At 47.6% G+C, this 144,179-nt stretch overlaps 3 protein-coding genes across 3 annotated transcripts in view; 1 reads left to right on the plus strand and 2 right to left on the minus strand.

Moving 5' to 3' along the window:
• Positions 1-2,903, plus strand: part of LOC125447158 (16 kDa beta-galactoside-binding lectin-like) — a 10,132-nt gene extending 7,229 nt beyond the window's left edge. The window contains exon 4 of the mRNA XM_048521338.1: positions 2,010-2,903. Within this exon, the coding sequence (XP_048377295.1) occupies positions 2,010-2,156 (147 nt within the window). The 3' untranslated portion in view covers positions 2,157-2,903. The remainder of the gene's footprint in view (positions 1-2,009) is intronic.
• Positions 2,904-14,685: 11,782 nt separating this feature from the next.
• On the minus strand, positions 14,686-15,789 carry LOC125447026 (urotensin-2 receptor-like). Its single transcript, XM_048521096.1, has one exon. It carries the CDS (start codon positions 15,787-15,789, stop codon positions 14,686-14,688), a length of 1,104 nt encoding a protein of 367 aa, XP_048377053.1.
• A 29,662-nt stretch (positions 15,790-45,451) lies between these two features.
• Positions 45,452-117,172, minus strand: zgc:92360 (uncharacterized protein LOC436988 homolog). Its single transcript, XM_048521266.2, has 11 exons — positions 116,804-117,172; positions 98,346-98,476; positions 88,218-88,309; positions 86,897-86,979; positions 78,991-79,103; positions 75,203-75,349; positions 57,912-57,995; positions 57,494-57,556; positions 51,589-51,660; positions 47,514-47,745; positions 45,452-47,030 (listed from the first exon to the last, which is right to left on the minus strand). The coding sequence occupies exons 1-11, from the start codon at positions 116,892-116,894 to the stop codon at positions 47,002-47,004; spliced, it is 1,137 nt and encodes a 378-aa protein (XP_048377223.1). The 5' UTR covers positions 116,895-117,172; the 3' UTR covers positions 45,452-47,001.
• Between the last annotated feature and the right edge of the window lie 27,007 nt (positions 117,173-144,179).

Genomic DNA, 144,179 nt, shown 5'->3' on the forward strand with positions numbered 1-144,179 from the left:
TCTATGATCAGTTATTAGCATTTGAAACTCTGGTAATGAAGACAACTCTAGAAAAATCTTCAGGAAACTGTCTGGCAATAATAAACTAAAGGTGTTCCTCAAACTTGAGTTGCACTAACTAGCCAGTCCCTTTTTATGGGAAGAATGTTGAAACTGTGAAACTAAAGAAATAATACAAATTACTATAACTTGAAGCTGTTAACCTTCTGAATTCACTATGCTGCTGTGTAACAGAGCTGACTTCAAACAGCTGTTTCCCCCTCCATTGTTACCAGACCTGTTGAGCTTTTCCAGCATTTCTAAATATTAGGAACAAAACATTCCCTGATGGGGCATGAGATAATGGGAACTGCAGATCCTAGAGAGTCCAATATAAGTGTGGAGCTGGATGAACAGCAGGCCAAGCAGCATCTTAGGAGCACAAAAGCTGACATTTCAGGCCTCAGCCCTTCACTAGACAAGACTGAAGGGTCTAGACCTGAAATGGCAACTTTTGTGCTCCTAGTTGCTGCTTGGCCTGCTGTTCATCCAGCTCCACACACTTTATCTTCTGATGGGGCATTGTCATGTCCCTCTTTTTTTTTTGCAATGCGATCTGCAGTCTTCACCTTGAACTATAGTGAAGCCTGAACCAGCCCAGAATATTACTGATTAACTAAAGTACTTTGTTCCCTTTAAAGTGTAGAGAGGGGTACATTTGTGATCCAGTCAGTTTCTAGACTGGCACATGACAACTTTTTAGCTTTCTCCTTGTTTGGATTGGGAAAACACCTCCCTGAATATGGGTCCCGTTGGCTATAACAGCATTTACTGCTGTTTCCTGGTTGTCGTCACCTTGACCCCTAGTCCATGCAGTAAAAATCTCATCTCTGGGGTGTTTCTGAAGGAAATGTTTCCAAGTCCAGATCATGTGGCTTGCAGGTGGTGTTCCCATGTATCTGCTGACCTCTTCCTTTTAGATGGAAGTCATAGATTTGGAAAGTGTTGTCTGAGGAGCCTTGGTGAATTTGAGTAACTGTTAATTGTTGCTACTCCACTAGGTGGCAGCCTCTGCATTACTTAATGACAAACCTTGTGATGGAGTATAGTTGCAGAGATAGTAGGAACTGCTGCTTTTTTCTTCAGAAGGGTCTAGGCCCCAAAAATGTTGTCAGCCTTCTTGCCCCTCTGCTGCTTGGCCTGCTGTGTTCATCTCTTTCCCCCCCCCGCCACCACCACACCTTGATACTGCCAATTCTCCAAATTGTGCTTAAAGTTGAGGAACAGTGTTCTACTGTCAGTACAGGGGTCATCCCTAGCTGAGTCACTCATTGGGTCAACTTGCATGTGTTGGCTAATTCCTTCCTTCTCTCTGAACAAGAGACTGGATTCTGTCTGTGCAGGCTCAGGTTCCTGCCCCACCAGCACTTGGTACTCTAGGACTCAACCTCCCTCAGGACTTCTAACCTGAGTCTCAACTGAGGTCAGGACACTTCCTCAGCTCTACAAGTACTAAAGCACAATAGTAATGCAGAGCTCAAACATATACAGTACTGCAATCTTGGGTTGCAAAATTCCCATAGCGTTTCAGCTAAGTCTCTTTTAAAATATACTTGTTTACTAGTCTTCCCCCCCCCCCCCCGTCTTCCTTTTTGCCTCCCCCCTCCCCCCCCACCAAGAATGTTTTCAACATCTGAAAACCTCAGTCGCTTAAGGTGTCCAGACATTTAACCATGTTTTTAATCAGTATCAAATATTAACACTTATGAAATAGAGCCTTTTTGTGGTTAAATGCACTAAATATCAGTGACTTGCAGTCAATTTGTCTGTCTTCAAATGTCATTGGGTTCAGTGAACATGGCAACATGACAAGCAAGTCCTTGAGTTGAAGTGGAAAGGAACATGCTAGCACAGGTCATGAATCTGTACTTCACACTTGGAATTTAAAATTACAGGTGGGTTTGAGATGAACTTACAGAATACAACTTTCTGTCTTTCCCTTTCTGTCTAACCTCTTTAATTTTCAACAGTTTTCCATTACATTCCTTGGAGTGAAGTTTGAGATTAAGCTGCCTGACTATGTTCTGGAGTTCCCTAATCGCACTTCCATGGACACCATGACATTCCTCCAGGTGCAAGGGGATGTTAGGGTGAAGTCCCTGAAGTTTGATTATTGATGTTTAACGTGTTAGTCTCCTCGCAGCAAGAGCTTTCTTCAAAGGGCTAACCGCATCTTCTGAACTACTTTCAATCCCACTTTTCTCCAAGTGGGAATCGCCCATTCTGTTTGGATAGTAATTGAAGACAAACCCTCCATGTTGCTGAGTCCCTACATTTCTACTTACATGCTCAGTCTATTTCCTAGTGACCTGCCCATGCCTCAAGATGACCAATTGAATTCCAGGCCTTTGGACTTGGGAGTCTCTATGGATCCTTCTCAAAATGGCCAGCCAGATTCCAACTCCAGAATCAGTTTTGTGCTTTCATCCAGACTGAGGCACTGTGAGCCCTACACACTAGCACTCAATAGAATGATCCCTGATCAAGGCTATGGTATTGAATCCAGGTTAAACTATGGGAAGATTTGGCCATCGAACATGTCCCATCTCCTACCTGCCCTTAGGATGACTTTTGAAGTAGACTGGGGGATTGTGCTTGGCTCAAAAGCAACATCTGCAGGGTTTTTGCTATCGAGCAGCCTGGCTTTGAGGTTCTCTATTTCCACAAGTAATTCATTCACATCTGTTAAGTGTCCTCTTGTACCTTGGTCCACTGAGCTATTTCACTTAAATAGGATCTTTTAAAATTAAACTTCTCTCTGTAAAGAGTGTGGAACTCCAGTTGTGTGAATAAGCCACTGAAACAACAGAATGAAGACTGAGAACTGATGTTTGATCTCCTGAATAAAGTCTACTTGAAATTGAGATTGTGTACAACTGTCATTCAATATAACTTTGGAGCTGTATAATTGTGGTGCTTTTTTTTCCCTCAAAGCCTCTTTGCATTGCAATCAATACAAGAGCCCATTCTTGTGAATGGAGTGTCAGCATAACCATGCTGATATCAGTGTGCACTAGTTTGAATTTTTTACTTCTCAAACAACCCCTGTTCAAAGCCAAATTTAACACAAGTTAAACCAATAACATTGCAGTAGCAAAATGTAGCTTTGGACCTGCAACTCAGTTGCTGCTAGAATAAGCATGTTTGCAACTATGCAATTCCTTCCAAGTGAGGGATGAACGAATGACCTGCACATCAAGTGCAACTTCTGCTGCAGTAACGGATGAGTCTCAAGATGTGTCCTCCTATTCAGCTGGGTGGGGAAATGAGAAGAATGTGTAGTTTTTTTGGCTAGAGACAAATAATGCCTCAAAGGGCCTCCCTTTCCCCTAGTGTCTTGTCCCACACCAGCAAGCATTGAGCTGACTATCGAATGCATCAGCTGCCTGGCCAGCCTGAGACTGGAATGACCTTCACTCAAGTCACTCGCTGTGGGAGCGTTCACTAACTTGCATCCCTGTGATAAGTCGTAAATAATGAAGTCAGCAGTAGAGAGTTTGGAATCCCATTCTTTTCCTGCTGTGTGAAAGTTGCAACAGTCCACCAACTGCAATAAATCTGTACACCCCCTCAGAAGGGCATCTATACAGAGCATTCCAATGTCTGTAGAGGAATCTTGCATTTACTTATTGATTCTCGGCAGTAATGGATGAGTCTCAAGATGTGTCCTCCTATCCAGCTCAGCTGGGTGGGGAAATACTCCAAGCCTTGGAGTATTTTGGGAAGGAGCTTTGTTCTTTCAGTGCAGAATATAACCCGCAGCTGTTGCTAGTGTTCTGGCTTTCTTTGATTTGAATGCCATCTTAGAATTTGACAGCTTTTTAGTTTTTGTCAAAAGCCAAATACTAGATGTTGGAAATCACAGCCAGCGATTTGCTGGAAAAACTCTGCAGGCCTGGCAGCATCTGTGGAGAGAAAACAGTTAATGTTTCAGTCAGGTCACATGGGAGGGAAATTGCAAGTTTTAAAGTATCTTTCACTCCTGTATCCTGAAGATTCTCTTCCTCTACCCTCCCTTACTGAAGTCTGCTGTCACTCTTCTGATTATTCTAATTATGAAGCTGTATGTCTCCAACTAACCATCGTGGTTTACTTTTGAGGTCTGGATTTCCTTTTTGTGAATTATTATAACAATGCCCTCTTTTAGCTGCCTCTTCTGTCGTCGTCTATTTTTGTCTAAAAAATCAAACTACACTTAATCTCCCATAGATCAGTCCTTGATACTAGTCTTACCTTGGTCTTTAAAACATTGTTTAGATCAGAGTAATTCATTAACTGCTCAGGCACAGTGAGGTTAAATTCACTTCACTTCATTGCTGCATGTCTCCAGAATTTTGCACTACAACCTGTTCCAATATTTTGGTGCCCACCTTTTTAGTGCTGGTTCATCTTGAACCCAGCTCTGCCATTTGGTGTGGGGTTTCCCCCCCTCCCCCCTCCCCTCTCCTTTCTTGGGTTTCTCTTCCACCAAACATCTCTTTTTCTACATCTCTTTTTCTTCTTCTTTTCCCCCCACACTCTCTCTTCTCCCCCACGCGCCCCCCGGCCCAAAAAAAACTCTGCAGGGAAGGGAAGTTTTAACATTGTTTCTGGTATATTGGTTGTTTTCTCATTACATTACACTATGCTTCCCTGTCACCCCTCTCATTTTAACCCCCTCTTTATTTCCTTTTTCACTGGTTCCTGCTATCATTCCTTTTCGTGCTCTTTTCCACCTTCCACCCCTTCCCTAGGCTGGTCCACACAAGCTGTCGCTTCAGCAGAGGCCCATACTGATCACTGTAGCATGCAGGCCTGAGTTGGTAGACAATGAAATTGGCAAGCTGTTGCATTTTAAGCCCAATTTGACTTAGCTCCCACCCCACCATGTTCCTGCATGAAAGGGTAGCAGAAGCAGATTCAATTCCCGCTACCATTTATTTATTTCAAACCTTCAGTATCGATAAGATAATTAAATCCAAGAACTGACAGGATGGACCTCATGGCCTTCTGGGTTCTCTCCACCTCAATCATGAGAGGAAGGATGCACTCCTGTGTTGCTCCTTCTGTGACAGCCAGCACAGCAAGGATTCTGTCCCTTCCCCTGTAGGCCTTCCTCAGGAATCCTATCCTCCAGGGCACCCTGACCCACTCTCATAAGGGTTTACAATATGGAAGCAGGCCCTTCAGCTCAGTTTGTCCATGCGCTCAGTTTCTCGTGACTAATCTAGCCATGCTTACCTGCACTTAGTCCAAATCCGCCCCGTTCATGTACCTGTCTAAATGATCACAATGACCTTGCATCCACTGTTACTTGCAGTGGCCTGTTCCAAACATTCACAATCTTCCCCCCCCCCCCCCCCCCCCCCCCCCCCCACCAGGTGGTGATGGGAATGCCCGCCAGATTTTTTTTTTTGGTATCTCTCCATCTCCCTCCAAACCTATGCCTCCTAGCTACAGGCTTCCCCCTACCAGTGGGGAAAAGCTGTCTGCTAACATACCTTATCAATGCCTATCCAGCCTCTCCTTATACCTCAAACCTTTCAGTCCCAATAGTATCTGAATAAATCTTTCTCTGCAGACTCTTTCTAATTTAATAACACCCTTTTTATAGAAGGGTGACCAGAACTGCCTGCAGTACTCCAAATGTGGCCTTACAGTATCTCGTACAGCTGCAACGAGTTGTTCCCACTCCCATCCTCAGTGATCTGACTGAAGACAATAAGCATGCTCTGAACCAACTCTGTCCTGTCTATTTTTGTGGCTCCACTTTCAAGAAGCTATGAAGCTGAATCCAGAGATCTTTGATAACAAGGTGTACAGCTGGATGAACACAGCAGGCCAAGCAGTGTCAAAGGAGCAGGAAGGCTGATGCTTCGGGCCTAGACACTTCTTCATGAAATGGGGGAGGGGAAGAGGGTTCTGAAATAAACAGGGAGAGAGGGAGACGGATAAAAGATGGGTAGACGTGAAGATAGGTGGAGAGGAGACAGACAGGTCAAAGAGGCGGGGATGGAACCAGTAAAGGTGAGTGTAGTTGGGGAGGTAGGGAGGGGATGGGTCAGTCCAAGGAGGAGGGACAGGTCAAGGGGGTGGGATGAGGTTAGTAAGTAGGGGGTGGGCTTGAGGTGGGAGGAGAGGATAGGTGAGAGGAAGGGCAGGTTGGGGTGGCGGGGATGAGCTGGGCTAGTTTTGCGATATGGTAGGGGGAGGGGATATTTTTGAAGCTTGTGAAATCCACATTGATACCATTGGGCTGCAGGGTTCCCAAGCGGAATATGAGTTGTTCCTGCAACCTTCGGGTGGCATTGTTGTGGCACTGCGGGAGGCCCAGGATGGACATGTCGTCTAGGAATGGGAGGGGAAGTTGAAATGGTTCATGACTGGGAGGTGCAGTTGTTTATTGCGAACCGAGCAGAGGTGTTCTGCAAAGCAGTCCCCAAGCCTCCACTTGGTTTCCCTGATGTAGAGGAGGCCACAATGGGACCAGTGGAAGCAGTATACCACATTGGTGGATGTGCAGGTGCACATCTGCTTGATGTGGAAAGTCTTCTTGGGGCCTGGGATGGGGGTGAGGGAGGAGGTGTGGGGGCGAGGTGTAGCACTTCCTGTGGTTGCAGGGAAAAGTGCCGGGTGTGGTGGGGATGGAGGGGTGTGTGGAGCAGACAAGGGAGTCACGGAGAGAGTGGTCCCTTTGGGAAGCAGGTAAGAGTGGAGAGGGGAAAATGTCTTTGGTAGTGGGGTTGGATTGCAGGTGGCGGAAGTGTCGGAAGATGATGCGTTGGATCTGGAGGTTGGTGAGGGCGAGGGGGATTCTGTTTTGGTTGTTATTGTGGGGAGGAGGTGTGAGGGATGAGTTGCAAGAAATGTGGGAGACACGGTCTAGGGCATTCTCGAGATGTCCTGGAGTGGAATGCCTCATCCTGGGAGCAGATGTGGCAGAGGCGAAGGAATTGGGGATGGCATTTTTGCAGGAAGGTGGGTGGGAGGAGGTGTATTCTAGGTAGCTGTGGGAGTTGGTGGTCTTGAAATGGATATCTGTTTCTAGGTGGTTGCCAGAGATGGAGACAGAGAGGTCCAGGAAGGAGAGAGAGGTATTAGAGATGGCCCAGGTGAACTTAAGGTTGGGGTGGAAGGTGTTGGTGAAGTGGATGAACTGTTCAAGCTCCTCGTGGAAGCATGAGGTGGCACTGATACAGTCATTGATGTAACGGAGGAAGAGGTGGGGTTTAGGGCCAGCGTAGGTACGGAAGAGGGATTGTTCCACGTAACCTACAAAGGGGCAGGCATAGCTTGGGCCCATGTGGGATGAGGCATTCCACTCCCATACATCTCAGATGTCCTCGTTTTTCAACAACCACAGCTTCCCCCCCTCAATGGTTGAGAATGCCCTCGACCGTGTCTCCTGCATTTCCCGCAACTCATCCCTCACCCCCTCCCCGCAATAACAGCCAAAACAGAATCCCCCTTGTCCTCATGTACCACCCCACCAACCTCCAGATCCAACGCATCAACCTCCAACACTTACGCCATCTGCAATCCGAGCCCACCACCCAAGACATTTTTCCCTCCCCACCCTTACTTGTCTAAGACCTTCAAAATTGACCTTGTCCCAATTTAGAGCTTTAACTCATGGACCAGACCAATCCTTTTCCAAGGCTACTTTACTTGAATTATGCTCACTAGTCCCGAAGTGCTCCCCCACTAACATGTCCATCACTCGCCCTGCCTTATTTCCCACATTTTTCCCCTTCTCGAGTAGGGCCTTTTACATACTGCATGAGAAATTCTACCCTGGACACACTTAACAAATTTCTCTCCATCCAAACCTTTAATAGTGTGACAGTCCCAGTCGATGTTTGGAAAGTTAAAATCCCCTATTATTACAACCTTGTTGTTCTTTCAGCTATCTGCAACCTCCTTCCATATCGGCAGCTCAATCCCCTGCTGTGGCTGCTGGGAGGTGGTGCTATTGTCCAGTGCTTTTACAGTGATCTCTCCCTTTTTATTTTTTAGTTCGACACATATAGGCTCAGTGGACGGACCCTTAAGCATATCTTCTCTCAGTATTGCCGGGATGTTCTCCCTAATTGAAAACATAACCCCTTACTTTCTACCCTTCCTTTAGCATCTGTGCCCTGGAACAATGAGCTGCCAGTCCTGTCCCTCTCTCAGCCGTGTTTCTGTAATAGCTATAATATCCCAGTTCCATGTTCCTATCCACACTGTGAGTTCATCTGTCTCACCTGTCAGGCCCCTTGCATTGAAACAAGTCCAGTTTAACCCTTTAAACTCCTCCCCCACTCTCAACACATCCCCACAATCACACAGCACTTCCTGCTGCAACAGCCCAAGGTGTAACAGCTGCCCATTCACCTCCTTCCGCCCAAATATCCAAGGCCCCCGACATACCTTCCTGGTGAAGCAGCACTTTGCACATTCTAGCCCACTGTTTCCACGACTGTAACTCCTGTCAATGTGGTCTCCCTCTACATTGGGGAGACAGAGTGCAGACTGGGTAATACTCTGTTCACAAAACAAAAGACCCTGAGCTTCCAGTTGCTTGCCACTTTAACACTCCACCCTGTTCCCTGGCCAAAACATCTCTCAGGCTTGCTTGCAGTGCTCCAGCAAAGCTAGCACAGGCTGGAAAGAACAACATTTCCTTTTCTGCTTGGGGATCCTGCAATGTTCAATCCTCTTGGGGCCTGAGCGCCTTCTCCCATGTCCTTACCCGGGGCCCACAAACCAGACCTTGTCATTACATGAGTCACTATTAGTACCAACTCTTGTCAGCCAGTAATGGCCCTCGTTAGCAGCTAACAATTCTCCCAGGGTGAACTTTACCAACTTCTTTGTCTGACTGACTTTCTCCCTGAGCTCCATCTCCATATTTTATTTACTCCTCCACCCTCCCCACACATATACCAACCTTTTCCTAGCTCAGAAGAAGGGTTGCTGGACCTGATACATTAATTCTGCTTTCATTGCGCAGATGCTGCCAGACCTGTTGAGGTTTCTCCAGCAAATTCTGTTTTTGTTGTGGATAGGATTTTTCAATCTCAACCCATTGCAAATGTATCTACCAGAAAGCCAAGGATAGAGCTGGAGGTAATCTTCACATATTCTGTGAACATTGTCACACTGTAAATGAGCAGAATTACCTTGTGAACTTTAGCTCACATCTATTATAAGCCCTCAGGTCAAAGATGAAACTGAGCGGACATATTTTAAGAAGTTTCCATTTTGGAACAAATGAGAATTATTTTCTGAGGATCGTTATTGTGTGGAATCCTCTGCCCCAGACATTAGTGGAGACCGGGTCTTTCAACTTTAGGCTGCTGTAGACATATTTTTGAAGGTTGAGAGATTTGTGCGGTACAGCCAGGAAAGTGAAACTATTACCATGACCAGATCAGTCCTGGTCTTGTCGATTGGTGGAACAGGATTGAAGGGCTGAATGGCCAAATTCTGCTCCAACATCCTAACTTCCTTTGTACACAGTAGAAATAGACATCTTCTCATCCAAGTGAGTTTTTAACTCTCTCTCTCTCTCTCTCTTTGAGTGAATCCCCAGCACACTAGTGAATTTGAAGGGGACACAAAACTTTTACATTTCCTATCCCCTAGAGGATAGGAAGCTACTGTGATTGTGTTTTTAGGTTATCCTCTGCATTAACCGTTGAACATTCCTGCTCAGGGAGAATTTGAAAACACAGATTATTTCTTCCAAGTAGCTCTGATAAGCAGCCATTTACTGAATGGGTTGCTTAGCAGTGTTCAATGAAAGTGTGACCCGGATCCTAAGCAATGCTTTTTCTCCCTGCTTTGGTTTTATCACTTGTCTGTGATGGTGCAACTTTAAACCATTAGACAGCCCATTTGTAACCACATTTCAGAGAAAACGAGTGAGTGTGTAAAAACTGCAGCTCATGTTGTTTGTGTGACAGCAGCTCCAATAAAAAGCAGCAGCTAGATTTTAACCTCACTGCGAAGCCTCTTCCAGGGATGCCTAACCTGAAGAAGTTACCCTCCTCCCTCCGGACCAACCTCAGGGAATCTCTCTCCCATTGCAACTCTCTTGTACTCTCCATCTTCGGTCCGCCTCCCCCTCTCTCCCTATTTATTCCAGTTCCCTCCCCCCATCCCCCTCTCTGATGAAGGGTCTAGGCCCGAAACGTCAGCTTTTGTGCTCCTGAGATGCTGCTTGGCCTGCTGTGTTCATCCAGCCTCACATTTTATTATCTTGGAATCTCCAGCATCTGCAGTTCCCATTATCTCTGATACTATTTTAACCTCACTGCGAAGCCTCTTCCAGGGATGCCTAACCTGAAGAAGTTACCCTCCTCCCTCCGGACCAACCTCAGGGAATCTCTCTCCCATTGCAACTCTCTTGTACTCTCCATCTTCGGTCCGCCTCCCCCTCTCTCCCTATTTATTCCAGTTCCCTCCCCCCATCCCCCTCTCTGATGAAGGGTCTAGGCCCGAAACGTCAGCTTTTGTGCTCCTGAGATGCTGCTTGGCCTGCTGTGTTCATCCAGCCTCACATTTTATTATCTTGGAATCTCCAGCATCTGCAGTTCCCATTATCTCTGATACTATTTTAACCTCACTGCGAAGCCTCTTCCAGGGATGCCTAACCTGAAGAAGTTACCCTCCTCCCTCCGGACCAACCTCAGGGAATCTCTCTCCCATTGCAACTCTCTTGTACTCTCCATCTTCGGTCCGCCTCCCCCTCTCTCCCTATTTATTCCAGTTCCCTCCCCCCATCCCCCTCTCTGATGAAGGGTCTAGGCCCGAAACGTCAGCTTTTGTGCTCCTGAGATGCTGCTTGGCCTGCTGTGTTCATCCAGCCTCACATTTTATTATCTTGGAATCTCCAGCATCTGCAGTTCCCATTATCTCTGATACTATTTTAACCTCACTGCGAAGCCTCTTCCAGGGATGCCTAACCTGAAGAAGTTACCCTCCTCCCTCCGGACCAACCTCAGGGAATCTCTCTCCCATTGCAACTCTCTTGTACTCTCCATCTTCGGTCCGCCTCCCCCTCTCTCCCTATTTATTCCAGTTCCCTCCCCCCATCCCCCTCTCTGATGAAGGGTCTAGGCCCGAAACGTCAGCTTTTGTGCTCCTGAGATGCTGCTTGGCCTGCTGTGTTCATCCAGCCTCACATTTTATTATCTTAGATCACAGCGTGGCGCTTTTGGATCGAGCCTTCTCTGTGGTTGACTTGAGGGCTATTTATTTTCAACGTCCTGACAGCTCCTCTGAAACTCTTCTCTTTGTGGAGTAACCAGATGGACCCGGTTCTGCTGAAGTCATCACAAGCCTCTAAAAACGATATACTTAGTCCGACCAGGGAAGGATAATTTTTTTGAAGGGTTTGCAAAGTCAGGAATCAGACGATGACAGGTTATAGTCCAAGAGGTTTATTTGAAAACACAAGCTTTCGGAGCCTAGCCCCTTTGTCAGGAGCAGGGTTTCAGAGAGAGACAGAGACTCTTGTTTCTGCTCTCTGCATATGACCCTTGAGGCAAAATGTCTGTTAGTGGTATAAATCAGTTCGTCTGAGGAATAATACCCTTCCCTTTTACTTTTGTCTTGGGCTGGAGTATACAACAGCAAAGCTCTTGGATTCAAGCTATCTACGGTGCAGAAGCAAGCCATTTGGCCCATCATGCTCATGCCAGCTCTTAGAAAGAACTAACACACTCGCTTGGACTCCTTCCCACTCGTCTCTGCACATTTTCTCCCTTTAAAGATATATCCAGTTCCCTTTACATTACATCTCCTTCTGAGTCTCTTACTCTGCTCGCTGTTATTTGTATCTTGCAGTTTATGACTGTATGCTAATTTCTGGGTGGACTATCAAGCCTCCTTCCTCAGTCCAAAGTTTGAAGCCTCTGCTGCTTGATTTTTGGGGTACTTTTTTCTAAATTCAGTCACAGAATCTGGACATCACTGGCCAGGCAGCATTTATTGCCCATCCCTAATTGCCCAGGGGGCAGTTAAGAGTCAACCACATTGCCGTGGGTCTGGAGTCACATGTAGGCCAGACTAGGTAAGGAGGGCAGTTTCCTTCCCTAAAGGACATTAGTGACCCAGATGGGTTTTTCCAACAATTGACACCAGTTTCATGGTCATCATTAGTCTCCTAATTTTTAATGGAATCCGCCATCTGCCAGGGCAGAATTTGAACCCAGGGTACGGGTCATTACTGGGAGTTTCTGGATTAATAGTCTAGTGATAATACTACGAGGCCGTCACGTTCTTGGGGACAAAATTCGCAAGGAGGCTGAGGATACAGGGTATGTCCTGAGGCAGAATGTGATCCGTGCACCAATCATGGAGTTGGAAGAGTGACATTGCAGAAATATTGATCCAAGGTTTTGAATTGGGCATAAATAACATGGGAGCCATGAGCTGTTTGCATCCCCAAGTGATGGACTTGGCAGAAATACAAAGCACACTTTATTAGGCAGTTGACAGTTACACAAGTGACATATCAGACAATACAACTGTATGAGGTAAGCCCAAAGTATGGGAAAGAGAAACTTCAGCTGTAAGTGGGGGGGGGAGGTGGGATTTAAAGGGACCTGAAACGTCAGCTTTCCTGCTCCTCTGATGCTGCTTGGCCTGCTGTGTTCATCCAGGTCTGCACCTTGTTATCTCAGATTCCAGCATCGGCAGTTCCTACTATCTCCGAAAGGCAGAGTAGTCATTTTTGGTTTGTTTGTTATTTATTGGTTTACCCTTGGCCAGTTCCAGTTTTGTTCTGTTTCTCGTGATGATTTAAGTTCTTTTTAAGCAACCTTGACTAGTCTCAGAGCTGTGCACAGGGCCACTATCTACGTTGCTCTAAGGACAAGGAGCCACCAGAAAAGATGCAGAGGGGATTTCAAAGGATCGTGTCAGAAACTGGAGATTCTAATGACCCAACTGGGCCCATTTCTCTAGAGCCGAGTGGGGACATAGAACATAGAACATTACAGCGCAGTACAGGCCCTTCGGCCCTCGACCTGTGAAACCAATCTGAAGCCCATCTAACCTACACTATTCCATTATCATCTATATGTTTATTCAATGACCATTTAAATCCCCTTAAACTTGGTGAGTCTACTACTGTTGCAGGCAGGGCATCCCACGCCCTTACTACTCTCTTAGTAAAGAACCTATCTCTGACATCTGTCCTATATCTATCACCCCTCAATTTAAAGCTATGTCCCCTCATGCTAGCCATCACCACAAGAGAAAAAAGGATCTCACTGTCCACCCTATCTAATCCTTTGATCATCTGGTATGTCTCTATTAAGCCATTTCTTAACCTTCTTCTCTCTAACGAAAACAGACTCAAGTCCCTCAGCCTTTCCTCATAAGACCTTCCCTCCAGACCAGGCACTATTCTGGTAAATCTCCTCTGCACCCTTTCCAATGCTTCCATGTCCTTCTTATAATGCGGCGACCAGAACTGTACGCAATACTCCAAGTGTGGCTGCACCAGGGTTTTGCACAGCTGCATCATGACCTCATGGCTCCGAAACTCACATAACGGAGGCCTTGCACCTTATAGAGGAGATTGGTAGGGGCAAACAGAGAAAATCATTTCATTTGTGAATAGTTGAAAGCTTCACAAGGACATGATTACAAGGCAGCCAATTATCAATCGAGTCAGAAATTCTGAAGAAAATTCTTCACTCTGGCAGTGAGCGAGATGTGGAACTCATTCCCATAGGGTCAAGGTCAGCTGTATAGATGACGAATTTGGATCAACATGAGGGAGAATGGAATCAGACTTTTTCAGATGGGGTCAGCTGAAGTGGAGGATGCAAAAAGGCTTGTGGGGAGCTTAAACACCAGCATAGAGCAATTGGGCTGAATGGCCTGCAAATGGTCCTCTTTTAAGTTGAGTTTAGAAACTTGGATTCCATTTTTGAAGCCTCTTTCTGAAGTCAGGCAACAGATTTGCGAAACAGGGCAGTAAGAACAAGACTGCATATCTATAGCATCTTTCACAGTTTCAGGATGCCCTAATGCAGTAGGGTTAATGTGTAGTCTTTTGTTGATGTTCAGATACTTGCATGGGGACAATCTGATGGCCAGTCTATTAATTCTGGTCAGGGCTGTCAGGGAGTGGGGAATAGAGCAGGAAGGGCGCGGGAATCTTCAGATTTGAGCCAGTCTATCCAGAGATTCTTGTCAAGAAGCGCACAGAGGACAGTGGGAATATGGAAATCTCTCCCTATGAAAGCTTGGATCTGAGATTGAATCCCAATTGGAAATTTTAATGCAGAGATTTTAGCTATTCATTAGGGTCAAAATCATTATAATCCCGGAGGACCACTCTCTCATCAGAGAGAAACGCCAGGTGGGGGTTTAACCCGAGGGTCACCACACCTCAGATGAGGGGAGAGGTTGTTTGGATCCATGTAGTGGCATTACTACCTTCCATTAGAGAGAGAGATGGATAAAGGTGTTGAGAATTCCACAAGTGAGACAGGTAGATGGTACGCAGATCAGCGACGATCTAGTAAAATGGTGGCTGAACTGGTTCAAGGGGCCAATTGTCTGTCCCTAAGTTCTGCTACTGTCATCTATTGAAGGCTTGCTTGAGAACACACAAAGATAAGATGATGGGTACCTCAGGAGTAACTCATTCTGGTGAATGGCTCATTGAGTCAAGTTAGACACTGTTGTTCGATTTCTCCCCTGGTACTCCAACTGGAGTGACTTCGCTGTGTTCGTTTGGGCAGCTGATCTCTTGGGCCCTTGACTGTCCATTTGGCCCCTCTTAAAGGTGACCCGCTCAGTTGATGTTCTGCTGTGGTGTGCCATATACTCCTTGTAGTTCTTGGTGAGTAACATGTAGAGGAATGGGTTGATACAGCTGTTACTGTAGGTCAGGCAGGTCACAAAGAAGTTGATGTACATCTGTGCCAGTGGTGTCATACTCAGAGCTTCTTGCTTATAAAGTTTTGTCAACTGCCAGACCCAAAATGGCAGAAAGCAGGCCCAGTACAACAAGATGATGCTAAAAATCATGTACAAGACCTTCTGCTTTAGAGTACGATTTCTATTGTCCGAAACCATTCTCCCCGAGAGCCAGTAAGCTAGTGCCAACCGGATGTACAGGTATCCAATTACAATGCCTGGAGATAAAATGCTGGTATTGAATAAAATGGTGAGATACGTTTTGTAGGCTTCAGGATTCCAAGTTGGGAAGCAAATCCGCTTTGTTGACCCTGTAGGGTTGACGGTCTCTCGTAAATGGATCATAATCATCATCGGCAAGGTCAGGAGGCAGGATAATGACCAAATGGTGGCAGTGATTATCCTTCGGCACGTTCTGGTAGCCCGGCTGGCCAGGGGTGAGGTCACAGCCCTGTATCGTTCGACGCTCATGGCTGTGAGGATGAAAATGCTGGCGTGCATGGTCAGGAGGTCCAGGCTGAGGAGGAACCTGCAGCCGATCTCCCCAAAGTACCAGTCTTTGGCAAAATATGTGCACACCACGAAAGGGATGGTGAGCAAGTATAGGAGGTCGGCCAGTGCCAGGTTGGCGATGTAAATGTACATGGATCCAGCAGACTTGATTGATCGGTTGGCGATCACCAACGTGTAGATATTGCCCAGCATGCCAAAGATACACATGATGGTTAGGATCACCCCGAGGAGTGTTGTAATCAGGACCTCATTCACGTTACCTTCATCTGGAAGCGAGGAATTGCTGGTCAAGTTTCCTTTTGTGAGTTGGCCATTGTCAACTCTGTCCATTTTGCCCCTCTGTTTGCTGCCAGAGTTTTTAAGTTGTCTTCCTCTTCCTGCTATCCCTTTTCAGGCCACCTGGAAAAGAACCCACAATATATTTCATTTCAATTAGTTCAATGTTTCATTGGTTATCTTTTCTTATGTGTATTTTTTTTTGTTTATTCTTTCATGAGATGTTGAATACTAGGCCAGCATTTATTGCCTATTCCCTTATTGTCCAGCGGGCATTAAAGGTCAACCCCATTGCTGTTGGCCTGGAGTCACATGTAGGCCTGCCCAGGAAAGGACAGCAGATTTCCTTCCTTAAGGAACATGAAATGAGTGAGAGAGAGATAATAGAAACTGCAGGTGCTGGAGAATCCGAGATAACAAGGTATGGAGCTGGATGAACACAGCAGGCCAAGCAGCTTCTTAGGAGCAGGAAAGCTGACGCTTCAGGCCTAGACCCTTCAATTTCTGATGAAGGCTCTAGGCCCAAAATGTCAGCCTTCCTGTTCCTAAGATGCTGCTTGGCCTGCTGTGTTCATCCAACTCCGCACTTTGTTATCATAAAATGAATGAGGTGGGTTTTAAGTGCCACTCGATGGGAAGCATGCGGTCGCAATTTAATCAGCATTTTATTCCAGATTTTATCAAGTTCAAATCCCACCATCCACTGGAAGCCATGTCCCCAGAGAGTTATTCAGAAGTACCATGACTTTGTCCACCCCAGTCCAACTCCAGCACCTCCATATTAAGCCCACAGCATTCATCTGAGGTTCGGGATTACTATAATAAAAGCAAAATTCTGCAGGCGCTGGAAATCTGAAACAAAAATAGAGAAACTCTGCAGGTCTGGCAGCCTCTGTGGAGAGAAGAGGAGTCATACTGAGGTTGAAATGTTATCTGTTTTTCTCTCTTTCGCTAAGTTTCTCCAGTGTTCTCTGTGCTTGCTCTGTCCAGTGGCATGGCCACTGGTTGCTACCTCCCCACAATAATTCCACTTCCTTCTCTGGATGCATGTTCACAGCTTTCTGAAGCAAAGAACAGTCCCGGCCTTGACAATGTTTCTGTGCCCAGTTGACCTAGGTGTGTCGTGCCCCTCTCGAGATTTACTCCCTCTGTCTCATGTGCCTGACCCTTCTCAGGCCACATGCCTGATGTGAACCCTCTCAGACTGGTAATTGTGAAAAGTAGCTTGTGAAGGTGTCTCCGTCTGAACTATTGTTGAGCTGTCCTTGTTTGCAGTATTTAAGATGGCCTTAATGGGGCAGACACTTGATTTGATTTGATTTATTATTGTCATATATACCCAGGTCCAGTGAAACGTTTTGGTGTGCGTGCAGCTCAGGCAGGTCAAACAATACATTGGTTACAGGGCGATGGACCAGAGCGAGGACTACAAAGTTAGGACAGCAAAGAAGGTGCACAAACAGCAAGATCAGCATTAAACTGGAAATTTGAGAGGTTCATTCAGAAAGTCTAAAATCATTAGGGAAGAAGCTGGTTTTGAATCTGTCGTGTGTTTAAACTTTTGTATCTTCTGCCTGATGGAAGAGGCTGGAAACGATTATAACCGGGTTGGAGGGAGCGATGTTGGCTACTTTTCCATGGCAACAAGAGGCTTAGATGGAGTCAATAATTGGAGGTTGGCTTGTGTGATGGTCTGAGCTGTGTTCTTACTGCTCTCTGTAGTTTCTCATGCTCCTGGGCAGAGCAATTGCATTATCACACTGTGGTGCATCCAGTTAGATTTCTGTGGTGCATCTATAAAAGTTAGTGGGACATGCCAAGTTCCCTTAGCCACCTGAGGAAGAAGAAGGGTTATTGTGCCTTCTAGACCTAATGTTTAAACCATTGCAATGTCTTTAGACTTCCTTTAAATACTGCAAGCTCAGTCATGTAGCAATTTAACATTCCTTTGCAATTCCTTGGAGTGTACTAACCTGCGTCGAGTTGAAGTCTGGAGTCGTCTGAATGTAGAATGACACAACAGAGGTTTTGATAGCCAGTGCAAGCTCCCCTTCAAGCTACACACCATTCTGACGTGGAATGATACCAATGTTCCTCAGTGTCGTGAGGTTAAAATCCTTCCTAAAAACACTGAGGGGGTGTCTACACCAAATGGACTACAGGGATTTGTAATGGAAACTCACCACTATCTTCCCCAGGGGCATTTGGGAATGGGCTGTAAATACTAGTCCAGCATTCGATGAATGAATTTGAGCAAGATACTCCAACCTATGTGTATGTTCCTGAAGGTTAGTGTTTTGAAGGAAATATAGAAAGAAAATCCCACAGCCCCTGACCAAATTATTCCATGGTTTCCTTCCAAGCGTTGGTCACTCATCAAGTGAGGCATCTGTTACAGGATTTTATTTGCCCTGCACCAATTTGAATGCACAGGGCCTTATCCTCCTGTCAGTTTGTCTGATCTATTCTTCTTCTGCAACGTTCATCTCAGTGGGGGTGGCACGGTGGCTCAGTGGTTAGCACTGCGACCTCACAGCGCCAGGGACCCTGGTTCAATTCCAACCTTTGGTGACTGTGTGGAGTTTGCACATTCTCCCCGTGTCTGCGTGGGTTTCCTCCCACAGTCTATTGTGCAGGTTTGGGTGAATTGGCCATGTTAAATCACACATGGTGTCCTGGGATGTGCAGGCTACGTGGGTTAGCCGTGAGAAATAAAGGGTCAGAGGGATGGGAGAGCTGGGGCTGAGTGGGACGTTCTTCAGGGGGTTGGTGTAGACTTGATGGACTGAATGGCCTCTATCTGCATTGTAGGGATTCCATGATTTAGTCCACGTTTCCCTGGTCTCTCCTCCTGTAAAGACACTGGAAGCAGAGTCCTTGAATATAATTGAGGCTCAAGTAGGTCGATTCTTGATAAGCTAGGGTGTGCTATCAGGGTGGGTGGGAATGGGGAGTAATTGGATGGGCCAATATAATGAATTATAGGGGAGGCTCCTAATTTATATATTTGTTTGTTTATATTTTTGTATGAGTGTTAAGAGCCCCATCTCTATCTCTTTCTCTCTCTGTCTCTCTATAACATAGATTGTATTCACACAGATCTCTGCACACTGCTTCCAGAGATAAGACTTCCTGCTCTTCTCTGAACTGCCTTCAGGCTGTCTCTGTTTCTCTTGTCACCCACTATGTTTGGGACACTGTATAGTTTCATTGGGCCCTCCTCTTAGTGACATTCTGATGTAAATAAAGCAAAGTGCAGCGGAGATCTGAGATATAAACTGAAATTGCTGGAGAAATTCAGCAGGTCTGGCAACATCAGTGGGAAGAAAGCAGATTTTACATTTCAAGTTCAGTGAATCTTTATCAGAACAGTTAGCAGCAAGGAAAGAGGGATATTTTTGCTGAAGATGAGAATGGCGGGGAGGCAGGGGCAAGGCAGAGGTGAGCAGCTAGGTGGAAATGGAGCCCAGAGAGAAATATGAAAAAGGGGAGGTAAACAAGGAGTTTGTGAATGGCAGGACAGAAGGCAACCTGAGTAAACAATAATAAGACCTCAGGGTGAGAGAATGGGTAGGCTGTGCTAAAAACAACCTGTGTTATAACAGGTGATAGTGTGGCTAAAAAACATGGAAGGTGGAATCAGGCTGTAAAGTTATTGATCTCCACATTCTGGTCTCCGTGGCAAATATTGCGTGAGACCTGCATCCATTAGGAGCTTCTGATCTCCTTCAGTCTCCCCGTAACTCAGGCCCAGCATCTCACCACACATCAAGATCCTGCCAAGGTCAACTGGTCAGACCCCACTCCCTAGGGGAGTGCTGTGTGAAGTAATGGAAGGGAGCGCAGACTGACTGACATCCTGGTAGGTTGTGATGTGAAGGCTACTTCCATGGCTATCCTAATATCTGCCAATGAGAGAGAAACTATTCCTGTATGAGTGGGAGGGGAACCACAGCCATTACAGATCTTGTAAATGGTATTGGATTAGGGTTGATCCTCTAGGAATCCTGGTCTGTTGATATTTGACTCTCAACGTCAATATCAAACACTCAGTTGGGATACATATGGACCCCAAGAATCACTAGAGTGTGGAAGAGGCCATTCAACCCACCATGTCTGCACTAACCCTCCAAAGAGTATCCCATCCAGGCCCATCCTATCCTCATATTTCCCACGGCCAATCTATCTAACCTGCAGATCTTTGGACAGTGGGAGGAAACCGGAGCGCCTGGAGGAAACCCACGCAGACACGGGGAGAATGTGCAAACTCCGCACAGACAGTTGGCCGAGGGTGGAATCGAACCCGGGTCCCTGGCGCTGGGAGGCAGCAGCACTGTTCTTTGGTGAGCTGGCTGCTGTGACCCCAGCTTACTGGCTCATCCTTTAATGGGCAGGAGTTCACTTTCTGAATGGAGACTACAATTTATTGCTCTCAATTGGCGAGAGCTAAACTTCAGGTATGTGCATTTAACTCTGGCATGGGAGATGACTTCTTTTAAATAGCTTTGTTTGATTCCAGCCTCGGGTGCCTGTCTGTGTGGAGTTTGCACATTCTCCCCAAGATGACATTCCACATTAAGCAGAGGTTCACCTGCACATCTGCCAATGTGGTATACTGCATCCACTGTACCCGGTGCGGCTTCCTCTACATTGGGGAAACCAAGCGGAGGCTTGGGGACCGCTTTGCAGAACACCTCCGCTCAGTTCGTAACAAACAACTGCACCTCCCAGTCGCAAACCATTTCCACTCCCCCTCCCATTCTGTTGATGACATGTCCATCATGGGCCTCCTGCACTGCCACAATGATGCCACCCGAAGGTTGCAGGAACAGCAACTCATATTCCGCCTGGGAACCCTGCAGCCATATGGTATCAATGTGGACTTCACCAGTTTCAAAATCTCCCCTTCCCCCACTGCATCCCTAAACCAGCCCAGTTCATCCCCTCCCCCCACTGCACCACACAACCAGCCCAGCTCTTCCCCCCCACCCACTGCATCCCAAAACCAGTCCAACCTGTCTCTGCCTCCCTAACCGGTTCTTCCTCTCACCCATCCCTTCCTCCCACCCCAAGCCGCACCCCCAGCTACCTACTAACCTCATCCCACCTCCTTGACCTGTCCGTCTTCCCTGGACTGACCTATCCCCTCCCTACCTCCCCACCTACACCCTCTCCACCTATCTTCTTTACTCTCCATCTTCGGTCCGCCTCCCCCTCTCTCCCTATTTATTCCAGTTCCCTCCCCCCATCCCCCTCTCTGATGAAGGGTCTAGGCCCGAAACGTCAGCTTTTGTGCTCCTGAGATGCTGCTTGGCCTGCTGTGTTCATCCAGCCTCACATTTTATTATCTCCCCATGTCTGCGTGGGTTTCCTGCGGGTGCTCCAGTTTCCTCCCACAGTCCTAGGAGGTGCAGTTTAGGGTGGATTGGCCATGCTAAATTGTCACATAGTGTCCGGGGATGTGCACACTGTGTGGGTTACTCATGGGAAATGCAGCGTCACAGGGCTGGGTAAGGGGTTGAGTCTGGGTTGGACGCTGCACAAAGAAATGGTGTGGACTTGTTGGGCCAGATGGCCTATTTCCTCGTCTAAAAGTGAGAAACTGCTGAATGTATATACTTCAGAAACACAGATGGCTGATACATCCAATATGAATGAGGGCCAACGTCAGAATTCAGAGAAAGGTCTATTCCAATAATTGACACACCACACAAGATCAGAAAGCTCTGAGCAACATTGGAACTGGTTTGTTCATTATGTTAGCAGGCAGAAGCCATGCAGTTTATACACAGAGATTGTGACCAATTTATTGATATTTGCCTTTATTTCATCTGCTTCTGTAGACAAATTCTATTATATAAAGATGTTGCTAAGTTTCTTGTGGGATTAATCACTGGGCTCTTAGTTGAATGAATGGAGATGCTGACACCTTGAGAGACCCTTGGTTCATCTCATTGGAGTTCTAATTTATACCAGAATTAAAACTGGTAAAGAAACCATACAGATTGGAACTCAGAGCTTCATTCCCTCGGTTTTATGGGTTGATTATCAATGAAACAGGAAGAAATTATTGTTTATTCAGGCTGTAACAGTTGGCACCAAAAACTCCGAGGACAGGAACAGCACAAGGTTAAATACAGAGTAAAGCTTCCTCTACACTGTCCCCCATCAAACACTCCCAGGGACAGAGAGAGTGTGGGGTTAGATACAGGGCATCTCTTAGACCCATTCCTCTCTTTTTCCCGCCGTGCCCTTTGTCCCTGAGCACCCTGTCTTTCTAACAGAGTTGTTGCTCCGTATTGGGAAGAGAGGAGAATGAGGCTTAGAGTGTAGCTAGCTCTCTTGGTAATTTCCAGCAGTCACTGAGTCATACAGCACAGAAACAGACCCTTTGGCCCAACTCGCCCGTGCTGACCAGGCATCCCAATCTGACTTTGACCCATTTGCCTGCATTTGGCTCATATCCCTCCTAAACCCTTCCTATTCACATAACCCTCCAGATGCCTTTTAAATGTTGTAAGTGCACCAGCCTCCACCACACTCCTGGAGATAAATGCCAAACAATCCCTTGTTGGGCAGGAATTAGACTGCGCAATGGGACAGCACTTGTTGTGTGGCCTGTGACTCTCAGTTGATCTAGACTGACTGAACATTCAAAGCTCAATCCCATGAAGTTTAACCAAGTGTGTCAGCACAAGACCCCCTCACACAGAGCCCTTTAACCACCTCATAACTAATGTATAACCCTTTCCTGAATCATAATGACCTGCTGCTGTATAACTCCATTGGAAATGTTCTGCCTGCAAACAACTGCCAAACGATGCTGTCAAATTACTGAGGCATTACAAACTGTGAAATGTATTTTGTTTCTTAGCCTTGTCTTTTAAAATTACAATGTTGAGCCTCTGTACCAGTCTGGATGGATGAGTGAACCCTAGAAGCATTGAGCCCAGGGCTTCCTCATTTCGCTGCTGACGTGATCTCCAGTATCAGAGGAGGGATGGGCTGGCTTTCGAGGAGGTTTACATGGATGAAGGACATGTCATATGAGGAGTGGTTGAGGACCCTGAGTCTGTATTTAATGGAGTTTGGAAGGATAAGGGGAAGTCTGATTGAAACTTACAGAACACTGAGAGGCCTGGATAGGGTGGACATGGGGAAGGTCATAGGAGAGACTAAGACCCGAAGGAATAACCTCAGTGTGAAGAGATGGCCTTTTAGAGCTAGAGGCTGGTGAATCTGCGGAACACATGTTGCAGAGGGCCAGGGAGGCCAAGTTGTCAAGTGTATTTACAACAGAGATACGTAAGTTCTTGATTAGCAATGGGATCAAGGGTTACAGTGAGAAGGTAGGAGAATGGGGTTCAAGGTAGAGCAGTGGCATTGTGAAAACATGGATCTAATGCAGCAGGAGGAAGTGGGGTGTCTACGCAGCACAATCTGGGGATAACTCATCCATGCTGACCAGATATCCTAAATTAATCTAGTCCCATTTGCCAGCATTTGGCCCATATCCCTCTAAACCCTTCCTATTTATATACCCATCCAGATGCCTTTTAAATGCTGTAATTGTACCAGCCTCCACCACTTCCCCTGGCAGCTCATTCCACACACGCACCACCCTCTGTGTGAAAAAGTTGCCCCTTAGGTCCCTTTTAAATCTTTCCCCTCTCACCTTAAACCTATGCCCCTCTAGTTTTGAACTCCCTTACCCTGAGGAAAAGATCTTGGCTACTCATCCTGTCCTCATAATTTTATGAGCGTAGGTTCGGTGGATTAGCCATGAGAAATGCAAGGCTATAGGGGCAGGTGGGGGTTTTTGGTTGTGGATGGGATGCTTTTTGGCATGTCAGTGTGGACTCGATGGGCTGAATGGTCTGCTTCCGCACTGTAGGGATTCTAAGATTCTCTGACTCAGTGACAACTGTGGAGCCCATGATCTGAGGTTAGAGGCTGATAGGAAGATTTGAGCTTTTAAGTCACACAGGATGAGGCCTTTCTACATGCTGACCACTCGCTATTTAATGTGGGTGATCAGAATGTTGCTTTTTAATATCTTTCTCCCCACATCCATTCCCCCTCCCACATTGCTGTCTCCTTTGGTCTTAAAGGCCCACACTGTGCTGTCCGTCTTTCCCTCCCCTGTTTCCACCTCTCACATCCTTCTTTTGACTGCTTTCTTCTTGGTTCTGTCACACTCTCCCCCTTTCTTCCTCTCTTTGGTTCATTTGGAAACTTACACTGATACTCAGTTATTTGTCAGTGTTGGGAGCACTGCTCACACTGAGCCCCTGTGAGCTGGGCAGTTTCATTAGTTTAGCACACAGTGTATTTACATCAGTTCCCAGTGTGATTTCATCAGAAATGAAAACTAGGAGAGATGTACAACAGTTGGTTAATCCAATATTACTTGTTTTATGCCAAATCCCCAAATAAACCATCGGAAATTTCCTCTTTGTTCTTTTCTTTCGGCTTGTGGTTCCAATGAAAGGTCATCACTCAAAAATTAAACCAGGTTTCTTGCCTTCAGCAAAACTAATTCCAAAATTGTTCTGGTTTTGTATTAGATTTTTAAACAAATTCTGTTCACTGGCTAATTGAAAATGACGACTATGATTTAAGATTGAGGCTACATATGCATCAGCAGGAGAACCTGCTCCTCTTGGTGCAGCCTGGCCTGCTGTGTTCCTCCAGCTCCACACCTTCCTATCTTAGAACGAGAGACTAGTTTTACCCAGGCTACCATCCGGAGGGAATGGAGTTATACAGCCCACAGTCCATTCTGACCTGTCAGTGAGGTATCTGCCATCTGATGAACCCAATTGGTGAGATGGAGCCAGTAAAATTAATTACCACATTCTACATTGGTGCAACATCTTTAAACTTGGTTAAATATCCCAGTAGAGGTATAAGCAAAGAACTGGGAGGCAAATTGTGCTAAAAGAAAGAAGGGGTTGAGAAAGGAAATGAAAGCCTGGTCCGTTAGAAGCGAGAGCAGAAGTAGGCCATTCAGCTCATTGAGTCTGCTCCGCCATTCAATGATATCATGGCTAATCTGGTAATCCTCAAACCCCACTTTCCTGCCTCTTCCCCATAATCCTTACTGATTCAAAATCTGTCTACCTCAGCCTTGAATATACTTAATGGGTCAACCTCAGCAGACCACTGAGGTGAAGAATTCTACAGATTCACTCCCCTCTGAGAGAAAAAATTCTTCCTCACATCTGTCTTCAATGTGTGATCCCTTACTCCGAGACGATGTCTCTGGTCCTGGGCTCTCCCACAAGAGGAAGCAGCCTTTCCACATTGACTCTGTCAAACCCCTGAGAGCCTTGTGTGCCCAACCAGGGCTTTCTAAAGGAAGCTGAGAGTGAACCCAGGGTGAGGGACAGTGAGTAAAGATTAGTGGGGGCTGCAGGGGAATTCACAAATGTCGACATTTAGTTTCATGAGAGGGATTTGTAAGGCTGTAGGAGGCGACCAAGATGGAGACAAAGGGGCCAGCACCAGGATAATGTGCAGGGTTGGAGGGCCGAAGGGCCTTTTCCTATGCTGTATTGTTCTCGGATGAGAATTTTAAATTGGAGGAGCAGGATGAGTGGGATGGAATGTGGGAATGGCCCTGCAGAGTTTGAGATGAGTGGAAGTTTCCTGAGGGACAGAGGCTGGCAGATAGCATTGGGATAGTGGCTTCCAGAGGTTGGTAAGTGATCGCAAGGTGATCACAAAAGAGGGAGGCTATTCAGAGAAGTCTAATTCATTCACCTAGTGAAAAGCCTCATCCTTTAAAACATGTTTTTTAAAAGGTTCTAAGTGTTTTGGCTGCATGACCTTATCGAGAGTCCATTCTGAGTGTCTGGTGTGAGGAGAAATAGCTCAAATGTTTAGCCTTTAAATATCTGAACTGGTGAAGTTTGCTGAGAAGGAATATGCATTGCGCCTGCTACAAGGTCACAGTCCCATTGGTTGTTTGCAGCCAATGAGGTCCTGTGGAGGTGCAGTCATTGTCGCAGTCTGGGGAATGAGGATGAACATTTGTACTCAAAGTGGTACCTGCTGAGTTCCCATTCTGTGCTGGCGACATCAGCCAGGAACAGAAGTAGCGTGGTGATTTCCCTCAGGCAGAAAATTAGTGGTGCTTGTGTGAGACTGCTCAGTTGATGCCTCATGTAGTGAACCAGCCTGCTTACACATTCCATGGAGTTGGGGGTGTGGGGACTGACACGCACTGAGAGAGTGATGCATGCCCGTAGAGACACCAGTCACCAAGGAAGTGGAGAGTGAGTTATTAAGGACACAACAGGACAAAAGGCTTAATACATAAATTGATCATAAATAGAAAATATTAACTCAACTTTACTCTGATCCAGCGTTGCATCTGGTCCTGGCTTCAGCCCCCAGTTCCTGCTCAGCCTTTCTAGGCTTCAGTTCAATTTGCGCAGTCCTCCTGGTTTGATCCAGAATTTAACAGCTCCACAAAGGGGCATGTGCAGCTAGCACAGTAGCAAATAGCTGTCTCAATCTTTTGTCAATGAGATCCTATACTTTCCAGATGTCCCTCTCCAACTCAGTACATTGTGTTTATAAAATAATGAGTTTCTCATCAGTTATGAAATCCATCATTGATCAGAGAGACCAAGGCTGGAGGAGTTGTTACAGTGTAGAGGGAGAAGAAGTGACTGGCTCAGTCTCTAGCTCAAACCCGTTATTTATCCTGTTATCTGTGTCCCTCACCTTCTCTCTTCCCCCACCTCAATCATTCTCTTTTTTTTGCACGCCTTCTGTTTCCGTCCTCTCTCTTCCTTTTTCTGTCCCCGTTCCCTTTCTCACCCTGTCCCTCTCCCTGCTCAATTCCCCTGTCCTTCTCTGGCTCTCTGATCTCCTCTCCTATGTCTCTCTTCCTCTCCTTTGCTTTCCCACCACCCCCTCTCCGTTCTCTCTCTCTCTCTCCCTCTCTTTTTCCCCTATTTCTCCTTGTATTGTCTCCTTCCTTCCCTCGTTTTTTCCCCCGCTTACTCACACACACTCTCGCCCTCTCCTGCTTTCTTCCACATCCTGTTCTGTTTGATTGCTGCTGATAGCTCTGTCAGCTGATTGTAGCCACTGACACTAATCCCAACATCTACATGAGAAAAGTAACAGATACTCTGTCTGTCATCAACTCCTGGCCAGTGAAATTCCAGCTCTGGTTTGCACCTTTTCTCATTCCCTTTCCAATCCAACGTAGTTTTGCTTGCTCTCTCTTTGTGGTCTTAACGTTCTCACTCTTTCTGTCTCTCACACACTTTCTTGCCCTATCACTCCCATGTTACCAATCCCTTATGTTCATTAACAGGAGCAGGATAATCTCTCCTATCAGAACGTGTGCAGTGCCAGCTTTTTAGCCTTAATTGCAAGTGGGTTGGGGTTTAAAAATGGGTATGTCTTGTTATAGCTGCACAGAGTGTTAGTGAGGCCGCACCTGGAGTACTGTCTGCAGTTTTGGTCCCTGTTTTTAAGAAAAATACACTGGCAGTTCCAAAGAGGTGCTTACCTAGAATCCCTAGAGCATGGAAGCAGGTCGTTTGGCTCATATCAACCCTCTGAAGAGCTACTGACCCAAACTTCGCATGGCTAACCCACTTATGCTGCACATCCCTAGGCATTATGGACAATTTCCCATGGCTGATCTACCTAACCTGTACACCTTTGGACTGCAGGAGGAAACCAGAGCACCCAGAGGAAATCCACACAGGCACAGGGAGACAGTGCAAACTCCACATGGATAGTTGCCCCAGATTGGGATTGAACCCAGGTCCCTAGTACTGGGAGGCAACAGTGCTAAGCGCTGAGACATCATCCTGCCCACAGTGTTCATTTGGCTAATTTCTGAGATGAAGGGATTGACTTATCAAGAACTGCTGAACAGGTTAGTCCTTTATTCATCAGAGTTCAGAACAATGTGACACAATCTGCTTGAAACATCCTAGATTCTGAGGGGCCTTGACAAGGTTGATGTTGGGGAGATGTTTCCTTGAGTGGGGGAGTTTTGAACTAGGGAATGCAGTTCCAGAATAAAGGAACACTCATTTAATTCAAAAAGGCAAAGAAATTTCTTCTCTCAGCAGACAGTGAATGTGTGTAATATATCACTCCACAAAGTTTTTGGAGGCTAGATCATTGAAAGTATTGATAGAGTAAGGAGATTTTTGAAATATCGGGGGGTTGTGGGCTGTGAGGACCTGACATGAAGTAGGACTGATGTCTGGAGTAGAAAAGAGTGGTCCCAATCTTATAGAATGGCAGGGCAAGCCCGAGGGGCTGAATGGCCTATTCCTACACTTATTGACTATGTTCGTCTGTTGAGGATGCCTGGGTACTGCAAATGCTTCTTATCCGATGAAATACTTATTGAAGTGCAGTCACTGTTATATATGTGGCAGCCATTTTGTGAACAGCAAGCTCCCACACATCACCTAGAAATAAACAATCAGAATATCTGTGTCTATGAGTTGGCTGGAATCAGGAGACTAAGCCGCCTCGATTTTATAAATTCCCAACTTTGTGCTCATATCCCTCTGCTCTCCTGCAATTCCACGTTCCTGGACATTTTAATCACTCCATCACCACTGACTGTGATTTCAGGTGCTCAGGGTTTAAGCTGCAAATGTGACCTCTCCATTTGTCCAAATCTCTCTACAGTGTGTTTTAAAACCGAACCCTTTGTATAAACAGAGATGATAGGAGCTGCAGATGCTGGAGAATCCGAGATAACAAGGTGTAGAGCTGGATGAACACAGCAGGCCAAGCAGCATCTTAGGAGCAGGAAAGCTGATGTTTCGGGCCTAGACCCTTCATCAGAAATTTGTTGAAGGGTCTAGGCCTGAATCGTCAGCTTTCCTGCTCCTCTGATGCTGCTTGGCCTGCTGTGTTCATCCAGCTCTACACCTTGTTATCTTGGATTCTCCAGCATCTGCAGCTCCTACTATCTCTGATACAACATTAGCCAACCCAGAGACTCAGCTTAATGCCAAAGACTTGAAGGTTCAAATCTCACCATGGCAGCTAGTGGAGTTTATAGTTTTCTGTGTCTTTTATATCCAGAACTACCTTACATACAACTGAATATTGTTGTTCCCCCATCACCAAATCACCCGTGGTATTTTGCCATCTATTAACCACCACCAGTAAATCAACTTTGTTTTCCATTTCATTAACTTACATACAACATTTAAACGATATCTCATAGGGCCATAGAGCTGTACAGCACAGAAACAGACCCTTCAGTCCAACTTGTTCATGCTGACCAGAAATCCATAATTAATCTAGTCCCATTTGCCAGCATTTGGCCCATATCCCTCTAAACGCTTCCTATTCATGTCCCCATCCAGATGCCTTTTAAATGCTGTAATTGTACCAGCCTCCACCACTTCCTCCGGCAGCTCCTTCCATACATGCACCACCCTCTGTGTGAAAAAGCTGCCCCTTCGGTCCCTTTTATATGTTTTCCCTCTCACGTTAACACAATGCCCTCTAGTCTTGGACTCCCCATACCCTGGGGAAAAGACCTTAACTCTTCACCCTATCCATGCCCCTCATGGTTTTATAAATCTCTATAAGGTCACCCCTCAGCCTCTGATGCTTCATGGAAAATAGCTCCAACTTATTCAACCTCTCCCTGCAGCTCAAACCCTCCAACGCCGGCAACATCCTTCTAAATAATTCCTGAATCCCTTCCAGTTGAACAACATCCTTCCCAAAGCTGGGAGACCAGAATTGGACAAAGTATTCCAAAAGGGGCCTCACCAATGTCCTATACAACCACAACATGAACTCCCAATTCCTCTATTCCCTGTGATCTGGATGGGTACATGAATAGGAAGGGTTGAGAGGGAAATGGGCCAAATGCTGTCAAATGGGACTAGATTTATTTAGGACATCTGGTCAGCATGGACAAGTTGGACTGAAGAGTCTGCATTCGTGATGCACAGCTCCGTGATTCTATGTAAATCCCATTAAGGGAAATGTAGACCATCAAAAGTTAGGGAGTGGGGGCAGCTAATGGAAATTTGCATTTAATTAAAACATTAATAAAACCTTGAATGCAAAAGCTGGTCTCTGTCATGGGCCATGGAACTATCTCTGATTTTGTAAATCCCAGTGGGCTCCCTGATGTCCTTTCGCGAAGGAAATCTCCCATCCTTACCTTGTCTGGCCTACACATGACTGCAGACCCCTAGCAAAGTGCTTTATCTTAACAACCCCTGAAATGATCCATAAGCCAGTCAGTTCAAGGTGTAAATAAGATTGAGCAACAAATTCTAGCCTTGTCAGTGATGACTGTACTCGATGAAAAGAACAAAGAATGGGTGGCATGGTGCCTCAGTGGTTCTCACTGCTGCCTCGCAGTGCCAGGGAGCTGGGTTTGATTCCACCCTTGGGCGACTGTCTGTGTGGAGTTTGCACATTTCCTATACAAAGGTATGCAGGTTAGCTGGATTTCCCATGAGAAATGCAGGGAAGGGCTGGGGGCAGGGCCAGAACCTGATGGGCCAAATGGTCTCTCCCTATGCTGCAGGGGTGTTTAAAAAGAAATTATTCATTTGTGGGATGTGGGCATCATTGGCTGAGCCAGCATTTGTTGCCCCTTGAGAAGGTGGGGGTGAGCTGCCTTCTTGAAATGCTGCAGTCCATGTGCTGTGGGTTGACCTACAATGCCCTTAGGGATGGAATTCCAAGGTTTTGACCTAGCGACAGTCAAGGAATAGTGGTATATTTCCAAGTCAGGATGGTGAGGGGCTCGGAGGGGAGCTTGCAGGGGGTGGTGTTCCCATGTATCTGCTGCCCCTTGTCCTTCTAGATGGAAGTGGGTTTGGAAGGTCATGCCTGAGGATCTTTGACGAAGACTCTGTTGATTCTATGAGTAAAGAAAGGTGTCACATTTTGTCCAAACATCACTCCCAAGAAGAATCTTGGGATGCTTACCTTTGCTCAAAGTGCTACACAAATGCAGTTGTTGTTATGCTGTGAGGTGCCAAAGTTCCAGGAAGGCAGATGGGTACAGAGGGTTTGCCAACCTCCCAGCATTGCCCTGGATTTTTTTGGAGTTGGCAACTGAACTTCAGGATACCCCTATTTAATGACAATTAAGGGGGAGGAAACATCACAGTGGGGAGGGCATTTGTGGGGAAATAGACTTTCATTAAAAAAATTACTTTATATTTTAAAAAAATGAAGATGGTGAACAAATGGTGAACAGAAAACTGTTTGTTTAGGGATGAGGTGCTTAAATATAGTTTCCCCGTCTGGTATGCAGCTGTTGTTGAAATAGATTTTATTTTTAATGTTGAGAAATGTTACAACATAACTCTGGAGAAAGTGGGTCTTGAATCTCTGTCTCCTGGCCCAAAGGTAGGGGCGCTACCACTGTGCTGTAAGATCCCTTGTTGATGTGCCGTTGTTTGCAACTGTATTGGGGTCAGGCCTGTGTTTCAAAGGGGTTAATCAAATTGTAGTGATGTGAATTAAAGGAACTCATCAGATGTCCTTATAAAAAGAACTAAGTCCTCTGCATTTATTTGTAGACTGACTACGGTAACTGTGGTTTGTTGGAGCCGAACTGCAAAAGCTGAACTTGTTAAATTGGACGTCAATGTGTTTTCCCACAACCTCTTAGTTTGGTAACACTATGTTGTTTACTGCTGAACGATCGTGTTTTTAGCAGTGAGCGTGTAAGCAGAAGGCAGAATTTGCACTTAAATAGCACCTGTCGGGACTTCAGGTCTTCGGAAAATGCTTTACAGGCAATGAAAGACCTTTTTTTTGATTTGTGTTCTTGCTAATTGACTTATTTTGATGAGAAGGATGAAGGAAATAACGGGGTAACAAGGTGTAGAGCTGGATGAACACAGCAGGCCAAGCAGCATCAGGGGAGCAGGAAAGCTGACATTTCAGGAATAGACCCTTCTTCAGAAATAATGGGGACAGTTCTAAAGGGGGTTCAAGAGCAGAGAGCCCTGCAGGGATACGTGCGTAAATGAATGAAGGTGGCAGGGCAGGCTGAGAAAGCAGCTTAATAGAACTTTGTATTTGGAGGCATGGTGTCATAAAGTTAAGATAACACAGTGTGGAGCTGGATGAACACAGCAGACTAGGCGGCATCAGAGGAGCAGGAAAGTTGACTTTTCAGGTTGGGACCCTTCTTCAGAAAAAGATCCCGACCTGAAAGATCAGCTTTCCTGTTCCTCTGATGCTGCCTGGCCTGCTGTGTTCCTCCAGCTCCACACTGCATTATCTCTGACTCCAGCATCGGCCGTTCTTACCATCTCTAAGGAAGTTAAGAATATCTATTTCACCCTCACCTGGCTCTAGTTCTTGGCTCAGTACTTTAGCGAAGACTTGAAGGCTTTTGAGAATCATAGAACAGTGCAGAAAGAGGCCATTTGGCCCACTGAATCTGTACCGACCCTCTGAAGAATATCCCCCCAAACCCAGTTGCCTACTATATCCCGCACTTACCGTGGCTAACCCAACCGTCCTACGTATCCCTGAACACTATGAACAATTTCAGGATAGCGAATCCACCTAATCTGCACTTCTTTGACCTAGAATCATAGAGTCTGTACAGTGCAAAAGCAGGCCATTCAGCCCAAACTGACTCTCCAAAGAGCATCCCACCCACACTCCATCCAATCCCTGTAACCCCACACTTCCCATCGCTAACCCACCTTAGCCTGCACATCTTTGGATGAAATGGGCAATTCCCTTTGGCGAATCCATCCCAACCTGCACATCTTTGGACTAAGGGAAGAAACCAGAGCACCCGGAGAAAACCCACACAGACACAGGGAAGCCTTTCTTTCCTGAAAAGGAACTGATATGTTCCGAATGCCTTTCCCAATCAGAATCTACCTGTTACCCAATCAGCCCTATCTACTGTTGCTGTAGCAAATGTTAGCTCCACCTTTACATTGGTATTCTTGCAGAAGTGCCCTGATGAGAGCAAGAGGGAAGCATGTCTTTTATTAACACTTGAGTACTGGGTGACCATGCAATTTCAGTGAAACTGAGTCGGTTAGCGAAGGTTAGGGTCTGGAATGTACTGTCTGAGAGCGTGGGGGAGGCAGGTTCACTCGAGTGGTTAGGGTCTGGAATGTACTGTCTGAAAGTGTGGGGGGGCAGGTTCACTCGAGTGGTTAGGGTCTGGAATGTACTGTCTGAGAGTGTGGGGGAGGCAGGTTCACTCGAGGGGTTAGGGTCTGGAATGTACTGTCTGAAAGTGTGGGGGAGCAGGTTCACTCGAGGGGTTAGGGTCTGGAATGTACTGTCTGAGAGTGTGGGGGAGGCAGGTTCACTCGAGTGGTTAGGGTCTGGAATGTACTGTCTGAAAGTGTGGGGGGGCAGGTTCACTCGAGTGGTTAGGGTCTGGAATGTACTGTCTGAAAGTGTGGGGGAGCAGGTTCACTCGAGTGGTTAGGGTCTGGAATGTACTGTCTGAAAGTGTGGGGGAGCAGGTTCACTCGAGGGGTTAGGGTCTGGAATGTACTGTCTGAGAGTGTGGGGGAGGCAGATTAACTGGAGTGGTTAGGGTCGGGAATGTACTGGCTGAGAGTGTGGGGGAGGCAGATTAACTCGAGTGGTGAGGGTCTGGAATGTACTGTCTGAGAGTGTGGGGGGAGGCAGGTTCACTCGATGGGTTAGGGTCTGGAATGTACTGTCTGAGAGTGTGGGGGGGGCAGGGTCACTCGAGGGGTTAGGGTCTGGAATGTACTGTCTGAAAGTGCGGCGGGGAGGCAAGGTCACTCGAGGGGTTAGGGCCTGGAATGTACTGTCTGAGAGTGTGGGGGAGGCAGGATCACTCGAGGGGTTATGGTCTGGAATGTACTGGCTGAGAGTGTGGGGGAGGCAGATTAACTCGATTGGTTAGGGTCTGGAATGTACTGTCTGAGAGTGTCGGGGGAGGCAGGTTCACTCGGTGGGTTAGGATCTGGAATGTACTGTCTGAGAGTGTGGGGGGGGGCAGGGTCACTCGAGGGGTTAGGGTCTGGAATGTACTGTCTGAGAGTGTGGGGGGGAGGCAGGATCACTCGAGGGGTTAGGGTCTGGAATGTACTCTCTGAGAGTGTGGGGGGGGAGGCAGGATCACTCGCGGGGTTAGGGTCTGGAAGGTACTGGCTGAGAGTGTGGGGGAGGCAGGTTCACTCGAGGGGTTAGGGTCTGGAATGGACTGTCTGAGAGTGTGGGGTGAGGCAGGTTCACTCGACGGATAGGGTCTGGAATGTACTGTCTGAGAGTGTGGGGTAGCCAGATTCACTGGAGGGGTTAGGGTCTGGATTGTACTGACTGAGAGTGTGGGGGAGGCAGGTTCACTTGAGGGGTTAGGGTCTGGGATTTACTGTCTGAGGGCGTCGGGGGGGAGGCAGGGTCACTCGAGGGTTTAGAGTCCACAATGTACTTTCTGAGAGTGTGGGTGAGGCAGGGTCACGCGGGGGGTCAGGGTCTGGAAGGTACTGTCTGAAAGTGTCGGGGGAGGCAGATTCACTTGAGTGGTTAGGGTCTGGAATGTACTGTCTGTGAGTGTGGGGGGAGGCAGATTCACTCGAGGGGTTAGGGTCTGGAATGTACTATCTGAGAGTGTGGGGGGCAGGCAGGTTCACTTGAGGGGTTAGGGTCTGGAATGTACTGTCTGAGTGTGTAGGGGAGGCAGTTTCACTCGAGGGGTTAGGGTCTGGAATGTACTGTCTGAGAGTGTGGGGGAAAGACAGGTTCACTCGAGGGGTTAGGGTATGGAATGGACTGTCTGAGAGTGTGGGGTATGCAGCTTCACTCAAGCGGGTAGGGTCTGGAATGTACTGTCTGAGAGTGTGGGGGAAAGACAGGTTCACTCGAGGGGTTAGGGTATGGAATGGACTGTCTGAGAGTGTGGGGTATGCAGCTTCACTCAAGCGGGTAGGGTCTGGAATGTACTGTCTGAGAGTGTGGGGGGGCAGGGTCACTCGAGTGGTTAGGGTCTGGAATGTACTGTCTGATAGTCTGGTGGGGAGGCAAGCTCACTCGAGGGGTTAGGGTCGGAATGTACCGTCTGAGAGTATGGGGGGAGGCAGAGTCACTCGAGGGGTTAGTGTCTGGAATGTACTGTCTGAGAGAGTTGGGGGAGGCAGATTCACTCGAGGGGTTTGGGTCTGGAATGTACTGTCTGAGAGATGTGGAGGGGAGGCAGGTTCACATGAGGGGTTAGTGTCTGAAATGTACAGTCTGAGAGTGTGGGGTGAGGCACGTTCACCCGAGGGGTTGGGTCTGGAAAGTACTGTCTGAGAGTGTCTGGGGAGGCACGTTCATTCTTGGGTTAGGGTCTGGAATGTACTGTCTGAGAGTGTGGGGGGAGGCAGGTTCACTCGAGGGGTTAGGGTCTGGAATGTACTGTCGGAGAGTGTCAGGGGGCAGGGTCACTCAAGGGGTTAGTTTCTGGAATGTACTGTCTGAGAGTGTGGGGGAGGCAGGTTCACTCGAGAGGTTAGGGTCTGGAATGTACTGTCGGAGAGTGTCAGGGGGCAGGGTCACTCATGGGGTTAGGGTCTGGAATGTACTGCCTGAGAGTGTGGGGGAGGCAGGTTCACTCGAGTGGTTAGGGTCTGGAATGTACTGTCTGAGAGTGTGGCGGAGGCAGGTTCACTTGAGGGGTTAGGGTCTGGGATTTACTGTCTGAGGGCGTCGGGGGGGAGGCAGGGTCACTCGAGGGTTTAGAGTCCACAATGTACTTTCTGAGAGTGTGGGTGAGGCAGGGTCACTCGGGGGGTCAGGGTCTGGAAGGTACTGTCTGAAAGTGTCGGGGGAGGCAGATTCACTTGAGTGGTTAGGGTCTGGAATGTACTGTCTGTGAGTGTGGGGGGCAGGCAGGTTCACTTGAGGGGTTAGGGTCTGGAATGTACTGTCTGAGTGTGTAGGGGAGGCAGTTTCACTCGAGGGGTTAGAGTCTGGAATGTACTGTCTGAGAGTGTGGGGGAAAGACAGGTTCACTCGAGGGGTTAGGGTATGGAATGGACTGTCTGAGAGTGTGGGGTATGCAGCTTCACTCAAGCGGGTAGGGTCTGGAATGTACTGTCTGAGAGTGTGGGGGAAAGACAGGTTCACTCGAGGGGTTAGGGTATGGAATGGACTGTCTGAGAGTGTGGGGTATGCAGCTTCACTCAAGCGGGTAGGGTCTGGAATGTACTGTCTGAGAGTGTGGGGGGGCAGGGTCACTCGAGTGGTTAGGGTCTGGAATGTACTGTCTGATAGTCTGGTGGGGAGGCAAGCTCACTCGAGGGGTTAGGGTCGGAATGTACCGTCTGAGAGTATGGGGGGAGGCAGAGTCACTCGAGGGGTTAGTGTCTGGAATGTACTGTCTGAGAGAGTTGGGGGAGGCAGATTCACTCGAGGGGTTTGGGTCTGGAATGTACTGTCTGAGAGATGTGGAGGGGAGGCAGGTTCACATGAGGGGTTAGTGTCTGAAATGTACAGTCTGAGAGTGTGGGGTGAGGCACGTTCACCCGAGGGGTTGGGTCTGGAAAGTACTGTCTGAGAGTGTCTGGGGAGGCACGTTCATTCTTGGGTTAGGGTCTGGAATGTACTGTCTGAGAGTGTGGGGGGAGGCAGGTTCACTCGAGGGGTTAGGTTCTGGAATGTACTGTCTGAGTGTGTCGGGGAGGCAGGTTCACTCGAGAGGTTAGGGTCTGGAATGTACTGTCGGAGAGTGTCAGGGGGCAGGGTCACTCAAGGGGTTAGTTTCTGGAATGTACTGTCTGAGAGTGTGGGGGAGGCAGGTTCACTCGAGAGGTTAGGGTCTGGAATGTACTGTCGGAGAGTGTCAGGGGGCAGGGTCACTCATGGGGTTAGGGTCTGGAATGTACTGCCTGAGAGTGTGGGGGAGGCAGGTTCACTCGAGTGGTTAGGGTCTGGAATGTACTGTCTGAGAGTGTGGCGGAGGCAGGTTCACCTGAGGGGTTAGGGTCTGGAATGTGCTGTCTGAGAGTGTGGGTGGGAGGTTGATTCAGTCGAGGGGTTAGGGTCTGGAATGTACTGTCTGAGAGTGTCGGGGGGCAGGTTCATTTGAGGGGTTAGGGTCTAGAATGTACTGTCTGAGAGTGTTGGGGGGAGGCAGATTCACTCGAGGGGTTAGGATCTGGAATGTACTGTCTGAGAGTGTGGGGGGCAGGCAGGGTCACTCGCGGGGTTAGGGTCTGGAATGTACTGGCTGAGAGTGTGGGGGAGGCAGGTTCACTCGAGGGGTTAGGGTCTGGAATGTACTGTCTGAGAGTTTGGGGTGAGGCAGGTTCACTCGACGGATAGGGTCTGGAATGTGCTGTCTGAGAGTGTGGGGTAGCCAGATTCACTGGAGGGGTTAGGGTCTGGATTGTACTGACTGAGAGTGTGGGGGAGGCAGGTTCACTTGAGGGGTTAGGGTCTGGGATTTACTGTCTGAGGGCGTCGGGGGGGAGGCAGGGTCACTCGAGGGTTTAGAGTCCACAATGTACTTTCTGAGAGTGTGGGTGAGGCAGGGTCACTCGGGGGGTCAGGGTCTGGAAGGTACTGTCTGAAAGTGTCGGGGGAGGCAGATTCACTTGAGTGGTTAGGGTCTGGAATGTACTGTCTGTGAGTGTGGGGGGAGGCAGATTCACTCGATGGGTTTGGGTCTGGAATGTACTGTCTGAGAGTGTGGGGGGGCAGGGTCACTCGAGTGGTTAGGGTCTGGAATGTACTGTCTGATAGTCTGGTGGGGAGGCAAGCTCACTCGAGGGGTTAGGGTCGGAATGTACCGTCTGAGAGTATGGGGGGAGGCAGAGTCACTCGAGGGGTTAGGGTCTGGAATGTACTGTCTGAGAGAGTTGGGGAGGCAGATTCACTCGAGGGGTTTGGGTCTGGAATGTACTGTCTGAGAGATGTGGAGGGGAGGCAGGTTCACATGAGGGGTTAGTGTCTGAAATGTACAGTCTGAGAGTGTGGGGTGAGGCACGTTCACCCGAGGGGTTGGGTCTGGAAAGTACTGTCTGAGAGTGTCTGGGGAGGCACGTTCATTCTTGGGTTAGGGTCTGGAATGTACTGTCTGAGAGTGTGGGGGGAGGCAGGTTCACTCGAGGGGTTAGGTTCTGGAATGTACTGTCTGACTGTGTCGGGGAGGCAGGTTCACTCGAGAGGTTAGGGTCTGGAATGTACTGTCGGAGAGTGTCAGGGGGCAGGGTCACTCAAGGGGTTAGTTTCTGGAATGTACTGTCTGAGAGTGTTGGGGAGGCAGGTTCACTCGAGGGGTTAGAGTCTGGAATGTACTGTCTGAGTGTGTCGGGGAGGCAGGTTCACTCGAGAGGTTAGGGTCTGGAATGTACTGTCGGAGAGTGTCAGGGGGTAGGGTCTGGAATGTACTGCCTGAGAGTGTGGGGGAGGCAGGTTCACTCGAGTGGTTAGGGTCTGGAATGTACTGTCTGAGAGTGTGGCGGAAGCAGGTTCACCTGAGGGGTTAGGGTCTGGAATGTGCTGTCTGAGAGTGTGGGTGGGAGGCAGATTCAGTCGAGGGGTTAGGATCTGGAATGTACTATCTGAGAGTGTCAGGGGGGCAGGTTCATTTGAGGGGTTAGGGTCTAGAATGTACTGTCTGAGAGTGTTGGGGGGAGGCAGGGTCACTCGAGGGGTTAGGGCCCACAATGTACTGTCTGAGAGTGTGAGGGAGACAGAATCACTCGTAGGGCTAGGGCCTGGAATGTACTGTCTGAGAGTGTCGGGGGGAGGCAGATTCACTCGAGTGGTTAGGGTCTGGAATGTACTGTCTGAGAGTGTGGGGGAGGCAGATTCACTCGAGGGGTTAGGGTCTGGAATGTACTGTCTGAGAGTGTGGCGGAGGCAGATTCACTCGAGGGGTTAGGGTCTGGAATGTACTGTCTGAGAGTGTGGGTGGGAGGCAGATTCGGTCGAGGGTTTAGGGTCTGGAATGTACTGTCTGAGAGTGTGCGGCAAGTTTAACTGAGGTTTTCAAAAGAAAACTTGACCATTATCTGAAAATGTGGAGTGTGCGACTGGGTGTACTGTACTTGCCGAGGGTTAGCTTGGATACAATGGATTGAATTGTCTCATCCTGTGTTGTGACCTTTCTGTAGTACTAAAGGAAAGCAGCTAATTTAAGCACATAAAGCTCCCATAAACAGCAATGTGATAAAAGTTGAGAATGCTGTCCATGTTGGCAGAGAAATCTGTGCGTGATGCGTCAGTTCTGTGTCTTTGCATCGGACCCAGGAACAGTTTGGAAATGCCGGAGGTACTGAGCAAGTGAAAACAATGGATGAGGAGTGAACGGAAATTTCTGTGAGCTAATGGATGACGGGAAGCAGTGAATCACAGATGAATGAAGAGTTTGTCACTGAGAGCCAGGAGAATGGAGGCACGACAAGATAATGAAGGAATGAGACAACAGGTTTCCCTCCAGCGTGTTGAGAACAGCTGCCAGACATTGGTAAAGGTGTGAGGGAAAGGAGAATTCAACCCAAACAGGCACAAAAAAACAGAATTACACAAGAGATTGAAGTCTGAAATTGTTGAGTCTCCATGTTGAGTCTGGAAGGTGACAATGAGCTCAATGAAAGAGGAGCTTCTCAAAGTTCAATTAAGCTTCATTGGAAGTGAAAGAGAGTGAGTGAGAGAGGGAGTGAGAGAGGGGGGAGGTGTAGTGAGACAGGGAGATATAGAGGGGGTGAAAGAAGGAGAGAGAGGCCGAGTGAGAGAGGGAGAGAGAGAGGGAGATGGAAAGAGTGAGAGGAGGTGGAGAGAGAGAGAGGGAGACAGAGACAGACAGAGTGAAAGAGTGTGTGAGAGGGAGAGAGAGACAGAGGCAGAGAAACAGAGAGAAAAAAAGAGGGAGCGATGGAGAAACAGTGATGGAGGTAAAGAGGGGGACAAAGGGGGAGAGAGACAGAGAGAGGCAGATGCAGAGAGAGATGGAGAGAAAGAGAGACAGAAAGAGAGGGAGAGACAGAGAGGGAGAGTTAGACAGCAAGAGAAAGAGAGATGGAGAGACAGAAAGAGAGAGACAGAGAGATGAGAGAGGGAGAGAGACAAAGGGGGAGAGAGAGAGAGAGAGGGAGATAGAGACAATGAGAGAGGGACAGACAGTGACAGAGAGGTCAGAATGGTTACGAGGCAAAGAATTCCATTTTTGTTTTACATTGAACCCTAGTCATTTGCTCAAAGCCTCTGACGATTCCAACGTTTCCTGGTCCTGTTGGAAGTTCATTGTGCTGATGTTAATTTCTATTGCTCTCTTCATCGATGTTGCCAGATTCACCGAGTATTTTCATCATGTTCTGTCTTCCCTTCCCATGTCAGAGATATTTCCACCTATGACGGTGTGGTAAGGATTTCCTGTGACCGATGGTGGGTTATTGGATAAATGTTGACCCAGGACAGTACGGCGCTCTGTCAGCACTGATCTCTGACAGTGTGGCGATCCTGCAGCACTGACCCTCCGACAGTCCGGCACTCCCTCTGCACTGATCCTCCGACAATGCGGCACTCTCTCAGCACTGACCCTCTGACAGTGCGGTGCTCCCTCAGCATTGACCCTCCAACAGTGCGAAACTCTCTCAGCACTGACCCTCCGACAGTGCGGCGCTCCCTCAGCATTGACCCTCCAACAGTGCGAAACTCTCTCAGCACTGACCCTCCGACAGTGCAGCTCTCACTCAGCACTGACCCTCTGACAGTGCAGCGTTCCCTCAGCACTGACCCTGCGACAGTGCGGCATTCCCTCAGCGCTGACCCTCCGAAAGTGTCCACTCCCTCAGCACTGACCCTCCGACAGTGCAGCGCTCCCTCAGCACTGACCCTCCGACAGTGTGGCGCTCCCTCAGCACTGATCCTCGACAGCCCGGCGCTCCCTCAGCACTGACCCTCCGACAGTGCAGCACTCCCTCAGTACTGACCCTCCGACAGTGCAGCACTCCCTCAGCACTGACCGTGCGACAGTGTCCACTCCCTCAGTACTGACCCTCCGACAGTGTGGCACACCCTCAGCACTGACCCTCCGACAGTGCGGCGCTCCCTCAGTACTGACCCTCCGACAGTGCAACACTCCCTCAGCACTGACCCTCCAACAATGCAAAACTCTCTCAGCACTGACCCTCTGACAGTGCGAAGCTCCCTCAGCACTGACCCTCCGACAATTCGGCGCTCCCTCAGCACTGACCCTCCGACAGTGCGGCGCTCCCTCAGCAATGACCCTCCGACAGTGCAGCACTCCCTCAGCACTGACCCTGCGACAGTGCGGCACTCCCTCAGCGCTGACCCTCCGAAAGTGTCCACTTCCTCAGCACTGACCGTCCGACAGTGCAGCGCTCCCTCAGCACTGACCCTCTGACAGTGTGACGCTCCCTCAGCACTGACCCTCCGACATTGCGGCGCTCCCTCTGCACTGACCCTCCGACAGTACGGCGCTCCCTCAGTACTGACCCTCCGACAATGCCCACTCCCTCAGTACTGACCCTCCGACAGTGCGGCACTCCCTCAGCGCTGACCCTCCGAAAGTGCGGCGCTCCCTCAGCACTGACCCTCCGACAGTGCCCACTCCCTCAGCACTGACCCTCTGACAGTGTGGCGCTCCCTCAGCACTGACCCTCTGACAGTCACTGTTTCTGTAATTTTGCTGTGTGCACTCTATGTTTCCTAAATAACCAACAGCAATGACAGATGATGAATTTGCTGTGAAGCCATTTGAATGTGTTGTGCGTCTGGAAGAATGGGCTTTAAAGTTCTCTCCTCCTGTAATCCAGCATCAGAAGAAATGCGAGCCTTTGTGATAACACGGTGTGGAGCTGGATGAACACAGCAGGTAAAACAGCATCAGACGAATAGGAAAGTTTGACGTTTTGGGTCGAGACCCTTCTTCAGAAAAATTTGAGTCTTTGTGTTTTGATTTTTGAGTTCCTGACTGCTCTAAGGTGTGTCCTGTGGTGTTACCCACACCGGCCCCCACCACCAACCCCCAGCCACACATTGTCCTCTGCTTGAGTTTCATTGATTCATCTGCATCCCATCACTTTGCAATTTCTGATTCACCCCTCTTGGTGTGAATTCCTGTCAATAATTCTGCCTTTCTCCTTCTGCATCACATCTCACAGCAAGGGCAGTCAGTGAATGTAACAAGCTGCTGTTGAGCTATTAAATGCGATGTTTTCCCTTCTATATTGCTATCAAATTTTGTACTTGAAGGAGTTTCAAGTCTTACACTTCAGACTCGCATTGAGCACTCCCAGGTTAAGCCTGACATTAATGCCTCCAATTCTAACCTCTTGGGGATGTGGGTCAGGTAGAGGGGGTGGTGTCGTTGCGAGGCTGGGGTTATTTCCCCCGGAGGGTCAGAGGCTGAGGGGTGACCTTACAGCGGTTTATAAAATCATGAGGGGCACAGACGGGGCGTGAGTAGCCAAAGTCTTTTCCCCAGGGTGGGGGCGTCTAAAACTAGAAAGGCACAGGTTTAAGGTGAGAGGGAAAGATTTAAAAGGGACCTAAGGGGCAACTTTTTCACACAGAGGGTGGTGCGTGTATGGAACGAGCTGCCAGAGGAAGGGGTGGAGGCTGGTACAGTTACAGCATTTAAAAGGCATCTGGATGGGTACATGAATAAGAAGGGTTTAGAGGGATATGGGCCAAATGCTGGAAAATGGGACTAGATTGATTTAGGATACCTAGTTAGCAGGGATGAGTTGGACAGAAGGGTTTATTTCCATGCTGTACAGCTTTACATCTCCCAATTTTAAATGCTCTGTGTTTGCCAACATGTGCTTGGGGCTTAACCTCTGGAATGCCCTCCCTCAATCTCTCCACCTCTCTCCCTGCTTTAAGGGTGAATCTTCCTAACACTCCAACTCTTTCATGAAGCTCTTAGTTCACCTGGCCTCAGGAACTCCAATAGCAATTTCATTGCAAATTCTTCCGCTCAGAGTCTTGAGCAGTTTCTATGTTAACAGTGACGTACATCACATCTGCATGTAGCGTGCAAGTCTGAGGGAAACACTGGGAAATGGGATTAGTGCAGGTTTGATGCTTCACGGCTGCTACAGGCATGATGGGCTGAAGGGCCTCTTTCCAGTTTAATTTTTTTTTGTTTAAGGCGTGCAGTTTGGTCGAGAGAACCAATGATCTGTTGTTCGGAGTTCAGAAAGATCGTTTGGCGCTGAAGGGATCACTTGATCCAGTTCTCATTTGCTTTCTGACAGCAATCTGACCAGTTGGTCCCACTGCCCTTGGTTTTGCTGGCGGAGATCACCGCTGATCACAAGCACCAAGAGCCTGCCTCTACTGCCACAGGTCGGGCCGTGAAGGGCAGCTAAACTGAGGCTCACTCAATGGCTACTGGAGAAAAGATTAGGAAGGAGTTACATTTTTATAGCACCTTCAGGTTGCCCTCAAAGTACTTCACAACGACATATATTTTGAAGTGTCTTCCCTCCTGTAATGTATGGGTCTGGAAGTGTGCTGGAAGCAGGTTCAGTTCAGACATTCAAGCGCTTTTTGGGTAAATATTTTGATAGAAACAATGTGTAAGGGTGTAGGGGATGAGGCTTGAGGATGGTGTTATGTAAGGGCACTAATTTAAACAGCCATCTCAGACACAGCAGCGTCTTTCTGTGATCTGTATAGAGCCAGTGCAGACAGCCAGGTCCTACAAACTGCGATGTGATAACGAACAGTTGGCCTGTTTCTCATCGTGTTGGTTGAGGGATGACCACTGACCCGTACAATGAGCGACTAAGGATCCTGAGATTGAGAGTTTAGAGTTTAGAAGGTTGAGGGGAGATCTAATAGAAACTTAAAAGATAATGCATGACTTAGAAAGGGTGGACGCTGGGAAGTTGTTTCCGCTGGGCGGGGAGACTAGGACCCGTGGGCACAGCGTTAAAATTAGAGGAGGTAAATTTAAAACTGAAATGAGTCGACATTTCTTCAGCCAGAGTGTGGTGGACTTGTGGAATTCATTGCCACGGAGTGCAGTGGAGGTCGGGACGTTGGATGCCTTCAAGGCAGAGATTGACAAATTCTTGATTTCACAAGGGTTCAAGGGCTACAGGGAGAGTGCAGGGAAGTGGAGTTGAAATGCCCATCAGCCATGATTTAAATGGCGGAGTGGACTTGATGGGCTGAATGGTCTTACTTCCACTCCTATGTTTTATGGTCTTATGGACCCTGCGGCACACCCCTGAACTCCCCTATTAGATTCTCTGCAGTGTGGGAACAGGCCCTTTGGCCCAACAAGTCCACACTGCCCCATGCAGCATCCCACCCAGACCCATCCCCCTGTGACCCACACACCGCTGAATACTATGGGCAATTTAGCATGGCTGATCCACCTAGCCTGCACATCTTTGAACTGTGGGAGGAAACCGGAGCACCCGGAGGAAACCCATGCAGACATGGGGAGAATGTGCAAACTCCACACAGACAGTTGCCCGAGGCTGGAATCGAACCCGGGTCCCTGGTGCTGTGAGGCTGCAGTGCTAACCACTGAGCTACCGTGCCGCCCGCTTGCCCTCCCCAATACTGGCCGGGGATGGGGGGGTCTTTTCCCTCCACCAGAAAGGGTATAATTGGCCCCCTGTGTAACATTTCACTCAGAGATGGCATCTCCAACAGTGCTGCGCTTCACCGGATTATCACTTCCAGGGCTGATCCCAGGACGTTCTGGTTCAGGAGGGAGATGAGGGGCTGAAGGGCCTCAAGGTTTATTTCCACAGGGATCAAGAACATTCCAGGTAGAGAGTGTTCCAGAGGTTTGAAGGGTTCAACATAAAAGAACTGAGGCCCCGTCAATAGCTCAGGAGCTGTCAACAAATCCAGAACCAGAGGACTGGTCAAAAAACGCCGGATGCTGGAAATCAGAAATTGCTGAAAAAGCTCAGAACCTCTGGAGAGAAATTGGAATTAACATTTTGGGTTCAGCGCCCCTTCAGAACGGGACCAGAATGCTGGACTCCATCATTGAGTTTAACTGTGATATCCAGTGGGAGGTCAGCTGGGTATTGTTTTGTGAGTCGGAGGATATTGCAGGAAAACACCAGGGGAAACTCACGAATGAATCATAGAATGTGTAGATTAGATTCCCTACAATGTGGAAACAAGCCTTTCGGCCCAACAAGTCCACACTGCCCCTTGAAGCATCCCACCCAGACCCATCCCCCTATAACCCACACAACCCTGAACACTACGGGCAATTTAGCATAGCCAATCCACCTAGCCTGCACATCTTTGGACTGTGGGAGGAAACCGGAGCACCCGGAGGAAACCCACGCAGACACGGGGAGAACGTGCAAACTCCACACAGACAGTTACCCGAGGTGGGAATTGAACCCAGGTCCCTGGCGCTGTGAGGCTGCAGTGCTAACCACTGAGCCACCGTGCCGCCCAAGTTTACATGGAGACAAAGGCTATTTGGTCCATTTTGGCCACGCCAGCTCTCAACAAGAGCAATTCCCCTAATGCCACTTCCCTGCCATTTCCACTGTACCCCCTTCCCTTTCAGTTAATAATCCAATCCCCTTCTGACTGAATCTGCCTTGTATACAGTCTCAGGGGCCCTATTCCGGAACCTAACTGCGCACTGTGTAAATACTGTTTGACTCCAGCACTATTTTATATTGGATGGTGTAAATTAGTTGCATTGACATTGTCACACTTAAAATAAAACTCATTACCGTTCTGTTTCTTTTTCTCCATGGAGGTTGGTGGGAGATTGTGTTTTTAATTGAACATTTAATATATTCTAAAGAAGCAGTTAATGTTTTCATGAAGAGTGTTGACCGTTCAGAGAGCAGCATTTCTCCTGAGCTTGGCCACCTGAGGTATCCCTGTAGCTGCCTGAAGTTGCTTGAGAAATTTGTGAATGGTGACGGGATGATCAGAAATACGACACGTGGTAGATGCTGCCATTGATAAGGAGAGAGAGAGGGAATGCCAGTATTGCGGAAACAAACACACTTCTAGTTTAAGCTTCCAGACTAATGGCACTCTAGCCTCCGCTGTGAGGGATTAAAGGACCTAGGGTCAACTGGTGATTGTAAATGATTGGGTTAGGGTCAAGGAGATCCACAACATCCCCTGGTGAGCAACAACTACAGTGCAGATCCTCACCAAACCAAAAACATACAGCTGTCATTGTCCTACTCTCTAATAAGAGAGATGACTGGAGGTGGCTTAACCTGAGGGTCACTAGGTCCCTAGTGAGGGGTGAGACCATCATGGTAAGCTTGGCCAGTGTAGGGTTTGAACTCATGCCATTGGCATCACTCTGCCTTTACAAACCAGCCATTCAGCCAACTGAGCTAACTGTCAACATATCACAGAAGCTACAGAAATACATAATATGCAATGGCAGGAGGCTCAATGGTCCACTGGCTGTGCGACAAACAAAGGAGTGCAGCTTGGTGGGGAGCATGAGACAAACATTCAAACTAAGGGACAATGTACAAGACAACAGCACAGGCTTGGAGGGCCGAAGGGCCTGTTCCTATGCTGTAATTTGCATTGTTCTTTGTACAACAGGTCTACCTGCACCCAGCTTGGTTTTACTATTAGATCCAAAGCAATGTTCCCTCTACACTGAACCCCATCGATCACTCCCCAGGACAGGGACAGCACATAGTTAGATACAGAGTAAAGCTCCCTCCACATTGTCCCCCATCAAACACTCCCAGGGCAGGGACAGCACAGGGTTAGATGCAGAGTAAAGCTTCCTCTACACTGTCCTTACAAATGCGCCTCAGCTAATTGGCAAAAGAATGCCTTTCCATTATTCTAGTTTTTCCCCGTTTCCAATCTATTATGTCCCTAGATTAGTCCCAATGGACAAACTGTTCTGCTGAGTATTTGTGTCACGGTGGCGGGATTATCAGAGAGTCCCTTGGCATGTCGATCTCCTTGACAGGACGGTACAGTAAGCTCTCTGTCCAATAGATGGTGGAACGTTTCTGTTTCATCCAAGTTGGTTCCTGCATTGTCTGTTCAATCCCTGAAGATGAGTCAGCTCAGATCCACGCTGGAACCAGAACCCTCAACGTGGCTGAGCGATGTACATTCTAGAACATTCCCAGAGGCCTGCTGCCAGTGGATGAAGCCAAGATCACAGGGGAAATGCCTTGCACTCTCTGACTAAACTGAGTCGCTGGTAAACATGGGAAGTTTCTCATCTTCCAGCACCATAGCAACGACATTGTGTTGTAACTTGTCTGTAAAGCTGAGGTCAGAAGTTAAAGGTTGGAGGTCAGCTTTTTTGGCGCTTTATCGTCTGTGTTTGAAGTTGGCTTCCACTGAAAAGGAAAAGGTAGTCATGAACTCGACTGAGAAAGAACCCCACACAATCATTTCTTTATTCTCCTTCACCCCCACCCCACCCTCCTTCACCACCCACCCCAGCCTCCTTCACACGCCACCCCATCCTCCTTCAACCCCCCACTCCACCCTCCTTCAACCCCCACCCCACCCTCCTTCAACCCCCACCCAGCCTCCTTCAACCACCCCATCCCACCCTCCTTCACCCCCACATCACCCCCTTCAACCCCCACCCCACCATTCCCCATGGGGATCAGCCATGGGGAATGCAGCACTACAGGGATAAAGGTGAGGGTGGGGGGTCTCGGTGGGGCACTCTTTGGAGGGTCAGTGTGGACTCGATGGACCAAACAGCCTGCTTCCACACCATGGGGATTCTATGATAGAAGCTGGATTAATGAGAGGGTTGGGGTTAAGGAGCATGTAAGGATACATTGGGGAAGCAAGTGGGGGAAACATACTTGTATATTCCTGGGGTGACATCTGTTGACTGATCACACTGTTGAAGGCTGCCATCCACTGTTGCTGCTCGCTTTCTGTCTCACACGTGAACAGGAAGTCCCGGTCTGGCGTTACTATGGTGATGCCATACTGCCATCCTGGACTGCTCTGGGCGCCCGGGGAAAGACCCTCTTTGACCAGGTACCCGTTGTCACTGCTGCCAATGAAGACCTCACCCTTGGCAAATGCATCCTGTGGAGATTTCACACACAAAGGCCCATGAATACGGTCTCATGCCGGTGACTCGCGGTTTTAGGAGCTCACATTTCCCCTTTTATCCAATGAGTCATTTGATAAGGTTCCCCACGGTAGGCTCATTCGGAAGGTCAGGAGGAATGGGATACAGGGGAACTTAGCTGTCTGGATACAGAATTGGCTGGCCAACAGAAGACAGCGAGTGATAGTAGAAGGAAAATATTCTGCCTGGAAGTCAGTGGTGAGTGGAGTTCCACAGGGCTCTGTCCTTGGGCCTCTACTGTTTGTAATTTTTATTAATGACTTGGATGAGGGGATTGAAGGATGGGTCAGCAAGTTTGCAGACGACACAAAGGTCAGAGGTGTCGTTGACAGTATAGAGGGATGTTGTTGGCTGCAGCGGGACATTGACAGGATGCAGAGATGGGCTGAGAGGTGGCAGATGGAGTTCAACCTGGATAAATGCGAGGTGATGCATTTTGGAAGGTCGAATTTGAAAGCTGAGTACAGGATTAAGGATAGGATTCTTGGCAGCGTGGAGGAACAGAGGGATCTTGGTGTGCAGATACTTAGATCCCTGAAAATGGCCACCCAAGTGGACAGGGTTGTTAAGAAAGCATATGGTGTTTTGGCTTTCATTAACAGGGGGATTGAGTTTAAGAGTCGTGAGATCTTGTTGCAGCTCTATAAAACTTTGGTTAGACCGCACTTGGAATACAGCGTCCAGTTCTGGTCGCCCTATTATAGGAAAGATTTGGATGCTTTGGAGAGGGTTCAGAGGAGGTTTACCAGGATGCTGCCTGGACTGGAGGGCTTATCTTATGAAGAGAGGTTGACTGAGCTCGGACTTTTTTCACTGGAGAAAAGGAGGAGGAGAGGGGACCTAATTGAGGTATACAAGATAATGAGAGGCATAGATAGAGTTGATAGCCAGAGACTATTTCCCAGGGCAGAAATGGCTAACACGAGGGGTCATAGTTTTAAGCTGGTTGGAGAAAAGTATAGAGGGGATGTCAGAGGCGGGTTCTTTACGCAGAGAGTTGTGAGAGCATGGAATGCGTTGCCAGCAGCAGTTGTGGAAGCAAGGTCATTGGGGACATTTAAGAGACTGCTGGACATGCATATGGTCACAGAAATTTGAGGGTGCATACATGAGGATCAATGGTCGGCACAACATTGTGGGCTGAAGGGCCTGTTCTGTGCTGTACTGTTCTATGTTCTATGTTCTATGAGTCCTACTGCCCAGTCCCCACTCCTTCCCCATGGCCTTTCGGATGAACCCCCTTCGACATAATGATACAATACCCAGTTTCAGAGTCACCACGGGATTGCCTCTCACTGGCCTTTCTGGCTGTGTATTCCACAACTTCACAACTGGGATGAGTAAAAATAATTCCGCTTCCTGCCAGTCTTGATCCTTTGTCAATAACCTTCCGTCTGTTCTGACCACTCAGGTATAGTAAGCAGTGTCTATCTTGGTGATTTTTGAATGGCTTTTGTCCAATTTCCCCTTCAGCCTGTACCCACCAGACTGAACACGCCCAGCTTCTAGGGTCTTGCCATGTAACAGAATTGCCTCTACCCTGAGCCATTCTGGTTAATCTCCCCTCCCCCAGCACTACCCCCTGTCCCCACCCTCTCCAAGATTTCTACATCCTTCCAGAAGTGAAATTTGAAAGGATTTAGAAAAGATTTACAAGGATGTTGCCAGGGTTGGAGGATTTATAACACAGGGAGGGGCTGAATAGGCTGGGGCTATTTTCCTTTGAGCATTGGAGGCTGAGGGATGACCTTACAGCGGTTTATAAAATCATGAGGGGCATGGATAGGGTGAATAGCCAGGGTCTTTTTCCCTGAGTGTGGGGGGAGTCCGAAACTAGAGGGGCATAGGTTTAAGGTGAGAGGGGAAAGATTTAAAAGGGGCCTAAGGAGGCACTTTTTCACGCAGAGGGTGGTGCGTGTATGGAATGCGCTGCCAGAGGAAGTGGTGGAGGCTGGTACAGTTACAGCATTTAAAAGGCATCAGGATGGGTACATGAATAGGAAGGGTTCAGAGGGATATGGGCCAAATGCTGGCAAATGGGGCTGGATTAATTGAGGATATCTGGTCGGCATGGACAGCTTGGACTGAAGGGTCTGTTTCCATGCTGTACAGCTCTATGACTGTAAGTGTATTGCTCAGTACTGAATACAATACCCTGGAATTTGACTGGTTCCTCATTGACATTCGTGAGCTCAGGACAAAAGGCATGGAGACTTCTTTTTCAAATAGGGAATTCATTCATGGAACATGTGTTTTACGGGCCAGGCTAGCATTTATTGCCCATTCCTAATTGCCCAGAGGGCAGTTAAGAGTCAACCACATTGCTGTGGGTCTGGAGTCACCTGTAGGCCAGACCAGGTAAGGATGGCAGTTTCCTTCCCTAAAGGCCATTAGTGAATTGGATGGGTTCTCCTGACAATTAACAATGGTTTCATGGTCATCATTAGACTCTTAGTTCCAGATTTGTATTAATTCAGATTCCAGCATCTATCATTGAGCCCAGGTCTCTAGAACATGACTTGCGTCTCAGGATTAACAGTCCAGCAATAACACACCGAGGCGATCACCTCCCACCAATTGTGCAATGTGACAGCTCTAAACTCAGCCCCACAAACGCAACGCAGAAACCCACACAACATCCTTTTCTGCACAGGAACCAAACCTCAGCATTCGCCTGTCTCACTATTTGAATTACTGTAAAAACCTTAATTTGCTCGCTTCAGTTGCACGATAAAGTGCACTGGCCCAGAACTGGCCATTCTGCCACTCAAGAGTCCTGATCCGAAACATCAGCTTTCCTGCTCCTCTGATGCTGCCTGACCTGCTGTGTTCATCCAGCTCTACACTGTGTTATCTCTGGCCTAGTTAACTCTTTCCAGTCTGTCCCCAATCCTTGGAGCCTTGATCTCACCTGCCTCCTGCACCGACGCCTTGAGCCAGTTTCCCCAGTGTGTCATTAGGGGCTGGCGAAATGCCACCAACAGCTGCATTTCAAAGCCATTTACATCCACCCCTCCACCAATGCTAAACAGGGACAGTCCAATGAAAAGATTGGCTTTGAGGGAAATAGTCACAGTGAGAAAGAAGGAAGGGAGACAATGATCGGCAGAGTGAGCAAAGAGAATGTGAGAGCACGTCATGAGGTCAGAGAGGGCAAGCAAATGGAAAACAGAATACAACAGAAAGATTGGGGCAGTAAGTGTGAGATTGATTCACGTCGAATGAGACAAACTGAGTATGAGAATGGGACTATGAAAAAAAGAGTGAGAGACAGAGGTACAGCTTATTTGAGATATAGTGTGATAGGGTGATACAGAGACAGAAAGCGGGGGGAGAGAGAGAGACAGAGAGACAGAGACACAGAGAATGTGCAGGTGTGAGAGAAAAAGTGAGGGACAGAGATACACAGACTGTGACAGAAAGCGTGAAAGGGTGATACAGAGAGACTGACAGTGTCAGAGAGAAAGGGAGAGTGAGAGTCTGGGATACAGAGAGAGTGAGTGTGTGTGTGAGAGAAAGGGAGAGTGAGAGTCATGGATACAGTGAGAGTGTGAGGGTGTGTTTGAGAGAAAGGGAGAGTGGGAGTCGGGGATACAGAGAGAGTGTGAGAGTGTGTGTGAGAGAGAAAGTGACAGTGAGAGTCAGGGGTACAGAGAGAGTGAGAGAAAGTGAGAGAGAGAGAAAGGGAGAATGAGTCGGGGATATGGAAGGAGTGAGACAGTGTGTGAGAAAACATGAGACTGAGTAAGAGAGAGGGACCACAGCCTCTATCTAGGGCTGCCCAGAGAATTACATACCAGAGGGTCTTTGTAGTACATCAGGCGTCGATGATCCAGTGTAAACCATCGTTTCTTGAAACCTTCGGTTTGCTTGGAGCAAGGAAAAGTGGGTGAGCTTTGTTGTTTAACCAGTTGCTGACATATCATAGTGTAACTCTAGATGGGCTGTACAGAGTCCCATTGCCCTGCTGTTGGGATTCGGCTCCTGTTCATTGTTGGATGCTACAGGCTCAGTATCAGGAGGGTCGGGGTGTTACAAATGGGCAGATCCTGCTCCACATAGTGAACATTATACCGATCTCTGCCTGAGGTAAACTTGAGGCTCGATACTATCATCTAGGCTGACACTCCCAGTGCAGTGCTGAGGGAGTGCCGCACTGTCAGAGATACCTCTCAGGTGGACATCGAACATCCCAGGGTGTTAGTTCAAAGAAGCGCAATGGAGTATCCCTGGTATCCAGGCCTAATATTTATCCTGTAACCAGCATCAACCTTCTGCTGATTATCAGGGAATGTGCCTTCCTCCCCTGGCCTAACGAGGCAGTGCTCCACCATATAGAACTCAACGAGGGTGGGCGCAACACTGAGGGGGCCAAAATGTACTCTGAGTGGGGCACTTCGGTGTCCATCAGCGAGAGTGGCTTGACAGCTGCACCACGCAGCATGCTGGTCACGGTCTAAAGGGCACAGACGTTAGAACCAACATCAGGGAGAAATGTACACACCCTCATTCCAACCTGCCACAGATAGTATTCAGTGTGGGTGGCCAATGAACTGCCCCTGTGGGGAAAAATTACCTGCTTTCACACTGAGGGCACCGCCTGTGCTGTGTCACACTGAGGGCACCCCCTGTGCTGTGTCACACTGGGAGAACCCCCTGTGCTGTGTCGCACTGGGAGCACCCCCTGTGCTGTGTCACACTGAGGGCACCCCCTGTGCTGTGTCACACTGGGGCCACCCCCTGTGCTGTGTCACACTGAGGGCACCCGCTGTGCTGTGTCGCACTGAGGGCACCCCCTGTGCTGTGTCACACTGAGGGCACCCCCTGTGCTGTGTCACACTGGGAGCACCCGCTGTGCTGTGTCGCACTGGGAGCACCCCCTGTGCTGTGTCAGACTGAGAGCACCCCCTGTGCTGTGTCACACTGGGAGCACCCTCTGTGTTGTGTCACACTGGGGGCACCCCTGTGCTGTGTCACACTGAGGGCACCCCCTGTGCTGTGTCACACTGAGGGCACCCCGTGTATTGTGTCACACTGGGGGCACCCCCTGTGCTGTGTCACACTGGAGGCACCCCCTGTGTTGTGTCACACTGGGGGCACCCCTGTGCTGTGTCAGACTGAGGGCACCGCCTGTGCTGTGTCAGATTGAGGGCACCCCCTGTGTTGTGTCACACTGAGGGCATCCCCTGTGCTTTGTCACACTGAGGGCACCCCCTGTGCTGTGTCACACTAGAGCCACCCCCTGTGCTGTGTCACACTGAGGGCACCCCCTGTGCTGTGTTACACTGAGTGCACCCCCTGTGCTGTGTCAGACTGAGGGCACCGCCTGTGCTTTGTCACACTGGGGGCACCCCCTGTGCTTTGTCACACTGAGGGCACCCCCTGTGCTGTGTCACACTAGGGCCACCCCCTGTGCTGTGTCACACTGAGGGCACCCCCTGTGCTGTGTTACACTGAGTGCACCCCCTGTGCTGTGTCAGACTGAGGGCACCGCCTGTGCTTTGTCACACTGGGGGCACCCCCTGTGCTTTGTCACACTGAGGGCACCCCCTGTGCTGTGTTACACTGAGTGCACCCCCTGTGCTGTGTCACACTGGGGGCACCCCCTGTGCTGTGTCACACTGGGAGCACCCCCTGTGCTGTGTCACACTGAGTGCACCCCCTGTGCTGTGTCACACTGAGTGCACCCCCTGTGCTGTGTCACACTGTGGGCACCCCCTGTGCTGTGTCACACTGAGTGCACCCCCTGTGCTGTGTCACACTGAGGGCACCCCCTGTGCTGTGTCACACTGGGAGCACCCCCTGTGCTGCATCTCACTGGGAGCACCCCCTGTGCTGTGTCACACTGGGGGCACCCCCTGTGTTGCGTGGCACTCCCTCTCTGCCGAATGGGATGAGTTTTGAACCGATTCAACAGCTCACAACTGGGGAACCGTGAGATGCAGTGGGCTATCAGTCAAAGACAATCATAATCTGAAACCTCATCGCTCTCTTACCGCTGCCCCTACTCCCCCTGCCCACCCCACTATTCCCCTCAAGCTGACCAATCACCTGTTGGTTCAATGGAGACAGGCCAGGAACAGCACCGGGGGGGAGGGTGTTGAGTTGCTAGCCGAGCTGGCTTGTTTTTGTTTTGGTGTTTCGTCACCGTGCTCGGTGACACCATCTAGGTGGTGAAATGTCTGAACAAGAGCAAGCCAGTTCGGCGAGCAGGTCAACAACCTCACCCAAAACCCAAGCTACAGATCTTTACTAAAACTTTAAGCACCAGGGATGTCGAAACCGAAATGCCAACCTGATAAAGCTACAATACATATACATGCCAAACAGCCAAAGCAGAATGCTGCAGCGAGACTGAGGTGATTATACGGCCAACAGACCCCATCACAGCTCTGCACTTCACCACATTCACTCACCAGTGGAATGGGCCTGACAACCTAAAAGGTGCGTTACAAATATATTACCAGTCCTTCTCAGCTTTGTATAAATTTAAAATCCAGAACATTAACCACAATGCTCTTCAGTTTGTTGATTAAGTAATTGTCTGTGCACCTAACACAGGGAACTAGTCATGAATCTGAGATCATAAATTGCTGAATATGGTAGCAGTGAGAATTTCAAACATACAGGGCAGGAAAATACAGTAAAATGGAATTTTCTTCAAAATTCCGCACATTACGTGTGCGTGTGTGTATGAGCATGTGTATGTGTGTGAGAGAGATGGAGGGCATGTGAGAATTTGTGTGTAAAATACTGTGTGAGAGAGACAGGATGTGTGTGACAGAGTGTGCGAGAGAGAGAGACAGAGAGACAGGGAGAGACAGTGAGAAAGTATGTGTTGGAGAGCCTGCAGCATGGTGGCTTAGTGGTTAGCACTGCTGCCTCACAGCACCAGGGGACCTGGTTTTGATTCCAGCCTCGGGCAACTGTCTGACCATAAGACATAGGAGCAGGAATTAGGCCATTCAGCCCTTTGAAACATTCTCACCTTTGGATTTCTTCCAGGTGCTCCAATTTTCCAGGTGGATTCACTGTGGGAAATGAAGGCTTATGGGGGACTGGGTGAGATGCTCTTCGGAAGGTTGGTGCAGACTGAATGGGCCGAATGTCCTCTTTCTGCACTGTGGGATTCCTGAGTGTGAGTGTTTATTTGACAGAAGGTGTGAGTGTGTGTGTGAATTTCTGTCTCCTGTAACCACCGATGGTTGGGATGAGATCACACAAGCACCTTTCTTATTTCCTGAAATATACTCAGTCCTCACAGAATGCCTGTATAACAAGGAGATGATTCATCAGCGTAGAGCTGTGACTAAAACTGATGGTGATCCAGTCAATGACAGGAGCCATCAAACCCAGGTCTCAAAGACAGAGCATCTTTAAAAAGAGGTTCTTGTAAAGAGTGGGAGTTTTACAATTCACAAGCCTTAAATCACGTTTGATTAGCATTGTTATTGTGGATTTTGGCAGCCATTTTGAGTACAAGAAGATCCCACGGGTAACAGGCTTGATCCTGTCGTTTACTCCCTATCCCATCCCTATTTTCAGCATAAAAACCGACATTTTCCCAGCTACATCAGGTCTGGGGAAGGGTCATTGGACCCGAAATGTTAACTATGATTTTTTTCTCCATAAATCTTGCCAGACCTGCTGAGCTTTTCCAGCAACTTCTGTTTTTGTTCCTGATTTACAGCATCTGCAGTGCTTTTGGTTTTTATTTAGGAGAATGGGAATCTGTGCTTATAGCTGGGAATGAATGTGGACTGGCAAAGGGCCTCTCCTGTTTTTTATTCTTTGTAGGAACCACAACCTGAATGCACAATTCTACTCAGCTTTCTTGGAATCCAAAAACCACAAGTACAGTAAACATACTGGTGCCTACCACCCAAAATGGGGTTTCTTCACCTCTCAGATAACAAGGTGTGGAGCTGGATGAACACAGCAGGCCAAGCAGCATCTTAGGAGCACAAAAGCTGACGTTTTGGGCCTAGACCCTTCATCAGAAAAGCTGATAGGTCTAGGCCCGAAATGTCAGCTTTTGTGCTCCTAAGATGCTGCTTGGCCTGCTGTGTTCATCCAGCTCCACACCTTGTCATCTCGGATTCTCCAGCATCTGCACTTCCCATTATCTCTTCCTCCACCCCCCGATTCCCAACCCTACCCAGGACCTTCCCCACAACCCGCTCTCTGCCATTGGCCATGTGACCGCTGTCAGAGCACCCACGGATGACGTCACATCCTCCGCTGCCGGATACGCCGCTTCCGGGACAGCGAGCGCCATCGACACCGCGGCTGCTAACATCTACACTGCTCTGCCCACCACCGATGAAACTCCGCCCACTGCCCACGCCGATGCAACTCCGCCCAACGCCAAGGTCGCCCTGCCCACCATCTCCACAGTCAGTAGCTGCAGAGGAGATTGCAGCACCCAGCCCTGCCGAGCCTTCACCAACCCCCCGACCTCCCCCTTACTAAGGACGAATGGTCAGTCCTCAGCAAAGGGCTCACCTTTGTCCCCCTCCACCCACACATCAAAGAATACCGGTCACATTTGGATGTTGAGCAGTTTTCCACCGCCTCGACTTCCGCGCTTACTTCTCTAACTGTGAGCCTAACCCTGCCTCGACTGACCCCTTCTTCCACCTCCAACACACCCTCTCCTTCTGGAGACCACCCCAATGCCTCCTACCCTCCCTTGACCTCTTCATCTCCAACTGCTGTCGAGACATCAATCGCCTCAATGTCTCCACCCCTTTCACCCACTCCAACCTCTCCCCCGCAGAACATGCAGTCCTCTGCTCCCTCCGCTCCAATCCTGACCTCGCTATAAAACCCGCGGACAAGGGACAGTTGTAGTATGGTGCACTGACCTCTACATCGCTGAGGCCAGGCGCCAACTCTCCGACACCTCCTCCTACCACCCCCTTGATCATGACCCCAGCTCCCGACCACCAAACCATCATCTGCCAAACCATCCACAATCTCATCACCTCAGGTGACCTCCCACCCACAGCCTCCAACCTCATTGTTCCCCAACCCCGCACCACCTGCTTCTGTCTCTTTCCCAAAATCCACAAACCTGACTGCCCTGGTCGACCCATTGTCTCCACCTGTTCCTGCCCACCGAACTCATCTCCACCTAAGGGAGAAGGATCTAGTCCCGAAAGGTCAGCCTCCCTGCTCCTCTGATGCAGCTTGGCCTGCTGTGTTCATCCAGCTCCACAGCTTGTTATCTCATGAATGAATGAATGATGGATTAGTGAATGATTTATTGACATGTATATCTGGCGAGATACAGTGTGCTGTTTTGAGGCTCTCCTCTCCTGTTTCTAGGCAGCGGTGTGGACAGTTGTGATTAAAAGAAAATCCTTACAGTGTGGAAACAGGCCCTTTCAGCCCAACAAGTTTGCACCAACCCTTGGTACATCCCACCCAGACTCATCCCCCTATAACCCACTTGAGCTACACAACTCTGAACACTACGGGCAATTCAGCATGGCCAATCCACCCTGACCTGCACATCTTTGGACTGTGGAAGGAAACCCACACAGACACGGGGAGAATGTGCAAACTCCACACAGACAGTCGCCCGAGGCTGGAATTGAATCCGGGTCCCTGATGCTGTGAGGCTGCAGTGCTAACCACCGAGGCACTGGGTAACTTGAAGCTATTTAACAATAACAAGAAAATGCTGGTCGCTCTTACCTTGGGTCCTGTTTTCTCCATGTAGCCTTCCTTCAGGAAGTTCCTCGTCAGTTTGTGCTTCAGCTGTCGAATTAGAAGTTGGAAAATAAATTTATTTATTTTCAAGAAGGAGTTCAATATAGTCCTTAAGGCTAACAGGGTCAAAGGGCACACCCTCACTGTAGACCAGAGGTGGATCTGAGGCAAAATGGAAGCTGCTGGAAAAGCTCAGCAGGTCTGGCAGCGTCTGTGAAGAAAAGTCAGAGTTAATGTCTCGGGTCAGGACCCAAAACGTTAACTCTGATTTCTCTCCACAGATGCTGCCAGACCTGCTGAGCTTTTCCAGCAACTTCTGTTTTTGTTTCTGATTTAGTCCGGAGTCCGCGGCTCTTTCGGTTTTTATTTAGGATACTCAAGAGGCGTTGTCAGTGAAGTTTACCTCGTGGTCACTTGTCCCTGGAAATGCCACTTGTAAGTAGTGAAACTGGACAGCACGAATGGCATTGAACCAATCTACAATCTCCTGCGGGAGAAACAAGATTAAATCCAATGAGACCATCATTCTGTATTCACATAATGAGCAGTTTGAGTTGCCAACCCTCCAGGGGAGCCTTTGAATCTCCAGGAAAGACAGGATTAATTTCCAGGTCATTGCTGCAGGCGAGGTCAGAAGAAAAGGCTCAATAATTGTATCCGAGATAATGGGAACTGCAGATGCTGGAGAATTCAAGATAACAAGGTGTGGAGCTGGATGAACACAGCCGGATAAGCAGCATCAGAGGAGCACAAAAGCTGACGTTTCGGGCCTAGACCCTTCATCAGAAAAGGGGGATGGGGAGAGGATTCTGAAATAAATAGGGAGAGTGTGGGGGGGTGGGATCGAAGATGGATAGAGGAGAAGATAGGTGGAGAGGAGACAGACAAGTTAAAGGGGCGGGGATGGAGCCAGTAGAGGTGAGTGTAGGTGGGGAGGTAGGGAGGGTGCAGGTCAGTCTGGGGAGGACGGATGGGTCAAGGTCTGTGTTCCTTTCCTTATTCTTTGAAGACACTCATTCATCAAAGATAAAGGTAAAAATATCCAGCAGCTTTAACCCAATGATGTCACTTCATTGGGGTGTCACAGAGTCATACAGCATGGAGCCAGACCCTTCAGTCCAACTCATCCATGCTGACCATGTTACCCTAATTAAACTAGTCCCACTTACCTGCATTTTGGCCCATGTCCTTCTAAACCTTTCCTATCCATTTACCTGTCCAAATGTCTTTTAAATGTTGTAACTGTACCTGCATCTACCATTTCCTCTAGCAGTTCATTCTACTTACGAAGCACTCTCTGTGTGAAAAAGTTGCTTCTCACACCCCCTTTAAATTTTTCCCCTCTCACCTTAAACCTATGCCCTCTAGTTTTGAACTCCCCCACTCAAGGGAAAATAACTTTAATATTCACCTTATCTATGCCCCTCATTATGTTATAAACCTCTATAACGTCACCCCTCAGCCTCTAACACTTCAGGGAGGAAAAAACTGCAGCCTATCCAACCTCTCCTAACTTAAACCTCTAGTCCTGGCAACATCCTTGTAAATCTTTCCTGCACCATTTCCAGTTTAATAATAATATTCCTGTAGCTGGGCGACTAGACCTGTGCACAATACTCCAAAAGCAGCCTCACCAATGTCCTGAAGAACCACAACACAATGTCCCAACTTCTACACTCAATACTGTCACCAATGCAGCAAGCAACATTTTGCAGTGTTGGCATAAAACATGAGAAAAGTGGCAGGAGCGGGCTATTCGGCCCTTTAGACCTGCCCTCCCATTCTAGAAGATCATGAAGATGGTCTGCCCCAGGCATCAACTCGTCTTTTGTGCCAGCTCATCACAGCCCACAGGATCTCATAAATCCATCACCTCCATCTTTAAACACTTACAGTGATCTAACCTCCCGAGCACTGTCGGGTACAGAATTCTGGACATTCCCTACTCTGAGAAATGAAATTCCTAATATCTCAGTTTGAGATAAGTGTTTCCTTCTTCTGTAACTATGTCCCTAAATTCGAGATTCCTCCATTAGTGGAAACATCTTGTCAGCATCAACTCTGTCAAACCCCCTCAGAATCTTGTATGATTCAATAAGATCACCCCTCATTTTCCTGAACTCCAATGAATAAACTTCTAAACTGTTTCACCATTCTTGATAAGTCAAGCCCTTCAACCCTAGTGTGGGGAGGCAATGGCCTAGTGGTATTACTGCTGGACTGTTAATCCAGAGACCCAGACAACCTTCTGGGGACTCAGGTTCAAATCCCACCACAGCAGATGGTGGAATTTGAATTCAATCAATATCTGGAACTAAGAGTCTAATGATGACTGTGAATCATCACTAATGCCCTTTAGGGAAGGAAGCTGCCATCCTTACCTGGTCTGTCCAACATGTGACTGCAAACCCACAGCAATGTGGTTGACTCCTAACTGCCCTCTTGGCAATTAGGGATGGTCAATAAATGCTGCCTGGCCAGCGACACCCTCATCCCGTGAATGCATAAATCAGGCTAGTGGATCTCTTTCAAACTGTCTCCAATCTAATTATGTCCTTTTTTTTAAACATGAGGACTAAAACTGTACGCAGTACTGCCTGAGTGGTCTCACCAACATCCTTTGCAGATGTAAGAAGACTTTGCCATTTTTAAACTCTAACTCCCTAGCAATAAAGGTCAATAAAGGGGTCTAGGCCTGAAAAGTTGACTCTCCTGCTCCTCAGATGCTGCCTGACCTGCTGTGTTCCTCCAGCTCCACACTGTATTGACTCTGACTCCAGTATCGTCAGTTCTTGCTAACTCCAATAATGACGAACATTCCATTAGCCTTCTTGGCTCCTTGCTGCACCAGCATGCCAACTGTTTGTCTTTCATGCACAAGAACACCCAGATCCCTCTGTGTCTCACTTTTTTGGAGTCTATCTCCATTTAATAGTCAGCCTTTTGATTCTTCTCACCAACATCCACAACGTCACACTTTCTGAAGTTAAACCCATCTGCCAAATTTATACCCACTCACTCAACTGATCTTTATCCCTTTTCCGAATCCTCATGCCCTCACTGCAACATTCACTTGTGTTGCTAACAAATTTGGATACATGACACTCTGCCCCCTCCTCCAATGATTAATAAACCAAGTAAATAATTGAAGCCTGAAGACTAATCCCTGTGGTAGTCCACCAGTTCCTTATTTCCAACGTGAAAAAGGACCATTTATCCCAACTCTCTGCCTTCTGTGTGTTAACTAATCTTCAATCCATGCTAACATATCCCCTGAGCTCTGGTCTTATACAATAACCTTTAGTATGGAACTCCATTGAATGCCTCCTGCAAATCCAAATAAAGTACATCTACTAGTTCCCTCTTATCAATTCCTCCCATTGTGACCTCAAAGAACTCTAGCAAATTTATCATTTATGAATTCTCTTTCACAAACCCATGTTGACTCTGTCTGATTGTGTTAAGCTTAACTAAATGTCTTTCTCTTTCCCTTAATAAGGGACTCTAGTATTTTCTCAATGACAAATATCAGGAAAACTGCTTTATAATTCCCTGTTTTCTGTCTCCCTTCCTTCTTGTGATGTTAGAAGTTCCCAGTTTGCCAGAACCCTCTCAAAATCCACTGAGTTCTGGAATATTTCAATCAATACCTCGACTATCTCTGTGGTTCCTTCCTTTAAAACCCCTGGTGCAGGCCATCAGGACCTGGAGACTATCTGCTTTTAGCTCCATTGGTTTGTCAAATACTTTGTCCCTTGTGAGTTATAGATCTTTCCTCCCATTAGTGCCTTGTTTATCTGATTTCTTTAAGATGTTTATGGTGTCCTCCACATTGATGACTGATGCAAAAGTGTTGGGTTAAATTATGTGTCATTTCCTTGTCCTCATTATAAATTCCCCAGTTTCATTTTCCAAAGGTCTCACATTACTTTAGCTACTCTCTTTCTTTTTATATACTCTCTTTCTTTTGACATGTTTCTGATCCCCATTCACCCTGTAACCTTTGATCCCCTTACTAATCAAGAACATATCAATTTCTGTCTTAAATAAGCTACACTTATTTTCATATTTCTTGCTAATTTACTTCCATAATCAATTTTCTCCCTCCTTGTTAGCTGTTTAGTGATCAATTAGTAGTTTCTAAAAAAAATTCCGAATCCTCTGCACTGCCAATAGTTTCTGCTACTTTGTCATTCTTATCGAGTCCTTCTTTTGACCAAAAAATATTTTTGCTGAATGTTATGAAATGTCTGTCTAAATATCTTCTCCTGCTTATTTACAGACCTGCTGCTTAGTCTATAGTCCCAACACACTTCAGACAACTCTTCATCGCTCTACAATTGCCCTTAATTAAGTTTATGACACTGATTTGAGACCCAGGTTGCTCTCCCTCAGACTGAATTTGAAATTGTTACTGAGGTGGTGATCAAATTTGACGAAGACCACAACAACAGGATTAATGTGTTTGGGTAACAAAGTACCTCTTGCCCTTCCCCATTGGTTGTGGGAAGACAGTGCTTCAAGGCCAGAAGATGTAAGAGCAGAATTAAGCCATTCAGCCCATCAAGTTAGCTCCACCATTTGATCATGGTTGATATGTTTCTGAGCCCCATTCTCCTGCCTTCTCCCTGTAACCCTGGATCCCTGACTAATCAAGAACATATCAATTTCTGTCTTGAAGACACTCAATGAGTTGGCCCCCATAGCCCTCTGCAGCAATGTCTTCCACAAATTCACCACCCTCTGCCGGAAGAAATTCTTCCCCATCTCAGTTCTAAATGTCGTGCCCTCAATCTGAGGCTGTGACCTCAGTTTCCCAGTTTCTGTGCCTTCCATGGGCTGAGGGGCTTATACTGTGCTGTCTGTTCTATGTTCCTAGTCTCTGCTGCTACTGGAGACATCTTCTTCATGTCCAATCTATCTAGGGCCTCCCAGTATTCTGCAGGTGCCAATAAGACACCTCCTCATCCATCCAAACTTTCAGGACAGACCCAGCATCCTCAAACACTCCTCATATGACACGTTTAATCAATAACACAGGTGTGGCCACAAAAACAGAAATTACTGGAGAAAATAAATGGGTCTGGCAGCAAATATGGACAGAAATCGAGTTAGCGTTTCAGGTCTAGTGGCCTTTCATCACAGCTAGTAGGAGCTAGGAAAGAGGGGTACTTAAGCTGAAGTTGGGGTTGGGGGTGGTGTAAAGGAACAGGCAATTAGTGGAGATAGAGCCCAGAGAGGGAGAAAGATAGTGAGGCAAACAAAGGGATGGATAATGGTGATCCAGAGAAGGAGAAAAGCTAATCATGGGAACCATAAGTAGATGAAAATGGCTTGGCTGGGCTGAAAGCAGCTCATGACATGACAGAGCCTGGTGGTCAAGGACGGGTAAAGGATATGGAAGGTGGTAATCAGGTTCTACAATTATTGACCTCGATATTGAGTCCTGAAGGCTGCAGTGTCCCCACACAGAAAAACGAGGTGCTGTTCTTCCAGCTTGGGTTGAGTTTTGCTGGAGAAGTGCAGCAAACCTGAGACAGAAATAGTGACCAGGGAACAGGGTGGTGTGTCGAAATGGCAGGCAACTGGAAGCTCAGGGTAGTTTTTACAGACAGAAGGTAGGTGTTCAGCAAAGTAGTCGCCCAGTTTGCATCTCGTTTCCTCAGTGTAGAGCAGACCATATTGTGAGAAGCGAATGCAGTAGACTAGATTGTGGGAAGTGCAGGTGAAGTGTTGCTTCACCTGAACAGTGCATCTGGGAGCCTCCATTAGGGTGTGAGCTGGTTGCTCTGAGGCAGAAGGTTACCATAAAACCTCCAGTCAGTCAGAGCTGGCAACCCAAGGAGCTACTGGCACTCGTTGAGGGACCTCCTCATCATATCATATGGATCAGTTGCTGTTGGCACTTTGCTGTAGCCGTGGTTACTACATTCAACATAGTAAAACCACTCCTAAACTTTGCGGATTCTTTCTAGGAGGATGTAACAAACTGGAGAAATTAAAACACTGAAAAGGAAGAGATTGTATTTATATAGTGCCTTACAAACTTCAAAATGTCCCAATCCAATTTATAGCATTGTAAGGTACTTTTTGAAGTGTAGTCGTTGTTAGACTGTGGGAAAGATAGTCTTCAATTTGCCAGCAGTAAGCTCCCTGAAACAGCAATGGCCCAGATCATCAGGGAGAATTCTCCTTCATAAAAATGTCAGCAAATGCTTTCCTATACCCCTGACACAGCAGCTGAGGAGGCAGTATGAAAGACAGCATCCAACAGACAGCACTCCCTCAGCACTGACCCTCCGACAGTGCGGCGCTCCCTCAGCACTGACCCTCCGACAGTGCAGCGCTCCCTCAGCACTGACCCTCCGACAGTGCGGCACTCCCTCAGCACTGACCCTCCGACAGTGTGGCGCTCCCTCAGCACTGACCCTCCGACAGTGCGGTTCTCCCTCACCACTGACCCTCCGACAGTGCGGCGCTCCCTCAGCACTGACCCTCCGACAGTGCCCACTCCCTCACCACTGACCCTCCAACAGTGCGATGCTCTCTCAGCACTGACCCTCCGACAGTGCGGCACTCCCTCAGCACTGGCCCTCCGACAGTGCGGCGCTCCCTCAGCACTGACCCTCCGACAGTGCGGTTCTCCCTCACCACTGACCTTCCAACAGTGCGTGCTCTCTCAGCACTGACCCTCCGACAGTGCGGCACTCCCTCAGTACTGACCCTCCGACAGTGCGGCGCACCCTCAGCACTGACCCTCCGACAGTGCGGTTCTCCCTCACCACTGACCCTCCAACAGTGCGGTGCTCTCTCAGCACTGACCCTCCGACAGTGCGGCGCTCCCTCAGCACTGACCCTCTGACAGTGCGGCACTCGCTCAGCTCTGACCCTCTGACAGTGCGGCGCTCCCTTAGCACTGACCCTCTGACAGTGCGGCACTCGCTCAGCTCTGACCCTCTGACAGTGCGGCGCTCCCTTAGCACTGACCCTCCGGCAGTGCGGCAGTCCCTCAGTACTGCAGTGGAGTGTCCGGGTTTGCTGCTTTATGGAACTCAGATCCATCATGTTTTGTCTCAAGAGTGTTGCCAGCAGAACTGGGGGCATGGTCCTGAACAGGTTTTACACCTTAGAAATTGGGGCAGGGCATATTACAGTTTGAATTAATTTGTTCTCACTCAGTGGTCTAAAAGATACTGTTTGTTCACTTAAGAAGCTGTTAGGCAATTTCTGTCAAGAAAATGTAGAACAACTGACCTCTAACAGCAACTTTAACGTAATATATTGTCAGAGACTGTTGAAATCATTTCCCTCGGGGTAAACTTTGTAATACATTTGGGAGTTTGATGGAGGAGGGTAGGGATTGTAATGAGCTTATTAGGGACAACTTGGGCTGCTTCACGTAACACACTCATTAAGCAGTTTAGGCTGGCACTGATATCCAGGAACATGATATGAATTCAAGACAACTAAAAGTACCGCATGTGCGAGAGCTCTCTGTCTTCTTCCCTCATTAACTGAAGCTGAGTGCGATGAGATGACCAAGAGGTTAAGGTAATGGGCAAATATTCCATTGTGTTCCACACAGAGTCACAGAGACGTACAGCACGGGAACAGACCCTTCGGTCCAACTGGTACATGCTGACCAGGTTTCCCATATAAATCAAATCCTGTTTGCCAACATTTGGCCTATATCCCTCTAAATCATTCCAAGTCATGTACCCATCCTTTTAAATGTTGTAACTGTACCAGCCTCCACCACTTCCTCTGGCAGCTCATTCCGTACATGTACCACGCTCTGTGTGAAAAAGTTATCCCTCAGGTCCGTTTTAAATCTTTCCTTTCTCACCTTAAACCTTTGTCCCTCTAGTTTTGGTCTCCCCTACCCTGGGGGAAAAGACCTTGGCTATTTACCCCATCCATGCCCCTCACGATTTTATAAACCTCTATAAGGTCACCCCTCAGCCTCTGACACTCCAGGGAAAACAGCCCCAGCCTATTCAACCTCTCCCTGTAGCTCAAACTCTCCAGTTCTGGCAACATCCTTGTAAATCTTTTCTGAACCCTTTCAAGTTTCACAACATCCTTCCTATAGCAGGGAGACCAGAATTGTACACAATACTCCACAAGTGGCAAAATTAATGTCCTGTACAGCTGCAACATGACCTCCCAACTCCTGTACTCAATGCATTGACCAATAAAGGCAAGCGTATCAAACACCTTCTTCACTATTCAAGCTACCTGTGACTCCAAGGAACTATGAACCTACACTCTAATGTCTCTGTTTCTCTCCAGGACCTTCCCGCTAAGTGTAATAAGGCCTGCCCTGATTTGCCTTTCCAAAATGTGGCACTTAACATTTATCTAAATTAAATTCCATCTGCCACTCCTCGGCCCATTGGCCCATCTGAGCGAGATCCCATTGTGCTCTGAGATAACCTTCTTCACTGTCCACCATACCATCAATTTTGGTGACATCTGCAAACTTGGTAAGCTATGACCGAGATTCAGACGGAAGGTAGAAGCTCAGACACAAGTGGCCAGAGTTGGATGGAGCATTGAGCTCGCTACAATGTCTGACGGATTCCTAGAATATCATAGGATCCCGACAGTGTGGAAACAGGCCCTTCGGCCCAACAAGGGTACACCGACCCTCAGAGCATCCCACCCAGACCCATCTCCCTATAATCCACCTTCCAGTCCCTTCTTTCTTTCTTTGTTTTCTTCTTTCTTCCCCTTGTTCCTTCTACCTTCCCTTCCTTTCTTTTCTTTCTACTGGACCCAAAAGATCTATTCTCTCACACTGCCCAACTGCTTCAGTTTCCTGACAGCGCATGAAGTTTCTTTTCCATGTAATGTACACTGCAGGGCTGTGCACTGACTCCAGTGAGGCGGCGGTAAATTGCCTGTGTCTCTACCAAACAAGTAGAATCCTGTTCCAGGCTCTGGAAAGTGCTGCAGGAATTCCACCCCCATTTGAGGCTGACAAATTTAACGAGTGTGCGTGAGACACACAGTTCGTTTCTTTTTTGAGGAACAGTTATGCAAACTGGACATGTTCCCACAGGTAAAGACAAGGCTGAGAGGGGGTGGGATTGCTGTTCTTTTTAGACTTCCAAGAACAGAACAATGTGACAAGCTGTTTCACCTTCTCTGCAACAGCACATCCACAGGGTATGCCCTGCACTTAAAGGAATTAGATTCAAATTGGATTGATGCAGTCAGTATTCCGGGAAATGAGTGATTAATGTATGGAACAGGAGCCCTGAGGCAGAATTCATTTAAATATCAAAGGATTCCACTATTTTACTGAGAAGACAATGTGTCCCAAGAGTTATGCAGCACAGAAATAGGCCCTTTGGACCGACTCGTTCATGCCGGCCAGCTTTCCTCAGCTGAGCTAGTCCCATTTGCCTGAGTTTGGCCCATATCCCTCTAAACGTTTCCTACCCTTGCACCGGTCCAAATGTCTTAAGTATTACAATTGTATCAGCATCTCCCAGCTCCTCTGGCAGTTCATTTCACACACGAACCACCCTCTGTGTGAAATAGTTGCCTTTTGGGTCCCTTTTAAATCTATTTCCTCTCACCTTGAAAATACATGCTCTAGATTTGAACTCCCCGGCCCTAGAGAAAAGGCCTTTGCTATTCACATTATCTCTGCCCTTCAGGATTTTATAGACCTCTAAGAGGTCACTCCGCAACCTCATATGCTCCAGGGAAAAAAAATTCCTAGCCTATCCAGCTTCTCCTTTAAAACTCAAACCCAGGAATATGCTTGTAAATCTTTAGTCATTTCCAATTTAGTCATTTTGTATCGCACCTCATCAGGACAAACACAAGAGTGCAAAGTTTGTAAGGTTCACACCAATTTATCCTGCAGGACAATAGAGTGTCAACTGGTTGACAAATTGCCCCTCATTGGCTGAAGTGTTGCGAGGGAGAAATCAAATCAATTTCCTTCTAGCGAGTTTTGAGAAGATTTGTAGCTCAGGTTGAGGTTCTGGATGTGAGTTTGCTTGCTGAGCTGGAAGGTTCGTTTTCAGACGTTTCGTCACCATTCTAGGTAACATCATCAGTGAGCCTCCGACGAAGCGCTGGTGTTATGTCCCGCTTTCTATTTATTTATCTATCTATTTATAAATAGAAAGCGGGACATAACACCAGCGCTTCGTCGGAGGCTCACTGATGATGTTACCTAGAATGGTAACGAAACGTCTGAAAACGAACCTTCCAGCTCAGCGAGCAAACTCACACCCACAATTTCTTTCTGTAGAAAACATTCAGAACCCAGTATATGAAATAATTTGAAATGTGACCTGTGGGGAGTGTGGATTGGAAGGACTAAATGTCTTTGGATTGATGGTTTCCAAAGCTCTCCCTCGATAGGGTATTTCCTGGGTCTGCTGTTGGCTTGCGATCACTGTGTTTGGTAAATAGCTCCATTATTGTTACCTCAGAGGGTGGTAGAAGGTGGATAAGATGCTTTGTGCTTTTAATGCTTTTAGTTATGAGCCTAAGTTGCGTTGTGGAGGTTTCAGTACATACTGCAAGCTGGCACTGCAGGGCCGTACTGAACTGGAATGTTGAGCTGTTGGAGCAGTTGGTTGTAAATACGGCCTGGAGACCAAGGCTATATTTGCCTCATCAGGTGGATGATCGATTCCCATGTGCACTATCTTCAAGGAGGGTAGGGGATTTTTGGTCTGGTGACCTCTCCTGGCAGGTTGACTCCACGGAGAGATCAAGATCCCTTTGGCATGGAGTGATGGGCTATGCCACCTCCTCTTTCAATCAGCTGACTCTTAAGTACAAGTTGTTTGTTCATCTCATTGCTTTTGGGATCATTTTGGGCTCAGTGTTCCGAGCCTGCCTTGGCCAGAGCATTCCAATGAGACTCTGCCCACAAGCCCTGTCCTCCCACACCCTCCACTGCTCAATCACCTGGGATAGGCAAAAAAAAGGTCAAAAAAAACAGAAGCCAATGAGCTGGGGAGAACTTCTGAAAAATGTTTTTAATTCTTTCAGGAAGAAGGAGGTGTCACCAGCTGGACCAAGGAACATTTATAGACCTACCCTAATCATCCCTGAGAAAGTGGTGGTGAGCTGCCATCTTGAACCACTGCAATGTTTGGGCTGTAGGTCACCGGCCGTAATGTCAGGCAGAGAGTTCCAGGATATGGACCCAGGGACATTGAAGCAAGGGCCAGTGTGTGTCAGGAAACCCCTCCATCCGTCCCTCTGGTGTCACTGTTGGAAATCGCTGGTGACTGTCCAGTTGACCTCCAACACAATTCAAAAACTAATTCACCATGTGAGCTGCCTTGAAATTCTTCCATCATGAAAGATCCCATACTGGTCTGCCTACTGCTCTATCATGACATCCTTTGAGGAGGAGTGGGAAGGGGTTTAGAGAATAACCTGAACAGAGCAGTATTTATTCTGACCACCATTGATATTAAAGACAGAAATGACCAGAGAAACTCAGCAGGTCTGGCAGCATCTGCGGAGAGTAGGCAGAGTTAATGTTTCAAGGCTAGTGACTCATCATCAGAAACAAGGTTCTAAAGGAGGGCCACAGCAGCCAAAGCGTTAACTCTGATTTCTCTCCACAGATGCTGCGAGACCTGCTGAACTTTTCCAGCAACTTTTGTTTTGATCACACGTTTCCAACATTTTGTTTTGTTTTATTGATTGAGAAAAGTCACATTGGAATAAACGGCTAAAGGGCATTTATCTAAATTGATTAAACCCCAGCTCTACGCCTTGGAGTAACATCAGAAAACCCCAGGTTTAATTTTTTATTCTCTCATGGGGATGAATGGACTAGCATCTACTGTCTATCTCTAACTGCCCCAGAACGGAGTGGCTTGCTGGGTCATTTCAGAGGGTATCTGAGAGCCAACCACATTGCTGTGCACCTGGAGTCATATGTAGGCCAGACCAGGTAAGCATGAGAGATTTCCTTCCCTAAAGGACAGTAGTGAACTGCATGGGTTTTTACAAAGATCGATGATAGTTGTCATGGCCCAACCTCTCCCTCTAATGGATTAACAATTTAAAACTCCCAATCAAAGATGGAGCACAGGAGCTTGAGAGGTGACCTTATAGAGATTTATAAAATCATGCGGGGTTATGGATAGGGTTAATGGTAGGTATCCTTTCCCTCAGGTGGGGAATTTCAAGGCCGGGGGTGGGGGGAGTGGGGAGACACATTTTTAAGGTGAGAGGAGAAATAGTTAAAAAAAGACATGGGGGCAACTTTTTTTCCACAGAGGATGGTTCAACTATGGAATGAATTTCCTGAGGAAGTGGTGGATGTGGGTACATTTACAACATTTAAAAGACATTTGGATAAGTACGTGAATAGGAAAGGTTTGGAGGGATATGGGCCAGGAGCAGGCAGGTGGGACTAGTTTAGTTTGGGATTATGGTTGTTATGGGCTAGTTGGATCAAAGCATCTGTTTCCATGCTGTAAGGCTCTATGATACTGGGGCAATAGATAGATATGACTTTAATTCAGGAAATTGAGATGTAGAATCAGTTTGAGTGAAGATGAAGAGTAATTTGGAAAAGAAGACACGAATGGGAGTGAGATAAGGGGCCCTGAACTGCAACCACAATGTTGGACAAAATATACAGGAAGGAGTATAAGGGCTGTTGTGGCACAGTGATAGTGTTCCTACCTCAGGAGATCTGGGTTCAAGACTCACCTGCTCCATAGAGTGTGACCCAGCATCTCTGAACAGCTTGTTTAAAAATATCAATGAGGAAGAAAATCAGGCATTTGTGATAAAAGGACAGCAGTAGCCTTCAGCAGATTTTAATTTGCGTACAAATTAGAATAACCAACTTGGCAATAAGAGTTCACATTGAAAGTTTCCAAGACGGTTCCTGAGAACAGAATATCCTGGAAGCAACCAAAGAGAAGACTATTCTGGACACAGTAATTGATAACATCTGAGGAAGGGACCTAAAAGGTAGCAGTAATCAACTACCACTGAATTTTATTATCAGTTTCAAAGGGAGAAGAGTTTGTCTAAGACAAGTGCTTTAAGTAATGGCAACAATAGAGGCTTGAAAGCAGAGCCAGCTGAAGTGATCTGGGATATTCGGTTAGCCGATAGGTTAGTAGAGACATGGAGGCTGACATTTAAAGGACTATTTCAGAATATTCAGCATAAATACATTCCTAGTAAAAAGTTCCAAAGCGAGGATCCACCACCCATGGTTATGGAAAGAAGTTAAAGGAAAATTTCAAACTGAAGGAAAAAGTGTATAATTACACAAAGATAAGTGACAGGTCAGAATACAAAGCACAGCAGAGAATCACAGAATCCCTACAGTGTGGAAGCAGGCCATTTGGCCCATCACCCAGTTACAAGAAGGGTATTATCAAGCTGGAGAGGGCTCAGAGAGATTCACCAGGATGTTGCCGGGTGTGGAAAGTTTGAGTTATAAGGATAGGCTGGATAGGCTGGGGCATTTTTTTCACTGGTGTGTAGGAGGTTGAGAGGTGGTCAGCAAGAAGTTTATAAAATCATGAGGGATATAGATAGGGTTAGTGGTAGGTGTCTTTTCCCCAGGACAGAGAATTCAAGACTAGGAGGCACATTTTTAAGGTGAGATGAGAGAGATTTAATAAAGGCATGAGACAAATTTCTTTACACGCAGGGCGGTTTTTGTGTGGAATAAACTTCCTGATGAAGTGGTGGATGTGGGTACAGTTACAGCATTTAAAAGACATTTGGTTGAATATATGATAGGAAACATTTGGAGGGATATGGGCCAGAAGCAGGTAGGTGGGACTAGTTTAGTTTGGGATTATGTTTGGCATGGACTGGGTGGACCGAAGGGTCTGTTTCCAGGCTATATGGATCTATGACTCTGTCAAGTCCACATTAACCCTCTGAAGAGCATCCAACTTGGACCCAGTGCCCCCCCTACCCTATCCCTGCAACCCTGCATTTCCCATGGCTAACCCACCTAACCTACACATCCCCGGATGCTACGGGCAATTTCCCATTGCCAATCCACACTAACCTTCACACCTTTGGACTGTGGGAGGAATCTGACGCTCCCGGAGGAAGCCCATGCAGACACGGGGAGAATGTGCAAACTCCATACAGTTGCCCGAGGGTGGAATTGAACCCGGGTCCTCAGTTACTGTGTCGCCCAAATGACAAGGGTTAATTGCGACAAATAAATTTGAGCAAGCCAGGATGCTAGCCAGAAATGTAAAACCAGATAGCAAGAGGTCCTTTTAGGTATCTAAAAAGGATAAAGACTAATAAAGTGAGTGTTGGTCCTCTAGAGAGTGAGAAGGGAGGGTTAACAATAGATAATAAAGAAAAGACAGATGTAATGAACAAATATTTTATTCCTGTCTTCACTATGGAGGATATAAAACCCATCCCAATAACGGCTGTGAATCAGGAAGCTGAAGGTGGGCACAAAGTTTCTGAGGTTATAATAGTAGCACTCAGTAAACTGTGAGGCATTGCGATTAATAGCGACTATGGTGAGAGAATGGGGATGTAGGTGTGAGGAAGTGTCTCTGATGGTGGCAGCATGGTTTTGTAGAGGCTATGTCTTATAGCAGTGGTGAGATGTCATGTTGGATTGCCAATGCTTGCCCAGGTGCACAGGGGACTCTCCAAGATAGCGTGGGCACAGGGATACTGGCATTTCAGCTGGTGCCCTCTGAATGATAAGTTGTCTGTGAAAGATATGCCATAAGAATAGAATTGGACATCAGGAATGCCATAGAGGCAGACCAGGTAGTGACTGAGGTGGGTGTGGTAAGATAAGGCAAATCTCATGAGGTCATGTGGTGAGAAACTCTCCAAAACAACATGATGCAACTTTGCACTAAGCGAAAAGAAATGTAAGAAACAAACGGTGCAGTTTGGCAGGAGGAATAAGAAAAGCAGAGAGTCATTTAAATGGAGATCGACTGCAGAATTGAAAAGTGCAGAGGGAACTGGGTGTTCGAGCATATGATTCACAAAAAGTTAGTGTACAAGTCCAGTTAGTGATAAAGAAAGTTTAATGGGATATTCTCCTTTGTTATGATAGGAAGACAATATAAAATTAAGGAGGCTATGCTTCAGGTGCTGATGTCGGACTGGGGTAGACAAAGTCAGAAATCGCACCACGCCAGGTTATATTCCAGCAGGTTTATTTGAAGTCACAGGCTTTTTGAACGCTGCCCCCTCATCAGGTGAAGTGGCCAGGCGAAGACTTCACTAGAAGAAGGAGCAGCGCTCCGAAAGCTTGTGATTTCAAATAAACCTTGTTCAACCATAACTTGGTGTAGTGTGAGTTCTGACTCAGTCATACAAGACACTGGGGAGGCCACATCTTGAATACTGTGTACAGTTTTAGTCTTCCTTATTTAAGGAAGGATCTAAATGCATTTGGAGGTGATTTAGATGAGGTTTACCGAATCAAATAAAAGGAGTGAGTGAATTGTGTTGTGAGGATAGATTGGACCATCCGGGCTGGTTCCCACTGGTGTTTAGAAAAGTGAGGAGTGACTTGAGGAGCGTCAGATTCTGAATGGTCCTGAGAAGGTGAAGGGTGAAAGGATGTGTTGCCTGGTGGGTCAGTCCAGAACCAGGGGACCACTGTTTCAACTTTAGAGATTGCCCTTTCAGGACAGAAACGACGAGAATAATTTTTCTCAGAAGGTTGCGTGACTTTGGAACTCTACCGCTGAAGGAGGTGGAGGCATGATGACTGAATATTCTCGAGGCAGGGGTGGATAGTTTTGTGTGGGGCAGAGAATGAAGGATTGTTGAGGTCAGATGGGAATGTTAAATTCAGAACAGAAACAGGTCATCCACAATCTTATTGAATGGTGGAGTAGATTCGATTGGCCGAATGGGCTACTCCTGCTTCTATTTTGTGTGTTTAATGTTTGATACGTATTAGATGAGAACATATGGAAACTCAGTCCAAATAATTCATGGTAATATTCATTTGCATGTCTGTGAAGGTACATCTATATCCAGAGATGTACATTGGGTGGGTGGGGGTGTGGGGGGAGTGGTGGTTGTGGAAGGGAGAGAGAGAGAAATGTGATTAAATTTAATTGCAGGGATTCTAAAAGACTTGAGAGATTCCTTAAATGAGGACGATGTGGGATAAATTCATTTCTCTATTTAATATTCATCACAACTGCTTTTGTAGAATTGCCTTTAACATTTTTTAAAGGACCTAATTTGTTGATGTAAATTGAGTCCAATTAGCACAAATTTCCAATTAATATATTAAGCTTCATCATTTTGCTTTCAATCATTGAAGGAAATTAGAGACATATTTCTGCTGAATTTCAGCTCGTGTGACAGTCTCTTGCCTCAGTCCTGTCTCACTCACTCATCACTCCAGCTCTTGCTGATTTACATTTGCTTACAAATGACTCTATAGAATGTTTTTCCTCCTTGTGTTTCCATCTCTACATTGCCTTCCCTTGTCTGTCTCTGTCACTTCCTCCTGCTCTGCAATCCCACTCTACGGCCCTTCACTCTCTGACTGCGAGATGTTCAGAACCAGGGGTCATAGTTTCAGGGTTAGGGGTGTACCTTTTAAGAATGAAGGGTTTGAGTTATAGGGAGAGGCTGGATAGGCTGGGACTTTTTTCACTGGAGCACAGGAGGTCAAGGGGTGACCTTATAGAGGTTTATAAAATCATGAGGGGTGTAGATACGGTGAATAGCTAGGGTCTCTTCCCCAGGGTAGGGGAAGTTCAAAACTAGAGGGGCATATTGTCAAGATGAGAGTAGAAAAATTTGAAAGGGACCTGGGGGCAACTTCTTCAAGCAGGAGGTGGTTCGTGTGTGGAATGAACTGCCAGAGGAAGTGGTCGGTGCAGGTACAGTTACAACATTTAAAAGACGTTTGGACAGGTGCATAAATAGGACAGGTTTAGAGGGAGATGGGCCAAACACAGGTAAATCGGACTAGTTTATTTTGGGAAACTTGGTTGGCACAAAAAAGTTGGACTGAAGGGTCCATTTCACAGTATGACTCTCTGACTGAGATGAGGAGAAGTGTCTTCAAGAGGGTGGTGATCCTTTGGAATTCACTACTACAGAAAGCTGTTGAGGACAAACCATTTTGTGTGTTTTCAAGAAGGAGGTAGCTATAACTGTTGTGGCTAAAGGGATCATGGGATATGGGGTGGTTGGTAGTGAGGGCCGAATTAGGGTATTGAGCTCAATGATCAGCCATGATCATATTGAATAGTGTAGCAGGCTTGAGGGGAGTGAATGGTCTACTTCTGCTCCTATTATCAATGTTCCTATGACTCTGGCGTCTTCTGACATCACTGTTCCCTTTGTCTGGCCAGTGGTGATCCTGCCTTAAGCTGTCTAGCCTCTAAGCCTTTGAAATTTCCCTCCCAAACCTCACTGCTTCCCTCTTTTAAGATCCAGCTTAAAATTCAGGTCTTTGGCCAAGATTGTAGTCATCACTCCCTCACTGGCTTAAAGCTCATTTTCATTCTCTTGTTCACTGTCGCCAATGTGAGAGATGCTATATAAATCTGCATCATTGCTGTTTTCAATCCCTATGCACGTTAACATCTCAGTCTATTTCATGGCCATGTAGAATGGGGAGTTTAACCAAACGGAAACTCACAGTCACGCCACGAGCTATTAGTGTTGTGTTATCTTCACATCCGTCTGCCTCACCTTTTCCTCTTCATGATACACAAAAATATTCCGAGTGCTATTGTCCTTCAAGTAGGTGATCTGAAGGCCATTGGGATTCCCAATCTTGGTTGGTTGGAAGGTTGCATTGATATTGTCCACTTTAATCACTGCCTTGGGCTCTTTAGCCTGTGAGAGAGAGAGAGACAAGATAACATCGTTCCCCACTTTGTTGGTAAATTAAATGTTAGCCTCAGACACAACGGATGCACTCACTGTCAACGATTCATTATATGTGAATAATCTTCCCAATCTCCATGACTGCCTTCAATGCCTTAAAACCCACCTTTTGGACCAATCTATCCTACTGGTGTCCAATATAAATAGTTTCAAAACATAGACCCAAAGACGGAGCTTTGCACTTTACACTCATCAGAACTGGGACCAAACTTTGAAAAGGAACAGCAATTTTTTTTTATTCATTCACAAAATGAGGGCATCACTGGCCCGGCCAGCTTTTATTGCCCATCCCTAATGACCCAGAGGGCAGTTAAGAGTCAACCACATTTTGCTGTGAGTCTGGAGTCACATGTAAGCCAGACCAGGTAAGGATGGCAGTTTCCTTCCTTAAAGGATGTTAATAAACCAGATGGGTTTTTCCGACAATTGACAAATGTTTTCATGGTCATGATTAGACTCTTAATTCCAGATTTTTGGTGAATTCAAATTCCACTATCTGCTATGATGGGATTCGAGCACAGCTTCCAAATTACAAAGCGTGAGAGGAGGGTGCTGGTCAGGAAGGTGCAGTTGTGTTCATCAATTGTTGTGTAAATCAGTGTTCCCTTTTATGTCGATTGCAAGACGCAAAGCTTTGAGCAGGATTACAGCTCTGCAGTGCCAAGCAATTCTCTGAGTCGGTTTCTTTCTGTCTTGAGGATGGTTTTCTATGCTAAAAGATTATGAAATGTTGTTATAGTGGCGGAGTAAGATTAAATAAGGGATGACAAATTCCATGGCAAGATGGAGACAATGCTGGTAACAGTTGCTAAAACTGGATCATGTGATGTCATTTCCTGTATCTGTTCTCCTTCACTCGTCAGTTTCAGGAACCACAACTTGAGATTTTCTCCTTCTAAGTAATGAAGGAACTAAAGGCAATATCATCTTGGAACTAGCTCAGGAGGAAAGGAAGAACTTCTGTTGCTCCAGCATCTTTCGTGACCTCAGGAACACACGGATGATTACACCTTTGCAATGTTGCTTCTTTTTCCTCACCGTAACCCGCCAATCTTCGTCCAATGGTCAACCACACGGGGCAGACTTTTAAAGTGCAAGGCAGGAGGTTTCGAGCGAACGTGATGAAAATCTCTTTCACCCAGAGGCCGGTGGAGGGTCTGGAATGCGCTGCCCAGGAGGGTAGTTGAGGCAATAAAACCCACAACCTTTTCAAAAAGTTTAAGCAAATGAAGTGTCATTCCTTAACATTCAAGGCCCAACCATTTCACGCAGAGGGTGGTGCGTGTTTGGAACGAGCTGCCAGAGGAAGTGGTGGAGGCTGGTACAGTTACAGGATTTAAAAGGCACCTGGATGGGGACATGGATAGGAAGGGTTCGGAGGGATATGAGCCTAATGCTGGAAAATGGGACTAGATTGATTTAGGATATCTGGTCAGTATGGACGAGTTGGACTGAAAGGTCTGTTTCCATGCTGTGCAGCTCTATGACCGTATGGTTATGGATCTAGAGCGGAAGAGTGGAACTAGTACAGGTGGTAGTGTATTTTTGGCATTACAAAATCGATGGGCCAAAGGGCCTCTTTTGTACTGTATGATTCTATGAGTCTCTCTCTTATTCTTCAATGGGATGTGGGCACTGCTGGCAAAGCCTGTTCTCTAACTGCCCTTGAACTGAGTGACCATTTCAGAGGGTAGTGAGGAATCAATCACACTGCTTTGGGTCTGGAGTCTCATATAGGGCACAAAAATAGAAGTTGCTGGAAAAGCTCAGCAGACCTGGCAGCATCTGTGAGGAAAAAAGTTTAAGCAAATGAAGTGTCATTCCTTAACATTCAAGGCCCAACCATTTCACGCAGAGGGTGGTGCGTGTTTGGAACGAGCTGCCAGAGGAAGTGGTGGAGGCTGGTACAGTTACAGGATTTAAAAGGCACCTGGATGGGGACATGGATAGGAAGGGTTCGGAGGGATATGAGCCTAATGCTGGCAAATGGGACTAGATTGATTTAACGTTTCAGGTCCGGTGACCCTTCCTCAGACCTTGCCCATATAGGGCAGACCGGGCAAGGACGGCAGCATTCTCTCTGATGGGTTTTTACAACAGTGAAAAGGATTGGTCATGGTCACCATCACTGAGGGTAGCTGTGCATTCCAGGTTTATTTCTGAATTCGGATTCCACCTGCTGCCACGCTGACCACGTCCTTACAGGAATAGCCAGGGGATGTGGATGGCCAGCCAGCATCTGCCCCTGGAATAACCGTAAGAACTACGGCAGCCAATTGACACACAGAGAGCTCCCATGAACCAGCAATGGGAGAATGGCCAGGTTGCTTGTTTTTAGTTGATTTAAAAATAAACACAGTATTTCAGACATGGAGCTTCTTTCTAATAGTGGCCACAGGACCTTTTACATTCACCCGAGATAGTCACACAGAGGCCTGGTTTACCAACCAAAGGATCGCACCCTCTGAGAGGCTGCAATGCCACCAGACAGCATTGTGAGGGTTAGGCTGCACTATCTGGCCAGGACCTGAACCATAATGGAACAGTTTAAAGTTGTGAAAAGTGAGCTATAAATGATTTCTTTCATCCTCATGACTTCTGGGTTGAAACTATTTTGCAGGATCTGGGTGATTACCACTTTCATACAGAATCATAGAATCCTTCATGTCCATAAAGAGGCCATTCAGCCCAGTGAGTCACACTGATCCCCTGAATAGCATTCCACGCATCCCCATAACCCAGTATTTCCCACCTATCCTTCATATCCCGAGACACCACAGGCAACTTCCTACGGCCAATCCACCTAATCTGCACATCTTTGGGACTGTGGGAGGAAACCGGATCACCTGGAGGAATCCCACACAGACACGGGGAGAATGTGCAAACTCCCCACAGACAGTCACCCGAGGGTGGAGCTGAACCCGGGGCCCTGACGCTGTGAGGCAGCAGTGCTAACCGCTGAGCCAGTTTTATCGGTAAATATAAAATTCTCCCGCTCGCTATTCAAACAGACCCCACCCTGGGCACTGTGTGTATGTAAGAGGTGGAATTCCCAAACTTTTTCCCACTGGGAACCCCACGCCTGGAATTTTGTGCAGGCCACTCAGATGGAACTGTAGGATTATGGAGGTGGGAAGGAGGCTGTAGCAGGCTATGTGGAAGAACTGTATGAGTTGGGGAGGAAGACCTGCAAGTCGTGGCAAGATCAGAGGTAGAGAAAATTATAATGAGATCTATGTTTGTTTTTCAAGAAAAAGCACTTGAAGCTTTTTTTATTGCTGCAGGAGCCAAACTTCGAGGTTGAGTTACTTAGGCCACACCCAAAGACTGAAAGCCAAAAATACAAGATTGAAAGCTACCTCATAGCTTAATACTCGCTCTACTGGAGCCATTGGGTCTCAAAGCTCGTGGCTCCCCAGAATTTTGTCCCATATCCCTCCCCCCCTCCCACTGTCCAAGCTGGAATGTTCTGTTGATCTGCTTTCCAATCTGACTGTCCCTAAGGCTCATTTGGCTTCATACTTCTGTCTGAGAGATCACTAAAGTTGGGCATCTAAATGAAAATAAGTCCAGAACAGCTTTAGACCTACATCGTGCTTGGCAAAGTATTTGAGCACTCCATCGGCCTCTGATAGGACAAACTTTCTGTTCAGGAACTGCCCGTTATCCCGGCCACGTTTCCACAGAAACCCTTCTCTATAGCCTATGGGATAAAACACATGGAAACAATAGGGTATTTAATGCGACTTCAGAACAGAAAGCAATGCAGATGCTGTAAAGCAGAAACACAAATAGAGCTTACTGGACAAACTCAGCAGGTCTGGCAGCACCTGTGAAGAGAAAAGTCAGAGTTAATGTTTCAGGCCTGGTGGCCCTTCCTCAGAACGATGCGACAATTATATTGTGGGGCTAAGGCACCTGTGTGTACATGAAGGTGTTGAATACTGTAAATCATAAGAAGAGGCCATTCAGCCCATCAAGTCTCAGAAGCATCCCACCTAGACCTACTGCATCCCCACATGGGCTCATTACCAAGGCTAGCTCACCTGCACGTTCCTGAACACTATGGGTAATTTAGCATGGCCAATCCACCCTAACCTGGACATCCCTGGGCACTATGGGACAACTTAGCACGGCCGACCCACCCTAACCTGCACATCCCTCGGCTGGGGGAGGAAACTGGAGCACCCGAAGGAAAATCATGCGAGTTGTACTTGATCCAACTTTACCCATAGTGCTGTACGTCTTGCTGTCTACAATCTGTGGTTTCACCATGTAGATAAAACCCAGGAGAAAGTCCAAAACACCTTCCTTTTTGTTTTAAAGCCTGGGGGTTGAAAAGAATTTTCCACACTCTGAGCTTGCCATGACTCCTACCTGAGCAGCTGCTGCCAATTCCCTGAAGCAGGTTTTAATCAGTCAGTGAACAAACAGCACCTCTCTGTCAACTCAGGCTCACTTCGGCCTGAGCTTATATCCAGCAGTTTGTGCAAAAAAGGAACAGAATCGTGCCATTCCCTGAGAGGTCCCTTCTGTATCAGGATTAGAAATCCTGTTCATTTCACTCTCCAAGGCTTTTGTTAGCCTCAGGCCTCTGTATAAAATGGCCTGCTCCACACATTACTATTTCCATCGATCACTCCTCTGCACCACTCACCCCTCCCTTTGTCTCTGAGCCTGATGAAAACTACCATCAGTAGAAGGCTGAGAGGCACAAAATGTGGAAGGAGAGAGGACTGAGAGACACCAGTCAGTGTACAGATATCTCCCTGAGAGAGAGAGAGAGGACTGAGAGACACCAGTCAGTGTACAGATATCTCCCTGAGAGAGAGAGTGGGTACTGAGAGACACCAGTCAGTGTACAGATATCTCCCTGTGTGTGAGAGAGAGAGGCGGTACTGAGAGACACCAGTCAGTGCACAGATATCTCCCTGAAAGAGAGAGAGGGGACTGAGAGACACCAGTCAGTGTACAGATATCTCCCTAAGAGAGAGTAAGGGGGTACTGAGAGACACCAGTCAGTGGGCAGATATCTCCCTAAGAGAGTGTGAGGGGGTACTGAGAGACATCAGTCAGTGTACAGATATCTCCCTGAGAGAGAGAGAGAGAGAGAGAGAGAGAGGACTGAGAGACACCTGTCATTTTACAGATATCTCCCTGAGAGAGTGAGGGGGTACTGACAGACACCAGTCAGTGGGCAGATATCTCCCTGAGAGAGAGAGAGAGAGAGATGGGGGGGCACTGAGAGACACCAGTCAGTGTACAGATATCTCCCTGAGAGAGAGAGGAGGGGGTACTGAGAGACACCAGTCAGTGTACAGATATCTCCCTGAGAGAGAGAGGAGGGGGTACTGAGAGACACCAGTCAGTGTACAGATATATCCCTGAGAGAGAGAGAGGACTGAGAGACACCTGTCATTTTACAGATATCTCCCTGAGAGAGAGAGGAGGGGGTACTGACAGACACCAGTCAGTGTACAGATATCTCCCTGAGTGAGTGTGAGGGGGTGCTGAGAGACACCAGTCAGTGTACAGATATCTCCCTGAGAGAGAGTGACGGGGTACTGAGAGACACCAGTCAGTGTACAGATATATCCCTGAGAGAGAGAGGAGGGGGTACTGAGAGACACCAGTCAGTGTACAGATATATCCCTGAGTGAGTGTGAGGGGGTGCTGAGAGACACCAGTCAGTGTACAGATATCTCCCTGAGTGAGTGTGAGGGGGTGCTGAGAGACACCAGTCAGTGTACAGATATCTCCCTGAGAGAGAGTGAGGGGGTACTGAGAGACACCAGTCAGTGTACAGATATCTCCCTGTGTGAGAGAGAGGGGACTGAGAGACACCAGTCAGTGTACAGATATCTCCCTGAGAGAGAGAGAGAGAGAGATGGGGGGGCACTGAGAGACACCAGTCAGTGTACAGATATCTCCCTGAGAGAGAGAGAGAGAGAGATGGGGGGGCACTGAGAGACACCAGTCAGTGTACAGATATCTCCCTGAGAGAGAGAGGAGGGGGTACTGAGAGACACCAGTCAGTGTACAGATATATCCCTGAGAGAGAGAGAGGACTGAGAGACACCTGTCATTTTACAGATATCTCCCTGAGAGAGTGAGGGGGTACTGACAGACACCAGTCAGTGGGCAGATATCTCCCTGAGTGAGTGTGAGGGGGTGCTGAGAGACACCAGTCAGTGTACAGATATCTCCCTGAGACAGAGTGAGGGGGTACTGAGAGACACCAGTCAGTGTACAGATATCTCCCTGAGAGAGAGAGAGGGGACTGAGAGAAACCAGTCAGTGTACAGATATCTCCCTGAGAGAGAGTGAGGGGGTACTGAGAGAAACCAGTCAGTGTACAGATATCTCCCTGAGAGAGAGAGGGGGGACTGAGAGACACCAGTCAGTGTACAGATATCTCCCTGAGAGAGAGGGGGGGGACTGAGAGACACCAGTCAGTGTACAGATATCTCCCTGAGAGGGAGAGAGGGGGGACTGAGAGACACCAGTCAGTGTACAGATATCTCCCTGAGAGAGAGGGGGGGTACTGAGAGACACCAGTCAGTGTACAGATATCTCCCTGAGGCACAGCAGTCAGGGTACAGCTCAGCTTTTCTGATGAAAAGTGAGAAACACCAGCCTCGGGGTCGGGTGGGAACGGTTAGGGTGGTTATGGCTGGAAAAGGGCGGTTTAATGGAGAAAATGGGCAGATTATTTGGCTGAAATGGCTCTATTTGGTGATGTCAGTTCAGAATGTGTTTCGTAGTGAGTACCCTGTGGAGCCTGTGAGCTGGAAATGTGGGTGTCACATCCTTCCCAGTTGGTTTGCAGGTGAACCTTAGTGTTTGCTGTACCTTGGCTTGTGGTACTTCCCTTATTCCAAGTTCCCAGCTCCAAACGCCACTCCAGAGGCTCGGGCACATTGCCTCTGTTCACTCTCCTGGCATGAAACTGAACACTTCCAACTGAGTGGCAGCTACAGATGATTCTATAACACAACAGTTGCATTCCTTGTGATCTCATGCTATAGAAAATTGTGTTATAGGGAAATCGCTGCAGAAAATTGCTTTACCTGTGCGGTAGAAAGCTTGCGTTATCCAGACAGGGTCCACTATTCGTCAATCACGTTACAGCCAATTCACATTCACAAAACATGCATTATAGCAGAACTACCTGTATTTTGAAGCTGGAGGCTTCTTTGTGGTTTCTAGGGTCAGTATTAAACCCTAAACTAAAATGTGGCGACTATCAAATTGGTATTACGTCGGCTGCTTCATTTGAAGTTGCAGCAGTGACTACACTTCACAATGTACTTCATTAGGCGTAAAACACTTTGAGACATCTCTGGTGCTACACAAATGCAAGTTCTTTATGCTTCTGAGAGAGTGGGGCTGACTGAACTCCCTTGGATAGTTGACCAGGGTTCGTGCATGGAGATCTCGATGATTTTGGCTGCTAAAGTGTTAAATCACGAGTCTTTGCACACTTAGCAGGGGGAAGGGCTGACCAGAAGCTTTTAAATCCGGGTCACGATCCTGTGGTTTTGAGTAAATGGGGTTTATTGCTAAAGATAGAAACAGTGTGAGCTAAATTTGCCTTGGAAACTTGGTGACCATACTAAAACAAAACACAAGGGTCTGACCAACAGTGCCCCACAGGAGAGGGAGTCAGCAGGACAGAGATAACATGCTTCTTTCAATTTTCTGTGGTAATTCTGTGGAATATAGTTCCTCTTTATGCAAACTGCACTAATTTCAGTCAATATTACGAGGCAGGTTGATTAACTGATAAGATTGGGGCTTCTAAAAACTGTAACTAAAAATGGCCGAGTTTCTGCAAAGCACTGAAGCACACTGTACTGTGTCACTCAGCTGTGAAGGCTGGACCCAGCAAGTGCTGGCAACACATTGGCTTTTCGAACCACGCTCTCTGCCTCTCTCGATGAGTGAGTGCTGTAACCAGTCGAGCCAAACAAAGAGGAAGGTTCTAGACTGCAGTGTCAATGCTTTTGCGCATTTCACTCTTGAGATGCAGGCATTGCTAACTGGGCCCATCCCGAACTAGCAGGTGGTGAGCTGCACCCCCCCCCACCTTGATGTAGTACAGTCGCTGAGTTCCTACAGTGCAGGAAGAGGCCATTCAGCCCAACAAGTCTGCACTTACCCTCCAAACAGCATTCCACCCACACCCCAATCTGCACATCTTTGGGACTGTGGGAGGAACAGGAGTGCCCGGAGGAAACCCACGCAGACACAGGGAGAATGTGCAAACTCCACCCAGACAGGCCCTCGAGGGTGGAATCAAACCCGGGTCCCTGGCACTGTAAGGCAGCCGTGCTAACCACTGAGCCACCGTGTCGCACACAGTCATTGGCCAAAACTACTTTTCGCCTTCAGAAGACAATGAAATCAATAGTACTAGACTGGAGTTACATATAGGCTGAGGCTGGCCAAGGTTCCCTTCCTGAAAGTATGCTGGTGAAGCAATCTTACAACTCTCCGTCAGCTCCCAGCTCACATTTACTGATTCCTGTTTTATTTCCAGATTTAAAAAGAAATTCAAAACTCTCAATTTATCCTAATGGGGTTTAAACTTGGTCTTATAGACCTCAGTACCTCACTGTTCCCTTGACCACGGTAGTGGCACACAGTCAACAAGTTAAAGGAAATAAAGGTGCCCTGTTTCCAGTCACTGCCCAGTGACCCATGCCACGTGGAGCACAGGATCAGATTATGTTCTGATTCCTTCCGTAGTCAAATAGCTGACCCATGTTTTAAAAGCTTGTGACCGGGTCAGAGGAGCTCAGGAGCAGGAGAAGGACTGGACTATATTACTGTCGAGTCTGTGCCATTTCAAAATGGTGTTGGCTGATCTTGGGCACAGCCTGACTCTCCCCCCACCTGCCCCAGCCTTGTACTTCCCCGAGAGACAAAAAACGTGCCTGTCCCAGCCTTGAATGTATTCCAGTGATGAAAATGTGGCAGTTCCTCCCCATCTCTGACTGACGTGGTCAGCCCCTTATCCTGACACCGCGCCCTGGGTTTTAGATCCCCCTCTGTCTACGCTAATAAATGCCAAAGTTGTCCCAGCTGAGCATAGGGCTGCTCTCTCATCAGAGAGGCCATGAGACAACTGGTAGTAGTTTAACCTGAGACAAGGGGAGAGGTTGAGAAGGTGGCACCTCAGCTGTGTGGCTGGTGGCCTGGTGTGATGGCGTCACTTTGTATCACAAACCAGCTGCCTGGCCAACTGAGCTAACTGATCCCTCCATCCATGCTACCATGCTTACTCAGTTAATGGTATGGCCCTGGGGAGTGTTGTTCAATAGAGAGACCTATGGGTGCAGGTACATAGTTCTCTTCTCTCCCTTCTTCAGAGATAAAGGGTCCTGACCTGAAAAGTCAGCTTTACTGTTCCTCCAATGCTGCCCGGCCTGCTGTGTTCCTCCAGCTCCACACTGTGTTATCTCTGACTCCAGCATTGGCCGTTCTTACCATCTCTGAGTGAGCTGGGCTGAAGGGCCTCCTGCCTTGCTGTAGAATTGTGATAGGTTTAAGGTGAGAGGGAAAACATATAAAAGGGACCTAAGGGGCAGCTTTTTCACACAGAGGGTGGTGCATGTATGGAATGAGCTGCCAGAGGAAGTGGTGGAGGCTGGTACAATTACAGCATTTAAAAGGCATCTGGATGGGTATGTGAATAGGAAGGGTTTAGAGGGACATGGGCCAAATGCTGGCAAATGGAACCAGATTAATATCGGGTATGTGGTCAGCATGGACAGGCTGGACTGAAGGGTCTGTTTCTGTGCTGTACAGCTCCATGAGTCTAATTTCATATCCACAATTCTATCAGTCCTTATCTCTCCTATTCGCCACTTGGATGGCACCTTATGGATTTTTTTTGCAAATCCAGATACATTACCAGGTGTATTGATTACCCTTTCCATTCTCTACATTCTAAAAGAGCTGTAATAAGTTTGCTAACCTGGATTTCCCCTCAGTAAAGACACAGTGATCTTGTTTTAATCACACAATGCTTTTCTAAATGCATTGTTTTGACTTCCTCAGTGATAGATTCCAGCATGTTCTGAGCAAAGGAATCAGAGTAAAAATGCACAAATCATTAAAGCTAGCAAAACCTAAACCAGGACAGCAGCAAAATCAGCATTTGGGTTTATTCCTATGGATACAACCGAGAAAGAGGGAAGTTATACTAAACTGGATCAAAACTGAAAGAACTATGGATGCTATGATTTACAAAACACAAAAGTTGCTGGAAAAGCTCAGCAGGTCTGGCAGCATCTGTGAACTGAAAACAGAGTTAACGTTTCGGGTCCAGTGACCCTTCCCCAGAAATGTTTCCCCAGCTCTGAGCAAGGGTCACCGAACTCAAAACGTTAACTCTGATATTTTTCTTCACAGATGCTGCCAGATCTGCTAATCTTTACCAGGAGGTGGTGTGTGTGTGTGTGTGTGTGTGTGTGTGTGTGTGTGTGTGTGTGTGTGTGTGTGTTTGTGTGTGTGTGTGTGTGTGTGTGTGTGTGTGTGTGTTTGTGCATGTGTTTGCCTGTCTGTGTGTGTGTGTACATCTGTGTGTGTCTGTGTGGGTCTATGTGTGTGTCTGTGTCTGTGTGTGCATGTGGGTGGGTGCATCTGTAGGTGTGTGTGTGTGTGTGTGTGTGTGTGTGTGTGTGTGTGTGTGTAAACTGGATAAAATCTTGGTGACATCACATTACTGTATAAAGGCTTGCTGTAAGAAGGTTATAGTGGAGGGGAGAGGGTGATAAAAAGATTTATAAGGGATGATATTAGAATTGTCAGTTTATATTGGTCAGAAAAGGATAAACAGACTGTGTCTTTTTTCTCTTGAACAAAGAAACATAAGGACTGGTTACGTAGAAATCTTTAAAATAGTGGAAGGCTTTAAAAGAATGGACACAGACAGAATGGTTTCACCTGTGGGGAAGAACAAATGTAAAAGTAGAACTCATAAAAATAAGATGGTGACCAAGAAATCCAATAGGGAAGTCAGGAGAAACTTCCAGAGAATAATATTGCCAGGCAGCAGGGCAAATGTGGGATCAGGTGAGCTGCTGAAATGGAGACCTAGTATGGAAACAATGGGCCGAACAGCCTCCTGCTGTACCGTACCCGGCCTATGTGTCCTTGCCCAGAGAATGTTGAGAATGTGGAACATGCTCCTGCAGTGAATGGTTGAGATACACAAGTAGAGACAGGTTTGTGCAACAGCTGTATTGACACGAGGGAGGCAGGATTACAATGTAATGCCGAGAGAGCTCGATGAGCAAAGGAGAGAGGAAGATCGAGTGCACCTGAAACTGCAGACACAAGGCAGCAAGGGGGAGTGCCTCTTCCGTGCTGGAAGGTCAATGGCATTTTATGGAATTTTACTCATTCTCTGTCTCGCCCCTCCACTGAATTTTAACACAATATGAATCAATGTGGAGTGGGAGTATGGAATCACCTTCTCCCACTTACCTGTAGCATAGGCCAATGGTTTATTAGGCTCCATGAAGTCCTTGCGTTCATACTTTGCTCGAATCCACTGCTCTCGCAGGACCCTGCAACATTCAAGGGAGATCGATACCAACAATTCCCATCTTTCTGTCGAGATTCTTTTTCTCATTTAGTTTCTGCCCTGCTCTCTCTGCTCTATTTCCCTCAATCTCTGGTCCCAGTCCAGTCGGGCACTTAACCTGTTCTACCTTCCACCTTGTCCCCTCTCCAGCACATTCTGTTCCCACCACCTCTCCATCCCATTGGACAGATGACATGGATACTTCAGTGTGTGACAGTGTGTGTGAGAGTTTCAGGTAACTCAGTGTGTGACAGTGTGTGAGAGAGTTACAGGTAACCCAGTGTGTGACACTGTATGTGTGAGTTACAGGTAACCCAGTGTGTGACACTGTGTGTGAGAGTTACAGGTAACTCAGTGTGTGAGAGAGTTACAGGTAACCCAGAGTGTGATCGTGTGTGAGAGAGTTACAGGTAACTCAGTCAGTGTGAGAGTTACAGATAACTCAGTGTGAAACAGTGTGTGTGAGAGTTACAGGTAACCCAGTGTGTGACAGTGTGTGTATGAGTTATAGGTAACCCAGTGTGTGATAGCGTGTGTATGAGTTACAGGTAACCCAGTGTGTGACAGAGTTACAGGTAACTCAGTATGTGAGAGAGTTACAGGTAACTCAGTGTGTGAGAGAGTTACAGGTAACTCAGTGTGTGACAGTGTGTATATGTGTTACAGGTAACCCAGTGTGAGAGAGAGTTACAGGTAACCCAGTATGTGACAGTGTGTATATGAGTTACAGGCAACCCAGTGTGTGAGAGAGTTACAGGTAACCTAGTGTGTGACACTGTGTGAGAGTTCTAGGTAACTCAGTGTGTGACAGTGTGTGTGAGAGTTACACATAACCCAGTGGGTGACAGTGTGTGTGAGAGTTATAGGTAACCCAGTGTGTGACCGTGTGAGAGGGAGTTACAGGTAACCCAGTATGTGACAGTGTGTATATGAGTTACAGGTAACCCAGTGTGTGACAGTGTGTGAGAGTTCTAGGTAACTCAGTGTGAGAGTTACAGGTAACTCAGTGTGTGTGTGAGTTACAGGTAACTCAGTGTGTGCTGCAACTGAGCCCTTGCAGTCCATGGTTAAACCAAAACAAAAGCAGAAAGATACTCAATTCCAATGAAGGCCTTGATGCATTGGATGAACGGGGTGTGATGTTTTCTTTGAGTGTTTCACTGTTGCTAGCTCCAGTGGAAACAGGCAGAAGCTGGGGTTCAGGCCCTGTACCGTACTCACTGACAATCCGTGTAAGTCGGGACGTAGTAATATATCGGCACATGCGCTTCGTACTTCTCCTTTGCAGCTTCGTTTCCATGCTGGGCCATAAACTGGAAGAGAGAGTGAGTTGGGGTTAAAGACTGAAGCTGGAGTGTGCGGGCACTCAAACTCTTTCCTTGTTTCTCTCTGCTGTTGGATAGTGTTAACCTTCGACCCGACATTGGGAGGTGACAGAGAGCCATGAGCTCCTTCAAGCTTGTTGCCTCTCTCAGACAGCCAGGGATAAGAGTAGGAGAATATACAGGCACAAACTGGCAACCTACTGTGGACCGTCTCTGTGAACAACACACAGGGAGGAGGAATACAGAGCAGAGTGATTAACTGCAGCCTAAAGTGGATAACTGGGGGACAATATGTACAAATGAAGATAGACAGCAGGGGGATAGGCTCCACTGAGAGAGACTGAGCAAGCTGGGCCTGTATTGTCTGAAGTTTCAAACAGTGAGAGGCGTTCGAATTAAAACCTACATAATCCTTGCAGGGACAGACCAGGTAAATGAGGGTAAAGTGTTTCCCAGGGACAGCAGTCAGGAGGCAGTGGGAGTGAAACAATTTAAAAATAAGCGGGATGCCCATTAGGACTGGCAAATGGGAGTAGATTAATTTAGGATATTTGGTTGGCAGGCTTGAGGTGGTCTGAAGGGTCCGTTTCTGCACTGTACATCTCTATGACTCTATGACTGAGGTAGAGCGAATTTCTTTTACTCAGAGTCTTGTGAACTTTGGAATTCTACAGAGGGCTTTTGAAGACCAGTCTCTGAGTATATTTGAGGCAGAGATTGCGAGATTGGGTGAGTGAAAGGAATCAAAGTATTTGACGAGCCATAATCAGGACAGGATCAATGGGCTGAATGGCCTACAGCTATGTCACTAAACGTCTTACAGGCAAGTCGATTACAGAGATCCTCACAGAATCCCCTCATTAACCTGGAGAGCAGTTTGGATCCTTTTCCTTCAATCTCATTCTTGCACTGCGAGCAACACTGGCAAACTTGGTGTTTGTTGCCTGTCTCTTGTGACCCCCCGTGAAGCTGATGGTGAGTGGTCTTGAGCTGATACAGTCCAAGCGGTGTATGGACCAGAGTGACGTACGGACCAGAGTGGCGTACGGACCAGAGCAGTGTAGGGACCAGAGCGGCATACGGACCAGAGCAGTGTACGGACCAGAAGGTGTTTGGACCAGAGCGGTGTACGGACCAGACCGGCGTATGGACCAGAGTGGCGTATGGACCAGAGCAGTGTACGGACCAGAAGGTGTTTGGACCAGAGCGGCGTACGGACCAGACCGGCGTATGGACCAGAGTGGCGTACGGACCAGAGCAGTGTAGGGACCAGAGCGGCATACGGACCAGAGCGGCGAAGGGACCAGAGTGGCGTAAGGACCAGGGCGGCGTAAGGACCAGAGCGGCGTACAGACCAGAGCGGCGTACGGACCAGAGCGGCGTAGGGACCAGAGCGGTGTACAGACCAGAGCGGTGTATGGACCAGAAGGTGTAGGGGCCAGAGCGGTGTACAGACCTGAAGGTGTACGGGCCAGAGCAGCGTGTGGACCAGAGCGGCGTAGGGACCAGAGTGGCGTACGGACCAGAACGGCGTACGGACCAGAGTGGCATATGGACCAGAGCGACATAGGGACCAGAGCGACATAGGGACCAGAGGGTGTATGGACCCGAGTGGCATAGGGACCAGAGAGGCGTACGGGCCAGAGTGGCATACGGACCGGAGCAGTTTATGGACCAGTTCAGGACTGTAATCCAGTGACAATAGGGGAGCAGCGATACTTGTCCCTGTTGGGATGCTGCAAACCTTACAGGGTAGGTTACCAGGGAAGATAAAACAGAAGTTGCTGGAAAAGCTCAGCAGGTCTGGTGGGATCTGTGAAGAAAAGTCAGAGTTAATGCTTCGGGTCTGGTGACTCTTCCTCTGAACTGATCTCCCTGAGAAAGGGTCACTGGACCCGATACATTGCTTTGATATTTTTCCTTCAGCCAGACCTGCTGAGCTGTTCCAGCAACTTCTGTTTTTGTTCCTGATTCACAGCACCCTGAGCTCATTCAGTTTCTGTTAGGTTAGGTTACCATTCTGGTTGGGTGTATTCTCATGTGATGTCCCAGTTCAAAACCCATCCCCCAGTCCTGCTACAGGCTCATCATTCACCCACATCGCACCCCCAACCCCATCCCCTGGCATGCTACCTCTCTGTGTCCAATGAGAAGGTCGAACACACACTATTACCCAATGGCATGAATCTTGTTGGCTAAATAGCATCTCACTCCTCATCTCCAACCTTTGAGCTTCAAATGCATTGACATGTAATGATCGCAACACCCGGAGTTCCCAACTATTGTTTCACACAGATGTCCCGCTCGCTGACTAGAGGCACCAGAGGCAGAGGGAGGACTGTGCTGCCTGGAACATCAACTCTCCCTGGACCAGTGTCTCACGGGCAGCATGGCCGAGATACTGGGGGGGGGAGGGAGTGGCAGTTTGTAAAAGGCAGCCACACCCCCACCCTCAGCGAGCTGTGATTTGGAATTAAATCTCATCAGGCCGCACCTCCCAAATCACAATATATTCCTGTGACTCTATAACTCCTCCCACCCCTTTTCTGCCATTCCCGTCCCCACCCTTACCACTTCCACATTGGTGGCCACTCCCTGGGACGGCCTTAAGCTCCGAATCTCAGGGTCTCTGTGATTACATGAATCGCTCCTTCTTTCTCCAATAAAACCCACTTCCTTACTGTTTCTTGGGTTGGTCTCCTCTCTACGCCCCTGCGAAATGCCTTTGAGCATTTAATGTATATTCAAGGCATTGTATAAATGTCAGCAACTGTCTTGAGGAGAATGTGTAGGGGGAATTCGAAGTCTCCATGTTATTAGTCTTTTGAAATCACACATCAGACTTTCTAACATGTACAAACCTTGTCATCACACAAACCTTTACACAGCAAACTCCTCTGTGGGATTCCACATTCCCCACTTCCCCAGGCTATAACTGTATGAGATAATAACCAATTCAAAATTACAACCTCTCCATCCAGTTATGCTGGCTGCCAGGCTGTCATTGTTTCAGTCTGAAGTAATGTAGGTCTGTAGCTGATTCAGGCTGTAATTGTTTTAGTCTGGAGATGTGTTGTACTGTAGCCGACTCAGATCACAATTGTTTGAGCCTGAAGTTACTTTGGTCTGTAGCTGATTTAAATTGTTACTGTTACAGGCTGAAGTTGGGTTGCTGTATAGGTGATCCAGACTGCAATTGTTTCATATGAAGTTGCGTTGGCCTGTAGCCAATTCAGACTGCAACTGTTTTGGTCAGAGATTGTGTTGGTCCAGAGGTGAATCAGACTGTAACTGTCTCAGTCTGAAGTTGTGTTGGTTTATAGGCGATTCAGACTGTAGCTGATTCAGAATTTCAGCTGAAGGCTTTCCTATATGTTGGGTGAGGTATTGATTACAAGAGTAGGTGTGTAATACTGGGACTGTGTATCAGACATGCGTTAAGACACATCTCGAATCTTGTGGTTAGGCATCCCTGGAAGAGGCTTCGCAGTGAGGTTAAAATTGTATCAGTGATAATGGGAACTGCAGATGCTGGAGAATCCAAGATAATAAAATGTGAGGCTGGATGAACACAGCAGGCCCAGCAGCATCTCAGGAGCACAAAAGCTGACGTTTAGGGCCTGGACCCTTCATCAGAGAGGGCGATGGGGTGAGGGTTCTGGAATAAATAGGGAGAGAGGGGGAGGCGGACCGAAGATGGAGAGAAAAGAAGATAGGTGGAGAGGAGAGTATAGGTGGGGAGGTAGGGAGGGGATAGGTCAGTCCAGGGATGACGGACAGGTCAAGGAGGTGGGATGAGGTTAGTAGGTAGGAGATGGAGGTGCAGCCTGGGGTGGGAGGAAGGGATGGGTGAGAGGAAGAACAGGTTAGGGAGGCAGAGACAGGTTGGATTGGTTTTGGGATGCAGTGGGTGGAGGGGAAGAGCTGGGCTGGTTGTGTGGTGCAGTGGGGGGAGGGGACGAACTGGGCTGGTTTTGGGATGCAGTGGGGGAAGGAGAGATTTTGAAGCTGGTGAAGTCCACATTGATACCATATGGCTGCAGGGTTCCCAAGTGGAATATGAGTTGCTGTTCCTGCAACCTTCGGGTGGCATCATTGTGGCACTGCAGGAGGCCTATGATGGACATGTCATCTAAAGAATGGGAGGGGGAGTGGAAATGGTTTGCGACTGGGAGGTGCAGTTGTTTATTGCGAACTGAGCGGAGGTGTTCTGCAAAGCGGTCCCCAAGCCTCCGCTTGGTTTCCCCAATGTAGAGGAAGCCACACCGGGTACAGTGGATACAGTATACCACATTGGCAGATATGCAGGTGAACCTCTGCTTAATGTGGAAAGTCATCTTGGGGCCTGGGATAGGGGTGAGGGAGGAGGTGTGGGGGCAAGTGTAGCATTTCCTGCGGTTACAGGGGAAGGTGCCGGGTGTGGTGGGGTTGGAGGGCAGTGTGGAGCGAACGAGGGAGTCACGGAGAGAGTGGTCTCTCCGGAAAGCAGACAAGGGTGGGGATGGAAAAATGTCTTGGGTGGTGGGGTTGGATTGTAGATGGCGGAAGTGTCGGAGGATGATGCATTGTAATTACAGTTCTAGTATTCTCAACAGTGATTATGGGCTTCCTGTAAAGTACGGAGATTTAAAAAAATGTTGGCCAGGGCTTCAATATTGCATCACAGAGGAAATCTTGGATAGGCTGGTGCTGCTGATTTCCTTAGAATAGAAGACGCTGATGGGTGACTTAATTAACATAATGCAGGACATGGAGAGAGTGGACAGTGAAAACCTGTCGACAACCCCCCCTTCCACCCCCCTCATCCCCAGAAGACAGCTCAGCTACTGAGGGGATAGGACACAGATTTAAGGTGATTGGCTGGGGATTAGAGGGGGCACAAGGAGAAACATTCCTCCCCAGAGGGAGGTGGGGTCTGGAACTTACTGCCCAAGTTGATGGCTGAGGTGGAAACCCACAATGTATTTAAAAGGGAATTTGGTCTGCCCCATACAGCACAGGAACCCTGAGTGGGGCCCGTTTATTCAGCCAGAACTGACACGATGGGCTGAATGGCCCTTTTCCTATCCCATATCTCCGTTTTAGATCCACGGTTCTGACTGCTGTCGATTCAGATTGTGTGGCAGGTGCCTCTGATGATGAGTTGCTTGGTTCATTCGGTCTTCTGCTGAGCAAAGATATTTAAAACAGCAGACATAATGCAACATTTCCTCAGTCTGCATGCTTCCCCCTGTGTCCTGTCACTCTTGCGGTTACATCTGCTCTCTCCACGGTCACCAAATTTATTTCCAAACCACCAACAAGATATTTTCGGAATTTATCTCATGATATGCAGGAGAAGAGGTTTGCAAAGCACAAAGACAGAACATTAAAGGGGCCAAGTGAGATGAGACTGAAACAGAGAGAGAGAAGAGAACAGGGGGAAACAATGTGTGTGTGTGTGTGTGTGTGTGTGTGTGTGTGTGTGTGTGTGTGTGTGTGTGTGTGTGTGTGTGTGTGTGTGTGAGAGAGTGTATGTGAGAGAGAGAGGGAGAGAGAGGGAAGTGGTAGGAAGCATAAGATATAGGAGCAGAATTAGGTCATTCAGCCCATCAAGTCTGCTCGGCCATTCGATCATGGTTAATATGTTTCTCAACCCCATTTTCCTGCCTATTCCTTTAAACGCCTTACTAATCAAGAACACATCTGTGACAGTGAGTTCCACAGATTCACCACCCCCTGGCTGAAGGAATTCCTACTCATCTCAGTTCTAAAGGGTTCTCCCTTCACCCTCAGGCTGTGCCTTTGGGTCCCAGACTCTCCTGCGAGTGGAAACATCTTCTACACATCCGTTCTATCTACGCCTCTCAGTATTCTGTAAGTTTCAATCAGATCATCCCCTCATCCTTCTAAACCCCATCGAGTGCAGACCCAAAGTCTACAATCTCTCGTATGACAACCCTCATTCCCCAGGATCATTCTTGTAAACTTCCTCTGGATGCCCCCAACACCAGCACAGCCTTCCTTAGATGCAGGGCCCGTGATCCATTCCTCGATGGTGGTGGAGTAGTATTGCAGCTTTCAGGCTGCAATGGCCCCTTTATCCCTACTCCCTGCCTTCTGCCTGTCAGCCAAACTTCTATCCAGTACCTTGCCCTTAACACCACGGGCGCTTGTCTTATTTAGCAGCCTCCAGTGTGGTATATTGTCAAAGATCTTCTGGAACTCCAAATAGATCAAGTTCACTGGCTCTCCTTTGTCTAACTTGTTCATTACTTCTTCCAAGAGTTCTAACAGATTTGTCAGGCATGACCTCTCCTTCATGAAGTCATGCTCATCTAGCCCTATTTTCCCATGCACTTCCAAGTACTCTGTAATTTCATCCTTAATGATGGACTCTAAAATCTTACAGATAACTCAGGTCAGGCTAACTGGCCTATAGTTCCCTGTCTTCTGCCTCCCTCCCTTCTTAAACAGGGTTGTTACATTTGCCAATTTCTCTGGGACCCTCCCTGACTCTGATGATTCCTGAAAGATCACCACCAATGCCTCCGCAATATCCTCAGCCATCTCCTTCAAAACTCTGGGCTGTGGTCCATCCTGGTCAAGGTGATATATCCACCGTTCGATCTTCCAGCTTCCCCGGCACCTTATCCTTAGTGATGGCCACTACACTGTCCTCTGTCCCCTCTCTTGGGGGAACTGTGAATGAGAGACAGGAGAGAGGAGAGAGAATAATAAACGAATGAGAGAGAAGGAGAGGGAGAGAGGAGGAACAGGCAACAGCGTGGATGAGAGACAAGGGGGACAGAGTAAATGAGAAAGAGGGAGGGACACAGAAACAGAAAGTGCTGGAGAAACTCAGCAGGTCAGGCAGCATCCATGGAGACACAAACAGAGTGAATGTTTTGAGTCCAGTGACTCTTCATCAGAGAGAGAGGGGGCAGAGCAAATGAGAACGAGAGAGTGCACTGTGTGGGGAAATTTTATGTGCTCCTTCTCTCGGGCAATTAGGGAAGGACAATAAAGTTGAACTTGGCAGTGAAGCCCAAATTCCTAAAGGTCTATTTCAAGCCAAAATTAGACATAAAGTGGCCAAAGTTTCAAATATGGTGACTCCCACTGGCTTCTCAGAGCAGGGAGTGAGGTTGGGCTGAATAGCAAGCCTTGTTCTGCCCGCTCATCCCACCCTCACTGACTGCCATCAGAAATACTCCCCCCTGCCCCAGATTGCTGAGCTCTGTCTGGATGAAATCAGCCCTCAGGAATTTGCCATTGTAACCAGGGACCCGGGTTCAATCCCACCCTCGGGTGACTGTGTGGGGTTTGCACGTTCTCCCCTGTAACTGTGTCGGTTTCCTCTAGTTTCCTCCCACAGTCCAAAGATGTGCAAGGTGGGGAGGACTGGCCATGCTAAATTACCCCATAGTGTTCAGGGGTGTGCAGGCTGGGTGGGTTAGGCATGGGAAATGCAGGGTTACAGGGATATGGTGGAGGGGTGAGTCTGGGTGAGATGCTGTTTGGAGAGGGACCATGTGGGCTTGATGGGCCAAATGGCCTGCTTCCACACTGTAAAGATTCTACGAAAGACGCTGTCTGGGGGGCCTCGGCCTCACTGTGTGCAGATTTTAACTGCTGCACCAGACCTAGCTCCCATCTTTCCCACCCTGAGTTGTTCATTTCTTACGTTGCTCAGAGCCAAGTGTTTACAATCTCTCCTGAGCAGGGAGCTGAGGGGCTCAGTTTGCTGAATGGATGGTTTGGTTAGAGAGATGCTAACAGCGTGGGTTCAGTTCCCACACCAGCTGAGGTTTTTGCAAAGGTGTCTCCTTTCCTACTTCACCCATCGCCCGAGGCGTGGTGACCCTCCCCACTTTGAGGTTTGCAGCACAGTAATACACACTTTGGCCCAACCCATCCATGCTGTCCAAATTTCCTAAACTGAACTAGTCCCATTTGGCTCATATCCCTCTAAACCCTTCCTATTCACATACCTGTATAGATGTGTTTTCAATGTTGTAATTATACCGGCCTGCAGCATTTCCTTTAGCAGCTCATTCCATACACACACCCCCCGCTGTGTGGAAAAGTTACCCCTCAGGTTCCATTTAAATCTTTCCCCTCTCACATTAAAACTGATGCCCTCCAGTTTTGGACTCCCCCACCCTGGGGGTAAAGGTTTTGGCTATTTACCCTATCCCTTCCACCACATGACTTTATAAACCTCTATAAGGTCACCTCTCAGCCTCTGACACTTCGGGGAAAATAGCCTCGGCCTATTCAGCCTCTCCCTGTAGCTCAAACCCTCCAATCATGTATGACTATGGCCATTTGACTTTAAAGGGAAGCGACTTGGGGCATGTTACAATCATAAAGGTGCTATCCAAATGCAAGGCATTGAGAGAGGGAGACAGACATTTGGGGAGAGAGAGAGAGGGAGAGAAAAAACAAGTGGTAGTCACTTGGAGTGCAAACAATAAAAGCGACAGAAACCAAAATGCAAAAGCCATAGAAGCTGGGAGGAAGGAATGGAAACAGAAGATGGAAAAAGGAACAATGGTTCTGGGGAAACGTGAGATAGAGACAAGCCCCAGTTTGCATGAGAGGGACAGACAGACATTTGTACAGCGAGGGGAGAATTGCAAAGATAGGAGAGAAAATTACTGAGAGACAGTTCCTCTGTACAAGAGTGAGACAGATAGTTGCATAGATGCAGTTTAGTGAATGATAAGTTATAGAGATAGGATGATTGAGTGGGGCAGGGAGAGAAACACAGAAGAGTTACTGGGTGATACAGATGAACAGACAGAGAGGGTAACAGAGCAGGAAGGAGAGAATTACAGAGAGAGACAGAGGGAGAGACAGAGATCGATTAAGAGATCGGGTGTAGTCGCATGTTTTAAGTGAGGTGCTGTTGTAGTTCTGACCTGGCTGTGAGCTGTGGTTTAGCTCGCATGTGTGAGCTGGATGCACTGACCAGATAGTGGGGCTCAAATGAAATGAATGCTGCTGGCAAGTCGGTGACATAAAACCTCAGGGTTAGTTCAACATGTGCCTCAGACCTATTACCTCAGCCGGGGTGGTTTCTCCTTGGTGTCTGGATTTCTGTTTAGATACAAATTCCTGACCCATTTAAAAGACATGCACCAGATCAACAGCAAACAAAAACCAGGAACTGGAATATCTGCAGTGCCCTCACGAACTCAAAATGTCCTCAAGTGCTTTTTTTTTGAAAGTGTACACTATTATTGCAATGTCAGAAATAGAGGAGCAAGTTCGCTCTCAGCAAGATTTGAATTCAGAAGTCTGGAATTAAAAGCTAGCCTTGTGGTGACTACTGTCGATTTTTATAAACCCCCTCATTAGGTTCACTAATGGTCCTCAGGAAAAGGAATGCACCAGCATGGCTTGCATGTGAGACCAGATCCACAGCGATGCGGCTGACTCTTAACTGTCCTCTGAAATGACCGAGTTAGCAACTGTATCAAACCACAACAGAATCTGAACAAAGATATGAAACTGGATGGACCATTTAACAGTGACTCAGGCACCAGAAACAACAGCAGCTAACACAGAAACCAAAACAAGAAATTGTTGGAGAAGCTCAGCAGGTCTGGCAGCATCTGTGGCGAGAAAGCAGCTTTAAAGGTTTGGGTCTGTTCTGAAGAAGGGTCACTGGACTCGAAATGTTAACCCTGCTTCTCGCTCCACAGATGCTGCCAGGCCTGCTGAGATTCTGTTTTGGTTTCTGATTTCCAGCGTCTGTAGTTCCTTGTTATTTTTGTGTTCGGTAGTTAACAGCTAACACAGCCCTGCTGACCCTGCAAAGTCCTCCTGACAAGCCAACATCTGAGGGCCTATGCTTGTGTTCGCAGACAGCAGCGGTTCCAGAACGTGGCTCACTATGACTATTCTCGAGGACGACTAGGGATGAGCAACTAACACTGTGCCAGCCCGAAATGAACATCATGAAACAGAATGTGAGTCGATGATTGGATGGGAAACTTGCTCTTCACTTTGAAGCACCGGGCTGTTTGTTTCTTACCTGAATTTGAGCATCGTCCCAAGGATCCAGGATTAGAGATTTGACCTTGCTCACATCCGGAATGTTCCGATGGATCCCTGAACATTTTAGGCAAATGAAGATTCCGAGAGTGGTTGAGGCCCATTCAGGTTCTGGGAGACAGAATCCAAAATTAGCATGTAGCCAAAACTTCATAGTTCAACAACTTCAACAAGATTCAACGAAGTTTAACAGAGTCCATTGAGGACAACTCTATGAATGCATCGACACGAGGGGGTAACCTGTTCCAGTCTGGTCAGACACTGTTAAGGTTTGTTAACTGACCCTAAGAGTGTTCTATGGAGACAGTGTAGAGGAAGCTTTACGCTGTAGCTAACCCCGTGCTGTCCCTGTCCTGGGAGTGTTTGATAGGGACAGTGTAGAGGGAGCTTTACTCTGTATCTAACCCCGTGCTGTCCCTGTCCTGGGAGTGTTTGTTGGGGGAACAGTGTAGAAGGAGCTTTACTCTGTATCCAACCCCGTGCTGTCCCTGTCCTGGGAGTGTTTGATGGAGACAGTGTAGAGGGAGCTTTACTCTGTACCTAACCCCGTGCTGTCCCTGTCCTGGGAGTGTTTGATAGGCTTGAAAACAGTGTGCTTTATATTGCCAGCTTTTAATTTCAGTCTCTGTTATGAGCATGTTTGATTGCTTGTTGTTTTTGTAACTGGTGTTTGATACACCCCAGAATAACTCAGATACCACAGCAGCTCCAACAGTAAGTCGCAGAGTTGGGGCCTGCTCAGAGGGGATGAGAGATGAGCGTCTGGGAGTGCTGACAAGTGGGCCCCACCTTGGGCTCACTCAATCACCTTGGCCTGTCAGGGCAAGTGCATGAGTCTGCAGGAGACAAGCTGTAATTGGTCACCCTTCAGGAATGCTAGGGATTATGAGCGGATTTACAGTGTACTCATGCCCTCCCAATGCAGTCGGTTAGGCTGATGAGATATTCATTAACCTGTTATCAGAGTGAGAAGCAGAACCCTGCAGCCTTACATTTAGAGGCAGTCAACTTTCCAATGAGAGTGTAAGAGATTTAAAAAAAGACATGACACGCAATTTTTTTTATACAGCGTGGTTCACTTGTGGAACGAACTTCCTGAGGAAGCAGTGAATGCAGGTACAGTTACAATGTTTAAAGGAGATTTGGATAAGTACATGAATAGGAAGGGTTTGGAGGGATATGGGCCAAGCACAGGCAGGTGGGACTAGTTTAGTTTGTGGTTGGCATGAACTGGTTGGATCAAAAGGTCTGTTTCTGTTCTGTATCATACTGTAACACAACAGTGACTATACCTTTTGTTAATTTATTCTTGGGATGTGGCCTTTTTTCTTATATGTGGAAGGGCTTTTACACACAAGTGAATTTTTTTCCCTCCATCACCAAATCACGTGACATTTATTCTCCCCATCAATTAACCAACCTCCAGTAAATCTGAGATAACAAAGTGTGGAGCTGGATGAACACAGCAGGCCAAGCAACATCTTAGGAGCACAAAAGCTGATGTTTTGGGCCTAGACCCTTCATCAGAAAAACCCTTCTGATGAAGGGTCTAGGCCCGAAATGTCAGCTTTTGTGCTCCTAAGATGCTGCTTGGCCTGCTGTGTTCATCCAGCTCCACACTTTGTTATCTCGGATTCTTCAGCATCGGCAGTTCCCATTATCTCTCTCCAGTAAATCTGTCTTGTGGGACCAGCTGGATATTGTGGGCAATGAAAACCATTAGAAGGCAAGGGAGAGCTAGGGAAGTGGGAGGGGGGCTAGATGGAGTTGGAAGGGGAAATGATACTGTCTCCCTGTGATGCCCAGCTCTCTCTCAATACCTCGCGAGTCTTAAGGGACACAACATGTTCTCCGTCCAAATACACCCAGGTATGAACATTAGCATGAGAAACAGGCTGGTAGCCATCAGAATCAAATCCCAAAGGATGTGGGCTCAGAGTTGCTGCACCCAAGGCTTGTATAAAAGTGAAAATTATTGGTACATTTACAGATTTAGAGAGTCACATGGCATTAAACCAGGCCTTGCAGCCCAACTCGTCCATGCCAATCAGGTTTTCCAATCTAAACAAGTCCTGTCTCTCTGCATTTGGCCCATGTCCGTCTAAACTTTTCCTTTCCATGAGCCTGTTTTATGTCTTTTAAATGTTGTAATTGTACTGCATTTGCCACTTCCTCTGGATGTTCAAGCCGCATATGAACCACTCTGTGTAAAAAGATTATTCATTAGGTTGCTTTTCCCGCTCACCTTATACCTATAAACGCACCCACCCTGGAATAAAGACCTTTGCTGTTCACCTTATGTAGCTCCTAATGACTTTAGAAACCTCTACAAGGTCATTCTTCAGTCACCTATACTCCAGGGAAAAAAGTTCCAGTTTATTCAGCCTTTCTTTGTAACTCAAATCTTCCAATCCCTGGTAGCATCTTTGTAAATCTTTTCTGCATCCTTTCCGGTTTAATAATCTCCTTCCTACAGCAGGGCGAGCACAACTGGGCAGAGTGCTCCAAAATCTAAAAGGAACAATATTTGCGAGATGTGAATGATTGGACATTGATCTGATGGGTCCATGGATTGGTGCTTGTGGTGGTACTGGCATCATTAGCAAGGCTGGGCACTGTTATATAAACTAATATAGTGATCACACTGAAAAAGAGACTAGACTGATGCCAGGTATATATTTTCCTAATCAATATGCTCAGAGATGTTATTATCTGGTGGGACTTGAATCCCCTCTGCTTGGTTCAGAGGTATGGACGCTACCACAATGCCACAGGAGTTCTTCGGAGTCCAGATACTAAATGTAACAAAACTATATTCACATGCAACACAAGTAAGTTGCATGTTATCAAACTCACAGATCCATAGAATCCCCACAGTGTGGAAAAAGGCCATTCAGTCCAAACCGCATCTCACCCAGACTTACCCCCCTACCCCTGCAATTCCCATGGCTAATCCACCTAAACTACACATCCCCAGATATTACAGGAAATTTCCCATGGCTGATCCACCTAGCCTGCACATCTTTGGACTGAGGGAGGAAACCGGAGCACATAGAGGAAACCCATGCAGACACGGGGGAGAATGTGCAAACTCCACACAGACAGTCGCCGGGAGTGGAATTGAACGTGAGTCCCTGGCGCTGTGAGGCTGCAGTGCTAACCACTAAGCCACTGTGCGGCCCCATGTGTGGAAACTGGGGTATTCCCTAATGAATGGCCTATTTGTTCCTGCCCAGAATTTAGCCAGTTGCCGCTTCGAGCCCTTGAGCAGGTGTTTCTCAATAACTCTATGAATAATCCATTACTGACTTGAACCAAGGTGGCGAGATTCATATCTTTGATCACAATAGACTCCATCGAGAGCCTTGCCAACTCTATTAAAGCATCGACATAAGGTCAAGTGGTAGAGGTGGGGGGTTGTGGTAGGGGGTTTGCATGTTATTGCCTGGTGAAACATTATTAAGGATGATGTTAGGAGAATCAGCTGGTTGGTCTTAATTCTCTTTAAGCCCATTTACATAGGGAGACAATGAAGTATGAAATGAGAAATGTAAGATTGAATCAGTCAATAAACTCTCTCCAAAGAAAGGAAATGTGCTTTAGTTTCTATCTCACCAGCTCACTTGGAATGTATCAACAGGGGCGATCGGTTCTGTTAGCTGTCTGGGCGAGCCGTGGTGTTGGGGTTAAGGATTAGAATTCTATCTATAATTGTGGAGTACAGTTTGCTGTCACACATGAGAGTTTGCTAAGGATATAGAAGGCCCTTAAATACCTCACCTCACTGTCCATTCATCAGGGAAGGGGGTGGAAAGGGGGAGTGTGTCCAGGCTGATAGCGTAGAGAAAGTTTGAAAAGCAAAGAGGGATCATGGGCTGATACGCGGAGAGATAGCAAGGTTTGAAGAGTAAGGTATAGAGAGAGAGGTTTGAGAAGTGAAGTAACAAGAAAGAGTGTGTTGTGAGTGAATTAAATTAAGTGCAGGCGAGTATCCAAAGGCAGGAAAGTGGGGATCAGACATGATCCCATCGCATAGTAGAGCTGACTCTGGGCTGAATGGCTTACTTCTGTTCCTATATCTTTTGGTTTTATCTCTGGCAAAGCCAGATTTTTCTTGCTTGTCCTCAATTGCCTCCACTATCAATGTGCTGGGGATTATAAGTGATTAGAAACTCAAACTAGATTCACCACATAAACACAGTGGCTACAACAGAAGGTCAGAGGCTAGGATTCTTGTGGTGAGTAACTCACCTCCCCAAAGCCTGTCCACCATCTACAAGGCACAAGTCAGGAGTGTGATGGGATACTCCCCACTTGCCTGGATGGGGGCAGCCCCAACAACACTTAAGAAGCTCGATACCATCCAGGACAAAGCAGCCGCTTGACTAGCACCACATCCACAAACATCCACTCCCTCCCCCACCGACACTCAGTAACAGCAGTGTGTACCATCTACAAGATGCACTGCAGAAACTCACCAAAGATCCTCAGACAGCACCTTCCAAACTCACGACCACTTCTGTCTAGAAGGACAAGGGCAGCAGATACCTAGGAATACCATCCCCTGCAAGTTGCCCTCCAAGCCCCTCACCATTCTGACTTGGAAATATATCACCGTCCCTTCAATGTCACTGGGTCAAAATCCTGGAAATCCCCCTCCTAAATGCATTGTGGGTCAACCTACAGCATATGGACTGCAGTGGTTCAAGAAGGCAGCTCATCCCCACCTTCTCAAGGGGTAACTAGGGACGGGTAATAAATGCTGGGCCCAGGCAGCATTTGTGTATACCACAAATAGATAAAATTAAAGTGCCCCTGGAGAAGGTGGGGGTGAGCTGCCTACTTGAAATGCTTCAGTCCATGTGCTGTGGGTTGACCCACAATACCCTGAGGGAGGGAATTCCAGGATTTTGATCCAGTGACACTGAAGGAACGGCGATATATTTCTGATTCAAGATGGTGAGTGGTTGGAGGGGAAGTGCAGGGGGAGGGGGGTGTGATGTTCCCATGTATCTGGTGCCCTTGTCCTGTAGAGCTAGTAAAAGCTGAGGGTTTGGAAGGTGCTGTTAGAGGGGAAGGTGGTGAATAGTTTCATTAAGTTGTTCGCTGGCTATGAATCTCTTTGGGATATTGAGAAAAATCAAACAAAAAACTCACTTCAAAACACAAGCTTGTTTTTGATTCCGTGCACTCATAATGACAGAGAGATGGGATCAAAATAACTGCTGATGCACTCTGGTCGGTGACACTGATGATTCACTATGCAAACCACAGCACAGTGACACTGAACTGAGCTGTTTGAATGGAGCAAGAAGATTCCTGCAATGTGACAGCACGCTCAGCACTTCAGGGAGCCAGGTTTAAACTTCCTTATAGAGACGCGCTAGTCTCATCAACTCCCTCCAACCTCAATTAGGGACCAACATCTCAATGAGTGTCTGGGCCCTCATCAGCTTTCACCTTCCCGGGTTCCATTTCTGTGGTAAACTGCGATGTAGATCCACTGCCAAACTACATTCCTGTCTACTGCATCTGCTGCTCCCGACGATGCCTCCTCTACATCGGTGAGACCGAGCGGAGGCTCAGAGGCTGTTTTGTACAGTACCTGTTCGCCTTCCAGTTGCAAACCACTTCAACTCCCCTCTCCCACTCCCTGGGCGACATCTCCATCCTAGGCCTCCACCATGCCACCCAGAAGCTGGAGGAGCAGCACCTCATATTCCACTTGGGAGCCTACAGCCCGATGGTCTCAATGTGGACTTTACCAGTTTCACAATCTCCCCACCCTCGACCCCATCCCCTGACCAGCCCTCCCTCTCATCCCTGCCTCCTCGACCTGTCTATCTTCTCTCCCACCTATGCACTCCTCCCACCTCACTGACCAATCCCCACCTGCACTCACCTATCACCATCCCACCTACTTTTCCCAGCCCCACCCCTCCTCTCTCTATTTATTTTCCAGCTCTATTCCCCCTCCTCATTTCTGGAGAAGGGTCCCAACCCAAGACGTCAGCTTTCCTGCTCCTCTGATGCTGCCTGGCCTGCTGTGTTCCTCCAGCTCCACACTGTGTTGTCTCTGACTCCAGCATCGGCAGTTCTTACTATCTCGAAATTCCTGTTTGCTTTTCGAATCCACAATCAACAACAACTTGCATTTAAATGATCACTTTTACTGCAGCACTCTACCCCGAGGCATTTCACCAGAGCCAATATTAAACAAAAACAGAAAGTGCCGGAGAAACTCAGCAAGTCTGGTGGCATCTTTGGACAGAAACAGAGTTAGCGCTTCAGGTTCAAAAGAAGAGGGGTCACCAGACCTGAAATGTTAGCCCTGCTTTCTCTCTCCACAGATGCTGCCTGAACTGCTGAGTTTCTCCAGCAACTTTGGATTGTATCCGCAGTTCTTTGGTTTCTTTCCCATATCAAAAAAAACCTCAACATGATGAGATTAGCAGAACAGCTGCCAAAAATTTTCCTTGAAGAGATTGATTTTTGTTCAGGAAAAGGTATGGGGGGCGGTTGGTGGGGGTAGTATGGGGAGAGGCTTATGGAGATGATTTCAAAGCTTGGGGCCCAGGGCACTGAAAGCAGAGTTGCTCATGATTAAAATTCATGGATGCTCGAGAGGTCAGGATCTGAGTACAGTGGTCACGGAGGGTGGCTGGGGCGCAGTGGGCTAAAGTGGGTACCCAACTCAAGGTGGGTGAAGGCATGTGTAGACACCACCAGCTGAGAAGCAGGTTGGCAGAGAACATTCATGACCCATTCCTTCTTCCTGACTATGTTACCTTCTGCTCCCGCGGTCAGGCACGACTCAGCGCGGTTGACCCTCTCCAGCCAGATTGTGAGGCTTTGGAGACAAGATCCACTCCGGAGGCTGAAGTCCAAAATCCAGACTGACACAGTGGCTCAGTGGTTAGCGCTGCTGCCTCATGGCTCCAGGGACCTGGGTTCGATCCCACTATCGGGTGACTGTCTGTGCAGAGTTTGCACATTCTCCCTGTGTCTGCGCGGTTTTCCTCCGGGTGCTCCGATTTCCTCCCACAGTCCAAAGATGTGCAGGTTAGGGTGGATCGGCCGTGCTAAATTGCCTGTAGTGTTCAGCGATGTGTAGGCTGGGTGGGTTAGCCATGGGGAATACAGGGACAGGGTGGGATTCCCTTCAGAGGTTAGGTGTGGAATGAATGGGTCAAATGCTCTGCTCCCACACTGTAGGGATTCCATGACAGTCCCACTGCCCACACTGAGAGGGGAGTGCAGCTCTGGCAGAGACACTATCCTTCAGATGAGTCCACCCTCCCACATGGATGGAAAAATACATATATTAACTCAGAGATGAGCAGGGGAGTTGCTCCCAGTCATGGGCCAATATTCCTCAGTGCAATATCCCAGGGCCTCTGACCTGGGATCTGGGCTGTGGGTGAGGAAGTTCAGACATTGAAAAATAACTCTCCACCTCCTGATTGCTCTCCAGTCCCTGCCTGTTTTAAAAGTCTGAGTAAAGTGAACAGTGGGGTGAGACTTAGCTGGGGTGTGACTAATCAAAACACCAAATGAAAGAATTGCCTGCGGGACATGAGCCCCACCTTGGCTGATCAGACACTTACAGGCACCAGGGCGCAGACAGCAGCTTGTGGAACTGTGCCCAAACTGGAGACAGAGAACAGAGGAGGAGCACCGACAGCCTGAAAGTATGAGACAGCAGGAGGCCAATCAGCCCCCCAAAGTCTGTTCAACCATTCACCTGGGCTGGAGCCCAGTTGTATCTGACTTTGAACTACACATTGTCAGCAAAAATACTGCAGATGCTGGAAATCTGAAACAGGTACGGAGAATACTGGAGAGAGAGATAATGGGAACTGCAGATGCTGGAGAATCCAAGATAATAAAATGTGAGGCTGGATGAACACAGCAGGCCCAGCAGCATCTCAGGAGCACAAAAGCTGACGTTTCGGGCCTAGACCCTTCATCAGAGAGGGAGATGGGGTGAGGGTTCTGGAATAAATAGGGAGAGAGGGGGAGGCGGACCGAAGATGGAGAGAAAAGAAGATAGGTGGAGAGAGTATAGGTGGGGAGGTAGGGAGGGGATAGGTCAGTCCAGGGAAGACGGACAGGTTAAGGAGGTGGGGTGAGGTTAGTAGGTAGATGGGGGTGCGGCTTGGGGTGGGAGGAAGGGATGGGTGAGAGGAAGAACAGGTTAGGGAGGCAGAGACAGGTTGGACTGGTTTTGGGATGCAGTGGGTGAAGGGGAAGATCTGGGCAGGTTGTGTGGTGCAGTGGGGGGAGGGGATGAACTGGGCTGGTTTAGGGATGCAGTGGGGGAAGGGGAGATTTTGAAACTGGTGAAGTCCACATTGATACCATATGGCTGCAGGGTTCCCAGGCGGAATATGAGTTGCTGTTCCTGCAACCTTCGGGTGGCATCATTGTGGCAGTGCAGGAGGCCCATGATGGACATGTCATCAAGAGAATGGGAGGGGGAGTGGAAATGGTTTGCGACTGGGAGGTGCAGTTGTTTGTTGCGAACTGAGCGGAGGTGTTCTGCAAAGCGGTCCCCAAGCCTCCGCTTGGTTTCCCCAATGTAGAGAAAGCCACACCGGGTACAGTGGATGCAGTATACCACATTGGCAGATGTGCGGGTGAGCCTCTGCTTAATGTGGAATGTCATCTTGGGGCCTGGGATAGGGGTGAGGAAGGAGGTGTGGGGGCAAGTGTAGCATTTCCTGCGGTTGCAGGGGAAGGTGCCGGGTGTGGTGGGGTTGGAGGGCAGTGTGGAGCGAACAAGGGAGTCACGGAGAGAGTGGTCTCTCCGGAAAGCAGACAGGGGTGGGGATGGAAAAATGTCTTGGGTGGTGGGGTCGGATTGTAGATGGCGGAAGTGTCGGAGGATGATGCGTTGTATCCAGAGGTTGGTGGGGTGGTGTGTGAGAACGAGGGGGATCCTCTTGGGGCGGTTGTGGCGGGGGTGGGGTGTGAGGGATGTGTTGCGGGAAATACGGGAGACGCGGTCAAGGGCGTTCTGGATCACTGTGGGGGTAAAGTTGCGGTCTTCGAAGAACTTGGACATCTGGGATGTGCGGGAGTGGAATGTCTTGTCGTGGGAGCAGATGCGGCGGAGGCGGAGGAATTGGGAATAGGGGATGGAATTTTTGCAGGAGGGTGGGTGGGAGGAGGTGTATTCTCGGTAGCTGTTGGAGTCGGTGGGCTTGAAATGGACATCAGTTACAAGCTGGTTGCCTGTGATGGAGACTGAGAGGTCCAGGAAGGTGAGGGATGTGCTGGAGATGGCCCAGGTGAACTGAAGGTTGGGGTGGAAGGTGTTGGTGAAGTGGATGAACTGTTCGAGCTCCTCTGGGGAGCAAGAGGTGGCGCCGATACAGTCATCAATGTACTGGAGGAAGAGGTGGGGTTTGGGGCCTGTGTAGTTGTGGAAGAGGGACTGTTCCACGTAACCTACAAAGAGGCAGGCATAGCTGGGGCCCATGCGGGTGCCCCTGGCCACCCCCTTAGTCTGTAGGAAGTGGGAGGAGTCAAAAGAGAAGTTGTTGAGGGTGAGGACGAGTTCGGCTAGGCGGATGAGGGTGTCGGTGGAGGGGGACTGGTTGGGCCTGCGGGACAGGAAGAAGCGGAGGGCCTTGAGGCCATCTGCATGCGGAATGCAGGTGTATAGGTACTGGACATCCATGGTGAAGATGAGGTGTTGGGGGCCAGGGAATTGGAAGTCCTGGAGGAGGTGAAGGGCGTGGGTGGTGTCACGGACGTAGGTAGGGAGTTCCTGGACCAAAGGGGAGAAAATGGAGTCCAGATAGGTGGAAATGAGTTCGGTGGGGCAGGAGCAGGCTGAGACGATGGGTCGACCAGGGCAGGCAGGTTTGTGGATTTTGGGAAGGAGATAGAAACGGGCCGTGCGGGGTTGAGAACAATGAGGTGGGAGGCTGTGGGTGGGAGGTGTCCTGTGGTGATGAGGTCATGAATGGTGTTGGAGATGATGGTTTGGTGCTCGGGTGTGGGGTCATGATCGAGGGGGCTGTAGGAGGTGGTGTCGGAGGGCGGTAGGAGGTGGTGTCGGAGAATACTGAACCATCAGTGCCTGTGAGGAGAGAAACAGTTCTGAAGTTCTAGTGACCTGAAATGTTAAGATCGTAGAATCCCTACAGTGTCAGCCCAACAAGCCCATACCCTGTAACACACATAATCTACACATCCCTAAACATTATGGACAATTTAGCATGGCCAATCCACCTAACCTGGACTGTGGGAGGAAACTGGAGCCCACACAGACACGGGGAGAATGTGCAAACTCCACACAGACAGTCACCTGAGGATGGAATCAAACCCGGGTCCCTGGCGCTGTGAGGCAACAGTGCTAACCACTGAGCCACTGTACCACTCATTAACTGTTGCTGTCTCCACAGATGATGCTCCCAGACTTTCTGATTTTCTCTGTGTCTGTTGCACATTATCCCCTGGCTCTACAACCTTTAACACTCCGACAGTTACCATTCCTAACCTCAACACTGCATTGCTGGAGATTTGAGTGGGAGACGTGGGGTGCGTGTGAGAGGCTTTCAGATTCTCACGACCCTTTGAGCAAAGGAATGCTTTTTAAAAACCGTGGGCATCACTGGAAAAGTCAGAATTTGTTGCCCGTCTCTAATTGCCCCTTGAACTAAGAGGCTTGTTTCTGAGAGTCAAACACATTGCTGTGGATCTGGAGTCACATTAGACCAGACCAGGTGAGGTTGGCAGCTTTTCTTCCCAGAGAGACATAAGTGAACCAGGTGGGTTTCCTCGAAAGTCAACAACACTTACATGTCCCCCATCATCGAGATTAGATTTATATTCCAGATTCATTCAGTGAGTCTGATTCCCCTTTAGCTGTCAGGTTGGGATTTAGACCGTAAGACATGGAAGCAGAATTAGACCATTCGACCCATCTAATCCGTTCCATCATTTGATTTGAACCCGTGTCCCTAAAGCACTGAAAACCGATAGATCTGCAGATGCTGCCAGACCTGCTGAACTTTTCTAGCAATTTCAGGCTTTGTCCCCAAAACATGATTCCAAGTCTCTGGATTACCAGGTCCCTAAACTACCATCCTCCCAGGCATCACCCTGAAGGGCATTAAGAGAATTAGGTTAGCGAGGTCAGTACGCTTACAACATTTGTAGAGGGCTGATGCTGACACAGTGGTAACATTATAGGGTTAGTAGTCCAGAGGTTAAATCAGGCAAAGTGGTGGAGGCTGGTACAATTACAACATTTAAAAGGCATCTGGATAAATACATGAATAAGAAGAAATTAGAGGGATACGGGCCAAATGCTGGCAAATGGGACTGGATTAATTTAGAATATCTGGTCGGCACTGACAGGTTGGACTGAACGGTCTGTTTCCATGCTGTATGACTGAATCATTCTATGGATCTCAAAGCAGAAATGCTGGAAAATGTCAGCATCTGCAGAGAGAAAGCAGAGTTAACATTTCAGATCCAGTGAGCCTTCTTCATAACTGATATACCAGCATCAGAGATAGTCCAGGAAAGGTTTCCCAGGCCCATCCTGGGTGTGGAGACACTTTCTCACGAGGAAGGGGCTGAATAGGTTAGGACTGACTTGGAGTTTAGCAGAATGAGAGGTGACCTTAATGAAACACACAAGAATCTGAGCGGACTTGACAAAGTGGATGCAGAAAGATTGTTTCCCTTTTTGAGAGTCTACGTCCAGAGGGCATTATCTCAGGGTAAAAGGGTTATCCATTAAACACAGAGATGGGGAGGAATTTCTTCTCTCAGAAGGTAGTGAGTCTGTGTAATTCTTTACCACAGAGGGATGGCATGGCTGGGTCATTAAGTATATTCAAGGCTGAGATACGTTGATAGATTTCTAATCAGTAAGGGAATCAAGCATTATGAGGATAAGTCAAGAAAAGTGGGGTTGAGGATTATCAAATCATCTGTGATCTCTTTGAATGATGGAGCAGACCTGATGGGCTGAATGGTCTATTTCTGTTCCTGTGGAGTTAAACTAGTGACTGTACATCAGCGGAATCAATATAGAGTTACTTTCATCCTCATATTACATCCAGAGACAAAATATGTGACATCAGTGGTAACCCCAGCTTCAGCTGTGTCAACAAAAACTCTATGTTACCACAGGATATATCTTAATACACCAAGTGAATCCAACTGTGTTCTCAACATTTACTGGTTGCATTGGAGAATTTTACACCGAAGCCAATGGGCTTGAGAAAAAAAAGCTAAAAAAATGCCATCCAGAGAATTTGTACAGTTGGACCTGAGATCCCTGCTCACATCCAGAAAGAAACAGACATCCTTCCGAAGTTTGCAATGAGCTGAGCCTTGATCCCCTGATATCCGAGCCTCTTCCTCATCTCCCCATTTTATTCCCTTCACATGGTTGTAAAATCTGGCACTTTCTCCCGAACCCTCTCCTGGTTCCTTTAAGGTGCTCTTTCATTCCAAGCATCTGCCCAAGCCTTGAGTCACATGGTCTCATATGTCCTTCTGCGTCTTAGCATCAGTTTTAGGCTGGGTTATTGCTACAATGAATGCAAGTCATTATTGTCTGACCGAACATAACAAGTTCTCCCGCGTGTGCTCATTCAGCCTGGAGGGGAGAGTTAGAGATTGCAGTCATCTATGAAGCTATGTAGGGCTGGAGGGGGTGCCAGAGATATGGAGGGGCAAAGCCACAGGGACCTTAGAAAACTAAGATGGGGACTTTTGAAATTGAATGTCAGAGCCAAATAAAAGAAGCAGAAGTAGGCTATTCAGCTCTTTGAACCCACCCTGCTATCCCATCATCCAATGCTGAGCTGTTTTGGCCAAAAATATATTTTGCTGTCAGCTTCCTTGAATATCTGATGCTCTGTGATTCAGGAACTTATTGATCTCAGGCATGAATATATTCAATGACTCATCCTTTGCACTTCTTTGGGTAAAGAATTCCAAAGATTAATTAATGTCTCTCTGAGAGAACACATTCATCCTCATTGCTGTTTTAAATGGCAACCCATTCTATTAAAACCAGGATTCTGAACTCCTTTACAAGACAAAACACCTGCTCCATACCTACCTGATCAAGCTCCCTCAAAATCAAAATACCATACCTACCTGATCAAGTTCCCTCAGAATCAAAATAAAAATTAGAAGAACTGTGGATGCTAAAAAATCAGAAACAAAAACTGAAAGTTTTGTTAAAACTCAGCAGGTCTGGCAGCATTTGTGGAGAGAAAGCAGAGTTCACATTTCGGGTCCACTGATACGTTAACTCTGATTTCTCTCCACAGATGCTGCCAGACTTGCTGAGTCTTTCCAGCAATTTGTGTTTTTGCTTTTGCCCCTCAGACCCATATATAAGAACAAAGAACAAAGAAAAGAAAATTAGAGCACAGGAACAGGTCCTTCGGCCCTCCATGCCTGTACCGACATACTGCCCGTCACAACTAGAACCCCCTACCCTTCCAGGGACCATACCCTCTACTGCCATCCTGTTCATATATTTGTCAGGATGCCCTTTAAAAGTTTAATTTGTTTTAGGTAGATCCCCCATCAACCTTCTCAGCTCCAATGTGTATCAGTAAAATGTGGTCAACCTTTCTTCAAAAGAACCCTCCTTCCTAGGACTCAGCTGAGTGAACACTCTCTCTGAATGTCTTCCCTTGCCAGGAGAATTCTCTTTCATGAGATAACCAAAACTTTACACAGCTCTCTAGGTGTGGTCTCACCAAAACCAGATACAGCTGCAACAAGACATTGCCACTTTTCTATTTCAGCCCCCCCCGAATAACAATGTAAATTCCGTTTGTCTTCTTAATGACTTGCTGTCCTTACACAACAACATCTGTCTTTCATTAAAGAGGCACCAGATCCCTCTGTACAGCCTTATTTTTATGGATGGCATGGTGGCTCAGCGGTTAGCACTGCTGCCTCACGGTGCCAGGGGCCCGGGTTTGACCCCATCATCGGTTGACTGTCTGTGTGGAGTTTGCATGTCCTCCCCCCAGTGTCTGCGCGGGTTTCCTCCCACAGCTCAAAGATTAGGCTGGATTGGCCGTGCTAAATTGCCCCACAGTGTCCAGGGGCGTGCAGGCTAGCCAAGGCGGGTGCAGGGCTATAGCGATGGGACGGGTATCGGTGGGATGGTCTTCAGAGTGGACTCAAGGGGCTGAATGGCCTGCTTCCACTCTGCAGGGATGCTATTCTTTTCTCTAACCCCTCTCCATGTTGACAGTATCTGTGTCTCCACATGGGACAACCTCTCATTTCCTCATATTTTGTCAAATTTGCTCCCCCATTCAATAAGGTCATGGCTGATCTCATTTGTAACCTCAACTCTACGTTCATAGAGTCTTAGAAATGCACAGCATGGAAACAGACCATTTGGCCCAACTTGTTCATGCTGACCAGATATCCTAAATCAATCTAGTCTCATTTGCCAGCATTTGGCCCATATCCCTCTAAACCCTTCCTATTCATGTACCCATCCAGATACCTTTTAAATGTTGTAACTGCACCAGCCTCCAACATCTTCCTCTGGCAGCTCGTTCCATACACACACCACCCTCTGCATGAAAAAGTTGCCCCTTGGGTCCTTTTACATCTTTCCCATCTCGCCTTACACCTATGCCCCTCTAGTTTTGGACTCCCCTGCCCTGGGGAAAAGACCTTGACTATTCACCTTATCCATGCCCCCCATGATTTTATAAACCTCTATAAGGTCACCCCTTCAGCTTTCGATGCTCCAGGGAATAGCTCCAGCCTATTCAGCCTCTCCCTGTAGCTCCTGCATATTCCACAATAATCTTACATCCACTTTGTAATCAAGAATCTATCTCCTGTTGTCTTAAAGATATTTAAATATTTTGCATATATTGTCTTTTGACAAAGGGAATTCCAAAGATTCATAACACTCTGAGACAAAAAAAACTTCCTCATCTGTGTCTCAAGTGGGCACCTCCTTATTTTTGAGCAATGACCACTAAATCCTAGATTCTTCCACAAGAGGAAACATCTTTCAACATACACCTGGTCAACTCCCTTCAGGATCTTAAAAGTTCCACTTAAGTCTAAACTCTTCTAAACCCCAGAGGATACAGACCCAGCCTGTCCAGCCTTTCCTGAGAAAGCAATCAAATTTCACAACATAATTTCTCCTCCACAAAAGAGATGTTGACTCTGCCTGGCTGTGCGATGATTTTCTAAACTTCCTGATATTTCCTGCTTCACAAAGGATTTTAGAATCTTCCTCATACTAACTGTTGGACTCCTGATTTCTGTCTTCCTCCTTTCTCCTGGGTTTGAATCCTGCCATTGCAGATGGTGGAATTTTAATGCATTAATAATCTGCAATTCATTGCCAATTGTCGGAAAAACCCATCTGGTTCACTAGTACTCTTTAGGAACCTTCTCTGGTCTGGCTTACATGTGACTCCAGACCCACAGCAATATGGTTGACCGCTGAAATGACCCAGCCATCTACTCATTTCAAAGGCAGCTAGAGCTGTGTGATTAATGCAGGCCCAGCCAGCCAAGCCCATGTTCCACAAGCGAATTTAAAAAATAGTCACGTTTCACTTGCTGTTTCCACACTGCTGGAACATTCTGGAATCTAAAATTTTGTAAAGTTACACCCACTGGGTCCGGTATTTCTGGGCAGCCATTCCGATAGTGACCCAAGGCTGTGGGTTATCAAGACCGGAGAACAGGTCTGCTGTCAGAACATTTTCTCTCGCGTTGGTGACGGTTTAAAGATTTCTCCTATGTTTGCCTCCTGATTGCCCCCTTTTAGGATGCTTTTAGAGACTTCTATTGCAGTGATGGACACAAAGTACTTGTTCAGAGTTTCTGCTATTTTCTAGCCTCTCATTCTCTGCAGTCTCTCTCTGTCTCTCTTGAAGGGAACTGAGTCCAGGAGGTAACAGAAAGGAGTTTTTTGCTCTTTCCCAGGCTATCTGTAGCTTTAAGCTTTCTTCAGTTGTTAACTTTAAATCTGAAGTAGATAACTCTTTAAGCAAAGATATATGCCAAAGGCAGGTATATGGAGTTAGGCTTCAGAGAAGCCATCATCTCATGGAATGATGCAACAGGCCTGAGGGGCTGAATGGCCCCCTCTTGTTCCTATATCTGTAAGCCCTAGCTCTGGACAACGTGACCGAAGACGCTAGGCTTGCTCTCTGTGTAGAAGAGAAGGTTCAGAGCAGATTCGATGGAAGAGTTTTAAATATACAAGGGGTTTGAGGGAATACGTTTTTTTAGATTACTTACAATATGGAAACAGGCCCTTTGGCCCAGCAAGTCCACACTGACCCTTGGAGCATCCCACCCAGACCCATCCCCCTGCAACCCACACACCCCTGAACACTACGGGCAATTTAGCATGGCTAATCCACCTAGCCTGCACATCTTTGGACTGTGGGAGGAAACTGGAGCACCTGGAGGAAACCCACGCAGACACGGGGAGAATGTGCAAACTCCACACAGTCGCCCGAGGCTGGAATCAAACCTGGGTCCCTGGTGCTGTGAGGCTGCAGTGCTAATCACTGAGCCACCGTGCCACCCCTCCAGTTGCCCATATGTTTCAGATTGCCAGTAGTGTACAGCTTTATGGGGTTGGGGAGGGCAAAGGTCCTTGAAGTGTTCGATTAGCCAGGATCGTATTGGATGGTGGGGCAGGCTGGATGATCTGTGTGCTGCCAGATCCCACACGCGGCAATGACCTGTGCATTGCAAGATCCCACATGCAGCAATGACCATGCACTGCAAGATCCCACATGCAATAACGACTTGTGCACTGCAAGTTCCCACACGCAGCGATGATCTGTGCGCTGCTAGATCCCACACGCGGTAATGACCTGTGCATTGCAAGTTCCCACACGCAGCAATGACCATGCACTGCAAGATCCCATACCCAGCAATGGCCATGCACTGCAAGATTCCACATGCAACAACGACTTGTGCACTGCAAGATCCCACATCCAGCAATGACCATGCACTGCAAGATCCCACATCCAGCAATGACCTGTGCACTGCAAGATCCCACACCCAGCAATGATCTGCGTACTGCAAGATCCCACATGCAGCACTGACCTGTGCACTGCAAGATCCCACACCCAGCAGCGGCTGGGACAGTAGTGTAGTGACAATTTCAGTAGATTAGTAATGCAGGACCTTAGTTTAATATCCCAGACAGATGGGTCTGAATCCCACCAGGATAGGTAGTGAAATTTGAATGCAATAAAACAACAAAAAAAATCTGGAATGAAGTAAAAGGTAATATAATGGAAACCTCGTATCTACTTGTCAAATAAAAAAAAACCGGTGTGGTTAACTAATGACAGGAAATCTGCCACGTTTACCCAGTCTGGTTAACATGTGGATCCAGACCCCCCCAGTAATGTGGCCAACTCTTAACCACCCTTTGGGCATTAACTGCTGGCCTATCCAGTACCACCCACATCCTGTGAATGAACATAAAACTGGACCCAGGGGTAATGCTGGTTGAAGGATAAATATTACCTCAGGCAATTGGAAAGAAGTGCTCTACCTGTCATTGAGTCATGCGCTCTAGAAATCTTTTACAGACACCCGAGAGAGGAAAGTGGGGCCTGGTGCAGATACTGAGCCTCTGACGATGCAGCACTCCCCTGGTGTTATAGTGGCATTGTTCAGTTCCACACATGGAACTTGATGTGCTGTGATGCAGCCATCAGCAATTCTCTGACTGTAAACTAATTGAAAACCAGAAGGCCCACAGATTTAAAGTGCTTTGCAAAAGAAGCAAATTTGAGGCGTGCACGAGTGAGAAAACGATGTACGAGACAGCGAGCGGCCTCAGATTGGGTTTCGCTGCCTGGATGTAGGGGTGGTGGCTGGTTCAATTGAAACCTGATAGAACTAAGGAGGCTGTAAATCAGAAACCAAAATAGAAATGGCTGGAAAAGCTCAGCAGGTCTGGCAGGATCTGTGGACAGGAATCAGAGTTAACGTTTTGGGTCTGGTGATCCTTCCTCAGAATGTGGATCCTGGTTCAACTGAGACATTCGAGAGGGAATTAGATGATTATTTAGTTTGAAACAATCAGCAGGGGTTTAAGAGGCAAAAAGGCACAAGTCTGGCAGTCAATATACTCCAGGAGCCAGTTCAGGCAAGGTGGGCTGAATGGCCTGCTTCCGCGGTAGAACAATTCTGCAATTTCTCCTCCTGAGCCCTTCACGAGCCTCTCGGTTGAAGTCAACCAACTTCCCCCCAGTTCATTACACAACTAGATGATCAATAAAATCAGTAAAGTTGCAGGGGAGAACAGATCTGTTTTAATAGTCAGCGATGACCTGTTGCCCTAGAACACACACACACACACACACACACGCAGAAACTTTCCAAGGTAGCCAGTACAGAGAGAGACTGGTCAGAACATACCTGACAGTTGGCAGTCAGCACAGATCCCATTCCCAGGTTTTTGCACTAAGTCTTTAAGTGCTCTGAAAATTCGTTCTTTCTCAGTTGGCATAATAAACGCGCTGGAAACAATGCTTAAATCGAACAGGACAGTCCTTTCTCCAGCGAAAACTTGCCTTGCTAGCAGTACCCTTTGTAGCCAGCCCTGTCTCTGGGACCCCTGTTCCAGGACAACAACAGTTACTTATATCATAAATATTTTTATACAGTCTCCTCCTCCTCGTCTCGCTCCTGGAAAATGATGGGGTGCAGTTAATGAGAGTGGGATTGTAGGAAGTGGCAGGCGTAGGGGAGTGAGACTCAAACTGCAAAGTCTGCTCTTTCCGCGTTCCTCAGTCTCTCTCTCTCACACACACACACACTCACACACATACATATAACAGTCAGCTCGTCCCTTCAACAAGCATTGGGCAGAGAACGGCCCCGCACTGCCTCCCCGCGGCCGCTTCATGCGCAGCAGCTGCCCAAGTCCAGACAGCAAACGTTTTGGCAGCTACAGCGGGGAGAGAAACCGAGTGCAACTTACTTTAGGAAGAAATGCAAACACTTGTCTCACTGACACATTTAGGCACAGCTGAAAAATCCGAGAAATGAGAGAAACTAGCCCGTTTCTGTATTGTTGTTGGAGGAGGGGCTGGGGCTTGGGCATTGAGCTTTTGCCGTTTGTGGGAGATGTTTTGCACATGTTGGTTAGGCCGGTATCATACATTTACAGCATATGGCCAAACTGAACCAGCACATTTGACTGAGACCGGTTTTATAACCTTCATTTTAAAACAGAGAATTCAAATTTGCTGACAAATTTAGTTGGGTTATAGACGGATGGCTGTGGGTGGGATGCTCTGAGAGTCAGTGTGGACTGGTTGGGCTGAAGGGTCTGCTTCCACACTGTAGGGATTCTATGATAGGAGCCCTGTACATGGAAACATAGAAACTAGGAACTGGAATAGGCCATTCAGCCCTTCAAGCCTGCTTCACCATTCGATACCATCATGATGTGGAGGTGCTGGTTTCAGACTGGTGTCATAAGTCGCGCGACACCAGGTTATAGTCCAACAGGTTTATTTGAAATCACAAGCTTTCAAAGCGCTGCTCCTTCGTCAGGCGTAGTCACTTGGGACAGTGTTTTGAAAGCTTGTGATTTCAAACAAACCTGTTGGATTATGACCCTGGTGTTGTGTGACTTTCTGCGTGTTCAGTGCAGCCCAACACCGGCACCTCCACATTTTGTAATATAAGGAGCGGCACAGCTGATCTGTGCACAGAATGATTCCACAAGCCATCAGCCGACAACTCATTTCCTAACAGAGCTGTTGGGAAGTGTCCCCACAGCCGAGGGACTGCAGTGCATTAAGAATGGAACCTACCACCACTTTCTCCAGGTCAGCCAGTGTTGAGCAATAAAAGCTGGGGAGGTCAGTGACATGTACATCCCTGAACAAATACTATATATTGTTTAATCAATACAGCAATGACCAGATGTAGTTTTCTGGGGGCTTTTGACTGGAGGTTAAAGTTCAATCCAGGAAAACATGAATCATACGCACTTAAGATCCTGAAATGGGGATTAATCCCACAATCCTTCGACTGAGAACCCACAGAGCAAAGACAGAGCCTTTTGAGAGCCATACAAATTACAAATAAGGAGCGAAAGTGGCCCATTCAACCCCTCGAGCCTGTTTAAGTTTTGAATCCCTCATTCTCCTCTGCCCCAACAATCGTTGGCTCCTTTGCCTCACAGGAATCCATACATCTCCATCTTGCAAATATTCAGTGACCGCTCCCCAACTACCAAACCCCTCATCACCCACCTGCGCTGTCTTCAGAGGCAGCGAGTTCTAACTCAACCTCACGGGAGAAAATAACTTCTCCTCATCTCTAGAGTGGCCTCTGATTTTGAAACAGTGTTCCTTAGTTCTGGAAGCAACCACAAGAAGAAGCAAAAGCAGAAGTTGCTGGAAAAGCTCAGCAGGTCTGTCAGTATCTGTGGGGTGAAATCAGAAATTAATGTTTCAGGTCGAGTGACCCTTCCTCAGAGCTCTGATTTCTCTCCTTAGATGCTGCCAGACCTGCTGAGCTTTTCCAGCCATTTCTAATTTTGCCTCTGATTTACGGCATCCGCAGTTCTTTCGTCTTTTACAAGAGGGAACAAGCTTCTTGTCAAGACCATTTAGGATTTTATACACTTCAATGAAGTCATTTCCCTACCCCAACTCTTCTAACTGAAAAGATCCTTTGGTCCATCCAGTCTGTGGCGATGTATCCACACTAATCTACAGTGGAAACAAGCCTAGCCTATCCAGAACTCACTCCCTCAAAACTCAGTAACCCCACCAGGCTTAACCCTCACAGCAATCTGTTTATTTTGTTGACAAAACTTGATGTTCATCTCAATATTTCTGTACCTGCCACCCGCTCCTCCCCCCACCCCCCTGGAATCTGTCCATCAAGAGCCAGGCACTTGGAAAATTGACACCAGCATAATGACTTTATAATGGGATTTGTCTCTTTTGCATTGTCAGTCTACAGCTCAAATCTTACCTAGGAGTGTAGGCTCTGATTTAATACAGGAGGTTGTCAGAGCTCAATTGGATATCTAAATGAATTCAAAATGAGTTTCACTTTCTCTGTTAAAAGGTACACTGCGCGGTGCTCTTAGTCCACCTGACCACCTCCAATTTATTTCCAAAAGCACACCTCAGAGTCATAGTCATTTTCACGGTGTTCATGGTATAAAATGTTTTTATATTGTTGGCAGTCAATGAGAAATTCCAATTTGCATGGATGCATTTTCCTGAGTTTTTTTTCTGCATGATGATTCAACCTCAAAAATAACAATTCCTTTACTTTCGCTGAATTGACTGCTTCGGACTCTTGAGAAACGTGTTACTACTGGAGATGATATTTATTAGATTTTTAATGAGTTCATTCTACTCTCCAAAGATCACAGACAGCGATCCACTGGGAGCTGCAGAACTATGTTATTCTCTGGACTCTTAGCACACTTGTATTAAATTCCTCACTCTAGCAATTTGATACTGACCACGGCTGTGAGGAAGAAGCTATTTATGCCTATGAGTGAGGAGGTTATCGGTTCAAGTTCATCTCTGTTACTGGCAGCAGTTCGGAGGAAGGGTCACTGGACCCGAAACGGTAACTCTGTTTTCTACCTCACAGATGCTGCCAGACCTGCTGAGCTTTTCCAGCAACTTCTGTTTTTGTTCCTCTCTGTTACACATCAAAATGATTGATCTAGGTGCAGGACCGAGGGGGTGCTGTATCGTCAGAGTTGATGCTTCTCAGCTGGAATGTAGATTTGACGCATGTGAGTCAGCAGGGATATTTTGAAGAGTTATTTCTGGTGATCCAACACACTAGTGTCTGCAAACATGTTTAATTTATTGTTAAAACTCAGCGCAAGTTGGAAGAACAGCAATTTATTTTCCACTTGGGGACCCTGCAGCCCTCTGAAGGCAATATTGAGTTCAATAACTTTAGGGTTTGAGCTCTCCCATGTCCTTACCCCAACTCCCACACACCATTAGACCAACAATGCTATAATGAAGAGTAATCTAGATTCGAAACGTTAGCTTGCTTTCTCTCCATAGATACTACCTGACTCACCGTGATCTCCAGCATTTGCTGTTTTCAGTACAGATTCCAGCATCTCCAGTAAATTGCCCCCACGCCCAGGCCTTGTTATCACAGAGGAACTAAAGAACTGTGGAAGCTGTAAATCAGAAACAAAAGCAAAAATTGCTGAGAAAGCTCAGCACATCTGGTGGCACCTGCAGAAAGAAATCAGAGTTAACGTTTTGGGTCCAGTGACCTCTCCCCAGAACACATAGTCAGCTGTTACACACAACCCATTGTTAGCCACCATCAGTTTCCCTTAATAGCTGTTCACCTCCTAGCCATATCATTATCCACTCCATTGTATGTCCACTGTACTTCTTTCTGTTTGGGTTCCATCCCCAACTATCATTTATTCATTTCTCCCCCCACTTAATCTTCTGCATAAAAATCAACATTTTTCAAGCCACCATCAGTTCTGAAGAGTTATTTGATCTGAAACATGAACTCTGATTTCTCTCCACAAATGCTACCAGACCTGCTGAGCCTTTCCAGCAATGTCTGTTTCAGTTTTAACATATTGTTACTGCTTGTTGCTACACATTTTGTTAGATTTGATCATGGGATGTGGGCATCATTGGCTGGGCTAGCATTCATTGCTCATCCCAAATCATTAAAAGTCAACCGCAATTCTGGGATCTTCCAGTCACATATAGGGCAGACTGGGTAAAGGTGGCTGATTTCTTTCCCTGGTGAACCAGATAGATTTTTTTTAAAGCATAAGCAGAAATTGTTGGAGGAACTAGGCAGCACCTGTGGAGAGAGAAATAGAGTTAATATTTCAGAACTGACAAAGAGTTAAACTGAACATTAATCTTGGTTGCCTTTTAATGCTCCATTTCCATTACTTTGACCCATGAATAGATGAAAATGTTTCTAAATATTGTTGTGAAGCCTGCAGCATTTTGAACCCCACCTTAAGTGCCATGTTTTTTACCCTGGAGTTTCTGGCACTGGTCTTCTGCAGACTTATCTCTGACACTGAGTTGCCAGGCCAATCCCAGAGAGCTGGCAACCACTTGAAGAGAGAGGTGAATGGGAGCCCAATGCCTGAACTGTCTCTAACCTCCCACTTGAAAAGCCAGCAGTTGAAGACTGCGGAAGCTTTCTGTGGCACAGTGGTAGTGTCCCTATCTCTCGGTCAGGAGACCTGGACTCAAATCCCACCTGATGTGCAATGTTTAACTATCTATAAAGGGTGTGGGAGCCCAGTGGGAGTGTGACAACTGAGGGCAAGTAACTGTGTGTAAGTGAGTAAGCTGAGGATGGGGAGAGGAATGCTCTTGATAGTTAGAACATTATGTGAGTAGAGTTGATGTTATCAGTTGTGAGGTCCTGTGATGGTGATGGATGAGCAGTAAATTGTACTCTGCCTGCTCCACTGGGCTCTGTCCATTGACCCACTCTTCACACTTTTAAATTACTGACAACATTTCCATTTCACTGAGAATATTAGGTTTGCTGAACCCACTCTGATCTCATCACTGTGAAAGTTTTCTGGATAACTAGAACCATGGAACTGGAGAAATTCACTCTTTCCTTGTCTATCCCCCTACTGTAGTGCCCTCTCCCTGGAGGGGGATCTCACTCCTCTAGGGAATGTAAAAGATTTGGGAGATGGCTTGGGCCTGGTCTCATAACAGCTGGTCTGAGAAAGGGTCAACGCACCCAATGCATTAACTCTCCACAGACGCTGCCAGACTTGCTGAGTTTTCCCAGCAATGAGAGCCATCGCTGCCTCAGCAGCTTGTTTTGTTACTGCTGCACTTGCCTATTCCAACGCTCTCCTGAGCAGTCTCCAGCTTCCAATAACCTCAGCTCCCTCGAGACTCTGCTGATCCCTACTCTCACACAGACTATTCACCCACCACTGGCCTATGTTGGCTCCCAGTCTGACAATACCTCCATTTTAAAATCCTCCCCCTTTCCCCATCACATTCCCCTTTAAACTCCTCTGCCCCTCCACCATTTTTGTGGGCTCCATCAAACTGACAACGCCCTGTTTTGCTTCACTTCTGGCCTCTTGCTTGTTACTTATTCTCAGTGCTCCTCCATTGAGAGTCCAGCCTTCTGCTGCCCTGAGCTCCCTTCATCTATCTCTCACTCTCTACCTCCTCATCTTTTACAAGTTCCTTAAGGACCAATTCTCTTTGATCAAGCCTTTGGTCAAACAGACAAATATCTCCTCATGTGTTTCGTGCTCAGCTATTTCTCTATTCCTGTGAAGTCCCTTGGGATGTGATACGCAAAGGTGTAATATAAATATGAGAGTAGAAGTAAGCCATTCAGCCCATCCAGTCTGCTGTGCCATTCCATGAGGCCATGGCTGATCTGATCATCCTTAACTCCACTTTCTTGCCTTTCCATCATAACCCTTGATTCTCTCATTGAACCAAAGAATCTCTCTGCCTTGAACATACTTATGACCCAGCCTCAATAGATTCACTATCCACGGAGAGAAGAAATTTCTCCTCATCTCTGTCTTAGAGGTGAGACCCATTGTTCTGGCCTTATGCCTTCTGGTTCTCTGGGCCACACATTTTGGACATATCTGGACTCCCCACAAAGGGGAACAACCTTTCCATGTCTCCTTGTCAAGTCCTCTGAAAATCTTATATGTTGCAATAAAGTCATCTCTTTTTCTTCTAAGTTCCAATGAATACAGGCCCAATCTACTCAACCTCACCACGTAAGAGACAGTCTGGGATCAATTTATTAAACTGTCTTTGGAAGACGTCCAGTGCTAGTGTATCTTTCCTTAAATAAGGAACTGTTCACTGCATTCCAGCAACAGTCTGAATGGTGCCTGGTACAGTTTTAGGAGACCCTTCTCATTTATACTTCACTACCTTTGAAATAAAAGTCAATGTACCACTGGGCTTCCCTGTTACTGAGCGAACATGGGTGCGAGCTTTTTGTGGTTCACGCATTAGGATCCCAAATACCCTTGTGCTGTAGCTCACTGCAGCCTTTCCCCTTTTAAAGCATATACAGCTCCTCTGTTCTTCCTGCCAAAGTACATAACCCACATCAAAGATTGCAATCCTGATAAAGTAATATCCAATTTTAAATATGATAAACTAGACTGAGGCTTCGACCACAATATAGCAAAATATCTACATATTTTTAAAAAATGAACAGATTTATAGAGAAGATAACAGATCTAAAAGGTTATAACTATTAGGGAAGGCTGAACAGGGCAGGACTTAGATATTTAATGGTCATGTCCTGGGGAGTGTTGCTGAACAAAGAGACTTTGGGGAGCAGGTTCATAGTTCCTTGAAAGTGGAGACACATCTAGACAGGACAGAGAAGAAGGTGTTTGGTACTCTTGCCTTTATTGATCAGTGCATTGAGTACAGGAGTTGGGAGGTCATGTTGTGGCTGTACAGGACATTGGTGAGGCCACTTTTTGAATATTGCTTACACTTCTGGTCTCCCTGCTATAGAAAATATGTTTTGAAACTTGAAAGAGTTCATGAAGGTTTTACAAGGATGTTGCCCGGTTTGGAGGGTTTGAGCTATTACATTGAAACTGATTGGGTGGGGGCTACTTTCCCTGGAGCATTGGAGGTTGAGGGGTGACGTTATAGAGGTTTATAAAATCATGAAGGACATGGATAGGGTGAATAAACAAGGTCTTTTCCCTGGGGTGGGATATCCAAGACTAGAGAGTATAGGTTTAAGATGAGAGGGGAAAGATTTAAAAGGGACCGAAGGGGCAACTTTTTCACACAGATGGTGGTGCGTGTATGGAATGAGCTGCCAGAGGAGGTGGTGGAGGTTGGTACAATTACATTTAAAAGGCATCTGGATGGGGACATGAATAGGAAGCGTTTAGAGGGACATGGGCCAAATGCTGGCAAATGGGACTAGAGTAATTTAGGATACCTGTTCAATATGGACAAGGTGGACTGAAGGGTCTGTACATCACTTTGACTCTATTCTAACTGGAGGCTCTTCCTACTCAAAAACAGAGGCTAAAGGGTGAACTGCTCAGAATGATTAAGATCATGAAAGTGTTTGATTGTGTAAACAGAGAGAAAATATCTCAAACTGTTGGGAGGAGTGGGGTAGGGGACAAAAGCGATGGCATAAATTATAAAATAATCATTAATAAATTTGGAAAGGATTCCAGGGGTAATTCTTTTGTTTTGATTTATTTAAGTCACTTGTACCTAAGTGCAGTGAAAAGCTTTGTTTTGCGAGCAGTACAGGCAGATCATAGCAAACAAGGACATACAGATCATAGGGTGCTGAGACAGAGAGAGGCAAACAAGATTGCAATGCACAGGAGGTGCACAAAGTGAGATCAACGTCAGATGTAGAGTTTAAGAGGCCAGAAGGCGAACAGCAGCAGGGAAGGAGCTGTTCTTGAACCTGTTAGTGCATGTGTTGATCTTTGACGTATGGACAGGGTAGTTGTCGTGGGGGACTTCAACTTTCCAAATATTGACTGGGAACACTATAGTTCGAGTACTATAGCTGGGTCAGTTTTTGTCCAGTGTGTGCAGGAGGGCTTCCTGACACAGTATGTAGATAGGCCAACAAGGGCCGAAGCCACATTAGATTTGGTACTGGGTAATGAGCCCAGCCAGGTGTTAGATTTGGAAGTAGGTGAGCACTTTAGTGATAGCGATCACAATTCTGTTATAAGACAACAAAATGTGAGGCTGGATGAACACAGCAGGCCAAGCAGCATCTCAGGAGCACAAAAGCTGACGTTTCGGGCCTAGACCCTTCATCAGAGAGGGGGATGGGCAGAGGGAACTGGAATAAATAGGGAGAGAGGGGGGGCGGACCGAAGATGGAGAGTAAAGAAGATAGGTGGAGAGAGTATAGGTGGGGAGGTAGGGAGGGGATACGTCAGTCCAGGGAAGACGGGCAGGTCAAGGAGGTGGGATGAGGTTAGTAGGTAGATGGGGGTGCGGCTTGGGGTGGGAGGAAGGGATGCGTGAGAGGAAGAACAGGTTAGGGAGGCAGAGACAGGTTGGACTGGTTTGGGATGCAGTGGGTGGAGGGGAAGAGCTGGGCTGGTTGTGTGGTGCAGTGGGGGGAGGGGACGAACTGGGCTGGTTTAGGGATGCAGTTGGGGAAGGGGAGATTTTGAAACTGGTGAAGTCCACATTGATACCATTAGGCTGCAGGGTTCCCAGGCGGAATATGAGTTGCTGTTCCTGCAACCTTCGGGTGGCATCATTGTGGCACTGCAGGAGGCCCATGATGGACATGTCATCTAGAGAATGGGAGGGGGAGTGGAAATGGTTTGCGACTGGGAGGTGCAGTAGTTTGTTGCGAACTGAGCGGAGGTGTTCTGCAAAGCGGTCTCCAAACCTCCGCTTGGTTTCCCCAATGTAGAGGAAGCCGCACCGGGTACAGTGGATGCAGTATACCACATTGGCAGATGTGCAGGTGAACCTCTGCTTAATGTGGAATGTCATCTTGGGGCCTGGGATAGGGGTGAGGGGGGATGTGTGGGGGCAAGTGTAGCATTTCCTGCGGTTGCAGGGGAAGGTGCCGGGTGTGGTGGGGTTGGAGGGCAGCGTGGAGGGAACAAGGGAGTCACGGAGAGAGTGGTCTCTCCGGAAAGCAGACAAAGGTGGGAATGGAAAGATGTCTTGGGTGGTGGGGTCGGATAGTAGATGGCGGAAGTGTCGGAGGATGATGCGTTGTATCCAGAGGTTGGTGGGGTGGTGTGTGAGAACGAGGGGGATCCTCTTGGGGCGGTTGTGGCGGGGGCGGGGTGTGAGGGACGTGTTGCGGGAAATACGGGAGACGCGGTCGAGGGCGTTCTCGATCACTGTGGGGGGAAAGTTGCGGTCTTTGAAGAAGTTGGACATCTGGGATGTGCGGGAGTGGAATGTCTTGTCGTGGGAGCAGATGCGGCGGAGGCGGAGGAATTGGGAATAGGGGATGGAATTTTTGCAGGAGGGTGGATGGGAGGAGGTGTATTCTAGGTAGCTGTGGGAGTCGGTGGGCTTGAAATGGACATCAGTTACAAGCTGGTTGCCTGAGATGGAGACTGAGAGGTCCAGGAAGGTGAGGGATGTGCTGGAGATGGCCCAGGTGAACTGAAGGTTGGGGTGGAAGGTGTTGGTGAAGTGGATGAACTGTTTGAGCTCCTCTGGGGAGCAAGAGGCGGCGCCGATACAGTCATCAATGTACCGGAGGAAGAGGTGGGGTTTGGGGCCTGTGTAGGTGCGGAAGAGGGACTGTTCCACGTATTGTTTATGTTCTGTATGAACACGTAATGTTCTGTTATGTTTACTTCAGTGATGGAAAGGGATAGGTGTATACCACTGGGCAAGAGCTATAGCTGGGGGAAAGGCAATTACGATGAGATTAGGCAAGATTTAGGGAGCATAGAATGGGGAAGGAAACTGCAGGGGATGGGCACATTAGAAATGTGGAGCTTGTTCGAGGAAAAGCTCCTGTGTGTCCTAGATAAATATGTACCTGTCAGGCAGGGAGGATGCTGCAGAGTGCGGGAGCCGTGGTTTACGAAGGAGGTAGAATCTCTGGCCAAGAGGAAGAAGAAGGCTTATGTTAGGATGAGATGTGAAGGCTCAGTTAGGGCACTTGAGGGCTACGAGGTAGCCAGGAAAGACCTAAAGAGAGAGCTCAGAAGAGCCAGGAGGAGACATGAGAAGTTGTTGGTGGATAGGATCAAGGTAAACCCTAAGGCTTTCTATAGGTATTTAAGGAATAAAAGAATGACGAAAGTAAGATTAGGCCCAATCAAGGATAGTAATGGTGAGTTGTGTGTGGAGTCAGATGAGATAGGGGAAGCGCTAAATGAATATTTTTCAACAGTATTCACTCTAGAAAACGACAATGCTGTCGAGGAGAATACTGAGATACAGGCTACTAGACTATGTGGGATTGAGGTTCACAAGGAAGAGGTATTAGAAATCCTTCAGAGGGTGAAGATAGTTGAGTCCCCTGGGCCGGATGAGATTTATCCTCGGATCCTCTGGGAAGCCAGGGAGGAGATTGCCGACCCTTTGGCATTGACCTTTAACTCGTCATTGTCTACAGGAATAGTGCCAGATGACTGGAGGATAGCAAATGTGGTTCCCCTGTTCAAGAAGGGGAGTAGAGACAACCCTGGTAATTATAGACTAGTGAGCCTTACCTCAGTTGTTGGTAAAGTGTTGGAAAAGGTTATAAGGGATAGGATTTATAATCATCTAGAAAAGAATAAATTGATTAGGGATAGTCAGCACGGTTTTGTGAAGGGAAGGTCGTGCCTCACAAACCTTATTGAGTTCTTTGAGAACGTGACCAAACAGGTAGCTGAGAGTAAACCGGTTGATGTGGTGTATATGGATTTCAGCAAGGCATTCGATAAGGTTCCCCACTGTAGGCTATTGTACAAAATGCGGAGGAATGGAATTGTGGGAGATATAGCAGTTTGGATCGGAAATTGGCTTGCTGATGGTGGTAGTTGATGGGAAATGTTCATCCTGGAGACCAGTTACTAGTGGTGTACCGCAAGGGTCGGTGTTGGGTCCACTGCTGTTTGACATTTTTATAAATGACCTGGATGAGGGCGTAGAAGGATGGGTTAGTAAATTTGCAGACGACACTAAGGTCGGTGGAGTTGTGGATAGTGACGAAGGATGCTGTAGGTTGCAGAGAGACATAGATAAGCTGCAGAGCTGGGCTGAGAGGTGGCAAATGGAGTTTAATGCAGACAAGTGTGAGGTGATGCACTCTGGTAGGAGTAACCAGAAGGCAAAGTACAGGGCTAATGGTAAGATTCTTAGTAGTGTAGATGAGCAGAGAGATCTCGGTGTCCATGTACACAGATCCTTGAAAGTTGCCACCCAGGTTGACAGGGCTGTTAAAAAGGCATACGGTGTTTTAGCTTTTATTAATAGAGGGATTGAGTTCCGGAACCAAGAGGATATGGTGAAGCTGTACAAAACTCTGGTGCGGCCGCACTTGGAGTATTGTGTACAGTTCTGGTCACTGCATTGTAAGAAGGATGTGGAAGCTTTGGAAAGGGTGCAGAGGAGATTTACTAGGATGTTGCCTGGTATGGAGGGAAGGTCTTACGAGGAAAGGCTGAGGGACTTGAGGCTGTTTTCATTAGCAAGAAGGAGGTTGAGAGGTGACTTAATTGAAACATATAAAATAATCAGCGGGTTAGATGACGTGGATAAGGAGAGCCTTTTTCCTCGGATGGTGACGGCGAGCATGAGGGGGCATACCTTTAAATTGAGGGGTGAAAGATATAGGACAGATGCCAGAGTTAGTTTCTTTACTCAGAGAGTAGTAAGGGAATGGAACGCTTTGCCTGCAATGGTAGTAGATTCCAAGACAATAAAATGTGAGGCTGGATGAACACAGCAGGCCAAGCAGCATCCCAGGAGCACAAAAGCTGACGTTTCGGGCCTAGACCCTTCATCAGAGAGGGGGATGGGGAGAGGGAACTGGAATAAATAGGGAGAGAGGGGGAGGCGGACCGAAGATGGAGAATAAAGAAGATAGGTGGAGAGAGTGTAGGTGGGGAGGTAGGGAGGGGATAGGTCAGTCCAGGGAAGACGGACAGGTCAAGGAGGTGGGATGAGGTTAGTCGGTAGCTGGGGGTGCGGCTTGGAGTGGGAGGAAGGGATGGGTGAGAGGAAGAACCGGTTGGGGAGGCAGAGACAGGTTGGACTGGTTTTGGGATGCAGTGGGTGGGGGGGAAGAGCTGGGCTGGTTGTGTGGTGCAGTGGGGGGAGGGGACGAACTGGGCTGGTTTAGGGATGCAGTAGGGGAAGGGGAGAATTTGAAACTGGTGAAGTCCACATTGATACCATATGGCTGCAGGGTTCCCAGGCGGAACATGAGTTGCTGTTCCTGCAACCTTCGGGTGGCATCATTGTGGCACTGCAGGAGGCCCATGATGGACATGTCATCTAGAGAATGGGAGGGGGAGTGGAAATGGTTTGCGACTGGGAGGTGCAGTTGTTTGTTGCGAACTGAGCGGAGGTGTTCTGCAAAGCGGTCCCCAAGCCTCCGCTTGGTTTCCCCAATGTAGAGGAAGCCGCACCGGGTACAGTGGATGCAGTATACCACATTGGCAGATGTGCAGGTGAACCTCTGCTTAATGTGGAATGTCATCTTGGGGCCTGGGATGGGGGTGAGGGAGGAGGTGTGGGGACAAGTGTAGCATTTCCTGCGGTTGCAGGGGAAGGTGCCGGGTGTGGTGGGATTGGAGGGCAGTGTGGAGCGAACAAGGGAGTCACGGAGAGAGTGGTCTCTCCGGAAAGCTGACAGGGGAGGGGATGGAAAAATGTCTTGGGTGGTGGGGTCGGATTGTAAATGGCGGAAGTGTCGGAGGATGATGCGTTGTATCCGGAGGTTGGTAGGGTGGTGTGTGAGAACGAGGGGGATCCTCTTGGGGCGGTTGTGGCGGGGGTGGGGTGTGAGGGATGTGTCGCGGGAAATGCGGGAGACGCGGTCAAGGGCGTTCTCGATCACTGTGGGGGGAAAGTTGCGGTCCTTAAAGAACTTGGACATCTGGGATGTGCGGGAGTGGAATGTCTTATCGTGGGAGCAGATGCGGCGGAGGCGGAGGAATTGGGAATAGGGGATGGAATTTTTGCAGGAGGGTGGGTGGGAGGAGGTGTATTCTAGGTAGCTGTGGGAGTCGATGGGCTTGAAATGGACATCAGTTACAAGCTGGTTGCCTGAGATGGAGACTGAGAGGTCCAGGAAGGTGAGGGATGTGCTGGAGATGGCCCAGGTGAACTGAAGGTTGGGGTGGAAGGTGTTGGTGAAGTGGATGAACTGTTCGAGCTCCTCTGGGGAGCAAGAGGCGGCGCCGATACAGTCATCAATGTACCGGAGGAAGAGTTGGGGTTTGGGGCCTGTGTAGATTCGCCAACTTTAGGTACATTTAAGTCGTCATTAGATAAGCATATGGACGTCCATGGAATAGTGTAGGTTAGATGGGCTTGGGATCAGTATGACAGGTCAGCACAACATCGAGGGCCGAAGGGCCTGTACTGTGCTAGAATGTTCTATGTTCTACGTTCTAAGGAGCGGTGAGTACATGAATCCCACTTTTCTGTAACTAAAAGAGAATCACTTGCAGTTAGTGGGAAGCTAAGACAGAAGTCACATGATGCCATGTTATAGTCCAGCAGGTTTATTTGAAATCACATAGTTTCGGGCCACTGCTCCTTCGGCAGCTGTAGCCATTTGGAACAGTGTTTCAAAAGCTTGTGATTTCACCTAAACCTGTTCGACTATAACCTGATGTTGTGTGACTTCTGACTGTGTCCATTTCAGCACAACACCAGCAGCTCCACATCAGTGAGGAGTTATATAAGAAAGAATTGCATGTATATAGCACCTTTTATGACATATCAAGAAACTTTAGAACCAGTGACGTACCCCTGAGCTGTAACCACTCTTGTACAGCAGTAACGAGGGAAAGTCAATCTGTGCACTTGAAGGAAAGAAGTTACGACCAGATTGTCCATTTGCTTTGGTCCTTTTTGTTGACAATGCATAAGAAACAGGTGGGAACACCTTTGCTCTCCTTTGAAATAGATCCTTTGGGTCCATCTGTGACGGTAGACGGTGCTCAGTTTAACTTCTCAGTTGAAAGACCATATCTCTGACAGTGCAGCACTCCCTCAGGAACACATGTTGTGTTAAAATCTCCAGACAGGGTTAGATCCTTCTGGCTCAAGCGTTGGTTGTTATACTCACTAAGACATGGAATCACCTAGACCCCTCCAGTTGCCAAAGGTTGACATTGGGAAAGGCAGGGATACATTAGCGAAGTGCCTATATTTTGACATTCTGTCAGGAGGACAGCTGCAGGCATGTGTGATCGAGCAATATCCATTATTTTGTGCTGCTGTTGACTTAATGGATAATGGAATGATTAGAGTTTTGCTGCCCGTGGATTTAACCTGTAAGCTGAAACCTTCACAGCCAGGCTGAATGGACAAAATTGCAAAAAATATCACTTTGAAACTGATTATTATAATCACCTGCTTCATTTCACTGTGTGAAGGAATGCTCTGTTACTGACCTGGAAAAATTATACCTCTTTCACCATTTAAAGTTTTATTTCAAAGCTTCTTATTTGAATTTTTTTTGATGGCATTGTTTTCTTTTGATTAGGAGTATGAACTGAAAAATCTCAATTATTTTATTTTGTCAAACACTCCCTGGTCCAGAAAATAAAGACTGAAAGAACTGTGGGTGCTGTAAATCGGGAAGAAAACAGAAGTTGCTGGAAAAGCTCAGCAAGTCTGGCAGCATCAGTGAAGAAAAACATCAGAGTTAATGTTTCGGGTCCCGTGAACATTCCTCAGTGTTAACTCTGATTTCTGTTCACATATGATGTGAGACCTGCTGAGCTTTTCCAGCAACTTCTGTTTTTATTCCCAGGACAAGGGCAGATGGGGAAACCAATGACCTGGAGGTGTTATCTCTTAGACTATTAACCCAGAAACTCAGCTAATGTTCTGGGGACCCACAAACAGTTCCATTTAGAAGGACAAGGGCAGCAGATATATGGAAATACCAACAGCATCAAGTTCCCCTCTAAGCCACTCACCATCTTGACTTAGAAATATATCACCATTCCTTCACTGTCGCTGGGTCAAAATCCTGGTATTCCGTCCTTAAGGGCATTTTGCGTCAACCCACAGCAGATGGGCAGCAGAGTTTCAAGAAAGCAGCTCAGCCCACCTTCTCAAGGGGCAAGCAGGGATGGGCAATAAAAGTGCTGGCCCAGCCAGTGACACATCCCACAAAAAAAAGCGCAAGGTTAAATGCAGTGTAAATCTCCTTGTACACTGTACCCATCAAACACTCCCAGGACAGCGACAGAGTACTGGACATCATGAGTTCCACATTCTCCCTATCCTCTGGGTGAAGTTTCCTCTGAATTCTACAGGAACATCAACCTGTCCCACAAATTGAAACGTTTCCCTGCACCTACTCCATCAAAGTTTTCATCAGGAAACTCTCTCTCTCTATCCTTCTCTCTCTCTCTCAGCCTTCACTGTTCTCAGGTTAAGCAAATATTTAGCCACTGCAGACCCCAGCTCCTCATTCACTGAATCCCTTCCCCCCAATTCACCGAATGGATATAAACAGCTGATTGGATATTACCTACCCTTTGGGCAAAGGCATGGACATCTCATGGCAAAGAATGTCCCCGTGATTCTAATTCACCAATAGACAGTTAACCCCTGACACTGGACTCTTGTAGCACAGTGATAGAGTCCCTATCTCTGAGTCAGCGGGCCTTGGCTCACATCCTGTGCACTAACAGCTCTGAACTGGTTGATGAGGCAAATATCTTCACTTCAGCACATTATGAGGTTATTTTGCCACCCGTGCAGCTGCTTAAGCACGTAGTAAGTCACATCAGAAACAACTCAGGGTGACTCAGGAGCTGCTAATGCACAAGTTTGGTAAACAGTGTTGTGATTTGGCCGTGCAAGAGGTACTGGGACAGCAGGGAGTTTTGAGAGTGAGATGTTTACTCTTATCTTTCAGATGCAGCACAGCCATCTCCTCTGCTTTTAGTTACACTCAGACACACTTCCTGGGCAGGACGGACTTAGATCTTCTCGTCTAGAGGCGCTACCCCTGTGCCATCATTTTACCTTCAGATGCACAAATAATGTCTAAGCTCTTCTGTTTAAACAATCAACCTGTTCAGATATAACACACCTTTGGAGTAGTTGGGTCTTGAACTTCCATCTTCTGAGGTGGATAAGCAAATTCCTCCATCTGCAAAGGTGGGGTTCAAACTCCATGTCACCAGCTCTGAGGGTCTGGATTGCTAGTTAAGTGTTAAGTGACATTACCAGCATGCTACCACCTAATCACCTTCTGTCCTTTTAAATTGTGGTGAAATAAAATGGTATTGTGTGGTTAGTTTAATGAATATAAAATGGATCTCACTGAGAAAGCGATGTAGTGACTTTATAAAGCATTTACATAACATTGCAGATGCCGTGTGCAAACATTGAACCTCGTGCCCCTTAAATAACGAAGACTTTGAAAAGGAAATCTATGTTTGCATTTAATTATATTTCCTCAGCTCTATTAAGAAAATGATTTTTGTTTAAAAAGTGGTAATCTGTATCAATGCTAGAAGGAAAATTAGTGAGTTATAATTACACTTGATATATTTAGCTGTGTGAGAACATCCTATCTCGAGGATTGTAAAGATTAAAGTTTCAATAATTTAGCTGCTGATTGTCAGAGAGGTTTTTGAGGAGATGTTGGAATTGATGGACTGGGCTGGAGATATTATTACTGAGTAATTAATGCAGAACTTAGAAACCATGCCTCATGCTGTCAGGGTCAAAATAATATGAGTGTTAACTCAATGGTTAGTTTCATCCCCAAATAGATCAGTTGGTAAGACCCCCAGGTCTGAGCTACAAATCCCTGGTTTGTGTCTCACTTCAGCATTTTGTTAAAAATCCTTTTTGCTGTTTGCATGCGAAGATACAGGTTAGTTATAAGGAGACCCTGGATAGGCTGGGACAGTTTTCCCTGAAGTGTAGGAGGTGGAGGGGTGACCTTGTAGAGGTTTAAAAAATCTTTAAAGGGGCATAGATAAAGTGAATGTTAAAGGTATTTTCCCCAGGGTAGGGGAGGTCAAAACTAGAAGGCAAAGGTTTCAGCTGAGAAAGATTTAGAAAGGAGCTGAGGGGCCAGCTTTTCACACAGAGGATGGCGCGTGTATGGAATGAACTGGCAGTAGTAGATGTAGGTTCAGTTACAACATTTAAAAAACATTTGAGTAGGCACATGGATAGGAAAGGTTTGGAAGGATATGGACAAAGTGCAGGCAAATGGGACTAGTTTAGTTGGGGAGATTTTGTTGGCCTGGACAAGTTGGACTGAAGGGCCCATTATCATGCTGTAAGACGCTATGACTCCATTGTACTGTTTGTAACAAGGTGGACCCCATAGAATATGAGTGCCCTGATTGGGGCTGTTAATATGGTCCAATCAGGGAGCCCTGGCTGACAAGATATAAACAGGAGTGTCAGAGATTCTGTTTGCTCTGAGAGCTGACTCTGAGGAAGCTGTGATAATGGGAACTGCAGATGCTGGAGAATCCAAGATAACAAGGTGTGAAGCTGGATGAACACAGCAGGCCCAGCAGCATCTCAGGAGCACAAAAGCTGATGTTTTGGTCACTGCGAAGCCTCTTCCAAGGATGCCTAACCTGAAGAAGTTACCCTCCTCTCTCCGGACCAACCTCAGGGAATCTCTCTTCCACTGCAACTCTCTCCTACTCTCCTCTCCACCTATCTTCTTTTCTCTCCATCTTCGGTCCGCCTCCCCCTCTCTCCCTATTTATTCCAGAACCCTCTCCCCATCCCCCTCTCTGATGAAGGGTCTAGGCCCGAAACATCAGCTTTTGTGCTCCTGAGATGCTGCTTGGCCTGCTGTGTTCATCCAGATTCACACTTTGTTATCTGAGGAAGCTGGGTCAGTGTCAGGTAACCGTGCATATGTAAATAAAGGGAGGCCTGGTGACAAGATTTTAACCTCTGTGGAGTTATTTAACTGTTAGTTAACTCTTCACTCATTTCTGCTCTCCAACCTTCCTCTAGCAGGTCAGAAACTCAGCAGGTCTGGCAGTGTCTGTGGGGAGAGAAACAGAGTGAAGGTTTAGGACTCAGCAACTCTTCTTCATTGCTGATCTTTGCTCGGAAGAAGTTGGTATGTACAAGAAAGATGGAGCAGAGGAAGTCGGGGAGCAGATAGAGATGGAGCCCAGAGAGAGAGAGAGAGAAAACTTGTTGGGCAGACATACAAATGGTCAGCCAGAGAGAACAAATCACAGCATTTGGGGACCATCAGTAGCTGAGGACTCAATATTGATTAGATTCCCTACAGTGTGGAAGCAGGCCCTTTGGCCCAACAAGTCCATAGCGCCTCTTGAAGCATCCCACCCAAACCCACCTCCCTATAACACACACACCCCCCTGAACACTACGGGCAATTTAAAACAGCCAATCCACCTAACCTGCACATCTTTGGACTGTGGGGGGGAAACCTCAGCACCCAGAGGAAACCCACGCAGACACGGGGAGAACGTGCAAACTCCACACAGACAGCGGCCCGAGGTGGGAATCGAACCCGGGTCCCTGGCGCTGTGAGGCTGCAGTGCTAACCACTAAGCCACCGTGCCACTCCAATAATTTTAGGGCCTGAACACCTTTTCCAATCTCCTTACTCCAATCCCCACACACAAGGCCTTTCCACCACATGGGCTGGTATCACACATACTTCATTGTCAGCTACTGGTAGTGCTCATTAGAAGCTAATGATTCTCCCATTCCTGTCTTATTGTTTTGTCTCTGTCTGGGCTCCATCTCCACCTATTATTCACTCCTCCCCTCTCCCGCAGCCGACCCCCACCCCATTTTAAGCTGACATACATTTTGAATATGCATAGGGGGAGGTGATGGCCTGGTGGTATTTTTGCTGGATTGTTAATCCAGAGACCCACGTAATGTTCTGGGGAGAGAGAGAGATAATGGGAACTGCAGATGCGGGAGATTCCAAGATAATAAAATGTGAGGCTGGATGAACACAGCAGGCCAAGCAGCATCTCAGGAGCACAAAAGCTGACGTTTCGGGCCTAGACCCTTCATCAGAGAGGGGGATGGGGGGAGGGAACTGGAATAAATAGGGAGAGAGGGGGAGGCGGACCGAAGATGGAGAGTAAAGAAGATAGGTGGAGAGGGTGTAGGTGGGGAGGTAGGGAGGGGATAGGTCAGTCCAGGGAAGACGGACAGGTCAAGGAGGTGGGATGAGGTTAGTAGGTAGCTGGGGGTGCGGCTTGGGGTGGGAGGAAGGGATGGGTGAGAGGAAGAACCGGTTAGGGAGGCAGAGACAGGTTGGACTGGTTTTGGGATGCAGTGGGTAGAGGGGAAGAGCTGGGCTGGTTGTGTGGTGCAGTGGGGGGAGGGGATGAACTGGGCTGGTTGAGGGATGCAGTGGGGGAAGGGGAGATTTTGAATCAATGTGGACTTCACCAGTTTCAAAATCTCCCCTTCCCCCACTGCATCCCTCAACCAGCCCAGTTCATCCCCTCCCCCCACTGCACCACACAACCAGCCCAGCTCTTCCCCTCTACCCACTGCATCCCAAAACCAGTCCAACCTGTCTCTGCCTCCCTAACCGGTTCTTCCTCTCACCCATCCCTTCCTCCCACCCCAAGCCGCACCCCCAGCTACCTACTAACCTCATCCCACCTCCTTGACCTGTCCGTCTTCCCTGGACTGACCTATCCCCTCCCTACCTCCCCACCTACACCCTCTCCACCTATCTTCTTTACTCTCCATCTTCGGTCCGCCTCCCCCTCTCTCCCTATTTATTCCAGTTCCCTCCCCCCATCCCCCTCTCTGATGAAGGGTCTAGGCCCGAAACGTCAGCTTTTGTGCTCCTGAGATGCTGCTTGGCCTGCTGTGTTCATCCAGCCTCACATTTTATTACAATGTTCTGGGGACCTGAGTTTGAATCCCACTATGGCAGATGGTGGAATTTGAATTCAATAAAATATCTGGAATTAAGATGACCACGAATCCATTGTCAATCATCAGGAAAACCCCACTAAGCACACTAATACCCTTTAGGGAAGGAAACTGCCATCCTTAACTGGTCTGGCTTGTATGTGACTCCAGACCCACAGCAACATGGTTGACTCTTAACTGCCCTCTGGGCAATTAGGGATGGGCAGTAAATGGAGCCTAGCCAGCAATGCCCTCATCCCATGAATGAATAAAGGAAAAATAAAGAGCCTCTCCCCAGCTACAACCAGTTCTGATGAAGGGTCACTCAACCCTAAACATTATCACTGTTTCTGTTTCTACAGTTGCTGCTGAGTTTCTCCAGCACTCGCTGTGTTTATTTCAGCATTGTCAATTTTCTGGTTTATTTTCTAGAGGAACCCGCATGCGCTTCTTGTGGGTGCTCCAGTTTCCTCCCACAATCCAAAGATGTGCAGGTTCGGTCGGATTACCATGCTAAATTGCCCCGTGATGTCCAGGGATGTTCAGGCTGTGTCCATTGGCCATGGGAAATGCAGGGTTGCAAGGGTTTGGTCTGGGTGGAATGTTCTTCAGAGGGTTGGTGTGGACCTGATGGGCTGAATGGCCTGCTTCCATACCCTTGGGATACTATGATTCTCTGCTGTGGGAGGAAATGACCCCAGCCTGTTTAATTTCTCTCCTGAGCTGAATCACTCCAGCCCAGGTAACATCCTTATTCTAAACCTCTCAGCATCAGCTCCACCTTTGAATCTTATTTTAAATTTTTTATATAATTTTTTTAATATAAATACCTCTTCCAGAATAATACACTTTTGTCCTGAGCTTCCCAACTGGAAATTAAGTGTTTTTCTGCAAACCTTCAATTATTTATAATGGCTTTTTAAAAAATTGTTGCTATTTTTTCAACTGTGTGAAGGAGTTTCACTTTTGGTGACCACTAGATGGTGTCTATCTCTTTCGGAACATTGATCTTTTTTATGTCTGCTGTTTGATTCTCTGTTAATGGAGGCTTAATGTGTTTGTGGGACGGTTTTTTTTGGACGGGGGAGATAGAGCAAGTTTGGCCCTGCAGCTTCCCAGACTGCTGTCACTCTCATACCAACCCTGTGCTCACAGAGTGCTACATTGTCAGAGATGCTGTGATTCCAGGCTGCAGGTTAGACAAACTGAGCTTCAGTAAATGATAAGCCCTTTCTGTGAGACAGCAACAGGGGGTAAGACCAGAAGGCCATAAGAAATAGAAACAGGAGCAGGCCATTCGGCCCCTCGAGCCTGCTCTTTCAGTTGGATCATGGCTGATCCGTCACTCCTCACATTCATTTTCCTGTGCTTTCCCCATAACCCTCGGTTTTCTGACTACTCAAGGATCTATGTCAGCCTTAAATATGCGCAGGGACTCTGCTCCTATGGCTCTCTGTGAGATGAAATTCCTCTTTTAATTGTAGAATTGGGACAGTGCAGATGTGTTGTGGGTGGGTAATGTTGTGGCTGGAGGTGGACGACTGTGTTGGGGATGGGGGGTATCTGTTGTGGGTGGGTATAGTTTTAACTGGGGGTTGTTGTGGGTGTGTGGGTGTTGGAGGTTGGGGACTGTGTGGTGGGGGATGGGGGGTATCTGTTGTGGGTGGGTATCATTGTGGCTGGGGGTTGTTGTGAGTGTGTGGGTGTTGGAGGTGGGGGAGTGTGTGGTGGGGGATGGGGGATATCTGTTGTGGGTGGGTATCGTGGCTGGGGGTTGTGGGTGTGTGGGTGTTGGAGGTGGGGGAGTGTGTGGTGGGGGATGGAGAGTATCTGTTGTGGGTGGGTATTGTGGCTGGGGGTTGTGGGTGTGTGGGTGTTGGAGGTGGGGGACTATGTGGTGGCGGATGGGGGGATCTGTTGTGGGTGTGTGTGTTGGAGATTTTATTGTGGGGTGGGGAGCTTGTCCTGAGGACAGTGAGCACAGAGCAGAGAGACAGTATCTGTGCGGGACTGAGAGATCCGGCTGCGTCTCTGCCATTGCCTTTCCTCATAGCTTTGGCCAAGTGACAGCTCATAGAAACAGCGACAGAGAGGAAGCTTTTACACGGTACTCAACTCTACTCAACACTGCACCGAGATGGTCGGGTTTAATCAGGATCTCCTGCTCTCTGGGCTGTTTAAGTGAGATTACTTGTGACATTCCATTTTCACTCTCCATCTCCAGTGTGTATTTTCTCTCTCTGAAAGAGACTCAATATAAACAAGACAGAACCCTCGAAATTCAAAAGAGTTTGGGAAGATCAGATCTGAACTCTCACCTTCGACTTTTTGTTTGGATAGTTGAGGGCAGTCATTGTTTTGATAACTCTTGGCCAACCAAAGACTCTTCCCCACATGGACTCTCAATGCCATCTCCTGTTGGCATCCCTTGGTCACACTCCATGTGTGAACCAGGATGTGGTCAATTTAACGGACTATTCGATAACGGGTGCCATCACCATTGTAATCCAATCTGATGTCCGTGCACATGTTTTTTCAGTTGGGAACATGCGGGAGACCATTTGGCCCATCATCTCTGTGCCAGCTGTTTGAATCTAATCAGTGCTGCCATCTCTGCAAATATTGTATTATCAAATTTTTACCCACTCTCTCACCTTTGACAGCTGCTTTCAATATCCTGTCAGGCAGCATGTTCTAGATCATCTGAAATAGTTGACAAATAAATAGATCACTCCATTCCTAGTTTGTTTTGCCAATTATTTGATATCTCTGTCGTCTGGTAAGTGACACCCTTTTTGTTGCTTCATCTTCAACCCTACTGCAGACTTCTGTCGTTCTTCATACCTCTACAAATCGTTTGATTTGAATTGATTTATTACTGTCGCATGTGCCTAGCTACAGTGAAAAGTTTTGTTTGGCATGCAGTACAGGCAGATCATACTATACAAAGTGCATCAAGTTGATAGAATTAAGCGAGGGATACAAGGTTACAGCTGCAAAGAAGGTGCGCAGACAGCGAGATCAACATTAGTCTTAAAATTTGAGGGGTCCACTCAGAAAAATCTAATATCAGCGGGGAAGAAGCTGTTCTTGTACCTGTTGGAAGTGTTTTTTATCATCTGCCTGATGGAAGAGGGTGGAAGAGATTATTGATTTGATGATGTTGGCTGCCTTCCTGAGGCAATGAGAAGTGTAGTTGGAGTCAGTGGGTGGAAGGTTGGCTTGTGTGATGGACTGGGCTGTGTTCACAACTCTCTGTAGTTTCTTACAGGCCTGGGCAGAGCAGTTACTGTACCAAGAGATAGTAGGAACTGCAGATGCTGGAGAATCTGAGATAACAAGGTGTAGAGCTGGATGAACACAGCAGGCCAGGCAGCATCAGAGGAGCAGGAAAGCTGATGTTTCGGGTCTGGTCCCTTCTTTCTGAAGAAGGGTCCAGACCCAAAATGTCAGGTTTCCTGCTCCTCTGATGCTGCCTGGCCTGCTGTGTTTATCAGTTACTGTGCCAAGCCGAGATGCATCTAGATAGAGATGGTAGGAACTGCAGATACTGGAGAATCTGAGATAACAAGGTGTAGAGCTGGATGAACACAGCAGGCCAGGCAGCATCAGAGGAGCAGGAAGGCTGACATTTCGGGCCTAGACCCTTCTTCAGAAATTTCCTGCTTTCCTGCTCCTCTGATGCTGCTTGGCCTGATATGTTCATCCAGATCTACTTCTTGTTATCTCACGCATCTAGATAGAATGCTTTCTATAGTGCCTCTGTAAAAATTGGAAAGGGTCTTTATGGACATGCTGAATTTCCTTAGCTTCCTAAGGAATTAGGGATGTTGTTGTGCTTTCTTGACCATAGCACTGATGTGGGTGGACCAAGACAGATTGTTCGTGATGTCTGTCCCAGGAACATGATGCTCTCGACCATCTCCACCTCAGCCCCATTGACACAGACAGGGGCATGCCCTACCACTCTGCTTCAATTTCCAGCTCCTTTGTAATCTCCTCCTAATCTTCGCTCTGAGAACAGTGATACTTTCTCCAGGCTGTCCACAGATCTGAAACCCCTCCTCGCTTGTCTCATTCCAGTAAATCTCCTCCACAGCCTCTTCAAGGTCTTGCTATCCTTCCTACATTGCTCAGAGTTGAACACCACAGCCTCGCTGAGGCTCTACTAGTGTTTTGGAAAAGTTAAACTCCAACTTCTTTGTTTCTGAATACTTCTGTGTCTCAGGTAGATTTCAGGTACTTTCCCATCAAGTCACAAATGTATGACAACCACAAATGGAACTGACTGAACTATTAGAGAGAGATGGAGAGAGATGGAACGTGTATAAGACAGATGTGGCCTGGCTACTATCACCTGGAGGAAATTTCACAGGAAATGTAGATGGTTATCTGTAAAGAATAATGTGCAGGGTTCTGGGAAGGCAGGAGAATGGAAGAAAGTGAGATGCTTATTTGGGGAGCTGATCTAGACAGGATGGGCTGAATGGCTTCTTTCTGCATGATGACACTTCTCTGTTTCTGTGAGCATAGAAAATGTAACAATAGCGACATTTCAAAAGGCCATTCATTGGTTGTAAAATACTTTGGGATGCCTTGATATTATAAAAGGTTGATGATATTGGGTGGATTTCCATTTGATAGTCTAGATGGATTAGGGTGAAAGTAGACTGTCAGTAACACCAGGACAGATATAGCATAGCATTAAATACAGAGTGAAGCTTCCTCTACTCTGTTCCCAACAAACACTCCCAGGACAAGGACAGCACGAGGTTAGATACAGAGTAAAACTCCTTCTATACTGTCCCCCATCAAACACTCCCAGGACAAGGACAGCACGGAGCTAGATACAGAGTAAAATTCCTTCTACACTGTCCCCATTAAACATTGCCAGGAAACATCAACACTATGTCTTATGGATAGTAGGAACTGCAGATGCTGGAGTCTGAGATAACGAGGTGTGGAGCTGGAGGAACACAGCAGGCCAGGCAGCATCAAGGGAATAGGAAAGCTAATGTTTCAGGTCGGGATTGTGGGATTAATTTGAAATGGCTCTCTCTTCTATTCTTTGTCAGTTTGTTTCATCCCCCATGTGGAGAGTTGGTGGATTGCCCTGGACTCCCACATCCCACAGAGCATCAGTGACCTGAGACAGGAGCTCCATCTCCTCTGTCTGAGTGAAATTTTCCTCGGCCCCACGGTCATTAGAGTTCTGGGGGCTCTCATTATGTGACCTGTGCATCAAAAGTAGAGCCATCGATGCATGAATACTAATCACCGTCTCATTGAGTTAAAAGCTCAGAGATGGGAACCGATGGAACAAAGCCTGCAGTAAGATGGCCAGAGTCAGCCTGCAAGGAAAATCACATCATTTGAGCTTTCCTTTAGATTCTTCCTGGAACCCTACAGTAAGATAGTATCAGCAGAGATCATGAGGCAGATAGAGAGTTGGCGCTGAGTTTGTCTTAAAAAGTGGTCAGGCCTGTATTTGCCTATCAATCCGCAAAAGCATGTGAAATGCACCTCCCAGCTTTATAATGGAGGGCTTTGTCATTGTGGTAAATTAAAGCTCAGGCTGCACTGTCTGATCTATTTGTGATATTTTTGCAGAATTCAACTCGCTCCCAGGCACCAGAGGACACCTCCAATGAACCAGCCTGAACCAGCCCTGGCACCCGTGCCTCATTACTGACCATGGAGCAGCTGGAATGAGCTTTCGCTTCTGACAGATTGTCAGCGCCTTCCCAAGCCCGGGTGGTGATGGCGAGTGGCTAGGGCATTCCTGATAGATCACCTTGACTGACAGTAAGTGGCAAGCTGCATCTTCATTGACTCAAATAACTCACTGGCAGCCCATCCCTTATTGTCATCTCCACTGTCTGTTCTTCTTCCTCATTGCTCACAGAGAGAGACATGAATGAAACACATCGCAGGAATGAGTCGCAGGGACCGTGGTGTGGGGAGAAGCATCGGGACACAGTATAATACTAGGCAGGATTTTCCATGTGTCGGAGTTTAATTCAGCTGATTGCTTTAATCTGAGCTGTGTTGTGTCGATTTGGCTGGGTTCAGGGAATTGGGTTGTTTTCTGTTGGAGGATGAGTGGGAATGGTGTTTGGAGTGACTGGGATTGCTTAGGAAGCTGTGGGTTTAGGGGTAAGTGTGGGGTTGGCGAGAACGGGGTTAGGGGAGAGGAGTTAGGGGAGAGTGAGGTTAGGGGACAATCAGGTTAGGGGAGTGTGAGGTTTAGGAGAGACTGGTGTTGGGGAGAATGGGGTTCAGGCAGAGTGGGTTTCAGGCACAGCAGGGTTAGGGCAGAATGAGGTTGAGGAGACTGAGTTTAGGTGTGTGTGGGTTAAGTGGAGTGTGGGGTTTGGGGAGACTGTGTTCTAGGAGAGAGTGTGGTTAGCAGAGAGCAGGTTTAGGGGAGGGGGATTTGAGGGGAGAGTGAGGTTAGGGAAGAGTATGGTTAGGGGAATGTGGAATTAGGGGAAAGTAGGGTTTGGGGAGTATGGAGTTAGAGGAGGGTTGGGTTGAGGGCAGCAGGGTTGGGGAGGGTAGGGTTTAGGGGAGAGTGAGGTTAATGAAGAGTATGGTTAGGGTAGTGTACGATTAAGGGACAGTGGGGTTTGGGGAGTGTGGGTTAGAGGAGAGTAGAGTTAGGGACAGCGAGGTTAGGGGTGAGTGGGGTGAGCAGAAAGTGGGGAGGAGGAGAGGGCGATTGGGGAGTGGGGTTCAGAGGACACAGAGTTAGGGGAGTGTGGTGTGGGATTATTTGAGGTTTTGGACATTAAAGGCTCTGTTTTCATCCTGTGAGATGCTAAGTGTACAAGTCCTGGTCCCTGGGTGTGTTGTGTGACTGTAATGTTAGCATCTATTTCCTGACCAAAGAATTTTAACAAACACAAACACGGCAGAGCAGCTGTGGGGGCCATCACATTTAGACAAGGTGACTTGGATAAAGATCAAATGTCTTTGACCATTCCTCGATGAAGAACTCGGGAATGCTTGGAGAAGAAACTTGTTTCTCCAAACAGTCATTACGTTTTCCAGCGCTGGCTCTGTGGAAGATGTGCAGATATTCCGTTTGGCCTCAGTTCGTTAGTGAAAGAGATGGGAAAATCTGCCAGCCCTCAGCTCCTGAGTGATCTCCTACAGCCCCTTGGCGAGTTGCACAAGCCTGAGAGAGGATG

Source organism: Stegostoma tigrinum, chromosome 38 (genome assembly GCF_030684315.1).
Source record: "Stegostoma tigrinum isolate sSteTig4 chromosome 38, sSteTig4.hap1, whole genome shotgun sequence".
Lineage (NCBI taxonomy): Eukaryota > Metazoa > Chordata > Chondrichthyes > Orectolobiformes > Stegostomatidae > Stegostoma > Stegostoma tigrinum.

Coding starts and splice junctions, on each gene's coding strand:
- LOC125447026 (XM_048521096.1), bottom strand. CDS start 15,789: ATGGACAGAGTTGACAATGGCCAACTCACAAAAGGAAACTTGACCAGC.
- zgc:92360 (XM_048521266.2), bottom strand. CDS start 116,894: ATGCCAACTGAGAAAGAACGAATTTTCAGAGCACTTAAAGACTTAGTG. Junction 57,557..57,911: donor CAGGGACAAGTGACCACGAG/GTAAACTTCACT, acceptor CTAATTCGACAG/CTGAAGCACAAACTGACGAG. Junction 47,031..47,513: donor GTCACCCCAGGAATATACAA/GTATGTTTCCCC, acceptor TTTCCTTTTCAG/TGGAAGCCAACTTCAAACAC.